The sequence below is a fragment of the Equus quagga genome, chromosome 11, assembly GCF_021613505.1.
Source record: "Equus quagga isolate Etosha38 chromosome 11, UCLA_HA_Equagga_1.0, whole genome shotgun sequence".
Classification (NCBI taxonomy): domain Eukaryota; kingdom Metazoa; phylum Chordata; class Mammalia; order Perissodactyla; family Equidae; genus Equus; species Equus quagga.
This window is the reverse complement of record NC_060277.1, coordinates 26,926,901-27,071,079: the sequence shown is the minus strand read 5'-3', so window position 1 is coordinate 27,071,079 and position 144,179 is coordinate 26,926,901. Positions and strand designations below refer to the sequence as shown.

Sequence of the window (144,179 nt, the reverse complement as noted above, 5' to 3'; positions counted from 1 at the left end):
ATACTCGCCAGGTGTTGGTTCCATTAGTCAGAGCCCAGTCATGCATGCTAGCAGAGGAAGCAAAAGGATGCCGGGTAGAATTCCCTTCGGGCATTTATGTAGAGAATGTGTTAGCACTGGTAGAATTATTGTCCCTGGAGCCAATCTTTCTCTTTCACTCAGCCCTTGTTTACTTGAAGTCATTTTCCTTTATAAAGTGTTGCTTTTATGTGTTTCTATTTTTAGTCATTTCTAGGTGCAGTTCCTGGCTTAGGCTTTTTTTTTCTGGTTAAAACAGTTGAGTTTTGATATTGGGGGAGAGTTGAAGGGAGGTGTGTACACACACATGCACACCGCACCACTTCCTTTCAAATTCTGCGGTTGTGGAAGGGTTTCTGTATTTACCAGGGCCAGCTGCTTCCTCATTTTTCATTCAGTTGATCATTTGACAAATATTTATTGAGGTCTATAATGTGCAAAGCATTATATTATGTCCTCAAAGAAGTTACAGTATTTATATAAAACAAAATTGTTGCTACAAACGACACAGAGATTAAGTGCTTTGGGAATCCACAGCAGAGAGAGATTAATTTCCAGATTGGACACAGGGATGACTTTGGAGGAGGGAGCATTGCAGTGGAGCCTTGCGGCATAGGAAAGTAGAGATTTGCCACTGTCACATGGGTAACAAATTTCTGGGTGGTACCCTCATTATTAGCTCTGAAACAGAGAACCGCCTTCAGGAAGGATGCTCACGAATCCAGCAGTCTTGGTTCTAGGAACTGCCTTCTGTCTCTCGTTGGACCATCGAAGAAACGCCTTAACACACACTGCTGCTCAGTTCTGGTTCTAGGCTGTCTTCTTGTCAAATAGGGGGAATTGGGCTAATTTTTTAAAACTAAGAGCAAAATGAAATATTTCTAGAGACTGGATTTAAAAAATAAAAGTGTTGTTGTTTTCAGTTCCTTTTCCTCTCCCCTCCATGGAAGGGCCGGTTTGCCCTGCTGCCCTTAAGGTCAGCGCAGAGATTGCGCCAGCTGGAACCTGCTAGTACTCGTCCTCACCTCCCCTTGCCCCTCCCCCCGCCCCCGCCCAAATCTTACAAACCGAGAAGTGTTGATTCACGTGTACAGAATACATTTAAACAAGGACAGTAAGGAATTTTCTTCTTAAGAGTCTCAAGTCTGAGTTATAGGTTGACTCCGCATCATAGGTGTACCAGAGAATTTCAGATTTCAGTTTGTGGGTTTTTACCCCCATATTCACGGGTGATTCATCTGGGGCAGCATCTTAGAAGGAAAACAACACTACTGTCAATTCAAGGAACATACTAATAGGTTATTTTCCTGCTTCCACTTCTGTGAATTAGAAAGGCTCCTTGGGTGTTGGGTGTTTCCTTACAAGTAATTTAGTTTTATAGGGAAATATAGCACTCACACTTGTTAGTGAAAAAAAAAAAGTGCTGGATAAAGCTTCCCCCAGGCTTGCCGGTGGTTACCTTCTCTCCTGGGTTTTCGGTCTCTCCTCCTCATTGGCTTTTTCCCTCCCAACCTTGAAGTCAATCAGGCAGAAAGGCCTTTAACCCTCTGTGCTCCTCTAACTTGTTACCGACCCACAGCTTGCCAAGAATACTTTTTTGTGATATGGCTTATCCTCTTTAATTTTTAGGGTTTTTTTTTTTTAAGGCCTGGTTTTTGTAAAGTAGATTTTCTCGCTCTGCAGATGCTTCTCCTGACCTAGCCGTATCCCATGCTCCCACTTTGTGTCACTTCCCTGTATAAGGTGTGATAAGCTGCACACATGGTTACACGTGGCCCATGCGCCATGTAACCTCACGCTGTGTCAGCACCGTGACCTTGGCCGCCTCCCTGACTTATCAATGAAAATACAAACATTCACAAAGGTTAGCTGACTTCTTCAAAGTTATCTTAAGGTTAATGTCATGACCACCGCTAGAAGTAGGTCTCCCAACTCCTCACCTCAAAATGTTAAAGAACGGGTTTTTAAAGTGCTTATGGGGTTCTGAACGGGGAGAGCCGTATTTTCTGAACTAGCCTGTGCCTGGTGTTTACAGCAGTTTCTCCGTTCAGATGGCCAGAAATGAATGTTCAGACGTTCGCTGTCATAAGCTCCTTCTCTTGAGGTTTTTCCAGTGTTCTCTTCCTCCGTGATGGCTGTTCATTTCCTAGAATGACTGTACTTGAGTTTTTAAGGCAAGCCCTTTAGACCGTAAAATTGCAATCTGTTCTACTTATGAAGTGCGTGGAGACTGTTTTAGGTGTGCCCTACTGTAACAGGAAATGAAAGGGAACTTTACAAGGCGGGTGGCAGTTCAGGGAATGCAGTGGAGAGAGGCTGGTGAACCTCAGGAGACTCAGTCCTGGGTTCAGTCATCCCTGGTCGTAAACTGATTGTGTCACCTTGGACAAGTCACTTCCCATTCAGAACGAACACCAACAAATGATTCTGTGTGATGCTGCTTGCCATTTATGAATTTTCGAGGGCAAGGATTCTGTCTTTTTATCTTTCATTCCTAGTGCCAGTCTAGTTTCTGGCACATAGTAAATGGCCAATCAGTGTTCGTTGAATGAATAAATGAATTAACTTTTCTGTGTTTTTAGGTTTTCCCTTCTGTAAAATGTGAAACCCAGTACCTCCCTAGAAGATTAAACGTGATAATAGATAGGAAAGCATTTTGGGAAGTTCTGAGGATGTATACAGGCATATACGTACTATTCCTTTAAGCTGTGAGAGGATCCACAGGGCAATGAACTAACTGAGGAGGAGACACTGAGTATCTCTTGAATGTAACAGAACTGAAAACGTTTCTCCCTTCAAAGACTTGATCTTTGGATAGGAAATAGAATCAATAAGTTGGCTTTGCTGATTTTCCTCTCTGAGTATGGATCACTTAAAAGAAAACAAATGAAAACATTCCAAAAGAGATTTGTTTTTAGTATTTCTGAGACAGCTCAATTTTGCTTATTGCATAGTTGTGTCATGTTGGAAATCTTGACTGAAACAAAATTTTAGTTACTTGGCTATTTTGTTTTTTTTTTAGCATTTTTTTCCTGTCAACATATTTTTTTCAGTGTGGTTTGTTGTATAAATAGAGACATGGCTTCCTGTAAGAACTTTCTGGAAAAATATTTTAATGTTATAGCAAAAAGAATTCTTACTCGCTTATTAAAAGAACTTTTACAGGTACTTCTTGAAAGTCCAGATTGTTTCCTTAGAACAGAATTAGAAATACAGGCAAACACCCCCATTGGAGCTTTCTCAGGGAATAAGATTCCATAAGCAAGAACACCAAAAGCTTCATGTAAAGATACTCTTTCACTTGCCACTTTCTTATGTAGACAAATCTATCTGCTTCTAAAAGATTAGTGGAGAATCGCCAAAATTAAGATTACTGATTAGTAAAACAAACGAAAGTTTCTGGATGATCCATATTTACCCAAATGTGTGCGACAGTTGTATTGTGTATGTAAAGCATGAACCACGTGTAAGAAGTCAGTGTTTCTGCTTTTTTTTTTATTGAGTTATTGATAGGTTACAATCTTGTGAAATTTCAGTTGTACATTAATGTTTGTCAGTCATGTCGTAGCTGCACCACTTCACCCTTTGTGCCCACCCCCCACCCCACCTTTCCCCTGGTATCCACTAAACTGTTCTTAGTCCATAATTTTAAATTCCTCATATGAGTGGAGTCATACACAGATTATCTTTCTCTCGCTGGCTTATTTCACTTAACATAATTCTCTCAAGGTCCATCCATGTTATTGCAAATGGAATGATTTTGTTCTGTTTTGCAGCTGAGTAGTATTCCATTGTATATATGTACCACATCTTTATCCATTCGTCTGTTGATGGACACTTAGGTTGCTTCCACGTCTTGGCTATTGTAAACAGTGCTGCAATAAACATTGGGGTGCACAGGACTTTTGGGATTGCTGACTTCAGGCTCTTTGGATAAATACCCAGTAGTGGGATGGCTGGATCGTATGGTAGTTCTATTTTTAGTTTTTTGAGGAATCTCCATACTGTTTTCCATAGTGGCTGCACCAGTTTGCATTCCCACCAGCAGTGTATGAGGGTTCCTTTTTCTCCGCAACCTCTCCAACATTTGTTGCTATTAGTTTTAGATATTTTTGTCATTCTAACGGGTGTAAGGTGATATCTTAGTGTAGTTTTGATTTGCATTTCCCTGATGATCAGCGATGATGAGCATCTTTTCATGTGCCTATTGGCCATCAGTATATCTTCTTTGGAGAAATGTCTGTTCATGTCTCCAGCCCATTTTTTGATTGGGTTGTTTGATGTTTTGTTGTTGAGTTGCGAGAGTTCTTTATATATTATGGATATTAAGCCTTTGTCAGATATATGACTTGCAAATATTTTTTCCCAGTTAGTGGGTGTTTTTTTGTTTCAATCCTGTTTTCATTTGCCTTGAAGAAGCTCTTTAATCTGATGAAGTCCCATTTGTTTATTCTTTCTATTGTTTCCCTTCTCTGAGAAGGCATGGTGTCCGAAAAGATCCTTTTAATACTGATGTCAAAGAGTGTACTGCCTACGTTTTCTTCCAGAAGCCTTATGGTTTCAGGTCTCACCTTTAGGTCTTTAATCCATTTTGAGTTTATTTTGGTGAATGGTGAAAAAGAATGGTCAATTTTCATTTTACATGTGGCTTTCCAGTTTTCCCAGCACCATTTGTTGAAAAGACTTTCTTTTCTCCATTGTATGCCTTCAGCTCCTTTGTCAAAGATAAGCTGTCCATAGATGTGTGGTTTTATTTCTGGGCTTTCAATTCTGTTCCATTGATCTGTGCACCTGTTTTTGTACCAGTACCATGCTGTTTTGATTACTGTAGCTTTGTAGTATGTTTTGAAGTCAGGGATTGTGATGCCTCCCGTTTTGTTCTTTTTTCTCAGGATTGCTTTAGAAATTCGGGGTCTTTTGTTGCCCCATATGAATTTTAGGATTCTTTGTTCTAATTCTGTAAAGAATGTCATTGGGATTCTGATTGGGATGGCGTTGAATCTGTAGATTGCTTTAGGTAGAACGGACATTTTAACTATGTTTATTCTTCCAATCCATGTACATGGAATGTCTTTCCATCTCCTTATGTCGTCATCCAATTCTCTCAGAAAGGCCTTGTAATTTTCATTATATAGGTCCTTCACTTCCTTAGTTAAGTTTACCCCAAGGTATTTTATTCTTTTTGTTGTGATTGTGAATGGTATTGTATTCTTGAGTTCTTTTTCTGTTGGTTCATTACTGGAGTATAGAAATGCTACTGATTTATGCAAATTGATTTTGTACCCTGCAACTTTGCTGTAGTTGTTGATTACTTCTAACAGTTTTCCAATGGATTCTTTGGGGTTTTCTATATATAAGATCATGTCATCTGCAAACAGCGAGAGTTTCACTTCTTCCCTCCCTATTTGGATTCCTTTTATTCCTTTTTCTTGCCTGATTGCTCTGGCCAGGACCTCCAGTACTATGTTAAATAAGAGTGGTGATAGAGGGCGTCCTTGTCTCGTTCCTGTTTTCAGAGGGATGGGGTTCAGTTTTTGCCCATTGAGTATGATGTTGGCTATGGGTTTGTCGTATATGGCCTTTATTATGTTGAGGTAGTTTCCTTCTATGCCCATTTTGTTCAGAGTTTTTATCATAAATGGCTGTTGGATCTTAAATGCCTTCTCTGCATCTATTGAGATGATCATGTGGGTTTTATTCCTCAGTTTGTTGATGTGGTGTATCACGTTGATTGATTTGCAGATGCTGAACCATCCTGTGTCCCTGGTATGAATCCCACCTGATCCTGATGTATGATTCTTTTGATGAATTGCTGAATTTTGGTTGCCAAAATTTTGTTTAGAATTTTTGCATCTATGTTCATCAGTGATATTGGCCTGTAGTTCTCTTTTTTCGTGGTGTCCTTGTCAGGTTTTGGTATCAGCGTGATGTTGGCCTCATAGAATGTGTTAGGAAGTGTTCCATCTTCCCTAATTTTTTGGAAGAGCTTGAAAAGGATAGGTATTAAATCCTCTCTGAAAGTTTGGTAGAATTCCCCAGGAAAGCCATCTGGTCCTGGGGTTTTATTCTTTGGGATGCTTTTGATTGCTGTTTCAATCTCTTTCCTTGTGATTGGTCTGTTCAAATTGTCTGCCTCTTCTTGAGTGAGCTTTGGGAGATTGTAGGAGTCCAAGAATTTATCCATTTCCTCCAGGTTATCCATTCTGTTGGCATATAGTTTTTTGTAGTATTCTCTTATAATCTGTTGTATTTCTGCAGAGTCTGTTGTTATTTCTCCTTGCTCATTTCTGATTTTGTTTATTTGAGCTTTCTCCCTTTTTTTCTTTGTAAGTCTGGCTAGTGGTTTGTTAATTTTATTTATCTTCTCAAAAAACCAGCTCTTTGTCTCATTGATCCTTTCTACTGCCTTTTTCGTTTCAATAGTATTTATTTCTGCTCTGATTTTTATTATTTCTCTCCTTCTGCTGACTTTGGGCTTCATTTGTTCTTTTTTCTCTAGTTCAGTTAGGTGTGCTTTAAGGTTGCTTATTTGGGATTTTTCTTGTTTGTTAAGATGTGCCTGTATTGCGATGAATTTTCCTCTTAATACAGCTTTTGCTGTATCCCATATGAGTTGGTATGGCATGCTATCATTTTCATTTGTTTCCAGGCATTTTTTTATTTCTTGTTTAATTTCTTCAATGATCCATTGCTTGTTCAGTAGTGTGTTTCTGCTTCTTTAGGTGGGTAGCCTATGAAAATCCCGACTTCACAGGAGAACAGTATATACTGGATAAAGGCTTTTACACCAGTTTTGAGGACTGGGGAGGCAAAAATTGTAAGATCTCTTCTGTTCAACCCATATGTTTGGTAAGAAGTTATATTTTTATATGAGAATATTTAAGTGAATTCTGCATTTCCTTAGTTTGTGCTGATGGTTCATGTAATAATATGATAGAAACGACCCTGAAATTATTTTTAATAGTAATTGCTAATGATCCAGAAGAAGAACTTTTTCAAGATGTCTGCTCTACTCATTTCCTTCTCTCTCCCCTTTAAAAATTTTTAGGATTCTTTCACTGGCCCAAGGAGAAGAAATCAGGTAACTTAAAAAATATTCTTTTTTTCATAATTAGGGGACTTCCATTGAAAAGCTGAACTTATGTGTAAAAAGTCATGCATTTGGGACATTATGTTAGTTTTACCCATTTTTATGCCTAAAAGCATAACTGTATTTTTAAATTAGGACTTAAGTTTACTTTAATGCTTAATTGATAGCATTGACCCACACCTAATATTTCTTATAAAATGTTCTTATTATGTAAAGTTGAACTTATATTATTACATTGAATCAGAGTTTACATTATATTAATACACTAAAATTTCAAACAATACATATAATTACTCTGATAAACAGTGAAATGAATTTTCCTATTTGTCTGTCTGCATTAGACAAACATTTTATATGCTGTCTTGTATATGGTCTCTCACTCAAGTCTTTGAATGCTACTGTCTCCATCACCTGAAGCGTACATTCGTTATTTAGCCTTTTTAATGGAAGTGTTCAGACAGCCATAATTATAGAGGCACAAACACTGCAGCCTCCTTTACTGGCATACACAAGATTCCAATAAGTCAGCAAGTATCTTCCATTGAGAGGGAGGAAAACTATACTGCATGATTCCAAATCTAGCTTCTTGTAAATGTTAGAACTGATGAACAATTACTTTTGGCCACAATAGAGCTGTAAAATGCCTCACAGCTTGTTAGGACAGGATGTTCTATAGAAAGCTGCCTCTGTTGTTGGACTATCCTTTGATGTCTCTGAATTAAACTAAACAATGATGGGTGGTGCAGCCAAAGTATTTCTAATTGATCATTAATGTAGAAGTAGAAAATTAAAGGAATTATAAAATTTACACCAATTTACTGTTACAAGAGTTAACAGGTCATGTTTGGGTCATCATTTCAAAGGATGAATGAGTTAACTTGTTTAGGAAAATAATTTTATGTATTTCTGTTTACTTTTCAAAGATTCACTTGTTTTCGGAACCACAGTTTCAAGGTCGCAGTCAAAGTTTTGAAGAGACAACAAGTCAAATTGATGATTCATTTTCTACCAAGTCTTGCAGAGTTTTAGGAGGCAGGTAAGCAAAACAGTGGACTGGCAGAGCCTAATCACGGGGGGAAGAGAGAATCCACATATCAGCAAGCATTCAGTAATACATCTAGGTGCTCGGCACTCTGTGAGACCACCGAATAATACAGGACCGTGTCAGGACTAACGTGTACTTTGCAGCGTCTGAGTGCTAGACATCAGAGGACGTGGAGATCAGCATGGGCTGCAGAAGCTGAAGAGCACCACCTCACTGCGGTGGGACTCAGACCAGGTTCTCTAGTCTCCAGGCCTGTCCCATCATCTGTAAAGGGACACTAGCTCATCTCTAGGGCCCCTCCCCAGGTGGATCTTTTGCAGGTGGATAGGCGTAGGATGGGCATTCTGCATGATAGGCAGGTGCAGGCCTGGAGTGGCGTTGGTATGCACGCTGATCAGGGAGGCCACCACCCTCTCTAGCTGGGAGGTCTTTGTACTGGGAAGAGGGGAAGCAAGTTTGAACAGGGAGGGTGGGATCAGGTCGGGAAGGCTCCCCCTGAGCATATGAGTTTAGATGGATGACACAGGAGACACGAGACGGGAAAGGCGGTGAGCTCCAAGTGCCACGTTGAGAAGAGTAGTTTTACAAAAGCTTTAGAGAGGGGAGAGCCCAAGGTCAGGGGACCTTGGAGCAACCTGTGCAAGGAGTGATGAGGGAGCAAGTCTAATAATAATACAGCCGTGAGTTGCTTAACAACGGGGATACATTATGAGAAATGAATTGTTCGGCAATTTTGTCGTTGTGCGAACATCATAGAGTGTACTTGCACAAACCTAGATGGTACAGCCTACTACACATCTAGGCTGTATGGTACTAATCTTATGGGACCACTGTCGTATATGTGGTTCGTCGTTGACCGAGAGGTCGTTATGCGACGCATGACTGTAGTGCCTTCTATAAAAAAGTTCTTCGGGCTCTAAATAGCACCATCCTATCACTTAGCATTGCAAATCAGAAAGAGCACTGGCTTTGCATTCAAATGCACAGATTTACAGTGACGCGTCACAGTTTATTAGCACAGCCCTCCCAGCTCTGTCCTAGATCCTCTTTATCCCCTCCCCTGCTTCATTTCCTACTAGTAGACAGGTCCTTTGGTGGTTGTTTATTTATTGTCTGTCTCAGCCCAATAGAGTGTAAACTTCAAGACTGCAGGGACTTTGTTTTGTCCTCTGTTCTATCGCAGCAAAGGAAAAGTACCCAACACATAATTAGTCCTCAGTAAGCATTTGTTGGATCAAAAAAACAAAAACAAAAACTCCTAACTCTTCTGGGGGAGCATGGTAAATCACCATTTTATCAACAATGCTGAGGCCCAGAGAGGGTGAATGACATGTCTAAGTCACTGTGGTGTTTTGACTCCTGGCCCAGTGCAGAGGTGTTGGAGATGAGGATAAAGGAGTGTGAGAGGAGTTTTGGGAGACAGTCAGTAGACCCAGGTGACTGACTAGCTATGAAGGCTGAAGGATTATTCAGAGAGGACTCGAGGGCTTGACAAAATGACACTGGCCGGGAGAATGGTGGCATCTGTGAGAGGAGCAAGGAACGCTGGGGGGTGGAGAGGTAAAAACATGAATAACTTCATGGAGAGTTTTCTTTCTCAAATGCAAAGGTAACTACTGACTTATTATGAGTATTCATTTGCCGCAAGATGGAATATAGTGAATATGTCCAGATATTTTTGCAGAAAGAACACTGTTCACCCCAGCATGGAGTTTATTTTATAGCAGGCTACCTCTAAAAATCTGACTTCTTGACTAGGAATACTCAAATTACATACTGTCTGTATGTGTCTGTGGTTTTTCCTCCGGTAGCTGGGTTGCATATGATGGAGAAAACTTCTCTGGTAATCAGTACGTGTTGGAAGAAGGCCACTATCCTTGTCTCTCTGCAATGGGATGCCTGCCTGGAGCAACTTTCAAGTCTCTTCGTTTTATAGACGTTGTGAGTATGTCGGTGTGTATATAGCGTTCCAGAGATGGGTGTTTCACATGGCCAATAGGCAGGGCAAGGACACCAGCAGATAGACTTACTCAGGGCTTAAAAGTCGGAGGCAGAAAAAACAGTTCAAGTAGAACTTTCCATCCTGTAACTTTTGGTCTCTTTTTAGATCTTTTAACATACAAATTGTTTTTGTTTGCTGTTTTCTCAGACTTCAGGTGCCCAGTGTTGAGTCAGCCATGGTGGACAATCATGGGTTTGTTCCAGGCCCCTCTCCTGTCTTGTTTTTTTCCATTTCATACCTGTTCCCTATTTCCATTCTTCTCTGCTTTACAGGCACCCATTCTAATGTGTTTGGGATACAGCTTGGATATCCTTATAAAATGTATGTTTTTAAAAATCTGTATACAGGCTTTTAATTTATACACAGTATGATGCTATAGTTGTTAATTGTGTTATAAATACAACTCAATACTTAAAAATGTTTAAGCTATCCATTATGCCGTACGTGCATCTAGTTTATTGATTCTCATTGGTGCAAGCACCCCACCACCATATTTTACTAATTTAATCCTCATATGTGTATCCCTGGGGACCCACGCGGAGTCTCTTGGGGATATATATGAAAGTCGATTTGCTGGATTTCATGTGCATGAATGTGCAATTTCACGAAGTACTGCCCACTTCCACCACTTCAGATTCATGCTGGCAGTGCATGTGGGTTTCTGTTTTCCACATCATTGCCATTACTGAGTATTCTCTGACTTTCTAATTTTTGTCAATTTGAAGGAATTGGGTAGAAAGTATTCTCACTGTTGTGTTAATTTGTTTCACTATCAGTGAGGGTGGCATCTCAAAACTTATGAGTCATCTGGGTTTTCTGTCAATGAATTGCCTATTTATATCCTTTGCCCGGCTCTATATTTAGTTTCCTGTATCTTTTGTTTTCATTATTGATTTACAGAAATTCCTTATAGTTTTTAAATCTTTTACTCTGTTGTTTTAGAGATCTGCAATCAAACGACTTCTCCTAGTTTATCATGTATATGCTAATCCAGATTATAACACCCTTTTTGATGAGAAATCTTTAATTTTGCTGTAGTCACAGCAATATTCAATAGAACAAAACTGCAAGATCATGTTCAGATGTTAAAGTCTGGGTATGTCTGTAGTTTTGGAAATTTTTTTGGCTTTTGGTAGCTGATCTCTCACAAAAAGCTTTAAACAAATGTAATTGGTGATTTTAGTTTTCTTAGTTTAGTTAGAAAACTTAGTTTTCTTTCTACCTCTGTGGAAAGAACATATGTGTACTGGCTTTATCTCATCTCTTCCTGCCTGTCCAAGTAACTAAAAGGTTGACCTATCTTGACACGTGAAAACAGCAGCAGTGAAACATGGAATGACATGGCAGGATGCATTAGCTTACAAGTAAGGAAATAGCCAAGACTTTGATTTTTAACCTGCTTGGAATTCTAAAAGCTACCTACAAGTATCTATTAGAAAAACAAAAAACCAAAACCCTTCAGATACAGTTTTCAGATGCCTTCCTTCAACCAGAACTTGGGATATATGCTCACATCACTTCTGACACTGATAGATGTTGTCCCTTTAGGTTTGATTATGACGTAATGGACATTTTACCTGATTCAGAACATACATCTTAATTGTGACTTACTACTTCAGAATTGTTGGCTGACAATAAATTTGCGTTTGGAACATTTCTGGCATGCCAGCTGAGAGAAGAGTGCAGTCAAAGTGCAGAGCAGTAATCCTCCTACACTGTTTGTCATCCTGCCTTCTTGTATGTTTTATATAACCTAATCCCTACACCACACAAGCCACTTCTCCACACTAATCTGCTCTGTTTAGTGGCCAACGAAATCTGTCTACACGTCAGGGCACATCCACCTTAGTGAAGCAGGAAGGCGCCACACCCTTGCCACAAAACTTTAAGCAGGCAGGGAATTTGTGATGCATCACTTAGGATCTTAGGGTTATTATCATTAGAGCTTAGTCTGGGGTCACAAGGGTCTCATGCCAACTTTTATTTCTCTCAGAATCAGTGGACTTCTGTGCTATTGTCCTGTTTATAATGAATGACAGTTTGAACATGGGGCTTCTATCCTTTTTTTTCTCTCCTAACAAGTCCTACAGGAAAGTTTGGGAGCATGAGTACATAGAATCATTCTCTTATTGATAATTAACAACAACAACAACAGATATTTGCAAATGCATACCAGGGGAGGGTTCCTTGCTTAGGCAATTACCACTGGACCACTGGACCCCAAGATGGCCCCAGCCCTCTGATCCTCGCCATTTATGTCCCTGGCTTTCCAGCCCTTTCTTATCCCAATAAAAAATGGCAAAGTTGAAGATAAATTCCACTAGAAGTGTTGATATTCCAGGCATATATGCCCATTCCCTTGTGCCTGGGATTTTTTTCCCCTGCTTTATAAGACTATTTACACTTACCTGCCTTTCTACGTAATGGAAAAACTTCCTGCCCCTCCGTTCTTCCTCTCTTTAGCTTTGGAGAATATAAACACCCAGACTTCCTGGGAACGGAGTTTATGAACAAGGTCAAGTCTGGCCGGATCTAGTGCTTTGTCCTTGTAATGAGACGACTTGCACATAAGTTTGAATTATTAACAAACATGAATAATAGAACGTTATTTTTGCTCCCAAACAGGAATTTTCTGAACCAACAATTATTCTTTATGAAAGAGAAGACTTCAAAGGGAAAAAGATTGAACTTAATGCAGAAATAGTTAATCTCCGGTCCCTAGGATTCAACACGCAGATCCGCTCTGTTCAGGTGATTGGTGGCATGTAAGTGAGTTACTACTTGTTAATTCAGTAATTAAGTTTGATCACATTTCTTTCTCTCCTACAGTACCTTAAACAAATGGACATAGAACCCCTTATTTTCCATAAGGGTAAATAATTACGCATCTTTACAGTAACCTTTTCCCACTGGGAAAAGCCATGTGTGAGGCATCTTTCATCCAGAGTTTTTGTTTACTACTAAAGGGAAGGACTTTACCACTTGTCAAAGTTCCTAGGGGAATACTTGCACACCAGTGCTCAGTACATTCACTGAGCATTCTTTTTTAGCAAGTAATAAAGAGCTGATTTTCCTTATCCCTTTGAAAGACCAGGTCCTTTGATTCTGGAGTAAGGGTTGGCTAGGAGTGACTAGCATATGCTATGCAAAATGGTTAAGGGTCAACATGGGAAGATTTTCCTCAACTTTGAGTAATTTCGAAACTGGGTAAGATGTAAAAATGAGTAAGGATTATCAATGTAATAGATATGCTTTTAAGAAAGTATTTTTCTATCACTCACAAAAACAATACTTATCGTCTACCTGTATGCATCAAATGTTGGAGGGGAGTATAGCTATTTAAGAAACAATTATGGAATATTAGAGTGGTAGAATTATGGGTGATTTTTTTTCAACATGTAGGTTTTAATTTATATATTTTTTTATGATAAAATGGCTAAGATGATAACATTTTAGAGTTCCAGGATTAGAGAACATTCTTCCTTCTTCCTTGATGTAACACATCAACCAGAAAGGAGCACGGTGGGGTTGCTTGCATGCTAGTCTGTGCTGGAAGCCACACTTCCCCAGCCGTGGGCACCAGCATCTCCGGGTGGAAGGGACCTACGTATCTTTAGCAGTTTTCTGGATTGAGGAAGATTACTCTTGTTTTAAACAAAAATTTATTGAGTTATTTTCTTTTATTTCCTTTCCCTTATCTAATAGCACTTAGCATGTGCCACACACTAAGAACTTTACAAATACTAACCATTTAAATAAAAGATCCATTATTACAACTGAAATGTTTTATGAAAAGCTCACAGGAAGTACTGGGCTATCCCACTAAAAGACCACCTCTAGTTCATTGTCTTATTGGAGGAAAAAACTTAGTTATTTCTCTTCAAGAATGGATATTTTTGGCGTAAATACTCATGTACCAAGATTTTGCTATTTGTCAAGAAATGGGTGCTTTAAGTGTTTGAGAAAATAAGGTAGTTTCCTTTTTTCCCCAATGTATAGTTAAAATCGAAAGCTCAGTCTAAAAATCGGAAGCATTCTAAAAAGAAGTGTAATTGGGGCCCATTGTCAAATGGATATTGCCACTTACTGTGGTACCTGCTTTCTTCTCCAGATGGGTTACTTATGAATATGGCAGTTACAGGGGGCGGCAGTTCCTCCTGTCACCAGCAGAAGTACCTAATTGGTATGAATTCAGTGGCTGTCACCAAATAGGTTCCCTACGACCTTTCCCTCAGGTATGTTTTCTTCTCCACGCTTTGAACAGACTCTTCTCTGAAATTTTCTCTTCCTGTAAATGTAATTCAACTTTCTAGTTGCAATTTTAAGTTTGAAATTGGCTTCTTCCCCCGTCTCCGAAATTTCTGACTTTGGGCTGTGTTTCTGGTGCTAAGAGGTGGTGACGGCTTTCAGAAATGCTGTCACACCCGACATCAAAATATGGCACGTCCCAAGTCCTGGGTTGTCCACAGGCAGCTCCCTGCCCCAGGCACTTCTTTGAAATTTTGTCCAACTCTTCTCATTGATAAATCCTAAAGCCTCTGAGACTCTTGGGTATAGTAATTATCCCTAACCCATCTCACCTTGGATTCTGCCCCTGCTATTGAGGCTCATTCAGTGCTTCTAACAGTACAACTTGTATATGACTACTGCTGGGGCTTTTGTCTTCTAGAAACGAATTTATTTCAGACTTCGAAACAAAGCAACAGGGTTATTCATGTCAACCAACGGAAACTTAGAAGATCTGAAGCTTCTGAGAATACAGGTCATGGAGGATGTCGGTGCTGATGATCAGATTTGGATTTATCAAGAAGGATGCATCAAATGCAGGGTGAGTTTTTAGGATCAGACAAGGGTCTGTAATAGCATCCTTTTTCAAATAGATTGCTATTTTCACAATTCTTGGAGCACTTTAGAAATTAAAGGTTTTTCATGAAAATATTTCTTAGCTCTGATAGAAGCAGTCCAGGAACTTAATGTGGGAGATAAATCTAACACTGATCCAAGCTATTTCTATCTATGGTTGATTTTTATGTAGCAACAGAACAAGTATCCGTGCTACTCTCCCCTTTGTTCTTAATCTATTTGTTATAGAAATAAGCCCCAGCACTGTCAACAAATCACTCTCGGTTTGTTTCCATTTTGGAGGACCCCACAGAGCAGGATGAAGGGTGAAGAGATACCACCCTGTGGACCACACCATCCATTTCCTGTTGTACCTCATGAGATGGAACATGGCCCACCTCCCTCTCGCGTCACTCCTGCCATAACAAACACTTAAAAGCTGAGTGTAGTACGGTTTTATGAGAGAAGCTCACGCTTCTATTGTAGATCTTCTTTTTAACTCCTTGATTTTATGGGCTTGACTGTTTGCTCCTGCTGTTTTTCAACTCGGTGCCCCGTGAGTCAGCAGAAGGCATACAGCCGTGTGAAAGGGGGCACAACTGGTTAACTGGGGCTCTTGTGCTTGAGGGAGAACCATCCTTTCAGTAAACAGAAGTAGTGTTTAGACATGCATAGAAGAAATAGTGCATAGAAGAAATAGCATGAGAAACAGAAGTAGCTGTAATACGAAGAGGCCAACCTCTGCCCTTGAATTATCTTAATCAACTCAAGAAAATGGTGCCTTTCAGCAATTATTTCTAACAAACATTTCAGTGACTATTTAACAATTTTGAATTCAGTAGGTCAATGAGAGAAAGCAAAGTGTCCTGGATGATGACAATCCTTTGATCTTAACACAGCAGTACACTTTTCATAAGCATTGGCTATAGCAGTGTGTTAACATCGCATGAACGTATGACTGCCTTACACTGTTTATATGTTAAGGGTGGATTCACTTCAGAGAAGGACCCATAAAATGTTTGCCTTAACACGTACTCTCCTGAATTTGTATTTTCTTCTTTCTCTTTTTTATAGTTGAGTAACACGCCTTTTTAGAAAACTTTAGACATTTCTGATGAAGGAAAGACAAGAGAAACTAATAAATGGAATTTCAAATTTTAAAATGATAAAATGCCCCTTTAGCCACTTCAGTCCTACATCAGCCTTCAAAATTAGAGATGCAGTCATATTCCAGAAAGGTTAGGCTGAGCAGAGGCGGATATGTCGGGGAGATTTAGCGACAGACCCAGCCTCAGATCGCAGTCATTTCTGAGAGGGACAAATAGCATGATGGGCAGTTTTAATGTTCTAAGATTTCCCTTCCTAGTAAGACAGAGTCTCACAGAGAGCAGAAGTCTCTTACAAGGGACGATAATTGAGAACTTTCCTTCACTCATGTCATAGAAAGTAAAGGGTATAATATTTGTTATTTGATCCCAGTTACCCTGGCTAAAAGCTGAAATGCCTTATGTGGGGAAGAGGAAGCTAGGCACTAAGATAACTTTAAAAATCAATTTAAATAGGGAGCTGATTACAAGGATACTTGCCTGTGTATGCATCTCTAAGAGTCTTGTCTTTTCCTCTAAGCAGATAGCAGAAGATTGCTGCCTGACGATTGTGGGGAGCCTCGTAACCTCTGGCTCTAAACTGGGCCTGGCCCTCGACCAGAATGCCGACAGTCAGTTCTGGAGCATAAAGTCCGATGGCAGGATCTACAGCAGGTTGAAGCCAAATTTAGTTTTAGATGTCAAAGGTAAGGATCATTTCCTTTATTGTGTCTTTTTTTAGTTAACTAAAAATCTATCCTTTACTTCTGAACATGATGACTGTACTATTATTAATAGTGAGAGATGCCTGACTATGTGCCGGGCACTGTGCCAGACACTTTCTCTACATCATCTCACGTGATCTTCACAGCAACCCTAGGAGGCCTGTGTTATCCCTTCCCCCCTCCCCCGCCCCATTTTTCACCCCAAAAATTGAGGCTCAGAGAGGTTAATCAGTTTGGCCACAACCTCACACCCGTAAGTGCTGAGGTGGAATCTGGACATGGGCGGACTTCAAACCATTTGCTTTATTATAGCAATGTTAGACTAAAAAGCACACGTTAAAAGGCTGTGATCTCTCTTCGTCAGTAGAGTTGATGATTCTCATGTATATGCATGTAACCTTTCATTGAAAAGCTCTAATATATAAAAGGAATGAAAACAAACAACACAGCCAGGAGGATTCCAACTGAACATCTGTTCAATGAAGGTAATCCAGAGCAATCTGGTGGTTTTTGGGGAAGAATAAAAATTTAGGCCAGTGGTTCCCAAACTTTATCTGCATCAGAATCCCCGAGAGCTTGTTAAAATAGATGTCTGGGCCCCACCCTCAGTTTCTGATTCAGTAGGTCTGAATCTGCATTTCTAACAAGTTCCCAGGTATTGCCCATGCTACTGGTCTGAGGACCACACTAGGAGAACCATTGATGATAATTTAAAAACAACATCATCCAGGCCAGCCCTGGTGGCCTAGTTGTTAAGTTCAGCGTGCCCTGTTTTGGCGGCCTGGGTTTGGTTCCTGGGTGTGGACCTACACCACTGGTCAGTGGCCATGCTATGGTGGCAGCCCATATACAAAACAGAGGAAGATTTGCAACAGATGTTAGCTCAGGGCAAATCTTCCTCAGCAAAAACAAAAAACAAAAGAACAAAAAAAACCCAACATAAAACACAAAACTGACCTTCTAATGTAGACATGGGAATTCAGTGAACTCTTGTTGCTACTGAGAGGCAAATGAAGACAGTGTTTTATTCATGTCATATGGGGTGATTTAACTTTAAATTATTAATGGAGACTTTCTATTTCCTATCAGGAATGCCACCATGATTATGTTTGTAAATTTAGTGAAACGGTTATAATGTAACCATACTACACCACATGCCCCATTTTAAATCGTGGCTAGAAAGTTGGCTCAATTTTACTTTAATCAGCGCTCTTAGCCAAAGCTGTCACTAAAAATTGACATATAGGGGTAAAGAAACAGCTCCAACCAGGTTTAAAATAACTTTTCTGGATAATGGAGAATAAGCCTGAATGTTTTCATCAGGGGCTTTGGTGACTGCCTGAGGAGCAGAAGTGGCTGTCACTTCTGGATGAGCTCCAGGTGGGTAGAGTGGCCAACCCACTTAACAATGGGATCAGAATTCACAAAGAACCTGAGGGGCTGGAAGGGCGCTCGGAAGCAGAGTAAGGTTAATGAGGCGAAGGCAGAGCACCACAGTCAGGGAGCACAAGCTAAGGGATATATAATTACGGGCTGGGTAGAGGCCAAAAGTCATACATTAAATAAAATGCAGGCAGGACCCTTGGATGTAAGAAAATAAATGCAACATTCTGGAAATGGATAATAATATAACTGTACCTCCTTCACATTACATTTGGTACAACAGATTTGTCAATATGTAGATGGGTAAAATACCCATTTTACAGATGATCAACCTGAGGTTCAAACTGGGTATGAATCACTGACCCAGAGCTTTCTTTATTCTTATTTTGATCAACTTGTTGAACTGGAGCTCCTCAGTCTACACAAGATAAGAGTTTCAAAGCCTCCAGAGAAGCCAAAGAAATGTGACTAAGTTGGAAACACTGGATTTTTTGGAAAACATGGATTCTTATTGCTTACAAATGTGATCAGCTTCCTGTGTCCAGGGTTAAGGTTGCTGTAATGTTTAGGAGCTAGTCTCTTTCAGCATTTCTTCTTTCATTCTGTCAACATGTATTTATTGGGTACCCACCATGTGGCAGGCTCTGGGTGTACCAAAGTGGGAAAAAAAAGATAGTATCTTGGCTTCTCAGAGCTTACATTCTAGAAGCTCCAGGCATATAGGATTCTCCCCCACTTGCCACACTGGCAGCTGACCAGGAGTAAGGATGCCCGGCTTCAGTCTTGACTCTGGCAAGAACTGTGGGACCCTAGGAGGGTTCCTCCTTAGAGCTTCATTTTAAGGCTCCAAGGTCCCTTCCTAAATGCCTGATCAATGAGTCTAATGCCTCTGGATCAGGATGATGTTCTGTGTGTTTGTGAATTCTCAGTGGCTCTGGTATGGGAGCTGCAATAGTCACTCATGTCTTGTTCAACTGAATTTACGTTGTCTCAGAATGTGGGAGAATGGTGCCATCTGGTGGACATGAGAGTGTAGGGTACACATCCCACATCCCGTGTGAGGGAAACAGAAATACTTCCCTCTCTTTGGTGCACTTAATAGGAGACTATGAGTTTTATCAGCTACAACTGTTGAGCCATTTGTTACCTACTGCTCCTGCCATGACATTTATTAGACCAAGTGTGTTTCTTCTATCTCCCGGTGTTTGGGGAGTGAGTTACGTTGGCAGACGTGCATGTATTACTCTAGACTTCAGACACATTAGGATGATAGTAGAAGCTGATTCATGCTCATTTTAAAACCATCAAAAGTCTGGGATGGTTTTAATTCTCCCCAAAGGCAGAAGAATAAATCAGATGGTTTCTCAAGAACTTTCTAGTCTTCCTGATTCTAATTAGAATCATGATGTAATATACACAAAAAGTATGATAAGATACTATAATCTTGAAGAATGAACAAAGATGACATTGTGAGCTTAATACTTCCTGAACTCTCGATGGAGCATGGTGCGCCTGTCTCGGTGGAGCCAGTGGGGTTTGTTAGCGGAGGTAACTTTTGCTTCGCTGCAGGCCCCAGGCACCGTGCCCTTGTTCTGTCCTATAGCTGGCTGTGTGGAGGCTCTAGATTATTGATGAGAATAAACCGACTTCTTACAAGGAGTATAGGATGATTCCCCCCCAGCTACCCCGATCTACTGTGTAGTTTTCAGACCTTTTGGATATTTTGTAAATGCTTTACAAGAGACTAAGAACGTTTAATTCTTCTTGGCCTGAGGATGCAGTATGATTTCAACACTAGTCATACTGCGTCTAGATGAACAGTCTTATTTTGATGGAATCCTTGGTGATAGAACCTTGGTGCCGAGGGTAATGTATCTGAAAGGATGTTTATTCTACACTGGGGAAAAAAATCAGATGACCCTTTCTTTTGTTAATGAGACTTCTCTATGACAGAAGAGGCCATGCGGCTGTTTTTATCACTAAGGTATCTGAACTATCTAGTAGGCACCCTTGGAAAATCTTCTTACACATTCTGGTGGAGGGGAGTTATGGAGACCACGCTAGTTTTACAGTACAGTGGAACTTGGCACCTAAAATGCTGTGAATTTTTATCCACCGAAGCCTTTGAGTTCCCAGGAGTGGGAATGCTGCCCTGCCCATACTTCCGGGTGTCACTCAAACCTGTCTTTTGACCTAATACATCCATTTTTCATTGCTCCTGCAAACCTGTTCCATCTGACAACCATTCCACTACTGTCGGGCCTGCCTGCTTTTTTCCTTGCTGGTATCTCAAATCCACGATCCCGCCACTAAACGTATTTCAAAATCTCTTTGTTCCTTTTCCCTTCTCTAGACTCCTCCCCATTTCTCGCAGTTTCAGGCATCCTAAAAGTGACTGTGGACCACTAAGACCTGAGTAGGAACAGGAGCCTCGGCTGGGTGGGGCCTCCTGTGTGGGGCTGAGGGCACCCATGCAGGACTGTGACACTCACCGACGGCAGACTGGCCCGCTCTGCCCGGGTGCCTTTCGGGGCTCCCCTCCCTGCTGTGGTTCGTCGAGGCACAGAGTTTTACCCCTTGCTGACTTTTGTTATACTGGTGCTGTGATGAGCCACGGCTGCTAGCGCCCCTTCACGTGGGCAATTTCCTTTATTACGTTCCTTTTCTGTCTTTCAGGGGGTGCACAGTATGATCAAAATCACATCATCCTCAACACTGTCAGCAAAGAGAAGTTTACACAAGTGTGGGAAGCCATGGTCCTATAACCCTGAATGAAGAATGCAGGGGGGCTAATTCTGGAGGTCTTCCAGCTACCTTATAAAACAAACAAGGACTGCTGCCGGCACGGCCGAGAGGAACACGGATCTGCTCCTTCAATCACAGCCATGACCGAGACCTCCATCTCATCTTTTCAAAAGACTGTAATAGTTTTAAACCAGTAATTCGTCCTTCTCTCATTTCTTGCCTTTCATTTCCTTTCAGGTTGCCTCAACTGCAGCTTTTGGGTGTTTTTTAAAAAATGTTATATCAAGACTTTAAGACTATGTACATTTTAAATTATTTCCAAAGAGAGTGACAGGAGAGAACAGGAACAAATTTACTGACTATGTGGATCTACAACTCCCTTACTCTTTCAAGGGCAGGATAAAAGCGTAAGTTTGTATAAAAGACAAACATGTTTAGCATCTGAGAAGAAATGATTTATTAGGCATGTAATTTTTGTCCTTCACCTTCTATTTTCAGGAATTATTAATTATGCTGTATAGCAAAGTGAGGAAAGCCTTATATATTCAGACGTATTTTAAGGAACTGAACATAAAGAAAACACTATTTTCTTTCTGTTAATATTAAAAAAAATCAGTAAATTTACACGAGTTCACGTCCATGTCTGCTAACATTTAGTAGCAAGATTTGGATTATTTTAACTCACCGTGGGCCGCCCTAGAATGTCACAAATGAGCGTTTAATGCTTTTCTTCCGGATGCTGCCAGCACAGTGTTTCCACGGCTTAATGTATTGGCCCATCCCCCCTTATCTACGACTAGTTCTCAAGCAATGTTATGCAATCCTTTGCTAAACTCAGGTCTTCTAGCCTAATTTCCTGCCCCCCTATTGAGAGGCCTGCGTGGGGCTACCTTCCTGTAATGTCCCATGGCCGCGCTCCATGAGTGCCGGTGGGACAGCCTCAGGTCTCAGGGTGTTGCGGCCCCTGCCTCACTTACTTCTGGCAGCAGAAACAAGACGGGTGGAAGGCTCAAGAGGAGGATGACCAGCAAGTCTCTCCAGAAAATAAAGGAAAGGAGGCCTTAAGTGATGCTTGTTGGTCAAATCTCAGAACTCTGAAAACCCTAAAAAGGAGCAAGCATGTCAATGAAAACTGAAAATGTTTATGCTGCTGACAATACACTGGCCCACACAGTGCCGTTCGAACACTGCCTTCTAGTTTTGAACAAAATTGCTAAACACTCCTTGAATATACTCTTCCTCTTTTTGTCCTCATTTCGTTGTCCTTGTCACTGAATACTGGTGCTCCTGTCACAGGGAGAACAAATCTTGCTTCCTTTTTGTCTGTTTGTGTGTTTCCAATTCTAAAACGTTGATCCTCTCTGGAGTCTGTGGTGGGCAATCATGTCATCAGAGACGTTTATCTTCAAATAACGTTTGCACATGTCCCCCAGCAGCCAGCATGTCTGTCTTGTTCTTAGATGTACAGCCCTGATTTTAGGCCTCTGTGCAGATCATTATAGTGTGGTGGGGTAAGACGTTCTGCAATAGCCTGTGTTGAATTCATCTCTTGAATAAACTTGTTTCTGGTGAACTGTATTGATGAAATGTGATAGAGTCCCTTCAGTAGCCCTCATAAACTTCAAAGAGAGTCAGCTGGCAGATTAGAAACAAATGTCTGACTGATGAGGACAAGGCTGGTTTCAGGGCTGCTGGAAAGGTTCCTGACTACACTCCTTCCAGCCCCAGCAGTGACAGGCCACTCTCTACTTTTCTGAGTGGACATGAGGGTAAGTGAGGTCCTCCCTCGAGAGTTTTGACCCTCACTACCACCTGGGAGCCCTCCAGGGAAAACAGCCAAGATCGTTCAGATGGAAATCAAAGTGGCTCTATTTACAATTGGAAGAACATCTATTTTCTTTAGAGATAAATGTGTACTGGTGAAACCAGCAATTCTAGTGAAAAACGCTCATCCAACACACTACCAAATGAGTGACTGACAGGAATAAACCAAGTCGAAAGTTACTCAAACAGGTCTCTATCAAGAGCTAAAAGGTAGTCTCTAAGGTGGACAATCAGGATGAGTATGACAGGAAACAAACACCTTAAATGAATGAAGGCACAGACTAGAGATTCAAAAGCTGCAACAGGCTTACTGGCGAGATACCTAAATGCAGGCATTGAAGGTCACAAACTGAAGGACTCTGGGCCCCACTGGAATGGCAGTAATTTCCATGGAAAAGTCCTCAGAGGAGCATGTTTCAGCTGTTGAAAGAAGCCTAACCCTTATGCAAAATGTAAGGGTTTTAAAGGTTAGAAATGTTAGCATCACCTTTCATTTTCTAAGACAGTAAACAACCAAATCACCACCAGGTTTTTATATATGACCCTAAGAGATTCAGAACTTCGAGAGCTGTTACAACCACAAGACAGCAGAAGAATGAAAAGCAAAGGAAACCCGAGCCAGTCAGAAAAGTGCTGACTGATGAGTCTAAGAAGGAACTAGCTTTAAGTGAGCTCTTCATGCTGCCATCCTTCCAGTGCCAAAAGCTTGAGTCTCTCACAAACATTACGATAATGAAATAGAGTTTGAGCTCAAACAGAAGGTGCCACAACTACGTGCAAGTCTGGTGTGAAAGAACAGCTTGAAAACAACAATGTGCAATTTTCACTGACTTCATAGACAAGTCCAAGTAGGGCTGTTTTCACAGGTCTTACTTGTGTCTCCCTGTGCTTGGCCCAGAGGACCTCGCGGCAAATAGGAATGCAGGGATGTGTCGGGGCGGGTTACACAAGAAAGCACTCTGGGCAGGCCGGGTGATGTGCAGACGGGGTGGTGTGGCTACAAAATCAATCTCCGCTCAGTTCCGAAGACAGGAAATTACGGCAAAAAGGTGTTTGCTCTTTCAAAATTCTGGAACTTCTAGCCTAATCTGGAAAGGGATGGCTAGAAAAATGTTTGGGCCCACAAGCACTCACCAAATAAGAAAGACAATAATCACCAAACTGAGGATTTATTTAAACGACAGTAATTACAGTCTTTCCTCGTGCGTGTCCTCTTTCTACCTTCAGGAAGGCTTCGGGAACTTTGGAAAAAGGGAAGGTTTTTTCAATTACTGGCTGAATCTGTAAAACACAAAAAGAGGTTGACTGGTGGATAAGAAAGCCTACATCTTTCAAGGCAGATAATGTCTATAATTAGCTTCTTCACAATGTCCCTCAAGGCCAGTCTCCGGGGCCTATCTTTTTTTATTTTATTTTTTTGAGGAAGATTAGCCCTGAGCTAACATCTGCTGCCAATCCTCCTCTTTTTGCTGAGGAAGACTGGTCCTGAGCTAACATCTGTGCCCATCTCCCTCTACTTTATATGTGGGACACCTACCACAGTCTGGCTTGCCAAGCAGTGTCATGTCTGCACCCGGGATTTGAACCAGCGAACCCCGTGCGCACTTAACTGCTGCGCCACCAGGCCAGCACCCCAGGGTCTATCTTGTGCCCCTGGGTTAGGGGCTCACCACCGGGCCACGATTGCTGCCCCCATCCTGTCTGCTTCTCCTGCCTCTGCATCTCCTCTCTGTAAGGCGGCCCGCCTCAACCACCACTCAATCTTACTTCTGCTCTGTGTGGTCTCGTCACTGTCCTACTCAGAACCTTCAACAGCTCCCAAGCGCGGCATTCCAAAGGCACTACCATCCCAACCTCAGCCCTCACACAGACCCCATGCTTTACCAGAATGGTCTTCTTGTCATTATCTGAACACAGCACGTTTGTGCCTCTCCTCTGGGAATTCCACTGCTCTTCCAGCCCAGGTCTCACAGTACCCTTCTGACCCCCCATCTGCAGTGTCTTCTCTCGCTGAACTGCCACAGGACCCGCGTGGCCCTCTTCACAGACTGCTTGTTGCAGCTGAGTACTGTCTCAGCCACCTGGTGTGGATGGTAAATGCACAAGGTTCTTGCTGTCTGCATCCCTGTGGCCCCCTCGCAGGCAGCGCACAGAACAAGGGCAGATTTTTTGTTTGAATTTGTTAAATGTCTGGCATATCTCCTCAGCCAGAGCCCAGAGTACTTGCGGTAGAGGCCACCTCTTTCGTATCCCCCACAACACCCAGCACAGTGCTGGGCACATGGCAGGAGCTCACTAAATGTTGCTTAGGTGAAAACCAGAAAGATAACTGGAGAGCCGGAGTCGTGTGTGGGCTCCCTGGCTTCAGGAGAACTTGTCCCAGGCCGGAGCTGCCCTGGGAGGTTTTGCTAAACAGTGGAGCAGCTGGTTCGAGTTTACAGGAAAGCCATCGCAGCCAGCTCACAGAGCCGAATGCCGCTGGCTGTGTCCCACCCTGTCTATCAGAACTGCCAGCAACCTCCCGCAACCAGGGCCCAGTCAGCGCCCTCTCTCCCCACGCCAAAATCCAACCGACTTTTCCTTTTCAAAACTTCAAGCAAAAGTCCACTGGGTAATTGTCCACTGGCTATTTCAGTGGTCTGCCTCCCATCGCTCCACGGGCAGGGATAAGTTGTCAGAAAGCAGAAGCCAACGCCTACGTTTTATGACCCCTTTCCTTTTACAAGATGAAGAAGTAAGTGCTCTTGTGGTGTCGGACGCATCTGATGTACCCCCTCGTGTGAATTTCACAGCCCGGTCACCAGAAGAGCATCTCAGACTCTAAAAGTTTTCTTCTCTGAAGAGAGGAAAATTCTCTTGTACCCACAAATCACAATAAGCTCATAATAAAAATAAGAGCTCGCACTGTGTTCTCACTATGTGACAGGCACTCTTTCAAGTGTCCGTATATTTTACCTCATTTAATTCCTACAGCCACCTCATGAGGTGGGCACTATTATAACTCCCACTTCACAGATTAAGGAATTAATGCACAGAGTTAAATAAGCTGCCCAATGTCACATAACTGCTAAGTGGTAGGGCAGGGTCCAGTCTGGTGCCAGACCCTGCGCTCTCACCACTGTGCACTGAGCCCTTCATATATCACCGCTCTTTCTACATCTACTCCTAAATCTTAAGGGGGAGAGAAAGGCAGCCAAGGATTGTAAGGATTTATCACAGCCCGCATCTTGGCTGGCCTGCCTCATGCTAAGGGACCATGGCAGCTGAGGATCTGATCTCCAAGCCCTACGTCCAGGCCACCAAGATGACAAATGTGTGGTACATGTGCCACCACTCCCCTCTGCACCTATGGAGGACATCACTGATTAGTAATCATGGTCCTCCCCAGCAAGCTGAGCATGACCTCAGAATCTTCCTCAACACCACAGCCACTATGAACAGATCAGATCTGAGCTGACTTCTTAGATGAAACCCATTTGCCCTCTCTGCTAAAAGAATGGAACGCACTGAAGTGGCTTCCTGCAAGCCCCCCAGGGAACCTCCTGCACCCACCTCTCTCCTTAAAGCCCCTGGGACATTGTTTTCTGGATGCTGATTACCTGAAAAGGAATCACCTGCATGCGTGCCTAAAATGCAGAGTCCTTGGCCTCCTGTTCGAACAACTGAACCAGAATCCCTCGGGGTGGGGTGGAGAAAATGCGTTTTAAATGAGCTTCCTAGCTGGGTCTGCTGCACACTAGAGGTGGGAAGCACTGCAGCCTTTCGCTCTATTCTTAGGGTCCCTGACTCACATCATAGACACTCATTCATTCCACAAAGACTGACTGCCTCCTGCGTGCTAGGCACTAACCCAGAGCAGGTACACACAACAGGCACCTGAGAGAGAAACCAAGACAGAAAGGAGGCATTGACATCAACTTGTCACTGAGCACCAGACACCAGTAACCAAAGCAACACAGCAGCGGTGTTACCAGAGGTCACAAACGAACCATGAATCCACCTGCTCGACTCCAGCACGAACCGCCTCGGCTCATCCAGCTGTGCTCACTTTGGAACTCCGACCGGAGACACGGCTCCTGAACTGATGACACAGGCAGCCTGCAGCGACTGCACACTTTATTCTGGCTGGTCAGGCCTATTGTGGCGAATAACCCAGAAGGCTGACTGTGGCATAATAAGTCATTCAGCTCTTCCCGTAAGTGACAATGAAAGAAAAGGCTTTTGATTAACGGGCAGGCAAATGCCACTACTGGCTGAATATGTGACAGCAAACGGAGATTAACTGGATAACGAGGTGCAGCTTCACATCAGAGCCAGAACGCTTGTTTGTTACGGACAAGGGGATCAGGGCAAAACCCAGAGAGGGGACAGAGAGGTCACTCACAGTGCGCTGGGGACATTTATGTGATGACACGGCTGGAGTCCACCCAACACAGGGAGCCCTGTTATAAAGCGGGTGGGCTCAACCCCACACTTCCTGCTACGCACGGGGCTCGCAGCTGACCGGGAGGCGCCCATGGCAGCGGCACTCATTCCAGTCTGGGACCCAAATTTGGGGTCTCCTGATTGTGCCTTACTTTCCTGAAACAAAGGCTGTAGAAAGCCAGGCCCCAGGGTTTGGCTCCTGTTGCCTGACATCCCTTCTATGAGAATAGGGCCAACAGGAACCTCAACCTCCCGTTGTGGCCTGGGAACACTGAAGCTTCCCAGCTGCTGGGCAGGGCTCCTGGCCTCTGAGGCAGAAATCCTCTCTGCCCCTTGAGAGGACAGAGTAAAGAAAACCCTCTGACTACAAGAGCGCAGGGGTGCCGGTGGAGAGACAGGACATCGTCCAGGCTGGCCCGGCAGTCGGCAGAGAGGTCTTCCCTCAATTCCCACTTTCCCAGTGAGAATCACAGAACAGCAGAGCTTAAAAGGGATCCAAATAGCTGAGCGAGACTGCCGACAGATTAGGAAACAAGTGCAAGTGGTTAAGTGCTAAGTGCAAGGTCAGAGCTGTCAGCAGATGAGCCAAGGCCACGGTCCAGGACTCCAGACTGCATTACCGCATGGCCTGAGTGCAGTTTGGAGAAGGGAGTTCGAGTCAGAGGCTGTGCACCTCCTCCCCAGACCCTCGGCCTCTGCCTCCACTGGGCACAGAAACTGCAGACTTCAGAGGGTGGGGCGTGTGGGGGGAGAGACAGATGACAGACACCAGGAGGGACCTAAGGGCTCTGGCCTGAGTCCAAGGGCACACACCCGTGGACAGGCTCTGGGACCCAGGGCGGGGGTGGCAGGACCACAGTGCCGGCACTACCTCGTGGGCAGTATGCCCTGACCTTTGCGACAGGTTCAATATTTCTAGGGTCGGGTTAAAGGAGAAGAAGGGACTTCAACTAAGGAGATTTGAAGAAGACAAAAGGAAGAAGTGAGCTCTGCTTGGATTTGCTATTTCTGGAACTTCCTGCCCCCAGATGGAAAACTCAGAACTGGAAGACAGGTGGTGAGATAGGGGGTGGGGATGGGGTAGTAAATGTGCCCATTTTGGAAAGCATCCAGGACTTGTCCCTAGGTCGCCTTGAAAAAAGGCACTCCTTGGGGCCGGCCTGGTGGTGTAGTGGTTAAGTTCGGCACACTCTGCTTTGGTGGCTCTGGTTCACGGGTTAGAATCCCAGGCACAGACCTACACTACTCATCAGCCATGCTGTGGTGGGGACCCACATATAAAGTGGAGGAAGACTGGCACAGATGTTAGCTCGGGGCTAATCTTCCTCAGAAAAAAAAAAAAAAAAAAAAGGCACTCCTTCCGGCCAGAAGGTGAGAGGAGAAACTTGGCCTACATTTCCTCACAGAAACAATTTCAGTAGCATCAGAAAAATTTCAATAGCATCAAGGCCATGAGATCTAGGAGGTACCTGCCATGTCTGGTGGTGGTTCTAGGGATTTAGTCCTTACTCACTACGTTCTTTCTATGGAAAAAAAGTCCAGTTGCAAATAAGGAGCTTAAAGTTTCAGAATGTAACTCATTGCTAACCTAGGGCCTGGCCATCCCAAGAGGGGCCTGGGAAATCACCTGCCTCAGAACTTACTACATTTTTCTTAAGGCTGCACAGTCCAAAATGGTAACCTCTAGCCATGTGTGGCTATTTAAACTTAATCAAAAATAGATGAAATGAGAAATTCAGTCCCTCAGTTGCACTAGTCATATTTCAAGTGTTCAACAGCCACATGTGGCTAGTGGCTCCCAAACTGGACAGTGCAGACAGAGAACATTTCCATCACTGCAGAAAGTTCTAGTGGACAGTGCTGCTCAGAAGGTTACTCAGTGTGGCCAACACCTCTCTCCACACCCTACTGGGGAAAGCAGAGTGCTAGTTGGTCCTCAGTAAATGTTCTGAATTAAATTCAAATTAAGTTACGATTCTGACATGGACTAAAATAAAGAAGTAAACTGAGATATTTATATTATTGCTCAACCAAGAAGCTTGGCTGGTCACCTAGGATCTTCAATAGATCTGTGGACATTGAGTCCATGACATCAAAGGGATGTAATAATTACAAGAAGACTATATGTGTACAAATAAGCATACTCAAAAAGATGAAAGGTACAAAGAAAAACCTCCCTCCCAGACTTGACTAGCAGCCATCCAGTTCCCCTCCTCAGGGGCAACCAATATTTCAAGTGTCTTTCATATTTTTGAGATATTTTATACATTTTGCTAGGCATAACGAGGGTCCCCAAATATGTCCACATCTTAATCCCCAAGAACCATGAGTACGATAACTTACGTTGCAAAAGGGGCTTTGCAAAAGGGGCTTTGTGATTAAGCTCAGGAACCTGAGAGGGGGGATTATCTGGGCGGGCCCAGTGGAATCACAGGGGTTGTCAGAAGAGGGAGGCAGGAGGGTGAGTGAGAGAGGGAGATACGATGATGGAAGCAGAGGTCAAAGTGATGGAAGGCCAGAGCCAAGGAATACGGCAGCCTCTGGAAGCTGGGGAAGGCAAGGAAGCCGCTCCTCCCCTCCAGCCTGCGTCCAGAAGGAAGGCAGTCCTGCTGGCCCATTTTGGACTTCTGACCTCCAGAACTACAAGATGATAAGTTTGCGGCATTTTAAGCCACTGCATTTATGGTAATTCGTTACAGCAGCAATAGGAAACTAACACACGCATATATATATATGGATGCACATATAGATATAGATGAGTAAATATGTACAAATACTCGCCCTCAAAGCACAGTCATTCTTATCACAGCTGACTATGCTCTAAGGAAAGTGCCTTGCCGCATACTCTCAGTCCTGAAAGATGATGAGAAATACAAGAGGATTTTGTAGACAGAATTCAAACTCCACCCGTCCAATGTTTGGATGACTATTTAAGCAAGCAGAAAACAATGAAGGTTACATGAGAGATTTATTTTGTAACTATTACTGTCTGAATCTTAAAGGCAGCAAAGGGTGGTGGAAGGAACTGTCCCAGAGGTCAAGAGACCTGGGCCCTGCCTTGCTGTGTGACTTTGAACATGTCTCAGGGCCTCTGTCTATTCAAATGTGACACAATGGCAGGATGGGGGGCAGGGAAGGTGACGACAGGAAACTAGATACGTGCTAGGTTCTCTTATTTCTAATCTTTGAGCATGCTAATCAATGATGTATGTTTGGTCTGAATATAATTTTTGCTATGGGCCTCCCAACCCCCACCAAAAAGTTTGCTAAATAGTATAAAACTGGGAAATGTTTATGTGCTTAGGAGAAGATGCCAATTAACTGTAGGCACGATTTCAGTAGAAGCCCATTACCCTCAAGGTGCTCATTATAAACCATTCTTTGTATCACCCTATTGATACACAGAACATCTTTGAAATACTCAAGAAACTGGTAACATTGGTTGTGTCTGACTGGGAGAATCTGAGTGACTGAGGGACTCCTGGTCAAAGGAAGATTTTGTGAAATTACTTTTCCTACCTTTCGGATTCTGAATCTTGCAAATATACCATCTACTCAAAAACTTCAAGTATTTTAAAAGAGTAGGCTCTTTTGGTTCACGGCTTTGCAGTGTCAAAAAAACAACTACAATTCCTCTATCAGATACCTGCTAATTATGTTCATTAAGTACTCAGTCAGGGGCCGGCCCTGTGGCCAAGTGGTTCAGTTTGCATGTTCCACTTTGGTGGCCCAGGGTTTCGCTGGTTCAGATCCTGGGAGGGGACATGGCACCACTCATCAGGTCATGCTGAGGCGGCGTCCCACATGCCACAACTAGAAGGACTCACAACTAGAATGTACAACTATGTACTGGGGGGATTTGGGGAGAAAAAGCAATTAAAAAAGAAAAAGTACTCAGCCAAAGCTTGGAAGAATTTCAATGTCCTCCTCGTCTAATTTAACAATCTTTACCAACCACACGATACATAAGTAGATCTGCTCTGTTATCCTTTCCAGTTTCCCAGGGTAGACAAAGACCTCTCACAGCATAAAGAAGCAGGATGCACGACAAGACAGCTGACCTCGTCGTGGCATCCAATGTCACATATCAACTCCCACAGTCCCCGAGCCCTTCACTGTCAGAAATGTCTCCCAGGCCCAAACAACCCTGGTCAGGAGAGAAGAGAATCAAAGACCAAAGGAACATTTTCTCACTCACCCTCATTCCAGGACTCTTCAAGGGCATCTTTACTTCTGTCATGTTCTCTTTTAGCCATTCTACCAGTTATCTGCCAAATTTAATAGGTACATATACACAAGTCTCCTCTCTTCTCTGTTGTGTAAACAATAATTTCCAGGTAGAGAGAAAGAGAATCACAATATTTTGAATACAAAAGAGCGAAGGTAAGCACACGGATAGCCTGGGGCGGGTATCAGGCCAAGCGCTACCATGCAGTGGACTTCTGGAGGGCAGGGGCCTCTGATGATGGGGCTCCAACCCCAGGAAGCACTATGTAGAGCTATGGGCCAAACTGTTTGATGGTAGTTCATTTCTTTCCTCCTAGAAAAAAATAAGCATCCCTGTGGGATGTGGGAAGAACCCTATAAAGAAGCACATACGTCACAATAAGGCTGAGCCACTGTCTACCCAGTGTACTCCAAGACTTAGAAGTCCAAGAAAAGGCATGCAAACTTGGAACCAAAACATTTGGGAAAGAGAAGCAGACCATTTCCTATCATAAGTTCCTCGGCTGTAACAGATTTTAAAAACTAAATGCACCCAAAGCAGCCAGTAGTTCCTAAAAACATTCCTTTTCAAAACAGAAATGGAAAGATGAAATAGGCCAGCAAGGGGCAGCCGCCAGCAGAAGAAAGTCCATCTCAGGGGGCTCTTTGCGAGCGGCTTAGCACAGATCATGTGGTGTAACGCTGCCCTGCTCGAACCCCTTTCCCAGCCCACTGTGAAATGACAAGGACAAGACAACTTAAGCTGAAGTCCCAGGTCAGCTTCAAGCACTAAGAATGCAGCTGAGTGGTGCCGAGGGAAAAGCAGAGAAGTCAGGAGGCGTGAGTTCTGCTCCCACTTCTGCAACTGGAGCACGGCCCTTGACCTCTTTGAGCCAGTTTTCTCATCTATAAAACGAGAATCATTTTATCTATGACCTCATGCAACACTCTAGAGTGTGTAAGGTTCTCCATCCTATATTGCACATAATCTCTCGATAGAATCCTAAATGTCAGCACCAGAATGTGAGTTTCCTCTTGGGTTGTTCTTCCAGAGATGGAATGTCAGGGCGGTTGAGACCATTCATGTAAGAACCCAAATAAACAGGAGGTTGCTGAGGAGGCTTTTGACCCCAGCAGCCCTGAAAGGCCTTTTGACACCCAAAAGAGATGACCAGACTGTAAGCAGCAGTCTCTTCCTCTTGTGCAAAGCACAAGAGAACCAAGTTCACCACGAGACAGACACGAGTAGTCAGAAATACCAGCCACCTGTCTCCACCAAAATCTCCACCAATCCTCACCCACATCCTGCCCACTGACCGCTCTGACACAGCATTTATTCGCTGTTGATGTTATTACACTAGTCTGGGAACAGGAGACCTGGGGACCTGACTTCTAGTCCGGTTCTGTTGGGGTTTAGATTCCACAGGGTTTGTTCATCTGGAAACCTGCTTACCTCCAGAGCAGCCTTACCCTTGGACCACAGAAGCTCCAGAAGCAGTTCTACTGTAGACTCACAAGTACAGCCCAACCTCTGCGCAGAGACTGCCTTTGTGGTGCCTTCTTTTCAGGACCATTACCAAAGTATGAGCAGCCCGGCTGTAGGTCTCAGCTCTGCTGCCATCTAACCAAGTGTCTTTGGGAAAATCTTATCACCTCTCTGGGCCTGTCTCCTCATCTGTAAACCAAGGGGGATGAACTAGATGGCAGAGGCTCTTTTTCAGATGTAACAGTCTGTGTCTATGATTTTCACAGAGATAGAACCAAAAACACAGCAGTTAAACTTGGCCGTGTAAGGCCACATGCATACGGGCCGAGCCCACCTCTGGAGAGCTCCCACTGGCGAAGCTCGAGGCGTAGGTCACCGAGAGTACAAGAGACACTCCAGCAATGTAATGGGCTGCACGTACCTTTCCTGCATCCACCAGTTGTGCGATGTCATCTAGATATGGACCACTGGCCATAAAAAAGGCCCAGCGATAATGGACTCCTTGCCAGAAATGCTAAAAAGAAAACACAACATGTCAAATACAGGAAGGGATAAAATCTAACTAAATGCAAGGTTAGGGAAAAGTGTTTTCAGGATGACTAAGACAGACAAACTAATTTCCCATTTCATGTGACACCATGAGTTGTATGCCCAGCCCCTTAGCACAGTGACTGACAGTAGATACTCCATAAATGTTTAATAAATAAATGAATGAACTCAGGCTTCTTCACCAAGTTGTGCCTGACAAGCAAGTAAGCACAGGAAAGCTCTCCTTAAAATGATCGTCTAAATCGTCTGACACACTCAAATTTCTTCTCTGGGAGAAATTAGGGGCTGAGCCTCTAGCCTTTCTCTACCAAGGTTTGCATAAAGCTCAGAAGCACCAGAAAAAAGCTTTTTATCTAATTCAAGAATGCCTTAGGAGCAACAAGGCACCAATATACAATCTTAGACAAAGAAACCCAATCACGAGTGTTTTTCTGGCTCTGAGAGGAATAAGACAGCTTTAAAGGCAAAACAAAGTGTAAAGTTCCTTATGTGTCATGGCTGGGTCTTCCTTGACAGTTACAGCAAGCTCCAAGCCACCTAATCTATAATGGGACAAAGCGTCCCCAGATGAAGATAAGCAAAAATCCTACACCAAGAGGGTTCATGACCACTCTCCTGCCATACCCACTTGTAATTGTTATCCTTTATGTCAGATGTAGAGTAGCCCATTATCAAAATAACAAGTGAGCTGAGGGTCTCCATGACACGTCAATGACCTGCCCCACTAAACTTCATCAGATGGCAGCTGTCCAGAGGTAGCACGGGGTCAGCCAGGACCACCCCTGCTCTTGCTCACGACTGCTGGGTGAGCTCAGACATCTTTCCAGAAAGCTCACCCTCTGTCTCACGATCCCTCAGCATGATGACAAGCTACCACCGTGGCATGAGGGAGGCAAGTGCAATGCACGTCCCTGCCACTCCAGCTCAGCCCAGGCACTTAACAGCTGTGTTATATAGGTGAAGCTGCCTCTTTCAGCCATTTCCTGGCCTGCAGAATGGTGATACCACCACCTAGCACCACAGGGTTGTCGGAAGGATTAAATGAGAATGGATGTAAAGTATCTGATACACAGAGAGTTTTTAATAAATATTCATCTAGTGCTGAAAGTAAAGCTTAGTGAGGAAAGACTGGGGCAATACTGAGTCAGAGTTTAAGACTGGAGACAGAAAGGCAAAACCAGGCTGTTGTCTAGACAGGGCTTTGATACGGGTGTGCCAGGAATGGCTTACTGGTTTGGCTGAGTGACCCTACAGTTTACTGTCCAACCTGGAACAACCATGAGAGTTAAGAGTCACCATTAACAACTATCGCGGGACCACAGATGCAAACAGAGCCAAGCTTACCCTAGAATAGGCATGACAAGACACTGATTCCCTCAGCGCTCCGGGCAGCGAGGCAGAGCCTGGGCTGGGAGAAGTCTCCAGGTAGTTTGCTCTTGGCCCAGAGCAGCCTCAATATGCTACTCAAATAGTATCCTTTTCTATGTGTGTCACAGCATGAAAGAGGTTGGGAGACGCTGGTATAGGCAACTAACTTCAGAAAGAAAAGGAAAGAAAAACACACTGTTTGAGGGCTTATGTAGCAAGATTCCAGAAGCACTGAGATGTCCCAAGCTTACAGGGGGCCCAGTTAATTAGAATCACAGAAGACCTGTTCATGTACTTCTCCCTAAGTTCTGGCCTTGTGGACTACAATTAAAACATTCTGGTAACTGTTCATGGTTTTAAAGAAGCAACAGCAATGGTCATAACTGCCACGTCTATAATTCTTTACAGCAGGTTGCCTTGGAAAGCGAAACTTTTGGTCTGCAACAGCAGAATTTTTACATTCTGCTTGAAGGGGTCTGTGCATTTCTTGCAGGCCGTTACAGGAGAGTGAACTGGAGCAGGCAGGAGAGTCTGGAGCATTACAATGAGGCTTAACTGTGCACATTCTCAGAAAGACATCAGAGACGACTTAAAAGGTTTTCACATGAGATTACCACTATCATCTTTCAAGTAGGAGGAAAGGGAAAATGAAGAGCACTATGCCAGTCTCACTCTCAGAGGACAGCGCTGAAGGTGAACTTGTTAGAGGTCTCATTGGAGTACGAACTGTGAAATCTTACAGAAAACTTAAACTTATATTTTAAAGCACTTGGGAAGCCTGGGTTTTGTGAAAAGGGAAGAAGAGACAAAAGACAGCTAAGATTTCTTTCTCTGCCACAAAGCGCCCTGTGGACACTGTTTCTGGCTGCCATCTGAATCGAGTGAAGATAAAGAAGCCTGGAGCACAGGGCCTGGTTTGTTCACCTCTGTTACCCACACACAGCTCCCAAGAATTCAGCAGTGACCTCCTCTGTCACAGCTCTTCTTCACTGCCTCCAAGTATTTAGTTAATACACAGAATTCGAGAAGCCAAATTCCTAAATTTCACCCAGAAAATGGTCCCAAATTAACTTCTAGAATAAAGAAGAAGCTGAAGATAAGTATCAAGCCAGTCGTCTCACAAATACGGGTCAGTGTTGACCGGCTCGACACAATGACTCACAACCTTTTCACCACTGAGGGACCTTCTACTGCCTTTTCCCTGAGTCTGAAGTATTTTGTCTAATTAAAAAATTGAATTTATCTTTATTTTTTCCATTTCAACACCAATTCAGATTTTAAACCAATGATGTATAACTACCAACAGTGTACACCATGACACCATAGGAGCTCCGCCTCACTGCGATGACAAGAAGCTCTCATGGTCAGTGGAGAGCAGACTCTTAGGCTCTGCTGTCAGTCCTGTAATGCGGCCTGATCTGCACCAGCTCCGCTGGGTGCTCAGCTGGGTGACATACCTCCTTATGGCCCTGGTAATAGTGGCCCCATTAACTGAGTCAGGCTGACTAATAAGTCTCAGAAATTCCCAGAATGCCATCAATAGCTAGTTTCTGACTCACATGGCATACGCAACGTTAGGACAAGTTGGTACAATTCCAGAAAAGGCATGATGGTTCTATTAGTCCTTGTAGCCTCACTGAAGTAAGAATACAATTGCCCTTAGGTTTCTGAAACTCAAAAAATGCCCATGGGCTTCTAAAGGTCTGAAAGTCCTGATCTGGGAATTGCTGGCACATCCCCATGCTACTACTATGAACAGAGCCAGCTGCACACTGTCTTAATAAAGTTTCCGCCTTCCCATACAGGACACCGTGTGTGTTAAGACTGGTGAAACAGGGAGAGCACCAGCAGGTAGAGGCAAGAAGGAAGCAGAGGGGCTATCAGATGGTAATAATAAAGGCTAACACTTAATAAGAGCTTTTCATGTACTAGGCATTGTGCCAAGTTCTTCACACGGATTGTCTCATTTAATCCTTATGACAGGCAGTAGGGTAGATGTACTATTAGCCTCATTTTACAGGTAAAGACATTGGGGCTTAGAGACATTAAGTAACTTACATGGTGTCACCTAGTGACTTAGTGGAGGCCAGAATTTTAACCCAGTCACTGTGTGACTCCAGAGCCCATGCTTGCAGCCTCTGTGCTATGTTGCCTTCAAAAGAAAAGAAACTGGGGGGGCTGGCCCCGTGGCCGAGTGGTTAAGTTCGCGCGCTCCGCTGCAGGCGGCCCAGTGTTTCGTTAGTTCGAATCCTGGGCGCGGACATGGCACTGCTCATCAGACCACGCTGAGGCAGCGTCCCACATGCCACAACTAGAAGAACCCACAACGAAGAATACACAACTATGTACCGGGGGTCTTTGGGGAGAAAAAGGAAAAAATAAAATCTTTAAAAAAAAAAAAAAAAGAAAAGAAACTGGGTAGATGGAAACCAATTTCCAGAAGCATGAGGCGCCTGCTCGCTCTCACCAACCAAGACTCTCCTCCCTACCTTTAATGTCTTAGAGCCCACGGTGACGCCTGTCTGCAACATGCCGTCTGCTATGCCCAATCGGTCCATGTTCAGGAGGAAAGGAGTCACCAAAGTCACGTATGTGGCTCCTGACCATTTCTTGAGACAATTCAGAGCCCACGTTTCGGTGGATCCGCCAACATTATCAAGGATAAAATCAAACCTGGAGAGAAAGAATCAAATCAAAACATCCTTGTTCATCTTCATGCAGGGCTCCAATCCCGTCACTCCCATGGCCAGCTGGCTGTAGGGTTTATTCCAGACAGCTCATAAACCGCGCTGCCCCATGTCGCCCAGCAGAGGGGTGTTGCTTTGACAGAGGAGAGAAGGGCACAGCGATTCAGTGGGTCTCCGGCTTTTCTCCGAGGTAAGTCAAAAGGGACTACTTTTCTTGTCATTAGTCTTACTTTCTAAAACTTTAGGAATGACTTAAAAAAGTGCATCTCAACTGAGGGTGATTTTGGCCCCCAGGGGATATATTAGGCAATGTCCAGAGACATTTTAGTTGTCTCAGTTGGGGGAGGTGGTAGGAAGGAACGACAGGCATCTAGAGGCCAGGGATGATGACAAACATCCTACAATACACAGAACCGCCCCCCACAATAAAAAATTATGCAGCCCAAAATGTCCATAGTTGAGAAAGTAAGGTTGCCAAGGTTGAGAAACCCTGACTCAAGCTTTACAGAAAACTGTGAAGCCATCCACCCAATGTAAGTCAAAGTATTCTTTAGTGCACACGAATATTTGAAAATATATAAGGCTTTCACCCACAAAAAGATTTGTTTGTATTCCCTCCACAGTCAGAGCTGCTTGTAGAAGCACCCTCTTTGCCTCATGAAATTTCCTAGTTTTTGGTTTCAGGCACAGCATCGGGACAACGTACAAAGAAATCAACAGCCTGCTTTCAGTGTTCAACGCCGCTCTAACACGCCAAAAACCCAGTCATAATGGGATCACAGGAGGTGACAGACATTCAGTTCCTTCAGTCTAATCTAAAACATTCTACATTCTACATAAAGTGGATAGAATACAATGAAGCTTTTAAAGACTTTTGAAAACAAAGATCTATTTAGAGAACGCATGCTAATAAATTAAGCAAATTAACAGATGAATTCCTTTTTGGTAAATCCTGTTTCCCTTCTAAATTCATCTGGATGAAGTCGAACATCCAAACTTCTAAAACCAGCTTTGGGCAACTTTGTGGATCTTGAGTCTTTCGTGGGACTAAACTAAGGAAGAGCAAATAAGGACGTGAAGTGCAGGCAAATGATCTTACAAGATGACAATTCTTCTCAATAGAAAAACCCAGAAAATTCTGTTTATGAGTTTAAGTTTCTACTTTTAAGATTCTACTTCATTCCTAAATTTTGAATAAACAAATATAATGATACCTAATTTAAGTAAAACTTAAGGACAGCCTGGTATTAGAGAACAGGCACTGCCTGAAAAAGAAGTCTGGAGACCAGGTGTAGATCCAGTTCTGCCACTAATGATTAGGGGCCACGACCCCGAGCATGTAAAAACTCAGAAATCCTCTGCCCCATTTTTCTCAACTATAACATGATAGAGTTGAACCCAAAGATTTCAAAGCCCTTCCCTGCTGTAAAATTCTAAGATTCAAATCTAAAAAGCTACTACTATTTGGAAGAAGGAACAGATTTATTCTAGGTGGATTCAGAGGCCAAACTCCAGGCAGAAGTTACAAACATCAATTTTAACTAAAGCTGTCAAAGAAAAAGGTAATGGCTTGCATCTGTAAGCGGGGGAGGTCTCCCTACTGGAAAAGGGCAGGCAAAGGAGAAGGCCAGTCGCCAGAGATGCAGAGCCGCAGACTGCAGCGCAGATGTGGCAGGCGAGACAGTGTGCTCCAGCCTTCCATCTATCAGGTTCTTTGTTCTCGGGTGACAAATTCCAGACACGTAGAGAACTTAAGGTAGATAGAGGGGAATGGGCTGGCCTTGGCCTCAGCCTCACTCTGCTACTCCTAGAAGCAGTAGAAGAGATGAGATCAATCGAAACTAACATTGTCTGGAAGCCAGAGAGCAACTGAAACGACCACTGCCTGGAAGCCAGAGATCACCCCAAACTACCACTATCTAGAAGCCAGATCTTGGAGGCCCAGAGAGGCCCACGTCCTGACACGCAGGCAGCTGACAAGATCTCTGCAAGGGACAGTGTCATCTCTCAAATATGCGAAGCGTGTTCCTGCCACAGGGGCTTTATATTTGCTGTTATCTCCCTCAGAACAGTGCTCTTCTCCTAGATTCCCTCAATAATTCATTGAACAAGTATTTATTGAGCACCTACTACATGTACCATACCGTTCCAAGTAGGAGACAGCCAGAATCAAGACCAAAAAGACCCCTCCCATCCTGCCCTCGGAAGCCTCTAGGCATTCTTACACGGCCCCACCCGAAACAGCCTCCTCCCAATCTTTTGTTGTCCCCTTTCCCTGCATCAGTGTTCTTGAGAGCACTGACCACCAAAACCTCCTGAACAGAACACAAGCCCCAGGAAAGGGGGAATGTGTCTCGTTCACCACTGTGTCCTCTGTTTAGAATACCGCCCAGCAGTCCATACGCCATATAGTTGAAGGAATACCGAGTTGGCCGGCTGCTTCTGGCTGCACAGCCATGCTCCTGTGGAGAAGTGGGGTGCTGGTTGAGAAAGGCTACGCAGTGTCAGACAGGGGGTCCCTTTTCTTTTCTTCTTTTTTTTTTTAACCCATGAAAACATATTTCTACTCAAAGTGGGCAAGAATAATTAGCTTCTGCAAACTAATTTAAAAAAGGAAAAAATCTTTGAAAAAGAAGTAGAACAGCTTTCTAAATACTCTTCAGTTGTGCTCTCCACTTCAGCCGTGCGTTGGCTAGAGGAAGACCAGATTAGTCAGCCCCTCTCTACGTCTGCCCAAGCACAGGTGGGATCGACAGCGCCCAAGAGGATTCCTGAGTCCGCTCTTGTTTGGGACATTAGGCCAAATCGCAGCCTGGCACTCAGAGGCACTGAGAACATCCACAGGCGCCCATGACCAATATTTATACTGCCTTTGTTTCTCTGAAGCTCCTTATTAAGCCCAAATACTGAAAACATGCTAAGTACTAATTGTGTATTTTCATGCATGGCTCTATGTCCTTCCTGTGGTGAGAGATGCCACTGAAGAGAATGCACTTCCAATTTTGCCTTCAGACCTCTTACAAAGCAGCAATAAAAGTAAGTTAACTTAAAAACTAACCATGTAAGCAAAATACTTTCCTCAGTAGATATTTCATTGTATGACTATGCTGTATTAATATCTGGAACTAAAACAGAAACCAACTTAAATGACTTCTAATGATAATGCGTGTTTTCATAGATTCTTCTCTAAGATTCCAACAAGGAAGGCCACCAAACCATCTCAGGCTTGTACTATCAACTTCCCAGTAAGAACACTGTTTGAATACATACGGTTTTAAAGATTTCAACTGCTCTTCCATATTTCCAGATTTGTAATCAAGTACATCATCCGCCCCAAGCTTCCTCACAAGTTCACTGGCATCCCGAGAGCAAACGGCTGTCACGTGGGCATCCCAAGCTTTCATTATCTGCCAAAGAAAAAGGGGGAGAGTAGAAAAAGTGATTGCATTAAAAAAAAAACAGTTGGCGCTCTGTGTACATATATCAGCCTAATCTCTAGGAACTCTAAGTGCCTCATCTTAGCAAGAACTACAGGAAGCCATCTGTCAGAGACTAGAAAAAACGATTAAACCTTTGTTTACTAAGAAAATCCCAAGAAATGATCTCATTTTCCCTGGAGGAGACACCTAGTTGCCTTGCTGTCATGAAGTTATAACCAATACACTCTGTGAAGGGCTCAGGGCCTCACCAGTATCAGAAAAGACAGGAGTAAATAGCCTCAAGTTTAGTGTTTTCAATGATGACAAAGGTAAATAGCCAAACAAAAAAAGGAAAAAAAAATCATGTCCTCGGAAAACGACTATTTTAAATGTGTCCAGGGGCCAGCCCAGGGCCTAATGGTTAAGTTCAGCGTGCTCCACTTCAGTGGCCCAGGTTCAGTTCCCAGGCGCAGGCCTTCACCACTCATTGGCAGCCATGCTGTGCCAGCAACGCACATACAAAATAAAAGAAGATTGGCACAGATGTTAGCTCAGGGCAAATCTTCCTCAGCAAAAGAAAAACACAAGAGTATTAAATGTGTCCAGAACATACAAACGCAAGATCTTCATTTGCATCTCCAATAAGTATTAATACAGTCTTGAGTTAGACAGCTGTACCAAAGCAACTGGCTAACAGGTGCTAGGCAATAAATGAAAAGATGTTCTTTAAAAAGGTGAGGAAGAAAATATGGCCATTTTATTTTCAAAATATGGATCAGGTCCTCTCCTTTGGCATAAAAAGACCTAAATAAGTGGTTTTTGGGATTTAAAATGCAGGTATCTTATATCTTAAAATAGTGAGGAATAACTAGACAAATAAAAAGAAGAAAATTCTGTTATTCAGGATTAAGTATCCAGAAATCATCCTGCTCCTAAATTGCTGTAACTCTTTTCTATAATGACAATTTCACAGAATTAAAAGGGGGTCATTATCAGCATAATTTGAGAATAGCTACTTGAAGTTCACCAAGAAATTTTTGTATGGATACTTAGAGATCATAACAGATGAGCAGTGGATGCTAGATCATGGTGAACCTTTCTCAGCAAAAAAAAAAAGTAATATTAACCAAAGGTTTATATGCCCTGGAAATCTGAGAGGAATTAAAACATTTAGGAGCGACATCATACACATTTTATTATGTTTATGGGCTGCAGAAACATTTGATATGACAACATGTTGACTTCAACAGCAAGTCTCAAACTAAATTCAAATATGTGAAGAATATAATCCAAGATGAATATCCAGTATCTATATAAAAAAGACACTGTCAAGAAAAAAGGAAATGGCATTCTAAGCACCTACGTTAAAATGTGTTTTCTTTAAACAGTATTAAATCCTCAGGAAGGCTTTGTTACATGGTGAAACAGTTTAATGAATTTTTCCCCAAATTTCTAGTTTTTCCTCTCCTACTTCAAACCGTCTAGCATCTTTGAACACTACTAAAAGGTTTTAAAAACAGCTTTAGAAAAAAAATTATGTAAAATAAAACACAAGTATAGGAAACGCCTATAAGGCAGACACCACTCACTCAAACACAAGGCTGGAAGCCCTTCCCACAGCTCTTCCGTCTGCTCTGTCCCAGCACGCCCACCCTCCCTAGTCATTATCTCGACATTTACAGTAATCGCCTCCTTGCATCATACAACATTGTCTTGTCACCCATACATGCACTCCCTAGACACTGCGGTTTAGGCTTGTGCATTTTTAAAGCAGGTCGCTTAAGTCTCCTAAACTACTATCGACTCCTCTTCTAACCCTTCGCTTTCTGACTATCTGCGTGTGAAAGAATCCAGGCCACCGGACCCGCAGTTGCCCATCTGGAATTTCTGACTGCACACTCAGGGGGCAGCGCCACATTTGCTCTGTGCTCTGGATTTCCTGTTTCAATCCCTTTAGCAAGACTATGGACAGTGTCTGGCAAAATCCTAGGAGGTACATCATGTCTGGCGGTTGCTCTTTTTATTATCTTAACAGCCGTCTATTCCAAAATGGTAATATTCCATCTCTTCTTTTTTCATTTAGCAGTTGGAACACTTTTATAAAGAAACACCTCCCTCATACACTATTTTGTTTACTCAGGTGTATAGTTTATATAAGGAAGGCAAGACAAACAATTGTTTCCCTTTATTTATCACTTTATAAAATAATAAACTGGTTCCCGATCATTTCCAAAAGTGATCACTTTTTAAAAAAAATACCATCACAAAATCATGGATTTAAACATATTTGAAAGGTTTCAATCCACTGTAATTATTGTTACTATCACTGAAGCTCCAATTGTCACATCCTTGGGAGTTTCTTCAAGCAGGCCCCTGAGTCTTTTTGGCATGACTCAACCAGCCTTTGATAGTTTCCCTGCCATCTAATATATTCCAGGCTCATTCTCATATATTTTGTGCCCTATTTCTCCAAGAGGCCCTGTGTTCTTTTAGTGGGCAATCATTTTACAAGAGATAGCTTTACATATACACGTACCTAAAATATCTCTTAAGTTCATATTCATACTTCCAATTCAAATTCAAGACCACAAAGCTTTTACTTTTTTCTGTTACATTTGTATCTCCTTTCTTCCACACCTGGGATCCCAGTTGTCAAAGACACAGGAGATGACAGAATTAAAATATGCCATAAATACCCATTTTTGCTCTGAATAAGAATACTAATATCACTACCAATATAATTAATGAAAGCATTAAAGTAATTTTAACATATACTTTCCCTATTTTCCCCCTTTCTAAGAAAAGTTGTACTATATTTACCTTGTCAGAGCATATGGCTGCTACACACTACATTCTTTCTAAGACCTCATTTAGCTTTAGTTTTACAGATAACTTCACATTTAACATTTACCACCAGTCCTTAATTCGATGTCTCTCTAGTCATTTTAGTTGTCAGAAGCTCATTCTCTGGTAGATTTCTCAGAAAGAGATCCAAAGAACATATTCTCCAAGTTTGTGCATGTTATTAACAGCTCATGTGTCCTTTTTACACATGAAGGCCAGTTTTGCTATATATAAAATTCTTAGCATACTCTTTCTCAAGCATCTTAAACATGTTACTCCATTTTTCCCCCTGGCAATAAAGCTGTCAAAAAGTCCGATGATAATCTAATTTTACTTCTAAGTCATGTGTTTTGTTTTTTTTAGATGTCCCAAGGATTTTTTTCTTTTTCTTTAAAGCCCAGTAATTTTATTATAGTTTTCTTTGATATTGCTCATTCTGGGTTCATGTTCTTAGGTCAGTGCTATGATCATTTAATATATAGTTTCAAATCATTTAATTTCAGGAAATTAGGGAAGTTTCTTGAATTACAGGTTTTAGTAACCGTCCCATTCCCGCTTTGGTTTTCCTCTTCAGAGACTCCTATTCTCCACTATCAATCTACTGTCCTGTCTTCAATGTTTGACACTTTCTCTTGAATCTGTTTGTATCTCTTTCTTTCTTTTGTAATTTAACATTTTTCCTTTGTACACATTCTATTTCTATTAGGGCAGCATTGTGTGTTGTGTTTACTTGCTACTAAGTTCCTTCTAGTTTAGTATTCATTGCTAAAGGATTCTTTAAATCTATTTTTACTTTTTTTCTGAGTTTTTCCAATTCAATTTTGTTCTTTCATGTCTTGTATGATATTTTTAATGTTTTCTAAGCTTGTTTTGAAATAGTAGGTTACATTGTTTTCTTGAAGTCATAACAGTTTATAAGATTGTGAGATTTCAGGTATACATTTTTATTTGTCCGTGACCATATATATATATGTGCCCTTTTACCTCTTATGCCCGCCCCCCAACCCACTTCTCCTCTGGTAACCACTAATCTGTTCTCTTTGTCCATATGTTTATCCTCTGCATATGAGTGAAATCACGTGGTGTTTGTCTTTCTCTGTCTGGCCTTTTCTGCTTAACATAATACTCTCAAGCTCCATCCATGTTGTTGCAAATGGGATGATTTTGTCTGTTTTATGGCTGAGTAGTATTCCATTGTATATATGTCCCACATCTTCTTTATCCATTCATCCATTGATGGGCACTTGAGTTGCTTCTATGTCTTGGCTACTGTAAATGATGCTTCAATGAACATAGGGGTGCATAAGTCTCTTTGAATTGTTGATTTCAGGTTCTTTGGATAAATAGTAGGGGGATAGCTGGATTGTACAGTATTTCTATTTTTAATATTTTGGGAAATCTCCATACTGTTTTCCATAGTGGCTGCACCAGTTTGCATTCCCACCAGTAGTGCATGAGGGTGCCCTTTTATCCATATCCTCTCCAACATTTGATGTTTTTTGTCTTGGTAATTATAGTCATTCTAATGGATGTAAGGTGATATCTCATCGTAGTTTTGATTTGCATTTCCCTAATGATTAGTGATGATGAACATCTTTTCATGTGCCTACTGGCCGTCTGTATATCTTCTTTGGAAAAATGTCTGTTCATATCCTCTGCCCATTTTTTAATCGGATTGTTTGCTTTTTGTTGTTGAATTGATGAGGTCTTTATATATTTTGGAGATTAACCCCTTGTCGGATATATGATTTGCAAATATTTTGTCCCAGTTGGTGGGTTGTCTTTTTGTTTTGTTCTTGGTTTCCTTTGTCTTGCAGAAGCTCTTTAGTCTGATGTAGTTTCATGTGTTTATTTTTTCTTTTGTTTCCCATGCCTGAGTAGACATGGTATTCGAAAAGATCCTTCTAAGACCGATGTCAAAGAGTGTACCATCTATATTTTCTTCTAGGAATTTTATGGTTTCACATCTTACCTTCAACTCTTTTAATCCATTTTGAGTTAATTTTTGTGTATGGTGAAAGATAATGGTCGACTTTCATTCTTTTGCAGGTGGCTGTCCAGTTCTCCCAACACCACTTACTGAAGAGACTTTCCTTCCTCCATTGTATGTTCTTGGCTCCTCTGTCGAAGATCAGCTGGTCATAGATGTGTAGTTTTATTTCTGGGCTTTCAATTCTGTTCCATTGATCTGTGTGTCTGTTTTTGTATCAGTACCACACTGTTTTGATTACGATAGCTTTATAGTATATTTTGAAGTCAGGGATTGTGATGCCTCTAACTTTGTTCTTTTTCTCAGGATTGCTTTAGCTATTCAGGGTCTTTTGTTTGCCCCATACGAATTTTAGGATTCTTTCTTCTATTTCTGTGAAGAATGTCATTGAGATTCTGATTGGGATTACACTAAATCTGTAGATTGCTTTAGATAATATGGACAGTTTAACTATGTTTATTCTCCCAATCCATGTGCATGGAATATCCTTCCATTTCTTTATGTCGTCATTGATTTCTTTCAAAAATGTCTTATGGTTTTCATTGTATAGGTCTTTCACCTCCCTGGTTAAATTTATTCCTAGATAATTTATTCTTTTTATTGCGATTGTAAATGGGTGTATTCTTGACTTCTCTTTCTGCTAGTTCGTTATTAGAGTATAGAAATCCATTGATTTTTGTACGTTGATTTTGTACCCTGCAACTTTGCTTTTGTTGATTATTTTTAAAAGGTTTTTTGGTAGATTCTTTAGGGTTTTCTATATACAGAATTGTGTCATCTGCAAACAACAAGAGTTTCACTTCTCCTTGCCAATTTGGATACCTTTTCTTTCTTTTTCTTGCCTAATTGCTCTGGCCAAAATCTCTAGTACTATGCTGAATAAGAGTGGCAAGACTGGGCACCCTTGTCTTGCTCCTGATCTCAGCGGGATGGCTTTCAGTTTTTCACTGTTAAGTATGATGTTGGTTTGTGGGTTTGTCATATACGGCCTTTATAATGTTGAGGTACTTTTCTTATATACCCATTTTATTGAGAGTTTTTAAAATCATAAATGGATGTTGGATCTTGTCAAATGCTTTTTCTACACCTATTGAGATGATGTGATTTTTATTCCTCATTTTGTTTACATGGTGTATCACATTGATTGATTTGCAGATGTTGAACCATCCCTGCATCTCTGGTATAAACACCATTTGATCACGGGGTACGATTCTTTTAATGTATTGCTGTATTTGGTTTGCCAATATTTTGTTGAGGATTTTTGCATCTATGTTCATCAGAGATATTGGCCTGTAATTTTCATTCTTTGTGCTGTCTTCGTCTGGCTTGGGGATCAGGGCGATGCTGGCCTCACAGAATGAGTTAGGAAGTATTCCATTTTCTTCAATTTTTTGGTATAGTTTGAGAAGGATAGGTATGAAATCTTCATTGAATGTTTGGTAGAACTCTCCAGAGAAGCCATTTGGTCCTGGATTTTTGTTTTTTGGGGAGGTTTTGATTACTGTTTCAATCTCTTTACTTGTGATTATTGGTCTATTCAGATTCTCTATTTTTTCTTGTTTTAGTTTTGGGAGGTTGTATGAGTAAGAATTTATCCATTTCTTCTAGATTGTCCAATTTGTTGGCATATAATTTTTTACAGTATTCTACTTCTGTGGTATCCATTGTAATTCCTCTTCTTTCATTTCTAATTTTGCTTATTCGAGCCTTCTCTCTTTTTTCTTAGTGAGTCTGGCTAAAGTTTGTCAATTTTGTTTATCTTCTCAAAGAACCAGCTCTTAGTTCCACTGATATTTTCTACTGTTTTTTTGATTTCTATTTCATTTATTTTTGCTCTAATTTTATTATTTCCCTCCTGCTGACTTTGGGCTTTGTTTGTTCTTCTTTTTCTAGTTCTGTCAGGTGTAGTTTAAAATTACTTATTTGCTATTTTTCCTGTTTGTTAAGGTGGGCCTGTATTGCTATGAATTTCCCTCTTGGGACCGTGCTTGCTGCATCCCATATGAGTTGGTATAATGTATTTTCATTTTCATTTGTCTTCAGATATTTTTTAATTTCTCCTTTAATTTCTTCATTGATCCATTGGTTCCTCAGTAGCATGTTGCTTAGTCTCAACGTATTTGTCAGTTCCCCAGCTTTTTTCTTGTTGTTGATTTCTCATTTCATAGCATTATGGTTGGAAAAGATGTTTGATATGATTTCAAATCTTCTTAAATTTATTGAGCTTTGCCTTGTTTCCCGACATATGGTCTATCTTTGAGAATGTTCCACGTGCCCTTGAAAAGAACATATATACTGCTGTTTTTGAATGGAATGTTCTACATATGTCTGTTAAGTCCACTATTTCCTTGTTGACTTCCTGTCTGGATGATATATTGATGTAAGTGGGGTGCTGAGGTCCCCTACTATTATTGTGTTGCTGTTAATTTCTCCTTTTAGGTCTGTTAATAGTTGCTTTATGTACTTTGGTGCTCCTGTGTTAGGTGTAATATATTTATACATGTATGCCCTCTTGGTGAAGTGTCCCTTTTATCACTATATACTGGCCCTCTTTGTCTCTCATGACCTTTTTTATCTTGAAGTCTACTTTGTCTGAAATAAGTATGGCAACACCTGCTTTCTTCTGTTTGTCATTTGCTTGCTGTATCATCTTCCATCCCTTCACTCTGAGCCTGTGTTTGTCTTTAGAGCTGAGACGTGTTTCCTGGAGGCAGCATATTGTTGGGTCTTATTTTTTAATCCATCCATCCCCTCTTTGTCTTTTGATTGGAGAATTCAATCCACCTACACTTAGGATGATTATTGATATTTAAGGACTTAATACTGCCATTTTATCTCATTCTCCAGTTATTTTGTATTTCCCTTGTTTCCTGTCCCGTGTATTTCTGACTGTAATTTTAGTTTGGTGATTTTCTATGATGGTTTTCTCAGTTTTCTCTTTATTTATCATTTATGTCTCTGTTCCGATTTTTTGTTTAGTGGTTACCATGAGGTTCATATAAAAGATCTCATAGAAGAGACAGTCCATTTTCCAATAGCCTCTTATCTCCTTGGCCTAAACAGGTTCCATCCCTCTCCTCTTCCCCATTTAAGTTGCTGTTGTCACACCTTATTCCATTTTGTGTTGTGAGTTTGTGATTAAAATGAAGAGATTACTGGGGCCAGCCTGGTGGCACAGTGGTTAAGTTCACATGCTCTGCTTTGGCGGCCCAGGGTTCATGAGTTCGGATCCTGGGCACAGACCTACACGCTGCTTGTCAAGCCATGCTGTGGCAGTGTCCCATACACAAAAAATAGAGGAAGACTGGCACAGACGTTAGCTCAAGGGAAAATCTTCCTCAAGCAAAAAGAGCAAGATTGGCAATGGATGTTAGCTCAGGGCCAGTCTTTCTCACCCACAAGAATTAAATTAAAATAGAATGAATTGATTATAGCTATTTTTGATGCTTTCCTTCCCTTTATCTTTAATGTTATAATTGTTTGCTAACCTGTGCTGATAAAGAGGTGGATGTTTCTGATTTTGTCTATTTATCTCCTTGTTCAAGGCTTTGCAAATTCTTTTTTTTTTTATCAGGTATGAGGACCTTCTTGATCATTTCTCATTGGGGAGGTCTTTTGGCAATGAACACCCTCAGGTTTTATTTGGCAAAATTTTTATTTCTCCATCATATCTGAAGGATAGTGTTCCCAGATTGAGTATTCTTGGCTGAAAGTTTCTGTCTTTCAGAATTCTGAATATATCATTCCATTCTCTCCTAGCCTGTAAGGTTTCTGCTGAGAAATCTGCTGAAAGCCTGATAAGGGTTCCTTTGTAGGTTATTTTCTTCCGTTTTGCTGCCCTTAGTATTTTTTCTTTGTCACTGACTTTTGCCAGCTTTGCTAACATATGCCTTGGAGGTCTTTTTACATTGACGTAACTAGGAGATCTATTAGCTTCATTTACATGTAATGCCAGCTCCTTCTCCAGGTTTGGGAAGTTCTCAGTATTTCTTTGAAAAAGCTCTTTGCTCCTTTCTCCCACTCTTCTCCCTCTGGAATACTTATAACCCTTATGTTGCATTTCCTAATTGAGTCAGGTATTTCCTGGAGAATTTCTTCATTTCTTTTTAGTCTTAGTTTTCTCTCCTCCACCTAAAGCATTTCTATATTTCTGTCCTCTAAATTACTAATTCTGTCCTCTATAATGTCAGGTCTGTTTTTTAAGGATTCTAGATTTTTTAAAATTCTCCTTCACTGGGTTCTTCATCTCAACATTTCTGTTTAGTTTTTTTTAGAGTTTCAATCTCTTTTGTGAAGAATTCCCTCTGCTCATTAATTTTATTCCTGAGCTCATTGAACTCTGAGTTTTCTTGTACCTGGTTGAGTTTCTTTATGATATCTATTTTGAATTCTCTGTCATTTAGATTGCACATTTCTGTGACTTCAAGATTGGTTTCTGGATACTTGTCATTTTCCTTCTGGTCTGGAGTGTTAATTTCTTCATGCTATTTGATGGGGTGGATCTTTGCCGGCACAACAGTGGTAGTATATGGTTGCAGATTCCACCTGCCACCATTGGGGGACAGGAGGTGTGTTTGCTGAGCCTGCTGCATCCCCTGTCAGTTGTGCCTGTCCACTGGAAGTCGTACTGATAGGGCTCTCTGCACCTGGCCACTTCATATACACAGGCACAGGCAGTCTGACAGGGATCCTCTGCCCTTGCCAACCAGCCAAGCTGGTGCACCAGGTGGGATGGGGGGAAAGGGGCACTTTCTTTCCTGCCTGCGCTCCTGCTCTTCACTCACTGGCTGCCTGCCTGGGCTCCTCAGCTTGGGGGGGGGGGTGCACCTCCATGGTGACTTAGCCACATGGTGTGGAGTGGTTTCGTGGACTGGGAGGCAACTCTGAGAGTGAAAGCATTCCCATGGAGGGCTGCCTTTCCACTATCTCCTCTCAGATCGCAGGGCGGCCACCACATGAGGTCCCACACCCTAGATCACTGCCTCTGGGGAGGGGGAGGAGATCCACTTGTCTCCTTCCACTGCTTCCTCAGGGATCCAGTGCCCCCACCTTCAGACGTATGGCTGCATCGTTCTCTCAGAAGTCTACTGTGTTGTGTGGACGTCCTCCACTGGTTAATGAATGTCCTTTTCATTGTATCTTAGTGGGGACAGCCTAAAGGAACAGCTCACTCTGCCATGATGCTGACATTGCTCCTCTTATGGGGTGCATTTTGATCTGTTTTGTGGGCATGCTTTTTGAAGTGTTTTTATTGTAGATATGTTATTCTATTCTTTATTCTTATAATAACTTCGTGTGGGATTTAACCTTGGTACTCTTCTATTACTCAATTTTTAAACTTTATTAAATATTTTTGTTTTGAAATATAACACACACAGAAAAGTGCACAGAATATAAATGTACAGCTTAACAAATTATTACAAAGCAAATACTATTATAAGCATCACTCAAGATTAAGAACTAGAACACTACCCATGCCCCTGAGCCTCCTCACCTTCCCCCTCCCAATCAAAAGCCCCTCACTCCTTTAGAAGTCATAACCACTATCAGGACTTTTATGACTGTTTTTGTTTTGTTTTGCTTCTTACAAGTTTTACTATTTAGGTAGGCATCCTTAAACACTATTGTTTAGTTTCACCTGTTCTTGAATATCTTAAATGGAATCATATAGATTGTATTCTTTTGTATCTGACTTCTTTCACTAACATTCTGCTTGTGAGATTCACCTACTTCACTGTGAGCAACTACAGTTTTTCCTGCCTATATAATATTCCAGTGTAAGAATATACCACAATTCACTTATCCATTTTACTGTTGGACATATGAGTTGTTTCCAGTTGGGGGATAATATCTGTAATTCTGATACACATCTTTTGGTGAATATGCATGTATATCTATCTACAGGGTATATTCATAAGAGTAGAACTGTGGGGTTGCAATATATATTCAGATTTAGTAGATGGTACCAAATGATTTCCCTAAGTGGTTGTACCAGGTTAGACTCTAACCAGCAGCGTATGATATTTCTCTTTTCTTCCCACTCTCCCTCCTTCTTTTTCTTTCTTCCATTTACTTTTTTTTTTTTTTAAGATTGGCACCTGAGCTACCAACTGTCACCAATCTTTTTTTTTTCCACTTTTTCTCCCCAAATCCCCCCAGTACACAGTTGTATATTTTAGTTGTGGGTCCTTCTAGTTGTGGCATGTGGGATGCCACCTCAGCATGACCTGACAAGCAGTGCCATGTCCACACCCAGGATCCAAACCAGTGAAACCCTGGGCTGCAGAAGCAGAGCATGTGAACTTAACCACTCGGCCATGGGGCTGGCCCCTCTTCTAGTTACTTATTCATTAACCCACATTAACTGACAGTCTCCGGACTAAGCCCTGGGTATCTATCTTAGTCTGTTCAGGCTACTATAACAAAATACAACAGACCGGGTAGCTTATAAACAACAGAAATATATTTCTCACAATTCTAGAGGCTGGAAGTCCGAGATCAAGGTGTCAGCATGGTCGCTATCTGTTGAGAGCCCTCTTCCTGGTTCATAGCCAGCACCTTCTGTGTCTTCATATGGTAGAAGGGCTAGGGAGCTCTGTCTGGTCTGGTTTTTTTTGGTGAGGAAGATTGGCCCTGAGCTAACATCTGTGCCAATCTTCCTCTACTTTATGTGGGATGCCGCCACAGTGTGGCCTGACAAGCAGTGCTAGGTCTGCACTCAGGATTCAAACCTGTGAACCCCGGGCCACCTAAGTGGAGAGTGCGAACTTAACCACTATGCCACCAGGCCGGCCCCCGTTGGGCCTCCTTTATAAGCTCATAATCTCATACATGAGGGCTCTGCCCTCATGACCTAATCACCTCCCAAAGGTCCCATCCTAAGACCATCACATTGGGCATTAGGACCTCAACATATGAACTTTGGAGGGACACAAACATTCAGTATCTAATGGTGAACTAAAAAGAAGTCAAGATCTATATCTCCTAGGAGTCCTCTCTGCTCCCCTAATTCAGTGAGCAGAGGAATGGGAAACTCCAGGACTATCCGAGTCCTCAAAAGATCTGAGGCAGAGTCTGGGGAGGAGCACAGCAGCCAAATTCTCCCTCCCGGAAAGCAACATGGCAGAGACTCTGACTGTGCTGACCAGCCCCATACTGGGGAAAGGGGCTTTCCCTTCACATTGAGGGAGAGTTCATCAAGCCCCTTCCCCGTTAAACATCTGACCACAACGGGAGCAGCCACTAGGTGCCCACCTGTTCCTGGAGGCTTGGGCACTGTTTGCTTTTTTTTTGAGGTAAAATTCATGTAACACAAAATTCACCATTTTAACAATTTTAAAGTGTACGATTCAGTAGCTTTTAGTACATTCATAATGTGCAACCATCAGCACTAACTGCAGAATATATTCCTCACCCCCAAATTCCACCCAAGCCCATTAAGCAGTCATTCCCCATTCCCCCCTTCCCCAGGCAATGGCAACCACTAACGTGCTTTCTGTCTCTATGGATCTGCCTCTTCTGGACATGATACAAACAGAATCATATAAAATGTGACCTTTTGTGTCTGGCTTCTTTTGCTCAGCATAACGTTTTGGTTTATCCATGTCATAGCATGCATCAGAACTTCATTTGTTTTTATGGCTGAATAATATTCCATTGTGCGAATACACCAGATTTTGTTTATCCATTCATCAATTGATAGACATTAGGGTTGCTTCCACTTTCTGGCTATTACAAATATTGACATTGCTATAAACATTTGTGGACAAGTTTTTGAATGCATGTTTTCATTTCTCTCAGGTATACACCTAGGATTGGAAATGCTGGGTCATATGGTAATTCTATGTTTAACATTTTAACCAATTGCCAGACTGTTTTCCACAGCAGCTGCACCATTTTACATTCCCACTAGCAATATATGAGGGTTTCAACTTGTCTAATTCTTGACAACATCGTTATTTTACATTTTCTGTTCTTTTTTTTATAGCCATCCTAGTAAGTGTGAAGTGATACGTCATTGTGGTTTTGATTAGCATTTCCCTAATGACTACTGATGTTGAGCATCTTTCCATGGGCTTATTGGCCATTTGTATATCTTCTTTGAAGGAATGTCTATTTAAGACTTTTGCTAATTTTTTAATTAGGTTGTTCATCTTTCTGTTGTTGAGTTGTAATAGTTCTTTACATATTCTAGATACTATACCCTTATTAGATAACTGATTTGCAAATATTTGCTCCCATTCTGTGTTGTCTTTTTACTTGATATTTACTTTCATATTTTCTTGATGATGTCCTTTGATGCACAAGTTTTTAATTTTGATGAAGTCCAATCTAATTTATCTATTTTTTTCTTCTGTTGCTTGTGCTTTTGGTGTCATATCTAAGAACATTTTGCCAAATCCAAGGTCATGAAGATTTACCCCTTGCTTTCTTCTAAGAGTTTTATGGTTTCAGCTCTTACATTTAGGTCTTTGATCCAGTCTGAATTAGCTTTCACATATGATGTGAGGAAGGAGTCCAATTTCACTCCTTTGCATGTGGATATCTAGTTGGCCCAGCACCACACACTGAAAAGACTATTCTTTTCCTATTTAATGGTCTTGCCACCCTAGTCAAAAATCAATTAACCATAGATGTATGGGTTTATTTCTGGATGGTCAATTGTATTCCATTGATCTATATGTCTATCCTTATGCCAATAGCACACTGTTTTGATTACTGTAGTTTTGTAGTAATAGCTTTAATAGTAAAGTTTTAAAACTGGGAAGTGCAAGTCCTCCAATTTTGTCCCTTTTCAAGACTGTTTGGCAATTTGGGGTCCCTTCCAATTCCAAAAGCATCTTAGGATCAGCTTCTCCATTTGTGCAAAAAAAAGCAGCTGTCATTTTGATAGGATTGCATTGAATCTATAGATCACTTTGGGGGAGTACTGCCACCTCTACAGTATTTTGGCTACTGCATTTCTACATACATTTTAGAATCGGCTTAATCAATTTCTACCAAATTGCGAACTTCCACCTGCCTGTACTGCCATGGTCTTCCTCCCCAAAAGCTTTCCTACATTTGTTACACAGGACATCCACAAACTAACTCAGATATTAAACCACTGGAAAGGTTATCACTTCCTTCTACATTAGAAAATTTCCTTCTTAGAAGAGCAAGCTGAAATTACAGTAAATTTACTGAACCTACCTTCCTCTCAGCTCTTAAAATAATTTACAAAATGTGAATATATAGATTAATGAAAATAAGAATCTTCCTAGTCACAAGATAAAGAAATCGTCTTACCTGTATAGCAAAAGTACCAACTCCACCTGAAGCGCCCAAGATTAAAACACTGCAATGCAAAAGAAACTGCAATTAATGAAATTGTTAAGCCAATATAACTAGATAAATAGGCAAGATGTCTTCTGCATGTAACTGGCTCAAAGATAAACATCCCCAAAGCAAATAAAGTCATTCAGCTTCCCAAGATTCTATTACACAAGGATTTTTATTTTAGGTTCACCAAGAAGCTATAAATGCTTAAAGTTAGACATTCTATGAACTCTTTACCAAGAATACCAAATACCAAAAATACCAATAATTTGTATTTTTAAAAGTAGCTCAGATGGTTCTTGGTAGCATCTGCCTTACAATTTTTCTAGGCTAAAATTACCATAGCTCTCTCTATAGGAAGCAGCTCTGGGATTCTTTTCAGTGTGTTAGATTCAGTTGCTCTCTAAGAAAAATCACATTCCTGACCACATTCCTGCCAAAGTGGAATAAAGAATCTTCTGTTCAGACATGTCCCCGCGTCAAGCTCATCAACTTTCACAAATGGAAATCAACCTTATGCTCAATTTGGCTTGGCTCAAAGCCGATGAATCCACCCCATCAGCACAAACACGCTCTGCTCCAGGTTTCCGCCGTTTGCTCACTCCAGCCCTCCTGCCACTCCAGGCCAAGGTGAGCAGCCTGGAGTTTAGGGATGGGGGTGACAGGGTGAACTCTCCAAAATTATGTATCAACTGAAATAATATGCAGAATTTGGTGTGATTATGCATATGTGCATCAGGGAGGAGAGGGATCCAGACCTATCGAGTTCCCAAAGAGGTGCGTGACCCAAAAGAGAATGACTAGTCAAGAATCACTGCTCTGCACACACTTACATCTTATTCTTGAATTAAGCCAGAGCACCAGCGAACCACTTTCCTTGGACTGCAGAGTTTCAGGGCCCCTGAAAACTGTTTGTACTAAACTGCACTTTGCTGTAATGCTACTGATCTAGGCTGAGGGACATTATACAAAGGGACTGTTTGATATTTGATACTACATTAGCTAAGGAAACATGTTGAGAGAATTCTTTATGAGAATTCTCTTGGAGTGCCCACAGAAAAACATTTTTCTGAAGACTACATGGTGGGAGTAGCTGTGCTTACATTTATCTGTCACTGCAAACTGTGTAACTGCTGGTTGTGGGTCCCTCTTTGACTTGTCTGCTAGAATGTGCAGAGAATTTTATCGCTTATCTCTAAGAAGTACACCAGATCTTGGAACATGCACTCTGTCTACAATCTTACCCTAGTTTCATTTTATTTTTTTCTCTTACTCAAATCACAGAAGGCTGTGTGTCGCCCTTTAGATCTCAAAAGTTTTTAGTAAAATTTCTGAGCCAACAGTTCCCTTTGAAATTAATACCATTAAATGTAATTAAAACAAGTCTCCTTGTAAATTATGTTCCTTCTAGAAGAGTCACTTCCAATTTCAAAGAATTATAAATTGTGAAGAATAAAAGAAACTTCAAAGATGAACTCCTGCAAAATCCTTCCATTCACACATTTAATAGCTCTAGTACTTCCTAAATGGGGAAAAAAAGACACTAAAACTGCCTCACAGATACATCCAAAAATTAATTCATCCATGGAATATTTTACCCTCTAACTTTGGCCCACTCTTATAGAAATTTAACTAGTCAAACTCTCATTTAAGTCCTTCATAATCTAATCTTTATCTCAACTCTGACTTCCTCTAACTATTTCCTGAACGGAACTCTCCGCCTCAGCCACTGGGGTCCCCTCACTCTTACCCCCAAGCCCCATGCACGTTGGCCCATTCCTCAGACTCTCACATGCCTTCCCCACCTGCTAAGGTCTGCCTTCCCGTGAAGGCTCACATCCCAGTTTTCCTGCACTACACCCTGAGACAGCCCCGAAACTGATATCCTTTCACGCATTTGGCATCTGTCACCTTGTTAACTTTCATTCATACGCGTGCTTCCCAAGCTATTCTGCGAGGCTTCAAGGACAGAGGCCTCATTTTATGCCCAGCACTGGGCATACTACCCTGGATGCAGCAGATGCCTGATGAATGTTTCTTGACTTTAAAAATCATCTAAATGAGCATCATATCCCACAATTAAGGCAATAATTGCTACTACCCCAAATGAGGGAATCACCTGGCTATTTGCAAGACGGCATTAAAGTTTCCTCTAGTACAGAAAAGCTTGAAATTAATTTCTAATCCTCTCCCTGAGAATCCTGGATTACAAGGATACCCAATGTAACAGCTGCTTAAGGCTCCAACTGTCAGACACAACTCCGACCTCATTACTGTCAGTTCACTGCTTCCCCACAACTCTTGAGCCAAAGCAGCCTCATTTCTCCAGATGAAAAAGCAAAAAAGTGGTTCACAGCAGTGCTTGGCAGAAGAGGGAGTGGCTGTGCAACAGCAGCTTCAGTTCCTGAGGTTGCCACTTGGTGGCATCCCCCGGTGCAAAACAGGTGAGGAGCACGCCCAGGGAAGGGCTAGCCGCCCTTAGCTGCTCAGAAGCCCTGGGGACGCGGCGTTCTCTGGTCCTCTAAACTCCACGTTTTGTGCAGGTTCAACCAGGGCCCGTACTTCTCTTCAAACAAAGAAAGTCCCAAAAAGGGACAGCAGGCAAAATAAATGTCAAGCCAGCAATAAATCAGATGGTCCTCTATGGTTTGAAGTCCTGGGGCTGAACTCACTGTTCTTGTTGTACTCTTCAAAGCCCTTTCAATACAGAGGAAAATACTGCTGTTGCTACCCCTGGTGGCCTTCACTTAAGCGCTACACAGCGGGAATACTTTCCACCCAGCTTGCTATAATGGCCACACTGTATTTCAATCCTCGCTGAAGTAGAAGCCTGTTTATTATGGTGAAGAACGGTGTGCTGTATTGCTTATTGGTTTATGCAGAGCAAATGCCCAGGAAATGCTCTATTTGCAAAAAGCACTATAATACAAAATTGCCAACATTTTTAGTCACATTACTCTCTTACTTCCTAAGTCCACATATAGAGCTTTCCTGGTCAGTGGGAATTGCACTGTGGCAAATATAAAAGAGATTAGGGGAAGTATGAATAATTATTACACTGCTTATGCATCCTTAAACCCTAAAATCTAATTTCCTCTATCATTTCTGCCCAATCTCTGAATTCTCCCCAAACATACATCAAGGTACTAAAGCAATGCTGGCTTCCTTTCCGTGACTGGGTCACTTTTTATTTAGCACTTGGGCACCTAAGTTCCCTAAAAACACACTTCCCAGGATTAGTCTTATGAGGCAAGGCATCAACACGCTAACTGCATTATAGATAAAAAACAGATGACACATATGACAAAACAGCAGGAGGTCCAGAAGTAGGAAGTCATCTTTCAAATGTCAATATTCCAGCTTAGCCCCAGAAACCTCTGAATGCCAGGGCTGGGTATCTAGAGACCCAGGTTCTAGTCCCAGCTCTCTCACTAACTGAATCTCTAGGCCTCAGATTCATCACCTGTGAAACGATGATCACAGAGGTGTACTCTAGGAGCCAATGAAAAGGAAAGAATTGGCATTTTCAATCTAATTTAAGCTTATATTTAGTTTCTCCACCTTTCTAACATACAAGTATATGACCTTCATGATTCCCCCCAGACCACATACTTGTGGGGGGAAAAAAGCAACATCACAAGAGTAAAGTGCCCTTTATTAAGTCCTGAGGGCTCAGAAACAAAGATGATTTAAATATAGCTAAATCCTCCATCAGTAAAAACAAATGGTCTTTAAAAAACAAGGATGAGGCTGAAAATGTATAATCTCATTTTTCAGTTTCACATACTACTTTTAAATCTGGGGGAAAAAATGAGTGAAAAATAGCGAAGTATATAATAATATGTTAAGTTTACTCCCCAAAGTGAGTGAGATACTTAATCTGAATACTAGTCATACGCCCATAACCACATTTCGGTCAACAATGGACTGCACATATGATGGTGGTCCCACAAGATTAGTGCCATACAGCGTAGGTAAGTGGTAGGCTGTATCATCCAGATTTGTGTAAGTACGCTCTATGATGTTCGCACAATGATGAAATTGCCTAATGACACATTTCTCAGAAAGTATCCCTGTCATTAAGCAACACATACCTGTAAGTGGAATAGAGCTACAAAACAAATCAACCAGACATCACCAAGACAGCCTGGATTTGTGTGTCCCCTTCTTCTAAGGCTCTATACTGCTTAGACATTCCCCAATTTACAGAAGAGTTCATGTGTAAATTAGCTGCTTGGAACTTAACACATTTTCCCATGAAAACAAAGCTATTTATACATCTTGGCAAGGTGCCCAGGGTAGCCATTTAAAAAGGTTTAGTTAACCCATAATAGACCATGAACCTCATAAATGTATAACAATGGTTCTGTGGGAAATGTATTCAGAATTTCAATCCAGGGTACTGGGAACACATCTCCCCAAATGGGATAAGCAGTGAGAACTGTCCCAAGTCACTGGTTCCTTCAATCTGGTGCAGAACAGAGGGAAGGAAGGATGACAGAGGGAAGGATCATTTACGATGGAAACAATAGGATGGGTGAGAGAGAGAAGTAGCGTGGCCAGAGAAAGATTTACCATGGAGCTGATGGGATTCAGGACATGCTACCCCAAAATATGGCACACTGGCATACAGAATATCTTAAGCTGAAGGATTTGAGAAACGGCACGTGCAAGAAGGACTCTGACCTTCTCCCCTGAAGCTGGTCATAAGAACTACGTGTGAGATGTGTCCTCCCTATACTTGGAGGAAAGGAGCATCCTTAATTCCAAGAGGGAGGGACAGAGAGAGGAATCAGAATGAATAGGCATTGTTAAGTTTCTCCACTTTACTACACTTAGCTCATACCTTTTGTCCTCTCACATTTTTTTACAGCTCTCCACTCTTCACCAATCACAGCACAAAAAAGCTCAGGTTTAACCACTTCTTCAGGTCTTCATTTCCTTATGAAGGCTCCTACGTCACATAAACCTTGTAATAAATAAATTTGTGTGATTTTCTCTTGATCATCTGTCTTCTGTTACAGGGGCTCCAGCTAAAAACTTAGAAGAGTAGAGGAAAAAGATATTTTTCCTCCCCTACAGAGCCAATGAAGCTTAAGCTTTGGGCCCTTGACTTACACAAGGCCCCAAGAAGAGCCCCAGCGATACCTTTGCGTGGACGTATGTTTTTGTAAAATTTGCAAAAGTAAAATATGCTAATGAAGGGTAGCAGAATACGCCAACCCAAAATATACCACTCTGGCATAAGGATTATTTTGAGCTGAAGGCAACTGAGAAGAAGTAGATACAAGAAAGCTCTCCACACTCCTCCTATTTGCCCCCTGAAAGCAGGACATAAATTTACAAAGGTGTCCCTCCTCCATTCTCTACTAGGAAGGACAAAAGTTAATCTCTGGAGATAACTTTCTGACCCCTATAAATGGAGAAGGCACCAACTTAAATCTGCCTAACAAACTTCACTTTTGCTTTTCCTAGTAACCTGTTCACCACTGACCTTCCCAGCAAGCTTCTCTCTTTGGCTGATGATGGTATTTTCACCTGAATTCTAAGCCACCTCTTTGAGTTACTCATTTTTCCCTGGGTATCGCCTATGTATACCTGAGGTATACATGTTAATAAACTTTAGTTTGTTTTTCTCGTTAGTCTGTCATTTATTACAGCGGTCTCGGCAGAGAACTCAGAAGGGTAGAGGGAGAATGATTTTTCCTCCCCTACTAACCCCATCAGTTGAAGTTGCTGTCTCTTTCCACTCCTACACTCCCTCCATTATGTGTCCCCTCTTGTCAGGTGATACTAGACTTGGCTGAAGGGAAGGTGATTTGGAAATCCATTTGCTTTGGGTTTAGTGGGAAATACTGATGTGGTTCACGGTAATTTCTGAGTAAAGTAAAGTTATTACAGCCTGTCCCCATTGAAGAATGCCTTCCAGGCATATTCCTACTTCCCACTAAGTCGACAAAACAAGGCATCACGATATTTAGTTATGATAAAACTGAGTATCATGTTACCTGGCACTGGAGTAACGAAGAAGAGTAACGAAGAAGAAACATGGTTAAACAAGGTTTGAGATGTACAGAACCAGAAGCTGGCCTATGGAAAATTCTTCCAATTAAAAGACATGTAAAAACTTACAATACTCCACTAATAAAGTTAATTCATATATCAGGACCCACAAAATGGAGGCTGCCCCAGTGGCCCAGCCACGTTACAAATCTAAACCTAAGTCAGCCCATACTTACCGGAAATGCCTCCCTGTCACGTAAACCTAACACCAGTCACAATCCAGCTCAGCTGTAGCTAGCTTACCTGACCCGAGGAAACAGGACCTGCCAGCCTTAGGAGGAAATTCCAGTCTCCTAGCCAATCATGTCTTAGTTCTATGTGTCTCTTCTAACGCTCTATAAAACTTGCTCATGCAAATCCCTTGGGAAGAGCACCCCACTGCTTGTTAGGCACTGGACTCCCCCAATCCACCGATGGTTTGCCCCTAAATAAAGGACAGACTGGTGACTAAATTGTATTATTTTTATTTGACACCACTGTTGGGAAAATATCAACAACAAACTAGTTAATGAGGGTTGTCAATTAAAACGTAAAAGTATTTTAGGCTTATTCACTGCACAAGAAAGCTTGAAATGCCTTGAAATCTTGCAGTTTATATATTAAAGAAACTAGGAAGACATTTTTCCAAATTTGACAACAATCCTAAATTTTACTTGACATGAACAATAATGAGTCGTACAGCGGAAGGGGAGGGAGCAGGGTTGGGAAACAATATCAGGTTTTGGCTTAAGGGAAATCACAGTTCACTGATGTTAGGAACATAGAGGAAGAGTCAGGGTGGTAGTCAGTTAAGTCTTGTTTTGCATAAGTTGAGTTTCAGATATGAGGGGACATCTAACTGGAACTCAGTGGAGAGGCTGGGGTTAGAAACAGAGATCTGCAAGTTACCAAAACACAAACAGAAGCTGGGAGTAGATGGGATAACCCTGGGAGCAGAGAGGAGTGGATGATGGAGTGGGACACTGGGAAAACAGTAACAGTGAAAGGGCTGGAGGAAGAAGGGGAGCCTTTAAAAGTGATAAGAACTGGTCTAAAAGGCAAGGAGAACACTAAAGAGTCTAGTGTTCCTGAAACCATGGGGAAAGTGAGTATTAAGGAAGTGGTGAACAGTGCCAGACATCTCAGAGAGGTAAATCATAACGAGAACTGAAAAGTATCATTGGGTTGGTAACTCAGTCAACTATGACCCAGTGAGAACAGCTGCAGCTGAATGGCGAGGCTGGAAGCTAGATCACGGTGCACCAAAGAGTAAATGTCTTCTAAACCTCACAAGAACAGTTACCCTGGTCACCTAGAAAACTAATCTGTAAAACACAAATTGCCAGCAAAGAGTTTTCCACCAGTTCCTTTAACTGAGCCCTCCTGGAGCTCCCTGGAAAACAGGCCCAAGAGTAAAGGGAAGATTTATTTGCATCACACTGGCCAGGCCACAGCCTCCTCCCTCCCTGTTCTCTTCTTCTCAAGCCCAGGATTTCCCCAAGCAAGTACACTGCAAGGGTTTGTTTCTCCTTCCCCTTACCCCTCTAACCCTACCACCTAGTCAAGCACAAATGAAAATCCAAGTCCACAGGGGTGGTGGGTGGTGGGATGAAGAGCAGGCAGGTGAAGGAATCTGGAAGAAGGAAGCTGTTATAATTACTGATATAAAGTATATGTGTATGGGGGGAGAGGGGGAATCCAATGTTTGTAAATTTGAGCCTGTCTAATTCTATAAACAGAATTAATCAGATACCTAATTTACACTTACATGACAAAAGTTTACCGTCATAAAGCCTAATCTCAAAAAACAAACAGTGGAAAGCATTCCTAAATTCATTGAGTTAAGTTTCAAGTATACACAACTTAAAAGTGAAATTTATTTTGTGGAGGAGGAATGGTTCAACTTCTAACACTTTCTAATACTTCTGTCAAACAGAGGGAAGTACAACTTTCCACAAGAGACGAATTTCAGGCAGAGCATGAAATATTCGAGTTGCACCATGACACTACCAATAAATATAACCACCAGACTGGACTGTTTTTTAAAAGTATCTGGTGTAACCACTTTTCAAAAAACTTCTATTCATCTTGAGGGCCCTAAGTTATCTATGTGTTCCTACTGAATAAATCATAAAGAAACTATGGATGGGCTGATAACAAGGAAATCATTTCATCTGACATTTTCTAGTGATACTGCAGTGTGAGCAAAAATGACATCGTATCACACCAATATTAAATTATCCCCTTGGTTCACTGATGCTCAGTTGTTGCAGAAATATAATTATATAACAAAGAAGGAAAAGGTAAATACACCACACCCTTAGAACACTTTGTCTTAATTTCAAAAAGCTGTTTGTTATAAAGAAATCCTGTAAAATCTTCCAAGGTGCTATGGGTGTTTTTGTCATCATCAGTTTTGCTTTTTTCAAATTAATTGGTTAGAAAAACAGCCTATTAGTTCTTTATAACAAACGCTGACTCGCTTTGTGCAGAATAAAGAGTGCCTCAATGCCAACAGCTAACAGAAAAAGAATAATTATTGCCTAGAGAAGCCAAAATATACTCCACCAATCACAATAAACAGTCAAATTGAAAAAAGCCACTTTGGACCCTGAAACCTCTGGTTTACGTATAATAAAATCCCACTATACTAGTAATTTCTTCATGTAACAGTATTTTTTACAGTATTTTAAAGTGCTCACATCTCTCCCGCGATTCTCACAGTAACGAGTTGAAGAGATAGGCCATTACTACACCCACGTGTAGTAATTTCAGTAAACTTAGATTTCTCAGAGCACCAGGGGCCAAGATCTCACTGCCACTCAGAACAAAGGCATCCCAAAGGTCACCACACACATGGGAACTCGGCAGAAGTCCACAATGTATGCTGGTGAAGCTCCTGACAATGGACTGCGCTCTAGTGTGGGTAACATGCAGCTGAATCAATGAACAGATGCAACTCAATATAATATATAAATCAACTTTAGAAGGTATCAAATTTTCCACTTCCCAAAGCTCCCCTAACAACTCATACTGTCCTACACTCAGGACCTTGGACTTATCTGCAAAGAGACCAAAAATAGCATGCCTGTGGTCACCTGATTAGTTCGTAGCAGAGTGGAGAGTAGGGCCAGGGCTCTAGTTCCCCAGTTCCAAGCCATTATTGCTTCAGCAGAGGGTAACACAGTACCGAAGAACGACCCACGAAGCCAACAATTAACTGGGGCACAGCCCTGTGTAGCTGAGAAGAGACAGCTAAATCTGTTTCTAAACTGTTTTCTACACAATACTAAAAAAAAGTATACCTGGAGAGCCCTGAACGGGCAAAAGGAATGAGAGCTCTCTAACTGTAACGCACATACAGTCATGCAGGCATAGAAAGTCTACTGTTTTTAAGGAAAAACAAAACCAAACAAAGATCAATGCCATTGCAGAGCCTACAATAATAAATGTCTAAAAGTCCTGAACGAGATTTTTGCAAGGTTATTAACTAAGACAAACCATTAGAAAAATCTATGTGGTCAAACCAATTTAATTTAAACGAAGTGTTTGACCGAAATAGCAACATCAAGAAAGATAAGCCCAAAAAGCTTAAAAAATAAACAGGGTTGACCCTAAGAATAAATATTTGCCCTGAATTCTACGATAAAGGGTAGCACTTCATTAGATGAGTAGCCTTCACACTGCTTTCAGAAATACAGCTATTAAGCTCTCATTAAATTCACTGCTCTCTATAACCCAACATATTAAATGTAAAGTACAATGTTCCACGACAACAGGAATATAGAATGACACAGACTTTATTTTACCTGCACAATCCTTAGTAATCAAAAAACTAAGTTATTTTAATTTATTAAAATTTGACCTATAGCTCTCTCCTTCATCACAATCATGAAATGGTTCTTAGTACCTAGCTTTCTCACCAAAAAATAAAAGCATCGGTTTTCTCTATGATGCCAACTTTCTTAAATACAAAGAATAAATCTCATGGCAAATAATAGTAGACACCATTTATTGAGTGCCTCACGTGTCACAACCTGTGCCACTAGTTTTTATGCATTATCTCATCTAACCCTTAAAACAAAAGTCACAAAAGAGAAATGACTGTGTGAGCCACCCAGCTAGAAAGCAACAGAATCTGGATATGAACTCAAGCACATCTAAGACATTTTTACTCACTGTCTTATTGCAAATTCAACCAATCAAACAGTCCAGGCCCTGAAGCACCAGAATTGATCTAAAGGCTATCAAGCACTGAGCCTAAGAGAATTCAAGAATCTTCAACAGTGTTTTGCAGTCCCTTTATCTCTGGTTTTCAGAGAAATATGAAAGTGCGAGAGCAACTCCGAGGCAAGGTAGGAAAAATACCTGCACGTTGACATCATTCTCTAGAAACTGTATGGGGTCCATTCTTAACCTTTTCAGGAATCTGATAAAAGCTATGGATTTGATAAAAAGCTATGGATCGGGGCTGACCCCGTGGCCGAGTGGTTAAGTTCGCGCACTCCGCTGCAGGCGGCCCAGTGTTTCGTTGGTTCGAATCCTGGGCGCGGACATGGCCCTGCTCCTCAAACCACGCTGAGGCAGCATCCCACATGCCACAACTAGAAGGACCCACAACGAAGAATATTACAACTATGTACTGGGGGGCTTTGGGGAGAAAAAGGAAAAAAATAAAATCTTTAAAAAAAACAAAAGCTATGGTTAAAAGCTTTGTATGTGAAGAGATTCACATGCAAAATTTTGCATTATTTTAGAAGGTTCAGACTCCTAAAGTCCATCTACACATTTCAATTTTAAAATTCCCATTTGATTGGACTAAGAATCAACAGAATGAGGTTAAGGAAGTGCAAACTGACACAAATAAGAGTTCTTTGGAAATTGTTTTAAATATTAGCACAACTCTACTCATGTCAATGATCCTAGTTTTAATGCTTCAGACAAATCTACTACAAAGACCTCATAGAAGAAGAGTTTTAGATGCCACCACTGATACTTACCGTTTTCCTGTGCAATTCTCATCATTCAGGCCGCCAACCTTGTTTATGGCAGACCAGGCTGTGAGAGCCACATATGGCAAAGAGGCAGCTTGAGTATGAGTGAGAGATCTGGGCTTGTGAGAGACCTAGATTTAAAGACAACAGTCAAAAACAAGCAATGACTTGCAAACCTTTGAACACAATTAAGTACATTTTCCTTCATAGGAATCCAACTATTTTCTGAGAGAAGTCTTGAACATTCTGCCAGGTTCAGTGTTTACTGCATACCCTACTCCAAGATGATCCCTAAGGAGTATTCTCCAAATGAGTCACCCTGCCTCGCAGAGGTTCAGGAATGCTTTATGGGCTACATTGTCAGATACAGCTGCTTATGCTTCATAAAAAGACCACATGCGACATCCCCATTAGTCCTGACTATACCCAGAAATAAATCCAAATAAACCTTGAGCCCTCATAAACACATTCTAATTTGTTTTTGAGATCAGCTGTTTCCTTTATTCCCATTTACTGGAAGGTAATCTTTCCAGGCTTTTTCTAATCTCAGTAATACCCTATTTTCCCTTCCTGCCCTCCCTTCTATAGCCAATTTCCTCAATGTTAACCCCTTCCTCTCTATTCAAATTGTCAAGCCTCCTGACTGCATTTGATTAGACTCCTGTTTTTAAAGTTATTTGAAGCAGCTTGATACTTCATGCTTCTGTTTATGATTAATCGGTATGCTCCATTTGGTATATTTGGTTTCAACTACTTATACTGGGTAAAACCAAGAAACACATCAGGGCTTCCAGAACTCACTCCAAGTCCTGGCTCCACAAGACAAAGAGAACTGCTCTGGCGGGCAGTGTCATTAAATGACATCAAACACTTTTTTAATCTTTCAAAAATTCCTACTCTCTATCAAAACTACCATAAAACTACCATAAAACATGAACCCCATCTGAAAAATAACCAATTATTTAAGAGATCTTGGACAGTCTTTGTTTATACTTTCCAAGGGCATTTCAGCACAGAATTGGCAAGTTACCTCATTCCCACTGACTACAACAAACTCCGAGAGCGTGCCTTGTTTCCAGGGAGGAACCGCAGCCCAGACCTGAAACACACACACACACAATTTCATTAGAAACAGATCTTTTTTAACCAAAGCCAAGCATGAGGGTGTTCCCCAGTACATACCTCACTCTGTGAAAAAAGCACCAGTCATCAATACGCCAAGCAAAAGAGTTATTTACACATGATATAAATGTATCACTTAGTATGATTCTGGATTTATCAAGTCAAACCACACTAGAAGCAGATGCCAGTAAATCCTGCTGTATTTAGTGACTACCTAGAGTATCAGAAAGAGGACAGCCACTTGGGGCTTGAATCCCGGCTCCACCACTCAAGAGCTGTGGGACCTCTTTATAGCCTGGCTTCCTCATCTGTAAACTGGGCCTAACTGCACTTACTTCATGGGGATTAAACGAGTTATTTCATGGAAAGCAACTACAACAGTGTTAGCTATTATTATAAGCTCACTTTAATTTCTTGGCATAAAAGTTCAAAGTGACAAGTGACAGCTGATTACACCAAACTTTAGCTATTTTAAAACCATCTAACCCATAAAGAAGAAATTGTCGTTTAAAGACTCTTTCAAGAAAAAATAAAAAAGTACCAATCATACACATTTTAAAGTCTTGCAATTCTTAAGCACTAGACTTAGAAAGCTCCAGTACAGTCATGCTATTTTGACAGAACCAAGAAAACGAAGGTCCTAGCCAAAGCTCAGTATATTTGCTGAAAATAAGAAACAGGTCAATGACATGGAATATACTTCCAAAAGAATGAAATTTGCATATTTAGAAAGGAATAGAGGCATTCTCTGACTCACCTCATCTCCAGGCTTGAAGTACCTCACATCAAGTCCACATTCCATCACCACACCAGAGACATCCCGACCCAGAGTCAGGGGAAACTCTTCTCCTTTGGTTCTAATATGTAAAGGATCACGTTTCATATTTAAAGCTGTAGCTCCATAACCACCTATAAAATACAATTTATGGGTTGGTTCCTCCAAAAGAATGGGATAACTTAAAAATCTACTATAGGGTTATAGGTCAGGTACCATTCTAGATCCTCAGAACATAGATTATAAAGTAATCGACCTTAGAATTTTTTACCACGACACAGGAAAGCATAAAAACAATGAGTGCTGTTTCTTTCAAAGAAAATTACTTGGAAAGTTATAATCACTTGTTAAACTAAAGCTACTATTGTTCAAAATGTTTTTGAAATTCCCATTTTGAAACTGTCTCCAGAACTTTCAGTATTTTGTTTTATACAGTTTTACTTTGTTCTTTGAAGATGGTTTCTTTATTAATTTATTAATTCGTGAACTTTTTATACAACGAAGTTGTTTGGTGCCAAGTCTGGTGAAGAAGATAAATGCTAAAGCTGTTTGAAGTTAATAAATAAATAAGGCACAGATATGGTGTCTGACGTTGACACTGGTCTATGAGTAATGGTCCCCACCTCCCAAAAAATGTTTCTAGAACATCTTTGGATCAAGTGCATAGATTCCCGAGTGGAAGAGAACCACCTGGCTGCATCTGTTCCGATATGTATAATAAAGCAGTTAACTTGATTTAACCTATCTTTTTATTTTTAAGAATATTTACATAAATATCAGCTAAGTAGAGCTGAAAATACTCTTCTGATCATAGTATTTTCGTTCAAATAAATTGGCTACTCTATCTACAACAATCCAAAATAGTTTATTCCACAGCTTTAACACATAAAATGGCTTTTCTAATGCACAAAAGTATCTGTTATAGTCTCTTCTGCTTGACATCTTTCCGAGAGAACATTTCTGCTATTCAAGATAAGTACCCTTCAAGATAAGCTTACCTTCCCAGGTCATGTACCACAATTTATGCTTCGGAATCACTAAACCACTCTGTAAGTCTCCTCTTTCCCCCACCCACTCTCAGGGACAGTACAACATTAGATCTTAATGATGAGGAGAAACCAGCAGAGGAGCCTGAGAAGGCTTGGCCAGTGAAGAGGTGTCTAGAGAGTCAAGGGAAGGGGTTGTTTAAAAAAATCAAATGCTGTTGACAGGGAAGACAGTTCTTCAAATAAGATCAAAAGCTGACAACAGCCTTTCAAAACAAAAACCAACCCAAAACAAAAGACTGGACCCAACAACACAGAGGTCTTTGGTGACCTTGACAGGAGCACTCACTGTGGCATAGGGTGACAGGATGGGAAGTGAGAACATCCAACTCTTTCAAATAGTTCTGCTATACAGGGGAAGAGAGAAATGGCACAGTGGCTGGAGGGGAGCAACAGAGATGGAGAGAGGATCTTTTAGTGTATTTTTCCTCTCTTTAAGATGGGAGAAATAAAGGGCAAGTTCGTATGCTAATAGGAATACTTCAGTAGAAAGCAGAAGACTGAAGATGCAGAAGAGAACTGCTGAAACAATGCTCCTGAGGAGGCTCAAGGGGATGGAATCTAGAATTCAGGTGGAGGGCTGGCCTTAGATGGGAGCAATGACAGCTAATCCACACAGCAGGAGGGAAGATGGAGGATACAGGGAGAGATGCTGACAGGTGGGTAGCTTGAAGCAGTTGTTTTTCTAATAAAAAATCAAGACACAGGGGAGAAAGTGTTTGAGACTGAGATAGTTCCAGAAAATCTAAGCTGATGACCATCATGCCAACATTAGCCAGTTACCATCTTGCTGGTTAGAGTACACTCCATCAGGGAAAAACACAACTTCACATGTAACACTCATAAAAGTCACATGTTTTACTTTTCCTGTCTTACATTCCTCTTCTACCACTAAAACACAATGAAATAATCATTCACTGAAATTCCTATGTGGTTTGAGCAGAAGAAGTGGGCATTAAGCCATGCCAAACTTTAGCTGCTGTTTCAGAGCTGCAAAAAGACCAGAGGCCTCTCTGAGGTACAGAGCCTGCAGGGTAAAGGCTGTTTAAACAGTTTTCTTGGTCACCTGGATATGCTAATACATCAACTGAGCAGCCCTGGCTCACTGGTACTGGCTAAAGTAGCCCCAGATCCAGAATGCAGCTCGTAGTTAGTAAATGAGAACCCAATGGGTGACACAAATGAATGGGAGCCCTTAGGAGCTTCATCCCATTGTTAGAGGTGGCCAGTGTGACTGGCTCAGAGAGTTGGAATGATTTGGAAAATCCTAAATCTATCATCAGTTTCAAAGACTTTAAGCCTATCTCAACAAACCAAGTTTTGTTGGTATGATGCTGGTGGCTGTATTTTTTTTCCTACCTTAAAGTTATTCATTTCTTTAGCCATTTATATTTATGATTTTATGTCCAATAATTGTGGCCATCTCCAGAAAAACAGCCTGCCTTCATCTCTCAAAATGAAGTAGACATGTCCTTGCTTTCTTGTCAAGGGAAATAACTGCTTCCTACAGTTTACAATCTTCTACTCATTATTTTATTTCCCCAAGCTACCATTTCAGCTATCTTCCGCAACAACAATCACACTTTCTCAAAAAAGAATCCATGAGCAGGAAATAAAGAGGATAATTTGCCAATAATATTACCCAGTCAAGTCATAAAAAACTATGATGTCTCAAGAATACTGTATAAAAGTAAAATGTATTATAGTATTACATTATTAAATAGCAGCTGAGAAAGCCCAGATCCAGCCATTCAACTGAAATTAAAATGTACACAATACAAAGTGTGCATGTGCATTCAAAGAAATGAAAAGTTGACAGATCTAAATGAAGACAAAATGTAAAAATTACTCATGGATAAGATACTGCTCATTTTAGTTTGCAACCTTAAGTTAGAATGAAAATATAAAATGACATAAAAATAATGACTGAATGACAGCTTCCAGTATAAATGGAATAAAGTAAAACAACATGCCCAACTAGTAGTAGCAATTATTACTTCAAAGCAAACAAAAAGAATACAAATGTGGATTTTGTGAGGCAATCATAGTAAAGTCATTTCAATCCATTAATAGAGCTCTCTAGCTACAGACACTTTAAGAGTCAAAGTCGTTCCCCAAAACCTTGTCCCTGAAAGGAAACATGTAATAGTGATTCTTCACGTTGTCTAGATTGGCATTGTCCAACAGAAATAGAACGCAAGCCACATATGTAATTTAAAATTTTATACTGGCCACTAAAAACGTAAAAAGAAACGAGTAAAATTGATGTTAATATTTTACTTAATATACCCAAAATATTAGCAAGTCAATATGTAATCGATATAAAATTACCAGACATCTTACATTCTTTTTTTCTTACTAAGTCTTTGAAATCCAGGGTGTGTTTTACACTAACTGCACATCTCAATTCAGATTAGCTACATTTCAATCGCTCAGCAGCCACATGTGGCGAGTGGCTACTACCCTGGGCAGCACAGGTCTAGATATATTCACTCAGGTAGAAATAGCAGCATTAAAAATTGGAGATAAAAAAACCTAAAGACAGTGAAACTAGACTTTATTTCCCTAATCCAGCAGTTCTCCAAGTTTTTACATCCCCACGATCTTTTTGAGGACTCTAAGAGGTCCCTTCTTTTCCAACTTCCTATGTGAGGCTGGCTTTTCTTCACTTACTTCAAATAACATATTGCAACAGATTGAATACAGAAATACACATGAAAATCCACCTGTCTTATTAAACCAGAATGCAACAGTGTAAAACAGTGCTACTCTTCTCACTGATTTTTTTGGCTTATTTTGGGAAACACAGTTATTTTTCACTCTAAGTAAGCACTGTGAAGGTAGATCCTATGCTCTGTCAACTACTACCTGTCTCAGTGCTTTGCACATGCAGCTGTCTCTCAGTTATTATTTTCATGTCATTTTATATTTTTATCCTGATTCAATTTTGTAATGTTAACACAGCTTACTGTGTCTTGAAATAAATTAATATTCTAAAACTTCTATTCTAATAAGGTAAATATTGATAGCTATAACTCACATAAACAAAAGCCCAATAACTATTGAGTATAAAGACATCTTAAGACTGAAAAATTTGAGAACTGCTCTCTTAATCTAGCACGCGACTCCTGCAAAAAAAAAAGAGGAAGAAACGAAGTCAAAATCTCAACACTTTCATATTTCTCTACAAATTCCACAAAATGATGCATTCTTTCATGAATCTTGATTTTGTAATTGGATATGTATACGAACAAAGCAATTTAACTCATCACGCATAGTTCACATAGGATAATTATCATTGAGGTTATCTGATAAGTAGAGCTGTAGGTTTACACACAAGGTCTTCAAAACACAGACCCATGGTTAAATTAAACCGCATCTGGCGGCTTTAGTTAGAAGACTCGGTTAATTGACCAATCATCCCAAAAGATGTTTTTTGATGTTTTCAGAAGACATGGATGAGTTCCCATAAGCAATACTTTTGTCATTCTTTTCCAAAGTTAAAGTAATTCACAAGTAGTAATCAATCTTCTCAGCACTATAATAATTGCATAGTATATAGTATTTAAGGAATACAGTGCTCTCCAAGCTTTGTCAATATCCCAAGCAGAAATTGAGATGATAACATTGTTCCTATTCAGGCTGGTGCCTAACAAGAAAGTGTATTTCAACTGCCCAGGGCAGAATGCAACCGCAGAAATGAGGAAAGTACTGTCCACATCCTGGCATCCTGACCTGCTGCTTTGTCTGCTGTACCAATAAAGAAAGCTGTGAGTAGCAGGAGAGCAAAGAATTATTATAAAAACGCAAATTGTGAACTGACATGAAAACATAACCATACCTCTAAAACCTGTGATGGACCTCAGAATACCACAAAGTTCCCAGGAGAGTATACCAGAAAGTTAGCTGTGGACAAAACTCTCAAGTCCCAATTTACATTTTAAGGAAGGATGGAAGCAATTCAAACATATTTTGTAAAAGATTAAAGTTTATGGACACTGCAATTTCAAAAAACTTGGAAATAACATCTGCTGAGACACTATCAAAAACCTAAACAACTCCTTTATGTTAACCAAAGAACTGTAGTCAAATAACAACTGATCTTTTAAAACTGATCCCTGATGAAATTCTCTGAGGAACTAAAAAAAACAAAGAAAAAGAGAGGTAATGAGGAATGTCTTTTGAAAACTTACTTCTCATATTAACATCTATAGGATTCACACTCGCAGCATGAACTTTGATGATGACTTCATTTGGATAGTGTATGATGGGTATCATCATGTTCTGAGTAAACCGAAGCACTTCATTATTCCCATATTTATCTATCACCCAAGCCGGCATGACAGTGCTCCTTGAAGAGGTAGTACTAATCTTTCTAGCTGAAGACTTTTGTACAACTTGGCTTCTCCAGAAGCAAACCGCAGTACAGGCATGTCTCCGAAGTATACACGTCTTCAGAAATTCCATTGCAAACAGTGGTTGAACGGCGTGCCCTAATTAAAATGCACTTAGTTTGGATCAAACTCTCATCCCCGAATTTGGCCAAATTCTGCCAAATACCCTGGCCGATTTCAAAGTTGAAAATTCAAAAATGACGTTAGCTCAATGGAGCGAATGAATGAAGAATATGGAACTATTCTGCTATTCGCATCTGCAAGGCTCCAATTAACTTTCCAGTCAGTATTTTGTCCATTCTCCTCCTCCCTTCCACCCCACCCTCCAACAAAAACAAACTCCCTAGAACCCTGCCCTCTCCCGGGAGCCCTCGGTGGGACAGGCCGACTCCGCTCGCGATCCGGACGCCACAGAGGACCAAACGCTCCCAGCTTCCCGCCGCGACCCTAGCTCGGGGTCTCCTTGTCACCCACTCTCCTTCCCCGCGGGACCCGCTTTGCGGCGCCAACCAATCGCGTGCAAAGATCATTTCCTCCTAAATGCAATTCGACCAATCGAAGTGCTCGGTGCTGAAAGGTTTCGTGACGATCAAAGATGGCTGCGCCCATGTAGTACCGGCAGCGGCTGTTGACCTTTATTTTTGCTCCGTGTCACCTGGCCCCTGTGGTGGCAGGCTGAGCACAAGGACCATGCTTGGCCGGACCCTCCGAGAAGTGAGTGGAATTGGCTGCTGAGGGCCCAGGGAGGTCGGAAAGATTCGCGGAGTCTGTGGGCGCGGAGTCCCCGGGCCTAACCAGGCATCTTGGGCAGCCTCGCCGGCTCCTTCCCCGGAACTGGGTGGGGATTCGGCCCTGTGGGCCCTTAGGCTGTATTCTCCATACCGGTGCTGGAGTTAGGACCTCAGCAGGGGAGACTTCTGCGCCGCGGAGCTGTGGGGTGGAAGTGTAGACTGGCTTCTCTCCATGAGACGTTTGCTCAGGCTTGGGTCAGGCGCAGGATGGTGTCTCGGGGTGGGCTCTGCCGGTCCACTTCAGTCTGTTGTGCCCCCAACACTCATCTGATGCAGTTCTCGCTAAGGGGCCCCCCAAATCTGTACTTTGCAAAACCCAAAGGAGTAATTCTTGGCGTTTTTTCCGCCCGTGATATATTCATTCTCTTCTCCAACCACCACTAGAAACCAACGCTTCCCTTAACCGTGTCTCTATTTCCTGGACATCGTTTTTGAACTCTAGGCTGTATTTGTGAATGCCTCCTGGACATCTCTTCCAAATGTCCCATAAGCAGCTCAGACTCAATTTAACCGAAGTTGACTTTATAATTGTAACAGGACCACCTCTTACCTCTCAACCTCCATCTTAAAAGACAAACAGAAATCTTAATTTCTGCATTCCTAATATTCTCTTTTTAATGCCACAACTGTTATCCCCGTTGCCCTTAGATTCTTCCACATCTGTCACATCCAATAAACACTAAGCCCTGTTAATTCTATTTTGTAATTATGTCTGGAATCTGTTCTCTCACTTTATCCCTGCTGTTGGGGCTTTAAGTCAGGTCTCCTCACTTTCTGGCCTCATCTCACAACCTTTAGAACTGTCTGCAGGCCCACTGTTGTAAGAATCACCTCCGACCATTGTTAAAATTACAGCTGTATCCCACTCGGGCAGAGCTGTGTGTTAAGGCCCAGAGTATATGGTTTTACCAGGGCTCCAGGTGATTCTGCTAAGTAAGGTTGAGGCCCTTCCTTTTGTATCTTCACCTGGAAAGTCTTTTTTCCCCCCCAGCTGGCGGCTTTTTAGAAAGCTATACATTATAATGAGAACTTTAAATCCACAGACTTTGAATAATAAATAGTTCTTCCCCCAAATATATTATTGCTTTACCATCTTAAATTGCACCCGGCGTATACTGTCAGTGAAGAATCCAATTTGTTCTTAACAAAAAGAAAAGACACCCAAAACTTGTTTTAAAATGAAGTAGGACCTGTAAAAATACAGTATTTTCTTTTTCTGCCCTTTCCCCCCTTCAGGGCTACCTTTTTTGGGGCACCCCTTCCTGATGTTGAGTGAGCCATTGTGAGAAACAACTCTAACCTCAAGGGGGTAAAAATATTTCAGCAAGCAGACCCAAAGGCACACAGGAGGTCACCTTGGCATGATTACTTTCACTTAACCACTCTTTTAACAAATATTTATTGATGCCTACTGTGTGCAAAACATTATTTGATGGTTGTTTTTGCAGCCCAAAATATATCTTATGTCCACTCTGTATTTTTTCTACATCGTTCTACTAATGCCCCAAATTCTACCAATTAGAAATTAATTAACTTAGTACACATTCTATTTTAAATAAGTAAAGATGCCTAAGAGGGTTGAATGATTTATTCATCCATTGCTGTAAATTATAATAGTTCAAATTTCTCTCCTTCATCATACCTTAGTTGAGATAATCAATTGAAGAAAGGGAAAATTTGCTGGGGAGGAAATTAGGGGGAGGGGCTGGAAACTGGGGAGTTTTGAGGCAATTTTGGGGACCTAAGAGGAGGCTTAGGGCCACCGAGGAGCCCTGGGAGGAAGCACTAAAAGGAGATAAATTACCAAATAGGAGGTAAAACTCCTATTTGTAAATTTTACCCACAGATATTCAGGAAGGAAGAGGAGTCTGACTTTTACCTTCGTTTGTTGTGACACAATCTCAGTGTTTCTAGGAGCCAGGCTAATATTAACCCTAATTACCCAGGCTAATATTAACCCTAAATTTAATTATATATCCAATAGTCTTCTTGGGGGTCTAGCCTAAGAACACATAATTATAGTTCTATGGGAAAATAGATTCCAAGTTTTAAATAACTCAGTTATTCATTCATTCAGCTAACATTTGTTGAGTACCTCTGTGTTCCAGACACGGGCTTAGCATTGAAGACAGACAGAATCTCCTGCTCTCATGAAACCTACATTTTTGTGGGAAAGCAAACATTAAATAAGTTTTTTCTTTTTAAGTAAATAATATAATTTCAAATAGTATAAGTGCTGTGAAGAAAGATTAAGCAGGTTGTAGTGTGAGAATTAGTTGGGGGAGCTGCACGTTTTAGTTAGAGTGGTCAGGGAAGGTTTCCTTGACTGAGTAGGTGATATTTTTTTTTTTTTCAAAGATTGACCCTGAGCTAACATCTGTTGCCAGTCTTTTCTTGTTTTTTCCTTCTCCTCAAAGCCCCCCAGTACATAGTTGCAGATCCTTCTAGTTCTGCTGTGTGGGACACTGACTCAGCATGGCTTGATGATGAGTGGGTGATATTTAATAGAGACCTGAAGGATATGAAGGGCGAGTCCTGGGAAGATCTGAAAGAAGAGTGTTCCAGGCAGAGGGAACAGCAAATGCGAAGACTGAAGCAAGAGTAAGCTTGCCATGTTCAAGGGATAGCGAGAAGGCCAGCATGCCTGGAGAGAAGTGAATGAGGAGGAGAGTAGTGGAGGTGAGGTTAGAGAGAAGCAGGAGGCAGATCATAGAGAACCTTTGAGGCCATGGTAAGGAGAGCAGATTTTATTCTAAGTGTAATGGGGAAGCCTCTGGAAAGTTGTAAGTCTGTAGACATGATCTGATTTAAAATTTAAAAAGCTCCTTCACGCTACTCTTAATGGTAATGGTCCATAGGAAAGCAAGTGAGGAAGCAGGAAGACCAGTTAGAAGGCTGTTGCATTGGCAAGAGATGATGGGAACATGAATAGATGGCAGGAAGAGAGGTAATGTGAAGTGGGTATTGCTTTTTAAGTTGGGGCTTGCTGATGGATTGGATACGGAGTTTGAGGGAAAGAGAAAAATCAAGGAAGATGCTTGTGTTCTGGGCCTGGGCAGTTGGGGAAATGAAAACATTTATCAAGATGGGAAAGACTAATGGGAGCATGTTTGTGAGGAGAAAGTTATCAAGATTTCTGTTCTGGGCATGTTAATTTTGAGATGCCTCCTAGATACCCAAATGAAGATGTCAGTTAAGCAGGTGGCTATAGAAATGTGGAGATCAAAAAAGAGGCTAGGGATGAGGATGTAAATTGGCAAGATTATAGAAGATAATTAAAGCTATACGGCCAGATGAGATCACCTGGGAAGTTGAATGTAAAAATAGAAGAAGGCCTAAAACTTTTCAACATTTAGAGGTCAGCAATAGGAAGCAGAGCCAGCCAAAGAGACTTGAAGGAGGGGCCGGCCTGGTGGCCCGGCAGTTCAGTGTGCACACTCTGCTTCGGCGCCTAGGGATTTGCTGGTTCAGATCCCGGGTGCAGACATGGCACCACTTGGCAAGCCACGCTGTAGCAGGTCCCACATATAAAGTAGAGGAAGATGGGCACGAATGTTAGCTCAGGGCCAGTCTTCCTCAGCAAAAAGAGGAGGATTGGCAGCAGATGTTAGCTCAGGGCTAATCTTCCTCAAAAAAAAAAAAATGAGAGAGAGAGAGAGACTGGAAGGAATGGCCAGTAAGGCAAGAGGAAAACCAGGAGGGCTTAGTTTCCTGAAATATACAAAGGGAGAGTGAACTCTTAAGTTGAATGGTGCTGGACTGCCCAGTGTCTACTGGGTTTGGGAACATGGAGGTTGCTGGTGATCTTGACGTACTATTTCTTGGAACAATGGAGACAAATGCGTAAATGTTAAATGAGTGTGTTAGAGAGAGTACCAGTCAACTGGACACTCAGCCCTCAAGGGCTCTGCTGTACCTTCAGCATTTATTTATCAAGACAATTTTCTTTTTGAAAGGCAGTTCCTTTGCTAAGTGAACCCTTGCTGCTATCTGTACAGTCAGTAAAATGTTTTGCACTTTGTTAGAGAGGAGTCAGTGCTGTCACACCTTGCGTAGAGGAGCAGGTTACAGTGGTCCAGAGCAAGGGGCCTGGAAACCAGATCAGGCCTTGGTTGAATCACAGTTCTACTTTCTAGCTATGTGATTTCAAGCAGGAACTTCAGTAATTTACCTATAAAATGGAAATAATAATAATAATGTCAGCCCCTTAGTGTGGATGTAAAGATTAAATGAAATATAAAGTAGGATAATGGCTAGAACTAAGTGCTATTATTAACACTAATTTTGTTACAGGGACAAAATTATTAGATGATGCGTATTTACAGTTTTCTCTTTCTCTGGTTTCTAAGAAGAGTGGTCCTTGAGGAAGATTTCTTAATTTTTCTAAGACGGCATATTACTTGTCTATTGCTGCCTAACAAATTAGTGTGAACTTTTTGGCTTAAAATAACACAATCATAAAAAAAAAAAAAAAAGCCACCGTTATCTCACAGTTTTGTGGGTCAGGAGTCCGGGACTGGAATAGCTGCGTTCTCTGCTCAGTCTCAAAAGGCTGAAACCGAGGTGTCAGCCAGGGCTGCGGTCTGAAGCCTCAAAGTCCTCTTTCCACCTCATTGTTTGTTGGCCATTTCCTGCAGTTGTAGGACTGAGGTCCTGGGTTCCTTGATGACCATGTGGGTAGTAGAGTAAATGAGCTCAGGGACAGATTTGGGATACCTAGAAGTGAGGTTTGGGAGATGTACAGATATTGGTAATGATGTCGTGTGGCCCGTGACCATGTGACTTGGGAACTGGGGTGAGGTGAGGTCGAGCACTGAGAGGCCAGGTGTCAGTGTACGTGACTTGAAGTTTGAGGTCAACAAGAATAGCAACAGGAGCCGCCGTAAGGAAGAGTACAGTGAGCTAGCTGCTGAAATCTTCAGTGAACGCAGAGGAGTACCAGGGAGACTGTAAATTAACACTTCGGGGGAGGCATGTAATATCCACCAAGGCCTGTGCTCCAGATGAGCTGGGTCTTTTGAGAGAAGAGGAAAGAGACAGGCATTGAGGAACAAGGAGGACGCCTGCCGCCAGAGCCAACCAGCCATCCCTTAAGAAAGCTGCAGGAGCAGCAGCGGTCTCAGGAAAAACCTAGTTTCCATTAGAGAAAAGAAGTGCCAGGGAGAGAGAATTTGTTTTTTTAGCAAAAACTTTTATAGTTGATTTCATCTTGCATTCAGATGTGACATCTTTAGTTTTGTCCCGGGGGAGCTGTACTATTTATATTTCATACTCCTTATGCTCAGTCCATTCTAGGTAATTAGCATCTTTGTTTTCATTTCTCTTCTCCAATTCCCTTATTGATTTTCTCAAATCTGGAATTCCTAAAAATGTTCCTTACGAAGATCAGCACCATTTAAAATGCGTACTCCTAGACAATCTCATTTCTTGCCCTTGTAACCATGACATTAATTCCTTCCCTTTTATTCTCATACCAGTTGGCAAGTCAGAAAGCAGCTTGAGGATAGTCGGCGTTAGGGGACTGGGGGAAAGGAGAGAAAGCGGCAGACGTCATTTTCCTCATTATTACAGCTTTGTCATGAGATAGGCCTGCCTGTGTACCTCTCTGTCTCTCTCGCTTTGGTTTATTACTAGTTCTGACTCCTCCACCCAGCCGATGACTTTCTTCTTACTTCCTGCTCTATATTTACAGTATTAGAATACACTGCTATCTTTTTTTCTCTCCAGCTCTTTTCTTCTAAAGAATTTACATCTTATACAAACCATTCAACAGAAATATCTCTTGTTACTGGGTTACCTCCTTTAGGTCAAGCCCAGCTGTCCTCCTCCCTGAATCACTCCCCCAGCCTCCCCATGGCAATCCTTTTCTCCTCTTGTCCAGGAGCAGTTAGGGGTCCTCAATGGCCTAGTCCCACTTCTTTTCTTATTTAAAACCCTCAGCCCTAAGAATACCACTGCTTTGATGATTTATTCAACAGCTTAGAGCAGATCGTTTGTAGATTTTCCCCTCAAATGCAAACTCCTGTTGTTTGATGGATATAGGGCACGTGAAAATACAGTCAGCTTAGAGGAGAAGCTGAGCTGCGGTCCGCTAGTGCGGAGAGAAATGAAGAAGCATGTGTTAAGAAGTTACGTCTGCCCTCTACTATTTGTGTGACTTTGGACAAATCACTAACCTCTCTGAGCTTCGGTTTCTTCATCTGTAAAATGAGGTTAATAATACCTAACTTATGTGGGTGTTTTAAGAGCTAAATGAAGTAATAAAACGTAAAGCAACGGTGCCTGGCTCTTGGTAGATAATAAATATTCCTTCTTCCGCTATCTTGCTTGTCACTGAGTTCCCATCTTGTCCAACTCTCTTTTCATATAATCTCCAAGGTCTTTGTATCATCTTTGACTTCTTGTTATTCATTCCTTTTCTCTGACTGGTAAGTTTTTATTATTATTACTTCCTACAGGGAGTATTCAACAGTCATTACTTCACCCCAGGCTGCACTGACAGCAGGATTCAGGTTCTGGTCTGGTAGGGCAGTTTATTTAACACTTTCTTTACTAGCCTTCCTAATGCACCAAAGACAGGATTTCAAAAAAGTTTGTTTCTTTGTTTTTAGTTTGCTTTTGAACCCATGTTTTATAAGCATTTCTCTCAATTGGTAGTGGCTCTTGCTTGAATTCTCCAATAGCTACAAAGACTTTATTTCGAGCCGTAAAGCCTGTAATGCTTTGCCTAGTTCATGTCTCCTGTTTCCCTTCTGGGCTGCCTGTGTTGTAGCTAAGCTACGCTCTGCACACAGTCCGCCCTAACCCATGCTTCACCCAGGCTGGGCCTCTACTTCTAGACAGGATGGCTTACCTAAACCACGGCTCTTGTTTGTTCAAGCCTGACTTAGAAACAGAAAATTACTCGGCTAGGGCGATGAATGGCGTGTCCTCCAACCCATCCTCAAACTGATCAGTGTGTTGGCCTCCTTCACTATCCAAGTGTAGAGTTGATAGGTTCTCTTGGTTCTGAATCCAGGCTTCACTTCAAAATTTTACCCTTTACCACCCTACCTGCCCGCCTCAGTATCATAGTTGAAGCTTCTGCAGACTCAGTAAAGGGTTTTTGAATTGTATATGCTATAGGTTTCTGCAGCACTGAAACAAGGCCACATTACTCCAACAGAACTGTGTCAGAAATGTCTCTCCATTATCAAGAAGACCAAGTTTCTAAATGCTTACATTACTGTATCTGAAGAGGTGGCCTTAAAGCAGGCTGAAGAATCAGAGAAAAGATATAAGAAAGGTAAATTACTTTGAATTATACTTAATTGTTACATTTCTAGAGAAAGAGCTTAATTGGATGTAGCAGTCTCCATTGGGCAAGTGAAGCTTTTAACGTAAAACATACCCTCATTTAAAGAACTTGCCACAAGGCATGATAAAAACGAGGCTAATGGAGATGTGATGTTTGTAATGTCCAGCTGTAATCATTTTTAACATAAGTTTGACTTCTGAGAAAGTCTCTTTACCAAAAACTAGTAGTTATTAGAATAACTATATTAGTGTGTCTTTATATTTTGAACTAGATATATCTCCTGTTCTTTTGGCCTTTCAACCCAGGTCACTCACTTGGGGATTTGGATGGAATCCCCATTGCAGTAAAAGACAACTTCAGCACGTCCGGCATTGAGACAACATGTGCATCAAACATGCTGAGAGGTAAAGGTGAACTGATCTGAGTGCTAATAGTTTTATAAAAATAGGTAATTTTTAGTTTAAATTAAAGATAAGATTCTAAAGCACCAAGATAGTCTCAGACTAATTCTATTTGCAAAGGACATACTCAGGATGGAATTTTACCTTTTTATTGTTTACTCTTCCAGAATGTGAAATTATTCTTTAGAGACAGGGCAGCTTAATGGGCGAATCCTATTTGGAAAGTTTTAGCAATCCTATTTAGGAAGACTCAATAACTGGTCACCACAAACATGCTAGGTGACCTCTGCTCCCACTCACTGATAACATGGGAATAAGGACGAAGCGACTGTCATCACCTCTCTCGTGAGGAGGGTGTGAGGATTCGTTAGGATCTGCTGTTCAGTTATTTTTTATTTCCTGACTCCTCCATCTCTTATATCACTATACTTATCTGAGTGTAGTGATGCTTATTTTATTCTTTACAGTTTTGTAGGTCATAAGGAATCGTGTTTATCAAGATTTTTGGATCCTAGGAGGAAAAAGAAATGGGGGGAGAAAGTTATTCAGAATACTACACACTAAAAGTAATATTCCAGAGGCCGGCCCCGTGGCCAAGTGGTTAAGTTCGCACGCTCTGCTTCAGCTTCCCAGGGTTTCGCTGGTTCGGATCCTGGGTGCGGACATGGCACCGCTCATCAGGCCACATTGAGGCGGCGTCCCACATGCCACAACTAGAAGGACCCACAACTAAAATATACAACTATGTACTTGGGGATTTGGGGAGAAAAAGCAGGAAAAAAAAAAAAGATTGGCAACGGTTGTTAGCTCAGGTGCCAGTCTTAAAAAAAAAACAGTAACACTCCATGAGGAATATGCCCCAGGTTCCTCTGATATGTGGACTGTTGTTAACTGTGGAATGTACAGTAGATAGAGGAAATTTTAATTGAGACTAAAGATCTACTTCTGACTGGAAATAGATAAAAATTACTGTATGACACAGCATCATCTGAGAATAAAAAGTCAAGTACAATGAATAAAATAATGATTTAAGATTAGTTTCAAATGAATTGGGTCCATCTCTGACGCTCATTCAATATTTTGTAGTACTAACTGTTAAAGTCTATGTTTTTAAAAAGATTATAAAAGTAGTGACTATATAGACTACCTTTGGAAAACATAGCAGTTAGCAGTAGAGAAAACTTTCAGAAGAAAGTACAATCCACTGCTCAAGTTAGGAATAATTAACACATGTCAACATGAATTGCTTAATTGCAGTTTAAAATCTTCTTCCTTGCATATGATTTACATGTTCACTGTTTTCTCCCCCATAATAAAAATAACTGAATTTTTTTCAGGGTACGTACCACCTTATAATGCTACTGTGGTTCAGAAGTTGTTGGATCAAGGAGCTCTACTAATGGGAAAAACAAATTTAGATGAATTTGCTATGGGGTAAGTAAAATTGAAGTGTTCTTCTCTTGTATTTCTTCTGTGTCTTTAATTTCATTAAATGTAGCTGCCTAAAAGTAGTGAGGTGATTTCTTGAGAACTCTAATGCCAGTTTTTCAGTCCCTCTGTGAGACTGTGTTCTGTCATCTAGTAATCGTATCTCATTTTGGTTTTAATCTGCATTTCCCTAATGACTAATGATGTTGAACGTCATGTTTTTATTGTGCCACCCATGTATCTTCTTTCGTGACGTATCTATTCAAATCTTTGGCCCTTTTTTTTGTGAGGAACATTGGCCCTGAGCTAACATCTGTGCCAGTCTTCCTCTATTTTGTATGTGGGACGCCGCCACAGCATGGCTTAACAAGTGGTGTTAAGTCCATGCCCGGGATCCGAACTTGCAAACCCTGGGCCACTGAAGCAGCGCACGCAGACTTAACCACTGCACCACCGGGCTGGCCCCTTGCCCATTTTTTTATTGGGTTGTAAGAGTTCTTTTGTATGTTCTAGATTCAAGTCCATTATCAGATACGTGATTTGCAAATATTTTCTCCAAGTCTCTGGGTTGTCTTTTAATTCTCTGAACATGCCTTTCAAAGAGTGAAAGTTCTTAATTTTGATGGAGTCCAATTCATCAGTTTTTTCCTTTTTTTTAAAGATTTTATTTTTCCTTCTCCCCAAAGCCCCCGGTACATAGTTATATATATTTTTAGTTGTAGGTCCGTCTGGTTCTGCTATGTGAGACACTGCCTCAGCATGGCTTGATGAGCGGTGCCATATCCACACCCAGGATCCAAACCTGTGAAACTCTGGACCGCTGAAGCAGAGCACATGAACTTAACTACTTGGCTACAGGGCCCACTCCCATTTTTTTTCTTTATGATTCATGCTTTTTATATATTCTCTAAGAAATCTTTACATAACCCAAAGTCACAAAGATTTTTCTCCTAGGAGTTTTATAGTTTTAGTTCTTACATGTAGACTTGTGATCCATTTGAGTTAATTTTTTGTATATAGTGTTAATAAAGCCAAGGTTCTTTTTTATTTTGCCCCCTGAAGAAGATTAGCCCTGAGCTAACATCTATGCCAGCCTTCCTCTATTTTATATGTGGGTCACTGCCACAGCATGGCTGATGAATGGTGTAGGTCTGCACCCGGCATCCAAACCAACGAACCCAGCCACTGAAGCGGAGTGTGCTGAAGTTAACCACTAGGCAACAGGGCCAGCCCTGCCAAGGTTCATCTTCGTGCATATGTGTGTCCAATAATTCTGGCATTGTTTGTGAAAAAAGATTATCCTTTCCTCATTACATTACCTTGGCCCTTTTGTTAAAAAATCAATTGGACGCAAATGTGTAGGTCTGTTTCTGGATTCTGTTCTGTCCTGTGTATCTCTGTTTCATCCAATGTCACACCATCTTGATTATCGTAGCTTTATAGTAAGCCTTGAAATTAGGTAGTAAGAGTCCCTCAATTTTGTTCTTCTTTTTCAAAATTATTTTACATATGCCAGGTTCTTTGCATTTCCATATAAGTTTTAGAATTGGCTTGCTGATCTCTATAAAGAAGCTTGATAGGATTTTGATTGTGATTTTATTGAATTTATAGATCAAGTTGAGGAGAATTAACATCTTAACATGTCATCTGATTCATGAACACTTTATATCTCTCCATTTACTTAGGATTTTGTTTAATTTTTCTCAGCAATATCTTTATGATTTTCTGCATGTAAACCTTGCACGTAATTTTTTTGATTTATCCCCAAGTATTTTATTTTTTTTTTATTTTTTTTTTTGAGGAAGATTAGCCCTGAGCTAACATCTGCCGCCAATCCTCCTTTTTTTGCTGAGGAAGACTGGCCCTGAGCCAGCATCCATGCCCATCTTCCTCTACTTTATATGTAGGATGCCTACCACAGCATGGCTTGCCACTTGGTGCCATGTCTGCACCCAGGATCCGAACTGGCAAACCCCAGGCTGCTGAAGCAGAATGTGTGCACTTAACTGCTGTGCCACCGGCTGGCCCCTATGTTTTTTTAATGCTATAGAAAATGGCATTTTTTAAATTTCTAATTGTTTATTGTTAGTATATAGAAATATAATTGAATTTTCTATATTGACCTTGTATCTTATGACCTTACTAAGCTCACTTATTAGTTCTAGTTGATCTTTGTAGATTCTTTGGTATATTTTATGTAGATGATCATGTAGTCTGCAAATAGAGAGTTTTCTCTCTTCTTCTTTTCTTTTTCTTGCCTTATTGTACCAGTTAGGACCTTCAGTACCATATTGAACAGAAGTGCTAAGAGCGGATATCCTTGCCTTGTTCCTGATCTTGGGGGAAAGCATTCAGTCTTTTACCAAAAGCACTTTTTATTTCCCCTTTTATAAAATTTGTCACATTTGTAATATTTGCTTGGTCTGTGTTCTCTGTTTCATAGAAGCCAAGTCCTTGACTTTCTTATTTATAGTGGTATCTCTTGGCACTCAGTAAATATATATTGAATGAATTAATCCATGGGAGTCAACTCAAACATAAATTATTAGGAGACATCACCTTGATCAGCTGATCAAAATGAACATCACTAATCAGGGTTAAGTGGCCATTATGTACCTGCAATGTGATTCCCTGAGAAGGGCACACCGTCACCTGGGTAGTATTCCAGCCACGAGTATACAACCTGAAGCTAATAACAAAGAAACAAAAGAAAAATCTGAAATGAGAAACATTCTATTAAAATGTCAATCTCATAAAAAACAAAGAAAGGCTATGAAAATGTTCCAGATCAAAAGAGGCTAAAGAAAATGAAAGCTAAAACTTATAGAAGAAAACATAGGAAAAAATCTTTGTGACCTTGAGTTAGGTGAAGATTTCTTAGATAGGACACATAGGTGCAATCCATAAAACAAAAAATTAATGGATTGGACTTCATTAAAATTAAGAACTTATATACTTTGACATACACTATTAAAAATGAAAAGCCACAGACTAGGAGAAAAGATTTATAAAACATATATCTGAAAAAGAACTAGTATCCAGTATGTATAGACCCTTTCCCAACTCAATAAGAAAGCAACCCAATTTTGTAAAAAATGTAAGCAGACATTTCATCAAATAAGGTATATAGTTGGCAAATAAGCACATGAAATAAAATGCTTAACATGACTAGTCATTAGAGAAATGCAAATTAAAACCACAATGAAATACATACACCTGTTAGAATGGCTTAAAAAATGACAATATCAAGTGCTGACAAGGATGCAGAGCAATTGGATTTCTCATACCATGCTGCTAGGGAATGCAAAATGGGATGGCCATTTTGGAAAATAGTTTGGCAGTTTCCCATAAAGCTAAGCATACACTTACCAAATGACCCAAGAATCTCAGTCCTAGATATTTACCCAAGAGGTGAAGACTTATGTTTATACAAAAGCACTGGGGCTTTTGGTATAATATTTATTGTGGCTTTATTCATAATTGCCAAAAAACTAGAAATAATTCAATGTCTGTTGGCTGGTGAATGATTCAAAAAGTTAAAAAAGAGGCCAAAGAGACAATGATAACTAAGTGCAATATCTGACTCTAGACCAGATCCTATAGTGGAAGGGGGTGAAATGCTCTAAAGGACGTTAATGGATCAAGTGACAAAATTGGATTACATGTAGGAGATTAGGCAAAGGTATTGTATTGATGTTGAATTTACTGAGATGGATAACTGTCCTGTGACTGTGTAAGGGAATACCCTTGGTCTTAAGATATGCATACTGGATACATGCTAAAGGATTTAGGGTAAAGGGCCATGATGTATATAATTTACCCTTACGTGGTTCAGAAAAAAAATGTCTATATATGTACAGACACACAGAACACACAAAGGATAAAACAAATGGGGGTAAAATGTTAATAATAGGTGATTCTGGGTAAGGGGTATAAAGTTCTTTTCATACTGTTTTTATTTTTGCACTTATCTGTAAGGTTGAAATTATTTCAAAATTTAAAAAATAAATTATTAACATTCCACTTATGCTTGTCTGAGAACTTCTGATTAATAGAGGGTTTCCTTCAAAAGACTTCTTGTTAACTGTTTGAATGTTTGTGACACTTTTCAAGTGGAACACCATAATTTACAAGGGAAATCATCTTAAGCTGAAATTGGCTGATCAATTGGATAAAAAATCTTCTTAACAGACTAGTTTTTTCTACTCCTTACCACAAACGCTCTTACTTCCCATCCTTCACCTCCTCAACCACGTAATTAGTGAAAGCTACATCTGAGCAGGCTTCCTGCCTTTTCCAGTTCAAGTCACAGTAGATTATACAGTGTCAGAAGCAAATAATATAATCAGGAGATGAAAATTTCACGTGAAATGAAAGTTTCATTAAGGTATCTTGCTTCACTTCTTCATCTCAGATCTGGAAGCACAGATGGTGTATTTGGACCAGTTAAAAACCCCTGGAGTTATTCGAAACAGTATAGAGAAAAGAGGAAGCAGAAGTCCCACTGTGAGAATGAGGATTCAAACTGGCTTATAACTGGAGGAAGCTCAGGAGGGAGTGCGGCGGCCGTGTCAGCCTTCACGTGCTTTGCGTAAGATGTCTTCTTCTATCTGCACTTTAAAGCCCAATGCAATACAAAAGTCATAAACCAGACACAAAACCCGACAATAGAGTAGTTCATCCTTTGGTATTTTTATTGCCTTTCAGTAAGCTATTTATGCTCAATAGTATATCAAAATTGTATCTTATAAATGCATTCAATTTTATGGTACACTTATGTGTATTTTATACATTTAACTTTAAGGTAACATTTAAACTCTTCCTCCATAGTCTCTGGTTCTCTTAAAAACGTGATTTTATGGATCTTTCAAATATGCTGTTTAGCATTAATGGACCTCACTGAATTTCATTTTTTAAGTAATTCATTTGGGTGTCTGCTACTGTACAAATATTTCAGGACTGATGTACGGTGGCTTTAGTTGAGGGCTGCTGAGCTAAACTGTTAGCTATGGTTTATCCTTCAGCTAAATCTGACTTTTGCCCAAAAAAAAAAAAGAGAAAAAGAGAAAATGCTCCTAATATATATCAATAGGATATTTTAAATAGTGTTTTCATAAATCTGCAACTAAAAAGGTCTATCAGTAAGTAAAGCTTTTTTAAGTTTGTAGGGAGCTGATTTGTCCAACTGTCACTTTCCATCGATCCTGCCTGATGTCGTCAGTCTCATTTACAAAGCATGTCTTAACCACCTAAAGAAGAGTATATAAGTATCACAGCTGCTGTATTTATTTTATGGGTCTCAATTTAACCAAATTTAATGTGTTTCTTTAGTAGTACTTTCTGTATTTTCTCTCTCCTTAATTATCTACTGAAACTAAGCTCTTTCACAGGCATTGCAAACAATAAATTATTTATATTTTTTAGAGCTGTGGAGATTTAGATTCTGCAGATTTTTTTTTTTAGTTTCCCTGAAATCTTGTTAACAAGTAAAACCATTTCATTTTATCTCTGTGGAATGTTATAGCACTGCATTAATATTAATGAGAGTTCTGACAAGTTAGGACTGCAAGATTAGGTGGTTTTTTTCATTCTCATCACCCCACTTAGTGTTCATCTTTCTGAGTGTGCGTTGCGAAGATGGCATTTTGACACATAATTCCTATGGAAATGTAGGTTTTCCTTTTACACAGCCATCAGTGAATCCTAATAAGAAAATGTATCCTTTTAGAAATTGTGAAAGCAACAGTCTGATTTTGTAGTTCAAATGGCATTGGTAAGAAAGGCAATAAAATTTGCATTTCTGTAGAGCACAAGGGCTGTGTGACTGGTGGGAGCTTTGTTCAGCCCAAAGCGTCCCTCTGGGTGGAGTCAGGAGAAGCACAGACCCCAAGTCCCAAACCGCCAAGTGTTCTGTTTGTCCCCCCCCCCTTTTGTTTTTTTTTTTTTACAATAGTTTTAAAAACAGGAAGATTCTTGGAGTACTATGCAGCTACTCAAAAGAATGAGCTAGAGTGCTATGTAATGACATGGAAAGATATCCAAGATACACTGTTAAGTGGAAAACAGGTTGCAGAACAGTATGTATAGTATGACCTTATTTCTGTTAAAATTGCTAATTACGTATGCATGTGTCTTAGTTGCATGGAAGTGCCTGGATAAATGTATATCAAAACTGACAACAGGATTACTGTGCAGGCAGACAAATTTCACTTCATCCATCATACAGTTGTGTAATATTTTAATTTTTGCTGTAGGCATTTATGCTTTTCAAATCAGAAAAAACTTTTTTTTCTGAAATAGTTTTAAAAAATATTTAATTGTGGTGAAAAATATATATCGTAAAATCTACCCCCTTAACCATTTTTAAGCTTACAGTTCAGTAGTGTTAGGTCCGGTCATGTTGTACAACCGATCTCCAGAACCTGTTTCATTTGTAAAACTGTCACTCTGCACCCATTAAACAACAGCTTTCCACTTGCCTGTCCCCCAGCCCCTGGCATCCACTCTTCTGCTTTCTGTCTCTGTGAATTTGACTCCTCTGAGTACCTCATGTAAGTGAAATTGTGCAGGATTTGTGCTTTTGTGACTGACGTATTTCACTTAGCATAATGTCCTCAAGGTTGTTTAGTTTTGTTTTGTTTTTTAATAAGAAAAACACATACTCTGCAGGTAACTGGGCGAAGAAATAAACAGATACTTCACAGTTGGGTAACGCAAATACAAATAAATGTACACATTAACAAAGCTTTTTGGTTATCAAATTAACCAAATTTTAAGAACTCCTAAGACTCACTGATGATAATGAAACCTAAAGCACAGTCTGATTCACTGCAGTTGGGAATATAAGTTGGCATAGCCTTTCTGACAAGGAATTTGACAATGTATATCAAGAACTCATAATACGGCAGAGCCTTCGGCCCATTAACTCTATCTCTTGGAAGCTACCTTAGAAAACAATCAGACATGTGGATAAAGATTTATATTTAAAAGTGTTTGTTACAAAGTTATTTGTTACGCAGTTATTATCCTAATTGTCAACAACATAAATGTTTAACTGAATTAAAGCACATTTCCATCTGTGATTCTAAGTGGGATAGCAGAAGGGCTGTTTCTGAATTTCTAGGAGGGATGTGATTATTTTGTAAAATCGTGCTGTAATATTATCATTAAAGAAAGCTATAAGATTTGTATGTATATTGATAGGAAAATGAACCTTAAAATATTAGGAATTGCCAATTAATGATAGAATATTATAAATGTTTTAAATTTTCAGTAATTTTAACAAGATAGTAAAAGGCTCATGGTAAGCAAAAAAAGAGATGGGAACTTATGATTCAGAATGACCCAAACTGTGAAAGAAAAAATGTGTTTAAAAAAAGACAACGTTAATATACCAAAATGTTAACAGTGTTTGCTTCTGTGTGGTGAGATATTTTGTTACCACTTTACCCTTTTCTATACTTTAAGAATTCTCTGAGATCAGCATGTTTTACTTTTGTATAATCAGGGGAAAATACAGTTTAAAAATATACATTTAAAAAGATAGATTCCAGGGGCTGGCCCCCTTGGCTGAGTGGTTAAGTTCACGCGCTCCGCTGCAGGCGGCCCAGTGTTTCATTGGTTCGAATCCTGGGCGCAGACATGGCACTGCTCATCAAACCACGCTGAGGCAGCGTCCCACGTGCCACAACTAGAAGGACCCACAACAAAGAATATACAACTATGTACCGGGGGGGCTTTGGGGAGAAAAAGGAAAAAATAAAATCTTTAAAAAAAAAGATAGAGTCCAGATATAATTAGAGACATGTCATTCTTCTAAAGAGAATTCCATTTAAATTCCAGGGCTTTAGGATCGGATACGGGAGGATCGACCAGAAATCCGGCTGCCCACTGTGGGCTTGTTGGTCTAAAACCAAGCTATGGCTTAGTTTCTCGTCATGGTCTCATTCCCCTGGTGAATTCCATGGATGTGCCAGGAATCTTAACCAGATGTGTGGATGACGCAGCAATTGTCTTGGGTATTTATATGATTCCATATCGTTTCAAAACTTTATAATTTCTCTGTAAAACAGTATGTCACTCGTATTTTTCCTTACAGGTGTACTGGCTGGGCATGACCCCAAAGATTCTACCACAATACAAGACCCTGTTAAACCATTTGTGCTTCCCAGTTTGACAGATGTGAGCAAACTATGTATAGGAATTCCAAAGGTAACTCTTTCCTTTCATTACTTTACAGAAATACCGTCAAGTCAAATACAGAGTGTAGACTTGCAAAGCAAACTGGCTGGGTTTGAATCCCTGCTCTGCCACTTTTATTAGCTATGTGACCTGAGCATGTGACTTCATCTCTCTAAGCTCAATTTCCTCATCAGTAAATGGGAATAATAACAGTATTGATCTCAGAGAGTGGTGAGGTTTAAATTAGATAATCATGTTAAGCAGGGGTCTGTAAACTTTTTCTGTAAAGCACTAGTTAGTAAATATTCTAGGCTTTGTGGTCTTTATCATAACTACAGTCAGGTGCCACGTGAGGACATTTCAGTCAATGCGTATATAATGGTGGTCCCATGAGATTTGGACCCCACAGCCTAGATGTGTAGTAGGCTATACCTTCTAGGTTTTTGTAAGTACACACTAGGATGTTTGCACAACAACAAAATCGCCTAATGATGCATTTCTCAGAATGTATCCCTGTCATTAAGCAACACATGACTGTACTTAACTTTGCCACTGTAGTGTGAAAGCAGCTATAGACTGTATGTAAACAAGAGTGCGGCTGTGTGCTAATAAAACTTTATTTTCAAGTCACATCTGGCTGATGGGTCATAGTTTGCTAGTCCCTGATGTAAAGGATGTAGCCCAGAGCCATACTTTGCGTGGTAAAGGCTCAATAAATGTTATCATCTTTACTATCATTGTTAGTATTACTGCTTCATTTATTCCAGTAGCAATTGAACAATTCGTACAGAAAGTAAATATGTTATATTGCTGAACTTTAAAAATTTTTTTAAATTTTAAGCTTAGCAGTAATTTTTTTGGATAATTTTTTGTTGTAGGAGATTGTCCCATGCATTGTAAGATGTTTAGCAGCATCACTGGCCTCTAGAGGTAGCACCCCTGCCATCACTACAGCCTTAAACCAAAAATGTTTGCAGACATTCCAAATGTCCCCTGATTGAGAGAGAGGATAAAATTGTCCCCAGTTGAGACCACTGCTGTAGAGAACTACTACTGTCTTAAAAATCTTCCATTAAGGTAATAGCTGTGCCTTCTTTTAAGGTTTTAGAAGTTTACAAGTTTTAGAAACAGACCGACTTTAGAATCCTAGATCTTCTACTTGCCTGCTATGTAATATTAGGGAAGTTACTTAACTTCTCTTGTCGTGATGTTTTTCATTAATAAAATGCAGGATGATAATACCTACATCATAGGATTGTTAAAAGCATTATACGAGAGAACCTTTGAAAAGCATCTAGCAAGTCCCTGGCATATCCTGAACACGTAACAGATACAGTTCTCCAACCAGATCTCCCATCTTTCATATTGTTATTTCCAGCTCATCATATCTAGTACTCTGCTTCTTGTGCCATAAACACTCCTAAAGTAGCTCAGTCTTTCTAGCTACCTACAGCAATTTCAGCAAAATTTTTTTTTTTTAAAGATTTTATTTTTTTCCTTTTTCTCCCCAAAGCCCCCCGGTACATAGTTGTATATTCTTCGTTGTGGGTCCTTCCAGTTGTGGCATGTGGGACGCTGCCTCAGCGTGGTTTGATGAGCAGTGCCATGTCTGCGCCCAGGATTCGAACCAACGAAACACTGGGCCACCTGCAGTGGAGCGCACGAACTTAACCACTTGGCCACGGGGCCAGCCCCCAGCAAATTTTTTAATGTATTGCCAAAGGTCCCGGAGTACAAACTTTAAAACTGTCTATACAGATGTTCTAATTTCTGTATCTTGACTTTTTCCAATAAGGAATATCTTACACCAGAATTATCAAGTGAAGTACGATCTCTTTGGTCCAAAGCTGCCAACCTCTTTGAGTCTGAGGGGGCCAAAGTAATTGAAGTGTCCCTGCCCCACACCAGCTATTCAATTGTCTGCTACCATGTCTTGTGCACATCAGAAGTGGCATCAAATATGGCAAGATTTGACGGGCTAGAATACGGTAAGATGGCTGGGTTTTGGTCTTTTAAGGTAATTGTCTCAACATTTGAAAAGTTCTATTAGTGGCAAAAAACATTATTACCCGAGATAATGTTAACGATTCAGAGAAGTAACTCAGTGTATCATTTTACCTTTGTCATTTTAGCATTATGCTTACACTGTTCATCATGAATATCTCTGTATGTTCCGTTCACCTCTCTGGACTGTGACTATCTTAAAGGGACAATATCTTATCTTTTTATTCTCAGTCCATCTAATGTAGTACATGTGGTAGGAGCACAGTCAGAATTTGAATGAATGAATGAATGAGCAAATAAATGAAGTTTCCCTCTTGCCTATTTTCCTCTCTCTCCTCAATTCCTGACGGGTCAGTCACAAGGCAGCTAAAGAAGAGGAAGCACTAAGGGCGATCTCCCGAGATTTTAGTGTTGGTTCAAATGTGAATCTAGGCTTGCTTTTCAGCCAAAACTTTACTTGTGTTTCAAGTCATGTTTCTCTCTCTTTTGTTTTCAGGTCACAGATGTGACATTGATGTGTCTACTGAAGCCATGTATGCTGCAACCAGGCGAGAAGGGTTTAATGATGTGGTGAGAGGAAGAATTCTCTCAGGAAACTTTTTCTTACTAAAAGAGTAAGATAACTAGTTTAGGAATTTTTCCCATTCTTGAAAACTCAAGAGTCTTTACTATTAGTAGTATGTCTATCAGGTCTTATGAGTTGAGATACTTGCCGAAGAAGCAAAATGCTTATGATTTGAATTAGAAATAATAATTAAGGGCCTGTTTATGATACTTTCCATTCCTGGTTATTCAAAAACAAAAAAAACATTGACACTCTAGTTAAATGATTAGTGCAAACTAAGTAGGAAGCCCTGAAGGATTTTAGCCTCATTAAGTGTCCCCTGACTATCATTGCCATGTTGGCTTATTGCTGTTATAGCCTTAAGCAGGAAGTTACATTGGTGTCTCTTGAAAAATTTAGTGAATCAGCTTAGTTTTCCCTTGTGTTATGTATCTCTTTGCTCCGAGAAAGAATTCTAAATTATGAGGGACACCGACTTAGATTGTCTTCAGTATAAGTTTATTCACCATCTTACGACTAGGATTCATCTTCCATACCTCCAAGTCTAAGAGGACACAAGAAATGTGAGAAAGCAAGAGTACTTTTAATGAATAGCTTCATTTCCTCAAGGAGAGAAAGTATTTTATTCATTTATGCATCCCCTCAGAGCCAATAGTTAGGATTACTTTTTCCAAAAATATTATTTGAACAGCCACTATGAAAAACGCTATGGAGATTCTTCATAAAATTAAAAATGGAACTACCATACGATCCAGCAATCCCACTTCTGGGTACAGTCATGCATCACTTAACAATGGGGATACGTTCTGAGAAGTGCGTCATTAGGCGATTTCATTGTGCGAACATCATAGAGTGTACTTACGTAAACCTAGATGATATAACTATATCTACACACCGAGGCTGTATGGTACTCATCTTGTGGCACCACTGTCATATATGCGGTCCAACCTTGACCAAAACATCATTATGCAGTGCATGACTGTGTAAATATAAAGGAAATGAAATCACTATCTTGCAGCATTATTCACAATAGCCAAGACATGGAAACAACCTAAGTGTCCATTGATGGATGAATGGATAAAAAAAATATGGCATGTGTGTGTGTATGTGTGTGCGTGCACGCGCATGAGGGAATATTATTCAGCCATAAAGAAGAAGGGAATCTTGCCATTTGTGATAATACGGATGGACATTGAGAGCCTTATCCTAAGTGAAATAAATAAGAGAAAGACAAATACTGTATGACCTCATTTATATGTAGAATCTAAAAAAAAAACGTCAAACTCAGGAATAGAGAGTACAATGGTGGTTTCCTGTGGCTGGGGACTGGGAAAATGGGGACTTGTTGGTCAAAGGGTACAAACTTCCAGTTATAAGATGAGTAAGTTCTGGGGATCTAATGTATAGCGTGGTGACTGCAGTTAACAATACTGTATTGTATATTTGAAATTTGCTGAGAGAGATCTTAAATGTTCTCACCATACACAAAATTATGATTGCGTGAGGTGATGGATGTGTTAACAACTTTATTGTAGTAAAAATATCATGATATATATGTATATCAAATCATCACATTGTACACCTTAAACTTACACAGTGGTATATGTCAGTTATATCTCAATAAAGCTGTAAAACAAACAAAAAACCCCAAAATATTATTTGATTACATTCCATATTAAAAGATTCTTTTCCATATTGACCAGATGCTTGTTAAAACTTAGAATAGGAAAAGAAAATTAAATATTGCTAAGACGTTTTCTAAGTAAAGACTTTTATTAAATTAAAGATGTTACATTTGCCAAATATTTCTGATTGGAACACACAAGTTGATGTATTACATAGTTCATTGTAACAGCACAGAAAGAAATTGAGGGAAAGGCGTCTAAAAAGCATGTTCCGTGATCACCAGCTGGGAGTATTGAGAAAAGGAAGTGAGGATGACTGCTGGTATCCCTGTCTTCTGGGTGTGTCCAACTTGGGTCAACCTTTTTGTTTTGGGGGGTTTTTGTTTGCTGGCTTGCTTGTTTTGTGAGGGGAGAATGGACATGAATAATAGGAAAAATGGAATTTGGGAGTATTCACTTTTATCTTAAAAAGTCAATTTATGTGCCAGGCACTATAAAAAGACTTAAGATTTGTCATTCTTCTACTACCTTTTGCTCAAAAAACACATATTTATCAAATTAGGAATCCAGAATTTGTCTTTATTTTCAATTGGCATAATTATTTACATTTGAACCACATTTAAATATACCTTTTCCTCTGTCTTCTATTTGTTCCCATCTGTTCTTTCTTTTTCTTAACCTCTTTTCCTGCCTTCTTTTATTTATTCTTTAAGTAATCATTTTTCTCTTAAAGTGATTTAAAATGAGAAAAAGAGTCATTTATATTTGCCTAAATATTTACTATTTTTGGTGCTTTTCATTCTTTTGTGTAGATACAGATATCCATCTATGTAATTGCCTTTCTGCCTGGAGAACTTTCTTTAGTATATCTTCTAGTGCCTTCCTGCTGGCAGTGAATTGTTTCAGCTTTTCTTTATATGTAAAAGTCTTTATTTTACCTTTAATTTGAAAGATACTTTCTGTAGGTATAAAATTCAGGGGTTTTTTGGGAAACTAATCGATGCATTTTTATTTTTTAAATTAATTTATTATTGTTATTTTTTAATTGCAGTAGCATTGGCTTATAACATTATATAGCTTTCAGATGTACATCATAATATATTTTGAATTCTGTGTAGATTACACCATGTTCACCACCCAAAAACTAATTATAGTCCATCCCCTCACATGTGAGCCCTGCCCCCTTCCCCTATGGTAACCACCAATCCAATCTCCAATGCTACGTGTTTGTTTGTCGTTGTTTTTATCTTCTACTCATGAGTGAGATCATACGGTATTTGACTTTCTCCCTCTGACTTATTTCACTCAGCATAATACCCTCAAGGTCCATCCATGTTGTCACAAATGGCCAGATTTCATCATTTCTTATGGCTGAGTAGTATTCCACTGTGTATAAATACCACATTTTCTTTAGCCATTCGTCCCTTGATAGGCACCTAGGTTGCTTCCAAGTCTTGGCTGTTGTGTATAATGCTGCAATGAACACAGGGGTGCATGTATCTTTATGCCTTTGTGTTTTCAAGTTCTTTGGATAAATACCCAGCAGTGGAATTATGGATCATATGATAGATGTATTCTTAATTTTCTGAGGATACTCCATACTGCTTTCCATAGTGGCTGCACCAGTTTGCACTCCCACCAGCAGTGTACGAGGGTTCCCTTCTCTCCCCATCCTCTCCAACACTTGTTGTTTCCTGTCTTGTTAATTATAGCCATTCTGACTGGAGTGAGGTGATACCTCACTGTAGTTTTGATTTGCATTTCCCTAATAGCTAATGATGTTGAGCATCTTTTCATATGCCTGTTGGCCATCCGTATATCTTCTCTGGAGAAATCTCTGTTCAGATCCTTTGCCCATTTGTTAATTGGATTGTTGGTATTTTTGTTGTTGAGCTGTATGAGTTCTTTGTATATTTTGGATATTAACCCCTTATCTGATGCATGGTTTGCAAATATCTTCTCCCAATTGTTAGGTTGTTTTTTCGTTTTGTTGATGGTTTCCTTTGTTGCGCAGAATAAAATTCTAAGTTAATAGTTTTTCTTTCAGTACATTAAAGGTCTTGTTCCATTGTCTCTTGACTCGCATGGTTTCTGGGAAGTCTGTTGTCATTCTTATGTTTGTTCCTTTGTATATATTATGTCTTTTTTTCCCCTCTGGCTGATTTTAAGATTTTCTCTTTATCATTGGTTTTCAGCAGTTTGACTTTGATGTGGTTTTCTGCATATTTCTTCTGTTTGGGGATTTGTTAACCTTCTTAAATCTGTGGGTTTATAGTTTTAATCAAATTTGGAAAAATTTTGGCCATTATGTCTTCAAATATTTTTTCTGACTTACCCCTTCCTTCTGGCACTCTATTTACATGTGTGTTAATCTGCTTGATATTGTCCCACAGCTCACTGATGCACCTTTTGTTGTTGTTGTTTTCTTTCTCTTCTTGTTTTTGGATAGTTTCCATTACTGTCTTCAGAGTCGTTGGTCTTTTCTTCTGCTGTGTCAATCTGATGTCAGTCTCATCCAGTGTAATTTTTATTTCATATGTTTTATTTCATATGATTTATTTCATATGTTTTCATCTCTAGGAGTTCCAAGATTTTCTTATCTCTTCAATTTCTTCATTATTTTATGTTTTCTTCTACCTTCTTGAACATATGGAACATATTTATAGTAGCAGTTCTAATGTTCTTATCTGCTAATTCTAACATTTCTGTCATTCTGGATCTGTTTGTATTGATCACTTTTTTGCCCCTAGTTATGGGTTATATTTTTTGCTTTTTTGCATGCCTGGACACTGGGAATTTTACATTGTCATTTGCTGGACTTTTCTTATGTTTCTTTAAACAGTATTAGACTTTATTCTGGGATGCAGTTAAGTTACTTAGAATCTATTGGATCCTTTCAAAGAGTCTTGTTAAGCTTTGTTAGCATGAGTCCAAACTGGCCTTTAGTCTGGGCTAACTTAACTCTACTCTAGGCGGCACCCTAGAACATTCTTCCAGATGCTCCATGTATTATGAGGTCTTTCCACTTTAGCTGTTAGGAGCACAAACTGTTCCTAGCCCTGTATGATCTCTAGAAATTGTTCGACCTACTGCTTTTTGGTGATTCTTTACCCAGCCTGGGAGTTTCTTCTCTTACACGCACTGATCAGTACTCAGCAAGGACTCGAGCAATCACTCAGCAGATCTCCTGAGCTCTCTCTGTGTGCTGCTTTCTCCCACCAGTACTCTGCTCTGCAAATTCTAGCTCTCTTTGCCCCCCTGAACTTCCGTTCTCTGTTTCTTTAACTTACTGAGAACCCCCCAAACTGTTTAGATTCCTCTGCTCTGGGCTGAGGCCTGGAAACCGCCTCCAGGCATTAAGCTGAGGAAGTCAAAGGGTTTACCTGTTTGTTTCCCTTCCCTCGGGACTCCCTGCCCTCAATCCCTGTTGTCTAATGGCTGAAAACGGTGGTTTCATTTTGTCTAGTTTTCTAGTTGTTTAAGATAGGAGGGTCAATCCCAACCTTATTACTCCATCTTTAATGGAAGCTGTAGTTCTGTTTTTGAACCATATTTAAAGTAAGAAGAAATTTAACAGAAAACAGAAGTATTTGTTCTTTTATAAAATTTTGGTTTTGGGGAACGCTGTTAATACATGATTTAAGTTGTCCACTGTTGCTGTTGTGTAATTTATGGGTGATGCCTGCATTTTATCTCTATGGATCCTGTGGTCAAATGATAGTAAGGACATCTGATATTTCTCTAGCAATCTTAGGGTAAAAAAGATTTCACAGGGGCCAGTTCGGTGGTGTAGTGGTTAAGTCCACGTGCTCTGCTTCAGCGGCCTGGGGTTTGCTGGTTCGGATCCTGGGGGTGGACCTACACACTACTCATCAATCCATGCTGTGGCAGCATTCCACATAGGAGAACCGGAAGGACTTACAACTAGGTATACAACTATGTACTGGGGCTTTGAGGAGGGAAAAAAAGAGAAAAATGAGGAAGATTAGTAACAGATGTTGGTTCAGGACCAATCATCCTCACCAAAAAAAAAAAAAAATTCACATTTTTATGTCATTGTATTTGGTCCTCAGTAAGACTGGAGTTGTTATATCCTTTTTACAGGTGAGGAAAGTACAGTTTAGAACTGTTAGCACTTTTGCCTGCCTTTGTTAACAGCTTCGGGAGGATCTAAGGAGTGTTTTCTTTTTCCCTTTCTTTGTATCGTTGACTTATTATGGTCACCCCTATGTCTGGCTAATTCCTTATTCTTTTCACTAAAGTAAGCATATTTCTTAAATTTCACATTTCCATTCCTGGGCTATACCAATGCATAAAATACAAAATTGCAAACACTGCATACTTTCCCCAGTTTCTGTTTCCAGAGCCTGGTTCCTAGTATCTAATTCTGATGGCATGTCAGAATGATGCAAAACTTCAGGGTCCTTATAATAATTAGTTATAATTATACTACAGCTGAAATAAGACCGTAATAGAAAAAGGATCAGAATGAGCCTCCAGTGCCCTAAGTTCCAGTCCTTCCTCTTCCACGGCCAATCTTTGTAACCACTGGAAAGTCATTTAATTGCTATGCACTTGATTTTTCTCACCTGAAAATGAATGCTCTGGTTTAATGATGTCCTTGGAATTGTCAGTATTTTGTGATTCTGTGTGCAGAATTGTATGTGCAGAATAGTAGTGAATTCTGATTGATTAAATTCCAGATATACAAACCTTTAGAGTAACAGCACGGTGGAACAAAATTCATTTTTCTGTGTTGTTAGGAATCTTAGTGATACCTGCTCATAAAGGCCAAGAATCCAGTGATTCTTTAACAGTCCTTATGTATGAGAATTGATTCAAAGAAATGACAAAAAGCCCTTAAAGCATCATCTATTTTTTTCCACAGAAACTATGAGAATTACTTTGTCAAAGCACAGAAAGTGAGACGGCTGATTGCTAATGATTTTGTGACTGTGTTTAACTCTGGAGTGGATGTCTTGCTAACTCCCACCACGCTGAGTGAGGCAGTACCATACACGGAGTTCATCAAGGAAGACAACAGGACACGAAGTGCCCAGGATGACATTTTTACACAGGCTGCAAATATGGCGGGTGAGGACCCCTGAGGAACAGTCTGGTTTTCTTCAAATTTTTAGGCAGGCACCTGGTCTTCAGCTTAGGTTCTAGCTACGTAGTTCCCCAAAAGCAATAGCTTGTCCTTCTGGAATGCCTAGGAATGTGTGTGCGCGGTGAGTGCATGTGCGTATGTACCTATGCACAGGCACACCACACACAAACCCCTGTTCAGGATCAATCCACTTAATAGCATATTTTTTAACTTTTATTTTGAGAATTTTCAAACCTATGGAAAACTTGAAAAAGTAGTTAATGGATACCCATACGCTCTTTACCTGGATTTATCCTTGTTAATATTTTGCCTCCTTTGCTCTCTCCTTCCTCTCTTTCTCTCCCTGTACACACACACACACTCTCTCTGTCTTTGTTTTTAGATGAATAATTTGGAAGTTTCAGCTTCATGACACATCACCCTTAAATACTTTAGCATGAATCTTCTCAGAGTAAAGACAGTTTCCGACATAACCACAGTTCCATTATCACACCTAAGAAAACAACATAAATACAATAATATTCCAAATATAGTCCATATTAAATTTTCCCAGCCAAAAATGTCTTTTTAAGTTGTTTTTTCCCCTGATATATTACATTTGTTTATGATGTCTCTTTAAAATCTAGAACAATCCCCCAGTTCTCTTTTTTTTTAGAACCACATCAGACTGTGTTATAATGTTTGTTTCAATCATCAAACATAATGTAGAAAACTCAAGAGGAGAAGGAAAGTCTATTGTATTTGCTTATGTTCATTTCTCCTGATGCGTCAAGATTCTTTGTCTTATATCCTTTCTGTTTAGAGAAATTCCTTTAGCTATTCTTTTAGGGTAATCTGCTGGCAACCAATTCTCTTAGCTTTCTTTCTGAGAATGTCTTAATTTTCCTCTCATTTTAAAGGTTATTTTTGCTGGATACAGGATTCTAGGTTCTCTTCTTTAGCATGTGAAAAATCTCAAGCCACTTTCTCCTGGCCTGCATAGTTTCTGACAAGAAATCTCCCACCTGTTAAAATTTTTGTTTTAAATGGCATTGACTTATTTGAAGAGTCTAGTCCACTTGTCCTAGAGGATGTCCCATCCATAATCTGGGTTTGTCAGCTTGCTTCCTCATGATTGGGTTGAGTTAAACATTTTTGGCAGAAGTACAACGTACTCTTCACATCAGGAAACAGTTAATGTCAGTTTGTCCCACTTTTAGAGACTAAGTTGATCCCTTGGTTAAGGAAGTAACTGCCAGATGTTTTCCATATAAAGGTACATTTTTCCTTTTATCGATTGTAAGCTATTGGTGAGGTGATGCTTTGAGACCATGTGAATATCCTGTCTCCCATAATCTTGAACCCAGTTTTAGCATCCGTTAATGATCCTTGCCTGAATTAATCATTACCTAGCGAATTACAAGTGCTGACTTTTCTATCATTTCATCTACATATATTAGCTAGCAGTCTTTTCTAAAGAACAGCTTTCCTTTTTTAGAAAAAAATTCAATATATTATAAGCAATTACTGTCATTATTATTTTTGATGTTCAGATTGTCCCAAATTTAGCCAATAGGAGCCCCTCAAGTTGCACATATCCTTTAGACCTGTCCCCACTAATTTTTGAAAACTTTCCTATTTTATAGCATAACAAGATACCCCAGGATCTATACTTTCTCTGCCCCAAACCTGGAATTAAAACTACCCCGAGCTACTATTTCTCAACTAACAAATTGGCAAAAATTCCAAAGCTCAACAATAACACCCTATTGGCAAGGCTGTAAGAAAAAAGCATTCATTTTGCTGTTAGGAGTTCAAAATGGTACAACTTTTTCAGAGGGGAGTTTGGCAACATCTAGTTACATATGCATTTATCCTTTGATGAGTAATCCCTCTTCATCTGAAAAACTTTCAAAAATACCAAAAAACGTGTACACAAGATAATTCGTTGGAGCATGGTGTGAAATAGCTAAATACTGAAAACAATCTAAATACCCAATCATAGAAGAAGGATTGAATAAATTATGGTAAAAATCACATAAAGGAATACTATGCAGCTATAAAGAAGGAATGTAAAAGGTCTCTATGAACTGATATACAGTGATTTACAAGATATATTAAGTGGACAAAGGGAAGTACAAAAGCATATATATCATGTAATTTTTGTTATTTTTTAAACCTTATCCAGTCTTGTACCTACCAGCACTGGAAACTGGAAGATGTCTTTGCTTCTTAGGATGGAGAACTAATCACCTAATGGGCTTCTCTCTTTTCTTCAGGATTGCCAGCCGTGAGTGTCCCTATGGCCCTCTCTAACCAAGGGTTGCCAATAGGACTACAGTTTATTGGACGTGCATTTTGTGACCAGGAGCTTCTTACAATTGCCAAATGGTTTGAAAAACAAGTACAGTTTCCTGTTATTCAACTTCAAGAACTAATGGATGATTGTTCATCAGTCTTTGAAAATGAAAAGTTAGCCTCTGTTTCTCTAAAACAGTAGTGATAAATATGTCATGCAAATTAAAATGACTTTTAAAGATTTGATATTCTGGAGAAGTCAAATGATCTTGCTAAATTCTTGTAATTTGTTTCATTGTCAACACAATCATTCCTTGGAATCATTTTTTAAGATTTTCGTGATATAGTTAATTAATTATAAATAATCTGTCAGCATTCGTTAAACATCCACAAAGTGCAAAGTACAGGATTTCTACTATAACACAAGATACATGTTCCTGGAAAATGACGAATTCTGCAAAAATGTTCATTAAAACGAACAGAGCTTACAGTAAAAATAAGCTAAGGATAAAACTCTCAAAAGGTGTACATCTTTTTAACCAAAGCAGTAACGAAAGCAGTAACTGGTACCTCCAAAGGTAACCTGGACAGCCAGGCAGATAGGCAAGTCAACATGCGGTGGAGGCTGCCTCAGGGGATGTTGAAAACACACAAAAACAACAAAATGGGAATATTGGCCTCTGAGTACTGGGCAAAGCAGCCGAAAGCGGAGCTCTGAGCACAGGAGGCAGTGCGGCCTGCCGGGGCCCAGAGTCATGGAGACCGGGGTATGCCTCACTGGGGAGGAGCCCCAGGTGCGGGCGCTCCTTTTATTTCTCTAAAAATAAAGCTGTGATGATGGGAACGTTTTCCTTTCCTGCTAAAGATGAAAATTTTAGTTCTGCTGTTCCAGAGCCCCATGCCAAGGAACTGAAACAGCTCCGTGTTACACCGCGTCTGTTCTATTTACCGATCACAAATGAGCTCGTTGATGTCACAGAAACATCTGTTGTAACCTAGCAGACCATACTGGACTTGAAACTTGGTAGGTAGTGGAGCGTGGTTTTAGTGACAAAGTTTCAAGATACACAAGTAATATCCAACGTGAAAAACTTATAGCTACTTTGGTGAGGATGCCAAAGAGAGGAGGCCCATGGCCTCCCGCAGATTCTCTGTTCCTTAGGGATTCCTTACCCTCTTGACTTTATTGACACGTGCTCTCTATTTGGGCCTCTTGAACACAAAGAGACACTAATGGGAATCTGTATTCAAAATTTGAAAAAATCTAATGAAAATCAAACATTTGCCCACTATAAAGCTTCATCATTGGATTTCTTTGTCTTTGCCAGAACACCATTGTCATCTCATGTTGATCAGGTGTTCTAAGTTGATACTTATATATAGTTGGTAAGTATAAGTAGGAAGCTGAATTATTATTTAGTAAATTCCCTTTGTATACTAAGAAAGGAGATTTTTCTACACGTGAAGTACATGAGGGAAGAATATAAGAGGCAGAATCTTTGCAGAACCCCTGGACTGTTGCCTGGTGGGAATTTAACCTGCCTGTTACTTTTCATTAATCGTTTTCTCTCCTTCCTGGGATCCTCTCCCAGATACTCAATCAGATAAACTTTACATAAAAGTTTTCTGTGCCAGGCCCACTAGTATTATAAATTTTGAGTCTGAATCCCTGAAAAACGAAGAAATTCATGAGAGAGAATTGCATTACTTTATAACAAGAGAAAAACCATCTTAGTTGAGGGAGCTAGTATCATGTAAAAAGCAAGCAAATAAATATTTGCCCCAGACTTTTTTGTGTGTGTGTAGAATTTGAAATAAAAATTTTTCAAAGAATATTTATATAATTTATCTTATTCCTGTATCTCTACTTAAGCTGTACTGATGATATGAATCTGGAAATAGGGAAGTGAAACATTTGCCATTTTCGCATAATAATACTCAACTAGTATAAAATGATACATAATTTGTTTTTCTTTCTCCTCCATCTGTACCCTAAGCCTAGTAGGCCTCATTTTCCCAAATCACTGTCTGGGAATTTAAGTGGGAAATGGTTTCTGTGTCTCAGCTAATCAAACCCTGAAATTCTTAGTGGCAGAGCGGCTACAGCACGGCACCTCTGAAAGGCAAAGGTGGCTACGGGGTAAGATAGGTTCCTTGATAAGACACAGTAAAACAAAGCAAAGTTAGAGTCAACAACAAAAGCTTTGCCAGAGTGAAAAAATGTGATGAGGTCACAAAACTTGGCACCCCAAAACCACACAGAGCCAAGGGAGCAAGTGGGAAAACCAGTGTTCTGTGTTGGCCCACACTTAGCGTTACCAAGAAAATCACTTCAAACCAGGGAGCAGAATGTTCTCTTTGGCCTCTTTGGCTCTTTAACACCAGGTTGTCAGGAACACAGAGGACCTTGAAAAGACAGCATGGTACAGAAGGAGAGCTTCTAAAAATGACAAGAGAATGGTGACTGCTATTAGGAAATCACCTGTACCTTCTCATGTGGAGAAGAAATACCTTTAGGATTTTGGAACAGAGTCTGAAGGACACTGAGACTCTTCTCTGGTTATAGGGCCCCAGTAAGCAGACCTCAGGGATTCCGCACATTGTATGTTACACCCTGTTCCAGTCAAAGCAGGGAAGTGAACTAATGGAATTTTCACAATAGCTTCTACTATGCACTTTCATTCATTAACTACTTTTAATCTCCCTCCCTTTCCTCAAACATCTGATTATCTATATACCAAGGCCAAATGTGCGTTGGCTGTGCAAGCCTACCGTAAAATTTATTCATTGTGTTTAGAAGCACCAGAGGACAGTTTAAAAAAGAAGGCTTTCCTCAGTTATTTCATAACTTCAGCAGTGTGTGCTCTAGGACGTAAGCTGAAAATTTAATAAAGGCAAGTAACACGAGAAAAACCCAGCCAACATTAAATAAAAGTAATTATTACAGGATTTCAGAGGGACTTTTTAATTTCTTTTTCTTTATACTTCAATGGAATATAAATCCAAAGAGATTTTAGGCAGTTTATTAAAAATATATTATTACTATAGTATAAAAGTAAGTAGTTGAAGAAATCTGTGAAGGGCTGCAGCAGAGAAAAAGGGTAAAACCAGGAATAAGATAAAAGACAAAAATGCTCGTCAAGGTCTTTATACAGATGCTTAAGGCTGTACAGTGTGCCATAGTGGGAAATCCCCCTGTAGCTTTCCTTGTGGGTAAGGCCACCAGATTTAAAAATCAGATAAACCTGGGTTTGAATCCTATTACAGACATTTAGGAGCTGTGTAACCTGTCTGAGCTTCAGACAGGTTACACAGCTCCTGCCCTGTAAAATGGAGATAATATTTATTCCAAGGGATGATTGGGAGGATTAAATTTAAGTGATACACTGCCTGATATGCTGCTGGACAGAATAAGCACTCAATAATTTGTAGCTGTAAATCAAACGCAAACAATCCTGAATGTAAGTCATTTTTGTACACACTGTTAGATACATAGTAAACTAATGGCATTTGGCCAAATTGCAATTTACTGAAAACTTATGCTCAGACCAGTTATATAGCTCCCAGATGATCTGGCTTCCTCTGAGGATAAAGTTTAAAATATCTGGAAGAACTGATGGATTGAATATTTTTAAAGCAACTTCCATGAGCTTTTGATAAAGAATGGACTAACACAGGGTTCAAAGACCTGGAGGTCTTCGAAAGACCCCTGTGCTCTATCAACCAAGTGAAGAGCAGGACCAACATGCTCTTTTAAGAATGAAGCCTTCCAAAATATGGCTCTCCCATATTCCTGCAGGGAAATGCTTTTGACAGAGCCAAGTTCTTCCTTATAAAACTCAGTTCCATTCCAAAGTATAGATATGTAGATAATTGAGGTCCCAAAATACTACATCTTAGCTGCAATTATTTTGACATGGGAAAATTTTAAGGTGGTTGTTACCAACGGACAGCTAGTATAACCAACAGGGAAAAAAGTACCCATGGGGTATCTAATGATAAGCAATTTCACTAATCTCACTCCTTGATGAATCTTCTAAGATAAACTAGTTGCAAAAGGGACCTACAGAAGAGTATGATAGAATCGGTGTCAGATATCTGCCAAGATGATAATTGACAATTTTAGCATAGTTCATTTAGCAGGACTAGTTGTCTATACAGGCCAATCATAGTATAGATTTCTTATCTTTCTGTTTTCGGTGATAGGGATGTATGCACCTAAATCAGCCAAAACTGGTTTCAGGTCATTAACATACAAGCTAAAAGGAAGTGAGATGAATTCAGTGTTAAGACTTAACAATAACTAAGTGAATTCTAATACAATATTCTATCAGAACCATTCTATAGCAAGCATGTAAAAAAGATCTAGAGCACCAAATTACAAGCAGATTATTTTCTTAGCTATACCGTTCTATTTCTCTGTGGAAATGGCCATTAGGATGCAGGTAACCGGTGCAGAATTCAAGTGACGCTAATGGGAAAAGAAGTGAGAAAAAGTGAAAATCAGAAAAATTTGGAGCTTAGAAAGTATGGGAGAAAAGAGAAAGAAATGTGATTTTTATCCTGAGAACCGCTCACAACTGGAAGAATGATGTTACCCTTAATGAAAACGAGGAAAGCAAGAATGATTTGTAGGGGCTGAAGATGAATTCCACAATCGAGTAAAAATACCTGACAGGTAGTGGGAGAGGAGGCAAGTAAATAAGGTGGAGTTTTTGGAGTCAGATGGCTAGATAGTGAAGTCTTTATATTGGGTCCCTTCTTCCTCCAGCTTTATCATGAAAATTTTCAAACATAAAGCAGTGAACTCCCACATGCCCACCACCTACATTCTATCATTGACATTTTACTATATTTACTTTATCACGTAGCTATCCTTCTATTATCTCTACTCATCCATTAATCCACCTTATTTTAAAAATATATATCTCAAAGTGCACTTTACCTTAAAATATTTTACCCTAAATACCCAATATTTGTTTATTTTTAATGTAAAACTTACATACAATGAAATCAAACAATTGTAAGTGTACAATTTGCGTTTTGACAAATGCGTACACCTGTGTAACCCAAAGACTGATCAACATGCAGACCATTACTACAATTTCTGTCACCCCAGAAAATTTCCTCATGACCTTTCCTAGTCAATCCCTGTTCCCACCCTTCCAGAGACAACCATTCTTCTGATTATTTTCCCCAACACAACTTAGTTTTGCTTATTCTAGAATTTCATATGATGTAATCTGCATTGGGTCACTTAAAGATTATTAGGGAGGGGCCGGCCCTGTGGCTGAGTGGTTAAGGTTGTGCGCTCACTTTGGCAGCCAGCCCCGGTTTTCGCTGGTTTGGATCCTGGGTGTGGACATAGCACTGCTCATCAGGCCATGCTGAGGCGGTGTCCCACATGCCACAACCAGAAGGACCCACAACTAAAAATGTACAACTATGTATTGAGGGGCTTTGAGGAGAAGGAAAAAAAAAAAGAAAAAAACAAAAATAGCTAAAAAAAAAAAAAGATTATTAGGGAAATGCAAGATCTCAGCTTTTGAATTTAATTTGAACTGATTTTAGGAGGTTTTCAAGTTACAAAGGTAACATATGTTCTCTGTGGAGGAAGGGAGAAAGAACAGAAAAGTACATCATCTGGATGTGCGTATACATATATACATATGTAACTATACATATTTTACTAATAAAATTGATGTCACAGTTGTGCAACCATCACCACTAAATTCCAGAACTTCTTCATTATCCCACAGAGAAACCCCACACCCAGTAGCAGTCACTCCCCATTCCACTCTCCTCCCAGCCTCAGGCAACCACTGATTCACTTCCTGTCTCCCTCAATTTGCTTCCTCTGCACATTTCATACAAATGGAATCATACCGTATGTGACCATTTGTGTCTGGCCTCTTTCACTCAGCATAATGTTTTCAAGGTTCACCCACGCTGAAGCATTGCTTTTTATGGCAGAATAATATTCCAATGTGTGGATCTATCACATTTTGTTTAGCTATTCATCAGTTGATAGACGTTGGGATTGTTTACACTTTTGGAATGAATAATGCTGCTAGGGACGTTCACGTACAAGTGTTTTTGTGAACATGTTTTCATTTTGCTTGAACACATACCTGGGTGTGGAATTGATGGGTCATATGGTAACTCTGTGTTTTACCTTTTTGAGGAACTGCCAAAGTATTTTCTAAAGTGGCTGCACCATTTTACATTCCCACCAGCAATGTATGAGATTTCCAATTTTCCCACATCCTTGTTAACTCTTGTTATTGTCTATATTTTTTATTATAGGCATCCTAGTGGGTGTGGAGTGGTATCTCATTGTGGTTTTGATTTGCATTTCTCTAATGACTAATGATACTGTCTTTTCATGTGCTTACTGGCCAATTATATATATGTATTTTTGGAGAAATTTCTATTCAAATCCTTTGTTCATTTTTAGATTGGGTTGTCTTTTTATTGTTGAGTTTTAGAGGCTTTTTAAAAAAACAAATTTTGGATACAAGTCTTTTATCAGATATGTGATTTTCAAATTTTTCCTCTCACTCTGTGAGTTGTCTTTTCACTTTCTTGATGGTTTTCTTGTAAGCAGTAAAGCTTTTTATTTTTATGAAATCTAATTTATCTGTTTTTGCTTTTGTGGCTTTTGACTTTGGTGTCATGTGTCAAACATATCTGTTATATATTTTAGTAAGAGGAAGGGATATAACTTTGGAAAAAAAATTAATTCAGTGTCTGTCCACACCATTATTATACTCTAAATGCTTATATATGATTAGATCTGATTTTAGTTCATTGTCAAACTTTGTTAGTTTTTCTGAATGTGGCCACCAAAGTAGCCTGAGAGTAGCATTCAAAAGAAATAGTGAAGGGCTGGCCCAGTGGTGCAGTGGTTAAGTTTGCACGTTCCGCTTCTCAGCGGCCTGGGGTTTGCCAGTTCAAATCCCAGGTGCAGACATGGCACCACTCGGCAAAAGCCATGCTGTAGTAGGCGTCCCATGTATAAAATAGAGGAAGATGGGCATGGATGTTAGCTCAGGGCCAGTCTTCCTCAGCAAAAAGAGGAAGATTGGCAGTAGTTAGCTCAGGGCTCATCTTCCTCAAAAAAAAAAAAAAAGAAAGAAATAGTGATACCTATGGTTTTGCTTCTGCCCACCCTTGTATAACCAAGTATCTTGCATCCTATGGCATTTATTAAATGTTTATTGAATTAAGGTGAACTGAATTGAATTGGAAAACAGATTTACGGAGGAGAAATGTGAATAATCATGGAACAGCCAACACTGTGATCCAGCTCTGTTTGCATTGTTTCTATTTCTGCTGAGGTCATCTCTTCTCTTGCCAAAACTGCTCTTTCAAAGCGTTTTCAATACAACTGTGGTGGTAATCATTAGCGTTGTTTGTCAAATATTTCCAGTTCTCTCCACTGAGACCCTTTTGTGGTTAGCTGGGATCATATGCCTCGTTCCAGCCAATGCATTATGAGTGGAAGTGTCCTGTGCCTGGGCCAGAGTTTGCTGGATTGAATCTCTCCAGAGATCTTTTTTCTCTCTAGCGATGTTCAAAATGGTGGCTGCTCTATCAACTTGAGTCCTTGAGTGACTCAGTTTAGTGCAGCCCCTTTGTCAACCTAGCAGATGCGTAACATGAGCAAGAAATAAAACTTTTAAAAACTTCTGCTATTTGAAGTCATTGGAACTTGAGGTAGAATGTTAATGAAGCATAACAGCCTATCCTAACCAACACACCCACCACTGTCCATCTTACTCTTTATTCACTGGTCTGCTTTCTTGCGTGGGAAAGAAAGGAAGGGTTTCTGGTAGACCATGAAGGAATTGGGCCTGAAGTGATTTCACATTTACATTCTCACTGCCTTTTCTTATATGCATAACAACTTCAACTACATTTCAGGGTGAGCCCACCATAAGTATATAGAAGTTGAGTGCTCCAGAAGTGCGCCACTGTCCAAAGGGTGAAATGCCTGGGAAATCAACATTTCCATAAAAAAAAAAAGGATGTTTATTTAGTTACATTGAAGAGGTAACAATTTATAGAGGAAAAGACACCCAGTTTTCAGTACTGGGCAAAAGCTTCAACACAGTACAGAAAGATCACTATAAAGAAGGGTGAGATTAATTCACCAAATTTGATACATATCTACCATTTTCAATCTATTCCATGGCCTTTTATGCTTCTATTTAGTGGACATTTACAAAACTCTTGACAATCATGTTGTGCCCATTTTCCAAATACCCTGAACATTGAGGCCTCAGCAAAATATAAATTGATATACACTATGAGCAATTAATATACACAAAGTGGGTAAATATATAATTTGATAAATTGATCATTTGGCAAGTTGCTGCTTTGACCTAGAGCTTATATAATACTGGAACTTGTATAATCAAAACTTGGATAATATTGGAGAAAGAAAAAGGAGTAGCATTATGTATGAAAGAGTTTCAATACGCATTATTTTTTTTGGTTGATTAATTAGAATTTCAAAACTTCTAAAAGAAACAATTTAGCTAAGAGTTTCAAAGGAAATTTAAGTTTATCCCTTTGGCTCTGTATGGAACCTAAAACCTCCTGGTAGGAGAGTACTTCCACTAGGAAAGGATTACGTGTTTTGAGGCTTAATGAATTGCCAGTATGAAATAATTACTAGCAAAGAAACTAGGACTACTATAAAATTAACTTTGGAATTGGGATTAACCTACCAGCTAAATTGTACTGCCACCATTATAGCCAGGCGACTTAAGCATTCGTTGAAAGTAACACTTTTATTTTTATCATGCGTTGTTTTAATGAAAACCCTCACACTTTCCAAACACAAACGGAGTTTGAAAATATGCCTGATCAATATGTTGTATAGATAATTGAGCAAATGCCTATATCAGAAGAGTAAACATTTTTTAATAAATCAAAAAGAAAAATAATACTAAAATATATACTTTATAGACAAGTTACTATCTTCTTAGTCTGAAATCCACTTGTCCTCTTCCAGCTATCATTTGATTAATTCTAACTCATTCTTTAAGACTTGGCCCAGGCATACCCTTTCCAAAAGTCCTCCCCTGCCTGCACAGACACACATACACACATGCAGGCATGCACACACACACACACACACACACATACACACACTCACACACCACTTGAGGAACTTTTATGCCATTGCCCCCTCAAAACCATTGCCTATCTCTATCAAGGGTGTTATTATGCCTCATTATACTTCTCTATGAGATAGTCCTATCCACCATCCTACAAATTCTTAAAGGCAACAAATATGTCTTCATTGTTTTGTATCCTCCAAGACATTCAGAAGACAATTAGCATTTGTTGAGTGAATTAATATCATGAAGTTGTGAATGTACCATTGTTTCCATAAAACTAGAGGTTTTATTAATTGGAAGGAAAGAGGTAAAATTATCACTTTCAGAAAAAAAAAAACCCTGGAAAACCCAAGGAAATCAATTGAAAAATTATTCTAAATAACAGAAGACTTGAATAAGGCGGCTGGGTACAAAATTAACGTTCAAAAATCAGTCATCTTTCTATACACAAGCAAGAATCTATTAGAACTGCACTGTCCAACACATAGCCACTAGTCACATGTAACTATTTAAATTTTAATTAAAATTAAATAAAATTTAAAATTTGGCTCATTAGTGACATTAGCCCTGTTTCAAGTCCTCAGTAGTCACTTGACTATTACTATAACGCTATAAGAATTAAAATGTTTGAATACACAGATATAAATAAAAAGAATATAAATCCCAGAAAACCATATTACAGCATTGCTTACAATAGCAAAAGATCGGAAACAACCTGAACGCCTTTTAACGATTAGACACATTATGGTATATCCATTCAGTGTAATGCTATTTAGCCATTGGGAAAGAAAATTTGTAGCTCTAATATGTTCTGACTTGGATTGCAGGAGGAGTATGTGTATAAGAAGTATGTGGTAGGCTGCCATTTGTGCAGAATCTATGTATAGGCCTGTGCGTGTAAGAGATTATCTCTGGACCTAAGGATTGGTTTCTTCTAGAGACACAAACTAGGAGCTCTGCGACAGGGGAGAGAAGAGACTGTTTTCACAGATGACTCTTGTACCATTGAATTTTGCACAATATATATGAATTAAGTATTTTAAAAATAAATCAAATAATTTATTATAAAAACAAAAGCCTAAAGTTCATTAAAATATTGCATTTGCCCTACCTCCCACCCCTGCCCCACATTTATTTTCATGTCTTATATAAGTGCTGCAGAAGGTCTGTGGGCAGTAATTTCAGGCTTCAGTGCAGTAAACTCTCGTCTACAAGGTTAGGATTCGGCGACCTGCTTAATAAGTGTTTAGTAAGCAATGAGGACCTGAGATCAATGCACTTAGTGGGTACCTGTTCAGATGGAATTTTATATTATTTAAAGACGACTTTAAAAAGGGGGTAATTTGGATTATAGCAACAGTGAAGGGCCAAAGTAGTCTGAAGTCATTCCCTGTAAAAATATAAATGGACCAAATGAAGAGTTCAGAGAATTCTAAATAGAAGAGTGCTTCACAGAGTGGAACTAAGACCTTCTCCAATGTTCTCCCTGGTACCCTGACATATATGGCACTGTGGGCAACTATGACGGTTAAGAACCTGCTACAGCTTGGCAGCCATCTCTGCTACCCAAACACTTTTGTCTTACTTTACAGTTTCTAAACTTACACCGAACATCCTCCAACACAAATTATATCTCATTTACCAACAGGAATGCAATTGTCTACTTCCACCATTTGCTGTTTGACAGCTCAGACAATTTAGATCTTTTAAAAGGCAGAGTGAGTTTTTCTGGGTATTGACATGATGTTCTTGAAGCCTGAAAAAATTATTCTAGAACAAGTTTATTTGTCAAAGATTACCCTAGAAAACCCGTGGGTAGAAAAAAGTCTGCCATGTAACACAATTTAACATTTAAACAAGCTCTTTTTATCAGCAGTTGTTTGAAAATTCAAAATATCCAATTGAAACATAAAGTAAACCTATTGATAATTAAATTAATTGTCCAGTATTTATTTACAGATTTTGTTGGTAAAACACAGCCCCTCTGAGCCGCAATTTCTTCACCCATCAAATGGGGATAATATATCTGCTCTACTGACACTGGAGGATTACTGTGAGAGTGAAAGCAATCTGACAGATGTCAAACAATTTTAAATTGTCCATTATCATTCTTTGTTAAGAAAGAGGCAACTAATTCCTTCCAAATATATCAGGTCTGTTTCTTTCTTTCTGTCTTTACCAACACTAAGGTTGTCAGTCCAGCACTGAATAGGTGCTTTAGCTTTCTGTCCTGCAAAATGAAATTTTAAAAACTAGCTGCAAAATATCTTTCTTTATTATTACAAACTTACTGGCAAAAAACCTTTATAAATATAACATCCTGGTGGGTAGACAAAGCCACATCCTCAATAAAGGGAAGACAGAAATAGCTGAGTAAATTACATCTGTGCAGCCTATTTCATAGATTTTTGGTTTTAAATTTTTTAAACAAAATTTTAGATCTAATCTATCATCTTCCTGTGATATGAAAGAGGATTTTCTTTCTTACACTCCTCAACTTCATAGACAAATACATACAAACACATACGTTTTTCTCTCAAGTATAGCATAATTTTTGGTTAGATCAAAGTTTAGTGTTTACGTTATTACAACTTTGCTGCCATGGATGCTGTGATGAGCCATCCCTTCAGGATGGAGAGATTTACCGTCCATCCTCTGGAAGTGCTGCTGGCAGGAGCCCCTCCACTGTCAGCGGCTCTGCTATTACTCCAGCTTCTGAGAGTTGCCTCACCGAGGGTCAAGACCCCTCCCCAGAGCAGCCATCATTCAATGACTGTTCAACATGGAGGTGAAAGACCTTCACTGCAACTTGGGACAAGTCTCAAGGGCCAGCTTTAGAGCTCCCTACGGGGTCAGCGAAGGCCTTTGTCACAGCCAAATTCTCCCTCTGCCCAATCCTGCTTCTCTGATTTCTTCTCTCCCACGGTATTGTTCCCAAGAGTACTCCCTAATAAACCTCCTACCTACCAATCTCTGTCTCTGAGTCTTAGGAACCCAACCTGTGACAGGTGATAACAGAAATGGTCTGAGAAAGCAGATGCTAAAATGGGATTTTCGAGCTGGATCACCTGCCATGGTGGGGACAAAGAGAACCCCACTGCTGATGGAATAGGGAGCACAGACAGCAGAAGGTAACAGTGCAATACTTAAATTTTCACTGGTGGTAGCAAATGCGCTGGCTGGTGCATTGCATCAGGTATGGGAGCAATTTGGGGAAAATAGTAACTAAAAGGACAGTAAAGGTGGCTACTGCTAAGCCCAACTGATGCATTAGGAAAAGACAACAAAAGACTAAAGAGTAATTAATCAACTTTAAAAAGTGTGAAAGTGTGAAAGCCAGAAGGCCTCCTTGTTAGCATATAGAGAATCTCTTTTTTCATGCAGCAGAGGTGCAGAGAAGGCAGAGGACCAGGCTTGGGACTTAATAACAAGGGTAGCTCCAAAAAAGCTAACCTCTCAAACGAGGCAAGGTCGCTATGCCAAGGTCAGGGCCCTGGTTGGATAAGAAGAGCCTGACAATAGATGGGGACATCTGGATTCAGGCACCCGCAGAACTGGTCCATCCCTCCCTGTTGTAGGCTAGTACTCCCATCTTCTTGAAGAGAATGCAGAGGCCACCCCGCTATGAAACAGCATGTGCCACCTCCGATCTGCCTCAACAGCCTATCCTGGCCACCAGGCCAATCACCAGGTTTAAGTTATAGCATAACTCAGCTGAAGTGGCAAGGGGGCATGCACCCAAGGAGCTGCAGGACCTAGCCTGCAGATACTGGCAGGAGCTGGGGGAGAATCCATGGGACAGGACTCAAGGCAGACAAAATATTATTTTGGATAGGAAAGTGTTACTGGGGAGCACTGTCCTGGAATACAAGATTCAACAGTCTGGCAAGAACCCCAAGAGATGGTGCAAGCATGCTGTTAGGATGGCCCCAAGAAGCAAGGAAAAAGAATGATCCACATTAAGTGAGGTTGAAACACCAGAATTGCCCTGGCAGATGGCCGAAGAGGGAGTAAAAGGCTCAGAGAAGTGGGCATGCTAGAGTGGGTATAGGCTACACGACTGTGCTCCATCGGAGAGTCCAGAGCATACACGATCCACCAAAGCAATAAGGAACGTGCTGGTGACAGGCGTACCAATAGCTCTAAGAATTTAGGGGTAGCTCTCCTCTGTAAGCCAGGGATGAAGCTCTGTTTTTGCAGAACTGAGCTCCCTGATAGCAATGAGAATGATAGGACACTCCCTCATTGGGGCCAGGTGGTAGTGCTTAACCATCAGAAGCCAGGTGGATGCAATTATCGTTAATGAATGGTAGGGTTGGAGTGGCAGCCAAGTGGCCTTACCTACAAAGAGTTATGGAGATTGTTCATGAGTGTAATATTCCTTTTTTTTTTTTTTTAGGGAGATTAGCCCTGAGCTAACATCCACCACCAACCCTCCTCTTTTTGCTGAGGAAGACTGGTCCTGAGCTAACATCCATGCCCATCTTCCTCTACTTTATATGTCGCACGCCTGCCACAGCATGGCTTGCCAAGCGGTACCATGTCCACACCCGGGATCCGAACCTGCAAACCCTGGGCCGCCGAAGCAGAACGTGTGCACTTAACCACTGCGCCAGCAGGCCGGCCCCAACTGTAATATTCCTTGCGGAAAACACATGAGTAGCCCAAAAGGGTACTACTCAAACTGTACAAATCAAAGAAATCCAGGATGGAGGCTGAAGACACTCATCCCGATGAAGTCAGGATGCCTTGCCCAGTTTCCAGAATCAAGCCAGTCTGGAGACCCAGAACCATCAAATGAAAGAGAGGCTAGGTGCCCAGGAAAGCACAAGAAGGATTTGCAGTAACCATGCGTGTGTTTTCTTGCACCTCCTCTCCTCCTGTCAAATGATTCTGAAATCTAATTTCTTTCACTTCTGAAAAACAGAACAAGGAATAAATGATCTCGAGAGAGACAGAGGCAAAGCAGAGATAGGGCCAAGGACCCCTGGAATGGCATTCATACTCACAACATTCCTTCTAGGAACCCCTGAATAACCCCCTCACCTCTTTACAACTCCTTCCCATTTCAACAATCCCAGGAACTGGCAGAAAGCATGGGTGAGGGGGAGAGAGGATGTTGTTTTTCGACCAACACCAAGTAGTTAACAAGCTTCTCTGGGGAAGGCAAGACTTTCCCTCTACCCTGTTACAGTCTCTGGCTGGGCCTGATTAAATGGAAAAACTCAGTTTTTTCCTTCCTATGAAGGGAAAAATCCAGTTCTTCCCTACTATAAGTTTCTTCCCTGTGTGTCTCCTTTACCTTCAGAGAGAACACTTCTGCTCACCAAACGTGTGGAGGTTTGTCATCACAACAATGAGCAAGTTTCTGCGACACCAGCTGGGCGTCCCACAATTTGATTCAATTCTGACTCAAGCCAGAGATAGCGTCAGATTCACAGTGTAAAGTCTCAGTCCCCACAAGACTGCCCCCTGCACACACACACACACACACCCCTCAGATGCCAGTCACAAGCCCAGATTGTCACCTGTGCTTCTGACCAACCGGCTATAGATTGGAAGTTCCAACAACTCAGTCCTTGGGTTTGATTAATTTGCTAGAGCGGCTCACAGAACTCAGGGAAACAGTTCACTTACATTTCCCAGTTCATTATAAAAGGATATGATAAAGGATACAGATGAACATCCAGATGGGAGAGATGCGTAGAGCAAGGTATATGGGAAGGGACGTGGACCTTCCATGCCCTCTCCAGGCACGTGACTCTCCCAGCACCTCTATGTGTTCACCAACCTGGAAGCTCTCCAAACCCTATACTTTTGGGATTTTACATAGGCTTTGTCACATAGGCATGAGTGAACATCAACTGCATTTTCAGCCCCATCTCCCTTCTCAAGAGAATGGGAGGTGGGGCTGAAAATTCCAAGCTTCTAATCATGACTTGGTCCTTCTGGTAACCAGCTCTCATTGAGGAGTCCAGAGTCACCTCATTAAAACAAGACACTCCTTTCACCCAGGAAGTTACAAGGGTTTCAGGAGCCCTGTGTCAGGAACTGAGGTCAAAGACCAACGTTAGAACAAGAGATGCTTCTAGTGTTCTTATCACTTAGGCAATTACAAGGGGTTTACGTGCTCTGTGCCAGGAACCAGAGACCAATATATATTTTCCATTATCTCACAGCCTGAGAATTAAGTTGATATAAGACAGATTAACAGGAGAAAAACATACAAATTTTATTTGATATTTTTACATGCATATGGGAGCCCTCACAGGAAAATGAAGACCCTAAAAGCGGTCAGGCTTAAATGCCTAACTTATATACTAGGTTGAACAAAAGTTGTAATTGTGGAAAAATAACCATAATGATAGGGAGACTAAAGAAGATAAGGGTTATTTTCACAAGATCTGTTTGTACAGATTTCTCTCAGCCTCTGTTCTCCGTCTCTGGTGATAAGAATGTTTCTTTCCTCCTGGTTTAGGGAGGGCATCTTTCACATGGGAGCTTGGTCTTCTCCTTTTAGGAAAAAAACGAGAGGTCAGAGCAACCTTCTTGCATCTGTTGTTTTTCAAGTGCCTTTAACTCAAAATTATCCTTATGCCAAAGTGGAATATGTGAGGGTGGCATATTCTTCTACTCTTTACTTCCACAAGCAAACAAGGTGTTATGGGCAGTTACGTCCCCCTCAAAATTCATGTGTTGAAGTCCTAACCCCAAGCCCCTCAGAATGTGACTGTATTTGGAGATGGGGCCTTTAAAGAGGTTATTAAGGTCAAATGAGGTCATACGGATGGGCCCCAATAGAATATAACTGGTGTCCTCATAAAACAAGAATAGATACCAGGGGTGCATGCACAGAGAGACAACACACGAGGACACAGCAAGGAGGCAGCCATGTGCGAGGAGAGAGGCCTCAGAAGGACCCAACCCTGCCAGTGCCTTGATCTCAGACTTCCAGCCTCCAGAACAATGAGAAAATGCGTTTCTGTTCTTTAAGCCACTCAGTCGGTGCTATTTTGTCATGGCAGCCTGAGGATTAATATGCAAGGCAAAAGAATAGCTCATAAAACATTTCCCTAAAGAACTGTCTAGACTTTCCCCTTGATAAATCCCCCCCAGTCTGCAATCTTAAAAGCACAAAGCACAAGAAGATACATCTAAAGAAGTTCAGTAACTACTGAACAGTTAAACTCAGAGCCTACTTACAATCAATGCTGTCTTCCAAAAGGTTACGCGTTAAAGGTTCTGTCCCAGATGTGCGTGCTCTCCCTCCCGCCTCTCCAATGACACTCTCCTGAGCCACTTCACAGCTCGCTAATTGGTTTCTATTTTCCAAGTGCCAGTTTTCTGAGGAGAGCTGTTTACAGCCTCACCTCTGTTGGCAGAGGAGGGGCGGGAAGGAGTATGACTGTTGACGGAGCTGTTTCTAAGAAACTCATTTCTTGATTTTCCTCCATACGGTCTGTGACGGGACAAGAGTCCTAAGGGACAAACTTAGCAAACAAAACACAAAACCCCAAGCAGGAATGTGATCCCTTAGCTCTTCATGCATCATTCAACCACTAATGGCTGAGCTCCCACTCTGCGCAGGTTCTGTGCCAGGCAGTGAGGATTTCGCTAAGAATGAGTTAATTCTAGTTAAGTGTGATATCCTAATTAATGAACCCCAAGACCAATGCTGCTTTAAAACGAAGTTGTGTACATTTTTTTAAAAAAAATTCCCACATTCTGAAGACACCATAGAGAAGATTTGGAGATCAGAATGAAGAAAGGGGGTGAGGGGTCTAATCTCTAGAGAGCTAAGTAGTAGGAGAGGAGTGAGGGGACAGAGCTGATGGGGAGAGGGGGGTTAAGGGAGAGGCTGCCTTGGTGAATGGAAGACGCCTTGACATCTCTCAGCTGTAAACTCAGGGCACACACCTGATCAGCACGAATGCTGGCACCTCCTCTGTGGTTTGAGGGGCTCTGCCAGCCTTCTAAGGCAGAGAGGTAACTTTAGAAGGAACGCCTGAGCTCTCTGTTTCTGGGACAGGAGAGAGAAACACTGGTGCATGCAATGCAAGCCCCAGTGAGGCAACCACGGTGAGCACCCTTGCACCCGCCTTGTACCAAGAGCAGACGCTCCCTCTATCAAACCCACCCCGAATCATGGTGGCAGAAAGCAGCTCCCCAAACAAGACTCAGCATCAACCCAACCAAAAGCTGATTCTTTAGGAAAATTTCCAGATCTACTCACATGGAAAATAATCAGCCCACAGAAAATTAGTGGTTTTACTGCTTCAGGAAACCCAGAAATAGAGGGAAAAATTGAGAGGGAAAAATGCTGACAGTGAGTGATGAAGAGTGACCCTGGGAGGGAACTTCTTACCAGGGGCCCGACCCAGAGCCTTCCCCACTGTTGGGCTCTGCCGGCCTGTCTGCCAGTTTAACAGCTTGACACATGTTCAGTGGATTTCATAGCTTCCAGGGACAAGGACACTTGCGGGGTGGGGGGTTCTCTTACTTCCTAGTTTGGACCTTTGGCTCAGTATAGGGGATAAACAGAACTATTTTAGATCCAAATAAACCCTCAGATTCTATTCCTGTCTTTCAAAACAATAGCCAGCCAGTCTCCTTCGTAATTCTCACGCTCATCATGGCCTATCCTGGGTTTTGGGTTTTTTGCATTTACTGTTCCCTGCGCCTAAGCTTCTGTGTTAACCTCTTGTCACAGTCTCTTTCCTCTGTGGCTCCAGTGAACCACGCCTCCTGATGTTCATGGGCTTGTGCAGTCCCCTCCCCTTGAAGCTGGGCTGGCCCTGTGACTGCTTTGATGGATCAAATGTGGTGGAAATGACGTTCTGGGACTTCCGAGCTCAGGCACTCAGAAGGTCTGGAAGCTTCTGCTTTTGCATTATGGGGAAGTCGACCACATTGTAAGAAGTCTGACCACTTTGAGACCATCATGTGATAGGAAGCCCAGGCCAGACGCATGGAGAGGCCACATGGAAAGAGGATGTCTGGCTAGCCCCACTTGATGTGCCAGGCATATAAGTAAGGAGGCCATCTTGGATGGTTCAGCCAGTAGATGCCATGTGGAACAGAGATGGGCCATTTCTGCCAAGGCCTGCCCAAATTGCAGAATAGTGAGTAAATAAATAATCTTTGTTTTAAACCACTAAGTTTTGGGATAGTTTGTCACATAGTCATTGAAGACCAAAACATCTCTCTTCACCAAGTCATTTCAATCGCTTCCTTCAAGACCCAGGTCAAGTCATCTTCTCTGGAAACTTACCTGACAAACTCAATGCAGTGTTTACTTCATCTTATTTTAGAACTTGATACAGTGTTTGGATTATACGTCCTATGCCTGCTTTTGGTCGTTTTCATAAATTAACCTCCCCATAAATTTAATAAGGATAATGGCTAATGTTGAGCATCATGGACCAGGCACTATGATTGGGAATAGTATTATCCTCATTTTAGAGATGAGGAAACTGAGACACAAGGAGGTTAAGTAACTCACCCCAAGGTGGTTCTGTAAAAGTACATTTCCAAATTTGCTTGTCATTCTATAGCTTTGGTGACATGCCACTCTGAGCCTAAAAAGGAAGCTGATGTGGAGAGAATAGGACTGCATCCACAGTCCAGACAAGAAGAAGAAGGAAGAAGGAAAGAGATTAAGAGACACATGTACATGGGTATTGGACCAATAAGGTCATCTAGACTTGGGAGTATTGACTGGGCCAGTTTTGTGGTGTGTGTGTTTATAGTTTATATAAGAGAAAAATAAGCATGAAGCCATCAAAAAACAGAAAAAGCACCACTTTGATTTTGAAGGTCTCCCAAACCCAGTTGCATGAGGAATGGCACTACGTTGATGGGGATGCATGTGAGATGGCCTGCTGATTTTTTCTTTTTGTGACAAGGTCTCTCTTATCTGAACTAACTTGGATGGGTTTCTGTCCCCTGTACTTAAAAGATCTCTGGCTAAGACTCCCTCCAAAAAAACCCACATCTAGATGACCAAAGGACATGGCCATAAAATAAGACATTTGAAAATATATTTACTGGCTATGTAATTTTCTACTCAGTGGAACATAGGTTTCCTGACAAATTTTATATTAGGAAAGAAATGAAAGACCATGCCAGGAAACATGAAGTTCTCAGGAAGTAATTTGGTTATAAACATATTTCCTTAATAAAAGACAATTTGATTCTAACTCTCATTACCTTTTGACAAGAACAGTAAGACACTGGTTGTTTAGTCAAGGATTCGTGAAGCTTTCTCAAATGTTCACAGCCCAGTAGGGTACACAGCAGATGCCAGCATCCATCTTCATTTACTGATGAGACTGAACTCTAAGGGGTCAGAGAATGTCTGAGATCACAAAGGCAGTAAGCACGCAGCTGGCCGGGTCATTGGGTTCCTGGCCAGTGCTCTTTCTACCATCATACATTATTGCATGCTGCCCTTTTCACTCACGTGGGCATCAGGAGACCTTTTTCTGACCATACAGATCTCTGAGTTCCATCAGAGCCTCCCCAAAGCTAAGTGTTTGTAGGTGTCATTATTATATCACGGTCAGTTAGGGAGCTCTTCAAAATATGATGCTTACCATAAAGTCATTTACTTGCAGATGTCTCCTTCTATGACCAAAAGTTTCAGTGCTCTGAGGAGCATTCTAGCTTTGAAATACTTTATTGAACCAGCTTCTATCAACATTATGAAGATCACTCAAAGTTCCATTCTTGCAACAAAGGTGACCAGGTAATCAAACTTTCTGGCACTCCTAGCAGTGGCATTGCATTCAAATGGGACAACAGGGTAATCTTTATTCACCTGTGAATATTCTGGAACATTATTTTGTAAGCTCACACCTGCCTTCTGCTCATAAAGTGGAAGGTCAGTGTGCCTTTTATGCTGCCATCGCCCCTCCCAAAACCAAGAGACTTATTCCATTTCTGTATCCTTTCGAAATGATTTCAACTTTAAATTGCCATTGGAGAAGTTATACACTGGGTTACGCTCCAACAGAAAGTTAAACATGAGAAAATTTTCAACAGGATTTCATAGACAGGAATAAGCCATAACGGCAGCGCAAGTGGTATACGGGTCTTGCACAGGTAACATGGGAAGGTCATGTGCCATTTCACAGGGGCTTTCAACTCTGCTGTTCGGGTCAGGCACACCATCCTTCAACCGTGCTTTCACTAGCCCTAGGATTGGCCCTCACACAACTGCCTGTCGATATGCACCCTAGAGATTCTGTTGCTGCCTGCTCTTCTCTCTGCTAGAGAAGAGCAAGGAGTGACTCTGGAGTACATAGGTTTGCGTCTCACAGAGACAGAGCAGTCCGTTCTCCATTGAACTGCTTCTCGTGAGATGACTAAGAAAGGTGGTCGCACCCCGACAATCAGTGACACCACATGATGCCAGCTCATTTCTCAGCCTATTTCTCTGCTTATCTTATTATGTTTTGATCACAAATTGAAGGTAGGATATTGTCAAGACATAAGGATATACTTTCCTCTTTGGAGCTATTGTCAACAATGGTCTAGAAAGCCTTTGGATCTGATTTGTGGAAATCTGGGAGAATCATGCAAAATTTAGTATATTTGTTTGAATCAAAACAAGCCTTCCTGGAAGGTTTCGCCTTGATTTATATTTACTTTTAAGTGGATTTAAGGGATTATCAATCAAGATACTCCTCTTAGATTCAGCATATCTGTACTTTAATCTCAGGACCAAGGTTAACATCAAACTTTTCTCTTGCCGCCAAACTAAATCCTTCAAAGTGAGTCGTGCTTTCATTGGTCTAACTCTCCCCATGGTCTAACTTTCATTGGGCTCCCACCAATTCACCTCAACATTGAAAGCCTGAACAGTTGTGGATAAATACCAGGATTCTGTCTCCAGTATTAACTACCAGGCTAAAATCTGCATTTCCTAATTCTGCCCCAGCTCTGCCAATGAGGTTTGACCCTTAGGGAATTGAGACTTTTCTTTTTTTCTCTTGAGACTTCATTTACAGCTTTTTTTTCAGCCATAAAGAAAAGTATAACCCTAGTCCTAAGATATTAAAGAGTCTGTGCTAGGTCAGTGTTTTTTAAACCTTGGCATGATTGGCATTTTGGACAAGATAATTCTTTGTCGTGGGGCTGTCCTGTGCAACGTAGGATCTTAAGCAGCATCTCTGGTCTCTACCCACTAGATGCCAGTAGCACTCCCACACACACAGCAGAATGACAACCGAAAATGTCTCCAAACATTGAAAAGGTCCCTTGAAGGGCAAATTGCTCCCGGTTGAAATCTGCGGTGCTTGGTACATGGAGCAAAAGAACCACAGGTACTTCTCTTGCGTGGCTTTCACGCGACTCCGCCAAAGACCGAATCCTGGTTGACTTGCAGTAACTCTATTCACGTAAAGTGTCATAAAATTCATTGAGCCTTCACCATGTGACAGATTTCTTAGTAAGTGCTCTCCACACAGGACTTCATTAAATCCTGACAATAACCCTAGATGGTAAGCATGGTCATGAATAATCCCCATTTAAAAAGGAGGAAACTGAGACTTGGCAAGGTGACAAGACTTGCCCAAGGTCACACAGTGCGTCAGTGGCAGATCTCCCCCTTGACCACCATGCTCTACTGTCTTGTTTCTGTAGACAGTAAAATGGAAAAGTTAGGATTCATAACATTGGGCAAAACCAAAACAGACTGTGAGTATGCTGGTTTCTGAAAACTCTTCAAGTCTGTATGAGTCTGTCTCCTTTCATTTTTTGTGTTTTTATACACACCAGGGGAGCAATAATCATTTGAACAGTTAAATTGATTTAGCATGGTAAAATGCACTTTTTTCAGTCTTGAAATTACAGCGAATCATTTGCCATTCTGACTGGACTACTGCCTCTCCCCAGCACCCCCCACCACCACCACCTCACTTCTCTCCAGCGGCTCCTCAGGGCCCATTACCTGCACTTCCATTTTTCTTTTAATTTTCCAAACAACGAGATTGTGTTTTATATTTCAGATATTACTCCAAGGGACAATAATGGAGAACTCCGCGGCCAAAATGCTTAGAAGGAAATCAAGCGAATCCAGAAGAGAATAAAGAGAGTGTAAAAGGAAAACTGAGAATACAAAGATTTTCCAGACCCTTCTAAATTTTACAGTTTGAAAAACCACAGTGCTTTGCAAAATATCACATTCAATTGTCAGTTAAAAAAAATTCTGTTAGAAGTCTCCTCAGTGCACCAAAGGGTGGGGAGGAGCCGCTGACTGGCCTCCAGAGCTGCACCCAGGGGTGGGGATTAGGGCCAGGGCCTTGAGGCACAGTCCTTTCTGATATGGTGGAAAGGTGTTAAGAGAATTTTTTTTTTGTCTCCCCAAACCCCCGTACATAGTCGTATATTCTAGTTGTAAGTGCTTCTAGGTCTTCTGTGTGAGCCACCAACACAGTGTGACTCCTGATGGATGAGTGGAGTAGTTCCACAACCAGGAACTGAACCTGGGCTGCCGAACTTTGATCACTAGGCCATCAGGGCTGGCTCAAGAGAATCTTTTTTATCATTAACCTTTCTCACCTTTCTTGAGGCACCAGGAGACCATCTGGGGTGCTGAGTTAGGTTTGGTTAGTTGGGTCAGCTTTCCCTCAGAGGCCGAGCCTCTGCTCAGTGTCAAGGAATGACATGAAGATGCTAATTGAGAAGCAAAGGGAAGAAAGAGCCCCCGTTAGGCAAGGCTACGTACCCTGGGATCCCCGAGGAGCCTCCCAACATGGAGCAGACTGAATCCACATCATGCCTGTTATCTGGGTGCTCACCTGTGCTCTCAATTAGAACAAAATCGAGAATAGCTGTGAACTGTTTACAGCATAACATGAGAATATGGCATCACATTTAAAATTTGAAAACACCACTTTAGTAGGTTTTTTTTTTTTTAAAGATTTTATTTTTTTCCTTTTTCTCCCCAAAGCCCCCTGTGCATAGTTGTATATTCTTCGTTGTGGGTCCTTCTAGTTGTGGCATGTGGGACGCTGCCTCAGCGTGGTCTGATGAGCAGTGCCATGTCCGCGCCCAGGATTCGAACCAACGAAACACTGGGCCGCCTGCAGCGGAGCGCGCGAACTTAACCACTCGGCCACGGGGCCAGCCCCCCACTTTAATAGGTTTTAACTATAGTTCTCTCTGTTCTTTTCCAAAAGCACGGGTCTTGTCAAGATCTTGTATTGCATGAAGAAGGTGTTAGGTACTACTTTTAGATAGAATTTAGTATTTTTCAAATTGCAAATTGCAACCCTTTAGAGATGAATAAAATCAACTTGGTAAGTTGCCGACAGCATTTAAAAAGAAGAACTCGACTCCAACGGCAGGTCTGGTTCCAAGCTTTGCAGCGGGAGAGTATATCCCGCAAAAGCCTACCCTGAGTTCTCCTGTCTGGACGGAAGTATCCTCTCCAGGTCACTGTTTGTCACAGTCAGGTTTAGAGGCTTAAGGAAGTTTAATATCCATTTCAAGAATCACTAATAGCGTGGTGACCACATTTCCCTACTGATCTAACAGAATCTACTTATAAACGGTCACACTTAGCCCATAGCCTTTCTCCCCAACATAGGTGCAGAGGGATAAATGGGCTTGGTTTTTGAAAAAAGGCTTCTACAGTCCAATATTTGAGAAACACTCTGTACTGTAGGCCTCTCGTGGATTCCCAGTGCACAGGAGCCTATCAAAGAATACAGGAAAGAGACCGGTTTAACCCTGTGTAACCTGATACGTCCCGCACATATTTGACCATGGAGCCCTTATTAAACCACCCCTCTTAACGGTTCTGTAACCGTAGACCAAGCCGTCAGCCACTTGCCAGCTACTCTCTTTGGCTCCACTCAGCTTCCTGCATCTTAGCATTGCGATTGCCGGCCAAACACGCAGGCTTCCCTCTGTATCCACAGTGGGTCCTCAGTCTTTTCTTGATGGAGATAGGAAGTAAGGTGTGCCAAATTGCCTGCTCCACAATCTGAGGACTTGTACCTTTGGGGACCCAATCATCACTATCCCACTTTGGCTTTTATTTAGAGAAGGATTTTCTACTCTATGTTGATTCTACAATTACTGTTCGTGGAGTTGAACTGAATCTAGTTGTTGGTCAGTTGATCACTGTGGGTGAAGTCTGTTTACTGGCTTTACAATTATTTTCTATTCTTTCTCCTCTTTCCTCGCTTGGGTGCTGTGCTGCGAAGCGTGACTCGAGCACCTGCCTGTGTGCCCTGTGAACTCAACGGTTCAGGCACTTTCTTTTTTTTTCTTGTTCAAATATGAGACAAGCGACGCTGGCCAGGGTACGTGGATTCTCCCTGGAGTTCGTTAACGAACTGAATTTATATATTATTGCAAAATAGTCAACACTGCAGCCTGTCCGGTGAAACGGGTACAGAGAGCAAATGTTTAATGTTTTCCACGTGGCATGGACTCTATCAGACAACGTTTCCAATCAAACTGAGTCTGTTTACACAGTTAAATCACAAGTCTACAGTCTTCCTTTTGCCTCAGGAGTCTGGTTGCTAGCTCACGGCCGGCTTCTCTTTGACCCTGTGCCTTCTGTGCCACAATGCTGCTGTGCCAGCTGCTGCTTCTGGGAGAAAATCTAGTTCTGGTTCTCTCCAGTGTGAGTTGGTTTGGCTATTTGAAAGCTACTCTTTTCAACTAACCCTTCTTTGTCAGTTCAGAAACCAGTCCAGCTTTCCAGCAGCTGGGCTGGGCAGGGTTTTTCTAGGCTTGCTGACTGCAGCAGCTGTTTCCTGCCCCCAGTAAGAGCCCGGGGGACACACTCACCCACTCAGAGCCACCCTTGGCGGGAGACTTGGGGGACAACTCCCCCCAGGGCCGAGGTGAGTGGTGCCACTGCCCAGGCTTCTACTCAGCCCAGCCTGCTCCCGCTCCCTAACCTCCAGTTTCCATCCTCTCTTTGTTTGAATTTCTACTTATTTTCCTCCCTCACAGTTGAACAGCTCCAATGAAATAATGCCAGATGTGAATGCTTTTTAATCGATGGGCTCTGATCATCACGATACCAAAATTCTGCACATCTTTTGCAAAGCAAGGCTTGGCTCTCTGAAGCTTTCATTTCTTCATTTTCCCAGTAAGTCTGGGCTATTAACTATGTACCAGATAGTTCTAGGTTCCAGGAAAACAACAGTGACACCTCCCTGCCCTTGTGCTTACGTGCTAATGAGGGAAGCAGATAATAAACCAAACAAGCAAAATATACAGAACCTTAGTGATAAGGGCTCAAGAGAGAAAATAAAGCCATGAAGGTGGGAATGGAAGCTTTGGGGCAGGGGTGGGGGTTGAGATTCTAGGCAGGGTGGCCAGGACAGGCCTCCCTGACAAGATGGTATTTGTGCAAAAACCTGAAAGGAGAGTAGGAGAGAGCTGTGTGGGGAAAGCATGTTCCAGGCTAAGGGACCAGCCAGTACCAAGGCCCTGGGGTGGGATGTACCTAGCAAGGTCAGCGTGAGAGAGTCACAGGGCTGACATCAAGATTAAATGTCTGTGGCATGCCTAGCATACAGATAGCACGTAACAAATGTAGCTATAATTATGATAGTCACTCGTCAGACGTTTGACGTTTGATTGATGTAACCAGGTGCATAGCTATCTGGCCAAGAAGGCCCAAGTCCATTTCTTGTCCTCAAGAGGAGTATTTTATTACAGCCCTGCAGACCTCTAAGAGTGACCCCAGCATGCATCCCATTGGCACCCCTGGCTTTTCTCCTTCGTAGAGTCATCAGGCCATTGCCCCAGCAAAAAGGATCTTGCTGAGCAGATTTCCTTTGCCTACTACAGGGCAGTGGTTCTTCATTTGTGGTCCCCGGAGCAGCGGCAGCAGCACCTGGGAACTTGTTAGAAATGCCAAATCTCAAGCTGCGCCCAGCTCTACTGAATCAGAATCCTTGGGATGGAACTCAGCGATGGGGTTTAACAAACCCTCTACGTGATTCTGGTGTAGCTGAAGGTTCAGGAGCACCGCCTAGAGTTTCTGTTCAAAACATCTCCCAGGGCTGGGCAAGGCTTCTCTAGGTCACCTCGGTCACTTCCTTTGCTCTGCACAGAACCACCCTATCAGAAAGACGGTTTGTTATTGTTGTTGTTATGTAAGTTTCCTGAGATGCCCTGTGGCTCCCTAGGGCTTGGTACTCCCCAGATCTCTAGAGATAGCCCATCTGCCTCCCTAGACTGATGTCACAAATTCTGCATGAAAACAGCTCCAATTGGGCTCTGAGACCTACCCAGAGGACTTGCCCTGCCCTGGGATGTCCTCCAGCACTTGCAAAAATGACAGTGACCACCTCTGAGAGCTGTTTTAAGGTTTGCTATTATGAAATTCTAAAAAAAACCCAAAACTTCCAAAGTCAGGATAGACCAGCTTCAGATTTGCAGACAAGACACAACATTTATTTCTCTCTCTGTCCCAGGAAGATGTTATCTTGCTGTTTACCATGAATCAGATAAAGCACGATGCTCCAGGAATCAAGGCCACTTCCAGTAACTTTTCTGGCATCGAATGGCAATGTGACCCAAATTTTCCATAGGAAATGGTGTCGTTGACTTAGAGTAACAACCCTATTGTCCCTCACTGTAATGACAGGAGGGTGGGTGGGCTGGGAGGAGAAGAGGAAGGAAGAGGTCTTTGAAAATCTGGTTTTGTTGCTCCTTGGTTTGAACCCTCTGGTAACTTCTGTTGACCTAAACAGTGGTTCTCGAAGGTAATCAAAACAAAATTAGCTGGGGCTCTTGTTTAAAATGTAGACCCCTGAGACTCCAGAACAAGTACTTCTGATGCAGGTGGTCCTTCACATTTTGGGGATTATAGGAAAGATATAGCTTAAAATTCTTCACAGAAAAAGTTTATGATTCTCCTTTTGCCATATATGGTAATATTTGTATTTTTTTGTTGTCTGTAATGTGTTTTATAATTTTTATAGACTTTATCATTTTTCTTCTGTTTCTTATTTATTTAAAAATTTTATTAGGAATGTCTGCTAAATTTTATTAAAATATTTTTATTGATATGATTATTTTTAAAAATTCAGTTTGTTGATAGAATAGATTATGCTGATAGATTACCTGATATTGACTCACCCTTGAATTCATAGAATAAATCCTGCATGGTCAAGGATACTGTTCTTTGCATATATCGCTAGATTCTATGTAAAATAAAATCTGTAACATTTAAAACTTTTAAACTTTTTTTAAACTAAGGTAAATAGTTTTAAAGAGTCAAATAGTTCCACAAAACTTACAATACAAAATAGTAGTCCATGCATTTGCCCCTACCTACTTCATAATTCCCACTCTCTAGAAGACAACCACTTACAACTTTTGTATCTGTTTCTTCTGGCATTTGTTTTTCTATTTCTAAATGGCTTGCGTATACACCTATTTCTTGATATTTCAGCTTTTGATATTATGTAGAGTCTTCCAACTATTGAATTATGAGATTTAGCTTCTTTAGCCACACAAACTCTATCCACACACACACACAAACACACCCCCCACACCTGCAGGCACACTCACGCATACAAATACACTCTTCTCCATACTCTCTAATTATATCATAAGTTTGGTTGGTTGATTAATGTTGCATTTACATTATTATGTCTATGTAAATCTTATTCCCAACTAAGTCAGGAAATGAACTGTGATTAAATTTCCTTCTTGTACAACTTTTGGTTTTCTCTAGAGTTAATGATTTTCTCACTTTCTTAATTTTCCTATATATCAATCACTAATTCACAACCAAACTCTCTGACGTATTAAAATCTCATCTCAATACTTCCAAACATCAGATATTCTATAAAATTCATCTTTTCTGAATAGATACCCCATCTGGAGCCTTCTGTCCTCCTCCCGTCAGGAGTGATAATTCTCTAGGCTTGCTGTACACCTGTCATCCTAAGATCTCCCTTTTTCATCATCTCAGGGATTACCTTCTTCTCCCTCCTGGGGTCTTTATCTTCTTTCTTGGCTAACCCTCACATTTTGATGGGGCAGATCCTGCAATAGCTTTATGAGAAAGGGTATATGGAAGTTAAGTTTTTTGAGGTCGTGAAGGTTCTGGAAAAAGTTTTTACTGTGCCTTCAGATTTGATAGTCTGTTTAACTGGGTGTAGAATTCTAGACTGGAAATGAATTTTCTGTGAGAATTCAGAAGGCATTGCTCCATTGTTTTCTACAGAAAAATGTTGCCATTCTCATTCCTGATTGTCTGTATGTGGCTTGATCTTTCACTGTTCTGTCCTCAGTGCTATGCAATTTCATAATGATGTGCTTTGTCAGGGATTTTTTTTATCCTTTGTGCTTGGCTCTGGGTAGACTCTCAGAGATCTGGGAATTCCCTTGATAATTTATTCCCTCTATATTCTCTGTTCTCCTTTTCTGGAACTCCTTATCATTCAAATATTGAACTTCCTCAACTAATCCTTAAATTTATTATCTTCTCTCTCTGGTTATACTTTCTTGGAGATTTCATCAACTTTGTCTTCCAACTAGGTTACTAGATAAAACACACAATACCTGGGTAAATTTTAATTTCAGATAAGCTAAGTATTTCATGGGACATACTTACACTAAAAAATTATTTGCTGTTTACCTGAAATTCAAATTAAACTGGGATTCATATTTTTATATGCTAAATTTGACAATACTTCTTCCAATTCTTCTCTTGAATTGTTCCTTTCTGCTATCTTATTTTTAATCTCCAAGATCTCTTTTGATTGTTCTCTAAATGTTGCTTTTTAATTGCCTCTTTTGTTTCTTGAATATAGTATCTTCTCTTTTCTCTCTGGAGATATGGAGGGCTTTTTAAGTTTTCTTCTGCTGTCTATATTTTTTCCTTTTTTTTTTTCCAAAATTATTTTTCTTCTTCTTTTTTTTTGTTTTCTGCCTTTCATTTTAGATTTCTCACATGTCTGGTGATCCTTGGTTGTCTGCTCATGTTTAAGACTGATGCACTCAGTGGAGGTTTTGGAGTTCCATGGGTGTGGGTGGAATCTGTTGGTTGCTTTGCTTCCCTGTAGTAATGTCTGTTTCCCTGGGGGTTTCTAACCATCAGTATCTTTAGATCTTCTCTCCTGAGCTGGTCAGGTCCCCAGAGAGGAAACCTCGAACTCCCTTCCTGGGAGGCATATGCATGGCTGCTGGCATTCTGGGAGGTGAGGCACAGGAGAAGACCAGGGCCAGGGATCCCACCCTTCTGTAACTAATCTTCCTCTTCATCCCCATTTTCAGTGTGGTATCCTTGCCTTGGTGTGCCTGGTATCCTGGAGTCCAGAATCCCTCTGGTTCAACCTCTCAGAGAATCTTCTGCCAGGAGGCAGTAGGGGGCCACCCATCCTGTGTAAGGCAAGAGAGGTGACCTGGGAACCCAACTGCTTCTTATATAAATTATTTTTAATTTATATATATTTTTTCTGACAACAAGATACTATTATCCTCACCGATATGCATTGTTCCCCCACAGAGATGCTTTAGCTCCCTCCTAATTCGCCTTATTCCTATAAGAAGAGAGCTTTAGAATCATTTTACTCTCTCTCTCCTCCCTTCCTTAGACCTTTGGAATCTCGTTTATTTCCCCCTCTCTTTGCACTTACCAACAGCTGCTGTTTTTTCTTTTAAAGCTCCTACCCCCACTCGTCCCCCAGTCAGACACTTCTGCACAGCTTCATTTTGCTGGGAATATGTTTTGCTTTTTCTAACGGATTCTCCTCTCTCTGGCTGCTGGCCTTTCAGATGGCATGGCATTTTCCTGCGTGGGCTCTTTAGGTCTCAGAGAACAGTGGTTTATGTGTCCCAAGTGGTGGGAGTCCCATAGATGGGAGAAGGTGAAGAAATCTCAGTCCCCACGGGATGCATTATCAAAGCTGCCAGAACTCTGTTGGGCACCTGCAGGAAACCCCCTCCCTCCAACATTCTCATACTGCGCCAGCAGAAGGATAGAGGACTCTGTCCCCACTCAGTTCCTCCTTGGCATCTTGGGGTAGGAAAACCCCACATAGTCACACTGGGCCTGTGTTGACTTTAGTCCTGCCAGCCTAGTTCATCCCAGGATTTGTTGCCTTTCACTCTTCACTCCTGGCCTTTGACATGATTCTCCAGGCACTTGCCCAACCCACAAGGAGACGGAAACTCACAGCTCTGCTTGGAACCCACGGAAGCACAAGGCCTCACTTGCACCCAGCCACCCATAGAAGTTAGCACCTTTTTGGCTCCAGAGAGGAAGAAATTTGGGGTTTGGGATTGGGAAAGATGGACATTGCATCCAGGTTGTTTTATTTCCAGAACCCCCTTACAACCCCCATAAATTATTTCTATAGCCATTAATCACACAGGGGAAGCCTGGATTAAAACAGCAGAGTTGGGATAAATAGTTATGGTCCTGGTTTGAACCTGAGTGTAAGCTCATCCCACTCTTGAACTTCAGGCTGGTCCACCTGGGAGATAAATGCCAACTAGTGGACTCATGGTCCAATACCACGATTTTAGCACCAATGCGTTCAGAAATAAGAGAGAGTTACCACACTTTCACTATGAAGAAAAGCAGTCAAAATGACTCAGAGTAAAAATGTCTTTCCTAACTCTGTTTTATCTGATGAGATATCTACCTGCAATGAGGAATCACTGCCAGTCTCCCTCGGAAAGTTTAAAGATCAGGGTAGCTCTGCAAAGGAAGATTGAGTGGGCATATTATTAACCTAAACGGAATTAGGTTTCTATTTCAATAAAGATTCCCATTAAAGCTGAAAGCAATACAGCTATAGCAGTGCAGCAACAACCACCCACTGACTGTAGGAAGATGTGCTTAAATTACACCTGGCTGTGCACCCCATTATCACTTTGCAAGAGGCAGTAACTTGAGGTGGACCTCTCTGGTCACAGTGTCCTTCAGGTGATGGCCTCAAAGGAATCCTAGCTTGGATGCAATCAATACTCAGAACATACATTACTCATGTATCAGCTCACAACAAGAGGCTGACAATGATTAATCAACTCATTAGGATAGGCTGTTTTCATCCCATAACGTGTGACTTATTGAATGCTTTGTATTTTTGTATTCAGTTGCAATAGAAAGGGTAATGACAACAATATTTCATTCATACTGTCCATCCAGGGGGATAAATTGGCATCTTTGTCCTCCTTGGGCAGGCATCACTGGGGCCTGCCATGCTGGGGTAAACAGCAAGTCAAGAGTCTTTGTCTCGTTTGCCTATTTCCAGTCTGTTGAAAATTTCAGTTCTCCTTTTAAAAGGCTTGAGAAGGAGGTCACACACTGGCAGCCTGTGGGCTGCACCCCACTCTCAGATGTGTTTATATGAGCAGCAGGTTTTTCCTTTTTTTAAAATGAATTCACTGTCAGCCTTTAAAATTAGAAAATTTGATATGAAAGTCTGGACTCTAGCTTTTCTTGGAGAAAAGATTGTCCGGCTACCCTGGGCCCTGACAACTGTCAGGACTGAGTGAAGACTGCCTCTGTTTTGATGGCGTAAGTGCTCTCTCGTTGGCTCCAGATCCAACACTTTCTTATTTTATACCCAGCAACGTCTCTCATTTTTATGAGCTGTGTGGCTGCTATCTTGAGTGCAATCCAGTAGGAATAGTCATCAGAAGGCCACAGTTCTAGTCCCCACTGCACTGGGAAACCTGGGGACCTCACATCACAATTTTCAGCCTTTATTACTTATAAGGAGAACAGGGAACAGGGAGGTGAAGTGGCACCGAGGGCATTAGTCCCGTGTTCTTTCCCAGCACCTGTGATGAAGACCCTAAATTCAGGGCACAGACAAAAATGCTTCCATTGTTCAGAAGCAAGGAAGGGTACCAGGAGCTGAAGGGACAGGTGGCAGGATGCCTATTAGGCAGGGTGCCTCCCAGGATTACCAGATGTGTCTAAAGGATGATCCTAATTCTCTTCCTGTTTCCTCAATAGAGAAAGAATGTTAACCACTCCACTTCCTAGTTCCTCCACACCTGTCACTTGGGAACCAGACGAGAAGTTCTAAGAAGCCCTCAGATCCTGCAGCCTGACTCTGGCTTGGAAAACCTCTGTCCAGATCAGAGTGCCAAGGGGAGTGACCCATCTTGGATCCTGGACCTCATCCACTTAGTTGGGAAATCTTTCTGATAAATTCAGAGACCGCACAAAGTCCTGAGGGCCTTCCTGTCGATTTGAATCCGCTCAAACTCCCAGGAGATGAAAACAACTTCACTAGATTGAGGGGACGTAGGAATCACCTGGGGATCTTGTTAAAACGAGGATTCTGATTCAGAAGGTCTGGGGAGGGGCCTGAGATTCTCCCAGGTGAGGCCAGTGCTGCTGGTCCAAGGACCACATTTGCAGCATCAAGGGGTTATAGAACCACCTTCTGTCACTGCTCATGGATTTCCTACTCTGCTTTCTGGGGATCTTGCCTGTTTTCACACCTTATCCTTCTTTTCCTCTCTCCATCCATCCTTTTCTTGGCCAACTCATTATTCTGACCAGGCACCCCTACCAACTCCCAACCCTCCTCCATTCAAGGAGAAAGAAACTCCTGCCCTTTTTTCCTCAGACTTTCATCCCCTCCCCTCTTCTCTCAGCAGTGCCAGAAAAATGAAAGTCATCATTTATTGACAGTTGTGTGCCAAGCACTGTCCCAAATGTGTTACCCATAATATTTAATTCTCGCAACAATCCTACAAAGTATATATTATTATTGTCATTTTAGAAATGAGAAAATTGAAACTTAGGTAGTTAAAGAAACTCTGTCCTCAACTAGGGAGTAATGAGTTGAGATTAGAATTTGAATCTGTCTAACGTCAAAGTCTACAGGCTTTACACTACCTTATGCTCATGCAAGGTGAAATAGTCTAGAAGTCAGCTGGTGGGAATGCATTGAGAAAAAAGGATCACTCCAAGGATCACTCCACTTATTCAGCCTGTACAGTCCTCTGAACCCCTCTTAAGCAGATATTCTATGGGACAGCCCAACATATGGATAATAAGAGCTATTTTAGGAATGCCCAGGTTAGCTGGAATGGGACAGGATTCCAAATAGCAGAGTAGTAATATTAAAACCCAAACTTGCCAATATGCCCAAATTTTCAATGTAGCTCTTTAATTAGACCCATAACTGTACCAATAGAGCCTATTACCAAAAAAGAGATTCCTATGATTAGCTAATCACCCAACCACATGGAGTCTAAAGGATGGTGCCAAGTCTGCTATCAGTCCGCATAGGGTCCTCTTTGGATGGGTAGCCAATTCCCTTCTCTCTCTCTAGTCTCTCTTCCTTGACTCCACCTCTAACATCCCCTTGGTCTCTGCCTGTTCTCAAGATCTGACCTAAGTGTCCTGGCTTCCAACCTGGGAGCCTATACCTGATCTTAAAACCTTTGTGTCTTTCAGCTTCCTCAAACTACAGCATCTACAAGACAAACGAATCTTGCTTATGTTGGCTATCTCCCTCCCCTGACTTTTATTGGGTGTACAAAAAAAAAAAATCTCCCTTTAATTCCTCCCAAAGATCCTACAAGGTATGAGGAGAGGAGAAAAGGCAAGGGGTAGGAATGAGGAAAATTCCATCTTGATGCAAAAATTTAAAAGGTCTATATTCATTCAATGGAGAAGAGTCAGAATTTTAAAATATAACATAGACAAGGAAATTAAGAGCAGTGTGCTGTGGGGAAAGGAGCCCTGGCCCAAGAGTCATGAGATTTGGGTTCTCAATCCATCTTTTCCACTAACTGGCTGTGCAACCTTGGATAAACTGTATCATTTTTCTTGACATCAGTTTCTCCATCTTTAAAGTGAGAGGGTTGTATTGAATGAGTACTAAGATTCCTTTGATCTCTGCTTTTCAGCGTCTTCCCTAGCACCTAAAATAAAATGAACCAGGCAGTTTTTGTGAAATAATGTTGCATCTAACCAGAAATTTAGACACAAACTTGCTTGAGTCAATGCATGAAAACAAGAAGATAAAGAAACAGTGATTAATAATGATAAATGAATAATAATGATAAAAATAAAAGACCAAAAACTTAAAAAAAGACAAAAATGGCTGATTCTATAGTTTTTCTTTTTGAAAAGATTTTAAATTCTCTACTAAGTGGCCACCCACTATCCATAATTATCAGTTACTTGTAAAATATATAATTGGGGCAAGGCATGTTCTATTCTGTAGTATATTGTCATTTTAAAAATTGTTTTCCAATAAAAGCATTGAATTATAAAGTCAACCATCAACATTTTAATTCTAAACAATGGTAGGCAGATCAGAAATAAAATTAGGTCAACATGAACAATTTCCTTCCTGGCAGGTTATGGAATTTAACGTACATGGTATTTTCCAACTTTGAAGTTAACATGTAATTATGTTCGCTCTATGCCAACTCACCTGCCCCCAAATATTTCAAACTGAAAAAGAGAAAAACAACGTCTTCCAGTAGCTACCTCTCCCTCCGTGCACTTCCCATGCCAGAAGAGAGAATTGCTGAGGCATCCCCCTCACTGGGCTTGGAGTGTGTTTTGTCGCCCTCCTTCCCCCTCGCAATAATATAAGGGCAAAGATAATCTCTCTCTGTGTTTTAGAGTCATCTGTATTACTAAAAATATATCAGTCAATCTGTATGGACACTATCTTCCTCAGTCCCATAACCTAGGGTGCCCTCCCTCATCTGGCCTTTAGAAACCTGACCTTTCCTGAAGGGTCATTACTTATCTTCTGGGAATCACCCTTCATCAGCCAAAACCAAGATCAGCCACTCTACTCAGGGGGCGCCTTGGCCAAGAGGAACATTTTCTATGATGATGCTGTAATTTGAAGCTTCATCTCATTATCTTCCTTCTGTAGCCTCAGCCTGGCCTCAGGTACCAATGGCCTCTATGCCAAAAATCACATTTGAGAATAATATTTGATTCTTTGTCCTGGACTCCCCAGGCCTGAATTTCATTTACCCTTGAGAGAATTCTCCTTTATTCAATAGCCGTTATTGTTATCAACTAAATGCCCCAAGTAACTCACAGGAAGTTTCGAAAGTATTTAACTGTTTCTTAAAGTTGTTTTTCCATTATGTTAAGAGATGCAATCACCCACCACCCTGAACTGGTTCAAACCCCACCTCAAGAGCGACGCCTGCACAGACTGGCCAAGAAGTGTCCAAGAGTTGCCTTTGCTTCGTTTTAATGTTAAGATCTCTGCCCCAAGAGGAGCTTAAGCCTTGTTAGCATAGTAGGAGATGTATGTGAAAGCACGTTTTCAAACTACGCCTGCATAAGCTTATACCCACCTCTACATGTGGTGATGAAACTTTCCTTTTGGATGTTCATTCCCCATGCAAAATAAAAGGCCCCACATTCCCTTGCTTGGGAAGTTGTGGCTTTAGAAGTGATTCCCTGTGGTCTCCTTATTTGCTGCAAATAAATTTACTTAGCGTGACAACTACTTCTGGTGAAGGCTTTGATTTCAACTCACCAAGAAGTGAACCCACTTTGGTTTGGTAACATTATTACCTTGGAAAACCCCAGTCTCACCATTTTGTGTCCACCACGTTCCCAGATGAGCGAGATGAAAGGCACCAAGAAGTCTGGACTGTCAGAATTCTTAGGTAGATCAAAAGACAAGTTTGAGGGGAAATCTCACCTCTTGTGTCCCTCTACTAGCCACTAGGACCTATTTACTTTTTATCTTCATCAAGAACATTTATAAAATATGGCTGAAGATGTGAGTTGCAAGTTGACCTAAGCCAATTTGACCATTCAGTAATTATTGGGTTCCTGTGGTAAATACTGGTAAATACCTGGGGTTAGAGGATGGTGGAGCCTCTACGGCCCTTTCCTCCACCACCTCACTCCCAGGCAGTTCATTATGATGAAAGCTAGTCTTAGGGCAATTTCTGCCTCACATAAAACCTTCATTAGCAAGCAGGCACCAAAACCATCATCGAACCTTTCCTTTAATCCCCACATTCAAATACTAACAAGTACCTTACATGAGAAGAAGGCAGACATCCCAATATTCTGACAAAGGTTTAGTTTGGCTTCTGGTAGGATCAGGCAGCAGAGCCCCCCCACTTCCATCCATACAGTGGAAGGAGGCAAGGCCAAATGGACTTCTGGACCTAGAGAACTGTCCCAACATGCAGGGTTTATGGACTCACTGGAAAGGTACACTATTCCCGTGCAAGGGTGGCGGGACCTGATACAGTCTTCTATCCAACATCATAGCTTGAGACTACTCATTTAGTCAATAAAAAGTCTTTCTTACATCATTTATGCTAATTGACACACCCTCTGGAGTAGATTGCTATAAGAATATTTATAGTGCTTACACAACCACTTCAAGATGGTGGTTTCCTGATTCGGTTCCTTCACATGCTATCCAGGACCCCTAGAATGGATATCAGAGTTAACTTACATATATGTGCATCATAGTGTTTATAATGAATTATTTTAAATTAGCAAAGAGACAACTTTCTGATATATCCTACCCGCAAATTTGACATCTGAAACTCCTCTACCACTCCCATCCATCATATTGCTGGAGAAATTATGGAAATATGCAAATAAAATAATACCATTCTTTTTGAGTTTGCATCCCAGCTCCATATCCAGCCATTACAGAAAATGTATTTGAATAGACTACAGAGAAAAGAAGGCACACGAAAACAAGGCAGGGAAAGAAATGACCTGGGGACATAGGAAGTTGTTTTAGTTTAATGAAATCGTCTTAGCAACGCAGAGTATGCTAAAAAGGACAGTGAGGAACAGGAGAGGAGAAGGGATGGGAGAGAGATGGGAGGGGCGTTCTTTGCATTCATCCTCTCTGCAAAAGGAGCCCAAGCCACTTTGTAGAGGAGGGATTTCCTTTCTGTGCTTTGCAAGGTAGACACTGAGCTTATTAACAGCAGTTCAGGGGGCCCCTGCTCAGGTAAAGAACAGAGTGAAAGGAGCCATTGAGCAGATCCTCCCTCACCTATTCATCAAAGGAGCAAACTGAGTTCTTTACCAGAGTCATTTACCTTTGCAGACAACTCAGACCTTTGTTCTCTGGGGCAGGACAATGGCTCACTTGATCAGCAACCTGCTGCTTTATCAGTTATAATAACTCATGCCTCGCCCCCTGCTACTCACCATTGACATTTGCTCTGGATGATAAGTTAATAGATTAAAAGAGCAGCGTGGTTTTATTTGGTAAGTATTCAGGAACACATTCAGTACTATTCCCTATTATTTTACTTAACTATCAGTTATCAGTGTTGAGTTTCTAGCGATGAGTAGAAAGTAGGGAAGTGGGAAGAGCAATGGAACAGAAAAAAGAGCCCTGGGTTCTTGTCCCAGCTCTACCACTCACTAAATGTGCGGCAGTGTGGTCCCTTCTCTGAGTTGAGACCAGACCAGATGACCTCTAAGGTCTCTTCTGGGATACAGAATTCCATTCCTTCAACAATTATTTATTGTGCATCTCCTACATGTGAAGCATCATTCAAGGCTGTATCTAGACCATACAATAATGAATAAAAAAGACAAAGCCCTTAACCTAATGGAACCTACATTCTAGTCAGGGATGAGAAATAATAAATAAATACAAAAATAATTATACAATATGTCACATTATGGGATAAGCGTTATGGAGGGAAATGAAATGGAGTAAGGGGGATACGGTGCTGCTTTATGTCGGGTGGTAAGGGAAGGCCTCACTAGTGAGGGGGACATTTAAACAGAGACCAGAAGGAGCTGAGGGAGCGAACCATGTGTCTATCAGGATGAGGAGTGTTCTAGTAGAGGGAAGAGCAAGTACAAAGCCCCTGAGGTAGGAATATGCTCAGCATGATCAAAGAACAGCAAGGCAGCCAGTGTGGCTGGAGTCGAGTGAAGAGGGGAGAGCAGTGGGGCATGGGCCAGAGGGATTGCAGTTAGGGGCATTTAGGGCTTGAAGGCATATTAGGTCTTTGGCCTATACTCTGGGAAACTTGGGCAACCTCTGGGGGATTTTTGACATGGGAACTGCCATGTTCTGACTTCTGTTGGAACAGGATGCCTCTAGCTGCTTACTGCAGGGGTTAAAGTCTAGAAATAGGCCAGAGATGGTGGTGGCTTGGACCAGTTTGATAGCTGTAGAGGTGGTAAAAAATGGCCAGGTTCTAGATATACCTTGAGGACAGAACCAACAGAGTTATAAGAGAAAGAGAGGAATCAAAGACAACTCCAGGATTTTCATAACTGAAAGAACACAGGATTTTTTCTATTTGTTACTGGTGGTGTGGAAGAGTAGAATTAAGTCTGGCTTGGGATGTGTTAAGGACAAGATGTCTATTAGCTGTCCAAGAGGAGATATTAAGTAGCCTGTTGAATATATAAATCTGAAATTCAAGAGCAGTTTAGGATAGAGATTTATAGCAGGCCCTGGCAGTGTGTTGCCGATATCTATTTGGCACACCTTGGCGGTCACCTTCAGCTTGGTAGATAGCTCCCATACCCACTGTGGCAGACAGATTCCTAGGGTAGCCCTCATAATTCCTGCCTCTTGACGTTCTTGCTCTTGTTGGATGCCCTCCCTGTAAGTACAGGACCTGTGACTTGAATAGAACAGAGCAAACGTGGCAGAATAAATGTGATTATGCTCACATGAGTGTGTGATTACCTTTCATAAAACTGCAGTGCCCATCTTGCTAGAGTCTTTCCTTCCCTATGAAGAAGCAAGTGGCCACGTTGGGCAATCCTATGTAGTAAAGAACTGTGGGTATCCTCTAGTAGCTGAGGGTGGCCTCTGGCTAACAACCAACCCAAAACTGAAGCTCTCAGTTCTACAACCACAAGGAACCATATGCTGCCAATAATCCTGTGAGTGGGGAAGTGGATCCTGGGGGCTTTTCCTGGTCACAGGACTATTCTTGGCTTGTGCAAGGAGCAGGGCAGAGTGCTAGGGAGTTAATGTCCCCAAGAGCAACCTTTAACCAGGGAGTAGCAGGAGTTGGTGAAAAAATACTCCAGCTTCCTTAGCCATTGGTGAGACATATCTGGAATTTGTAGTCAAGGCCCAAGGACAAATGGACCAAAGAAACAGAAAGGAAGGGAGAGAGGCCAGAAACAGATGGATACTTGATTGTGACAAAGGTAGCACTGGAGATACGAAAAGAACAGCCATATCAATCAACAGTACTAGGTCAATAAGATGTTCATACGGAAAAAGCAAAACTTGACCCCTATCTCACTCCATACTCAAAATGCATTCCAGGTGGATTGTAGATTTAAATTTAAAAGGTAAAACAATAACAATTCTAGACAAAAACATAAAAGAATAATTTTATGTCCTCAGGGGTGGGCAGAGATTTCTTAATCAGGAATTGTAAAGCACTCACTGTAAAGGAAAAGACTGGCAAATTGGACAACCTAAAACTAGGAAAGTCTGTTCATCTAAAGGCACCATAAAGAGAACAAACCACAGAGAAGGAGAAATTATTTGTGATACATATAACAAAAAGCATACAAACAAGGTACCTAAAGACCTACAAATCAGTAAGTAAAAACTAACAGCAGAATAGAAAAATGGGCAAAACACTTGAACAGGTACTACACAAAAGAGGAAATTCAAATGACTGAAAATATGTGAAAAGAAGCTTAACCTCATTAGTCACCAGGGAAGTACAAATGAGATGCTACTATACGCCTGCCAGAAGGGTAAAAATTAAAAAGATGGAACATCCTGAATATTAGTGACAATGTGGAACAACGAGTACAACCACTTTAGAAAACCGTTTGGCAGTATCTACTAAAGCTGAACAGACACATGCACCATGACACAGCAATTTTACTCCAAGGTATACACTCAAGAGAAATGAGTGCATCTGGTCACCAAAAGATGTGTGCAAGAATGTCCACAGCAGGATTATCTGCAATAGTCCCAAAATGGAAGCAACTCTCATGGCCATCAATAGTAGAAAGGGTAGAGTTGTTCTAGTCACACAGTGGAATATTATTCAGCACTGAAAATGAACAAGTGACTGCTATGTGCACCATCAATGAATCCGACAAGTGCAATGCTGAGCAAAAGAAGCTTTCGGGGGAGACGATGGGGAATGGGGCAAAGAATGTCAACTTTAAGAAGTTTTCTTCATTTTGTAGAAAACTATGCCTGAAATAAAAGTGAAAAATTGCCAAAATTTGTTAATTCTGGATAATGGGAACACAGATGCTGGTTATATTACCTTTTGTACATCCTAGATTTTTAAAAATATGCACCCTTTTCAAAAAACAAGCCAATGCATGGTACATAAGCAGAGGTAGTAAGGATGCCCACACTAAGGCCTTTTTCCCCCTCTCTGTTAAAGCCTTTATTTTTTATACCACACAGTTTAACACCTAATTACTGATTATTTTGCCTCATTGGCTAATTGCTTCATGCATATTATTTTTGAAACCCCAACTAGATTGTAAATTCCAGTCGCGGATGAGTTACATGTCTCCAATATTCCCCCATAGTTTTTTGTGAAAAGCACATCTTGAAATAATCGATAAACACTTGAGTGATTTATGGATTGATTGGCAAAAGTAAATTCGGTAATCTCAGGCAAGATATTTATTTAACTTTCCAGATCACATTTTCCCCATTTGTGTGAATTCTTTCCTGTGTATTTTTATGTCCATCCCTGTATTTCCCTAAGGCTTTGCTATAATAGGCCTCAATAAACATTTATTGAACAAATAAATTAATATTAGAGGGATTCATGCACAAACTCACACATTTTCCCCATCTGGCAGATGCAAGAAATTTTAAGCTGTGTCTCTTCCACTGGCTGTGAGCCTGGCTAAAAGCCCATATTGCCATAGAAATAACACTGTAACATATTAGTCATTTACAGTTTAGCATGAAAAAAGAAACTGAAGCTATGTTCTGATAGGCATGATTTTGAGCCCTTGGAGTCTGAGAGAGGACCA

General features: G+C 40.9%; 3 protein-coding genes across 9 annotated transcripts in view; 2 read left to right on the top strand and 1 right to left on the bottom strand.

Moving 5' to 3' along the window:
- The window catches only part of CRYBG1 (crystallin beta-gamma domain containing 1), a 186,416-nt gene extending 163,903 nt beyond the window's left edge, over positions 1 to 22,513 (top strand). For all 4 annotated transcript variants that reach the window (XM_046675090.1, XM_046675091.1, XM_046675092.1 and 1 more), the window contains 9 exons: positions 6,741 to 6,867; positions 7,067 to 7,099; positions 8,032 to 8,144; positions 9,965 to 10,094; positions 12,781 to 12,920; positions 14,267 to 14,390; positions 14,825 to 14,983; positions 16,627 to 16,789; positions 20,867 to 22,513. In XM_046675090.1, the coding sequence (XP_046531046.1) occupies positions 6,741 to 6,867; positions 7,067 to 7,099; positions 8,032 to 8,144; positions 9,965 to 10,094; positions 12,781 to 12,920; positions 14,267 to 14,390; positions 14,825 to 14,983; positions 16,627 to 16,789; positions 20,867 to 20,955 (1,078 nt within the window). In that variant the 3' untranslated portion in view covers positions 20,956 to 22,513. The remainder of the gene's footprint in view (positions 1 to 6,740; positions 6,868 to 7,066; positions 7,100 to 8,031; positions 8,145 to 9,964; positions 10,095 to 12,780; positions 12,921 to 14,266; positions 14,391 to 14,824; positions 14,984 to 16,626; positions 16,790 to 20,866) is intronic.
- Positions 22,514 to 23,912: 1,399 nt separating this feature from the next.
- Positions 23,913 to 119,518, bottom strand: RTN4IP1 (reticulon 4 interacting protein 1). Of its 4 annotated transcripts, XR_006890552.1 has the most exons (11): positions 73,224 to 73,865; positions 67,967 to 68,118; positions 67,118 to 67,186; positions 66,094 to 66,218; positions 55,022 to 55,070; positions 40,751 to 40,887; positions 37,283 to 37,466; positions 33,298 to 33,390; positions 32,861 to 33,065; positions 31,383 to 31,724; positions 23,913 to 24,040 (listed from the first exon to the last, which is right to left on the bottom strand). XR_006890552.1 is itself a non-coding variant. In XM_046675096.1 (9 exons), the coding sequence occupies exons 2-9, from the start codon at positions 68,090 to 68,092 to the stop codon at positions 23,933 to 23,935; spliced, it is 891 nt and encodes a 296-aa protein (XP_046531052.1). In that variant the 5' UTR covers positions 68,093 to 68,118; positions 119,438 to 119,518; the 3' UTR covers positions 23,913 to 23,932. The 4 variants fall into 4 exon arrangements, 2 of the variants coding, with proteins under 2 accessions (XP_046531052.1, XP_046531051.1); XR_006890551.1 differs by having other exon boundaries at positions 31,383 to 33,065; XM_046675096.1 differs by lacking the exons at positions 31,383 to 31,724; positions 32,861 to 33,065; positions 73,224 to 73,865 and adding an exon at positions 119,438 to 119,518.
- QRSL1 (glutaminyl-tRNA amidotransferase subunit QRSL1) lies at positions 73,882 to 103,346 on the top strand. The gene is made up of 11 exons (XM_046675094.1): positions 73,882 to 74,138; positions 81,341 to 81,500; positions 81,818 to 81,916; positions 83,251 to 83,347; positions 87,756 to 87,932; positions 91,184 to 91,359; positions 91,440 to 91,552; positions 93,318 to 93,510; positions 94,023 to 94,140; positions 100,605 to 100,810; positions 103,085 to 103,346. The coding sequence occupies exons 1-11, from the start codon at positions 73,965 to 73,967 to the stop codon at positions 103,303 to 103,305; spliced, it is 1,734 nt and encodes a 577-aa protein (XP_046531050.1). The 5' UTR covers positions 73,882 to 73,964; the 3' UTR covers positions 103,306 to 103,346.
- Positions 119,519 to 144,179: the final 24,661 nt, after the last annotated feature.

What these genes read in the sequence shown, in the direction of transcription:
- RTN4IP1 (XM_046675095.1), bottom strand. Translation starts at nt 73,497, where the DNA reads ATGGAATTTCTGAAGACGTGTATACTTCGGAGACATGCCTGTACTGCG. An exon ending in TTGTAGTCAGTGGGAATGAG is followed by an intron (nt 66,219 to 67,117) that starts GTAACTTGCCAA and finishes CTTTAAATCTAG; the next exon opens with GTCTCTCACAAGCCCAGATC. An exon ending in TTGGTACTTTTGCTATACAG is followed by an intron (nt 40,888 to 55,021) that starts GTAAGACGATTT and finishes TTTCTTTGGCAG; the next exon opens with ATAATGAAAGCTTGGGATGC.
- QRSL1 (XM_046675094.1), top strand. Translation starts at nt 73,965, where the DNA reads ATGCAATTCGACCAATCGAAGTGCTCGGTGCTGAAAGGTTTCGTGACG. An exon ending in AGAGAAAAGATATAAGAAAG is followed by an intron (nt 81,501 to 81,817) that starts GTAAATTACTTT and finishes CTTTCAACCCAG; the next exon opens with GTCACTCACTTGGGGATTTG. An exon ending in TGACGCAGCAATTGTCTTGG is followed by an intron (nt 91,360 to 91,439) that starts GTATTTATATGA and finishes TTTTCCTTACAG; the next exon opens with GTGTACTGGCTGGGCATGAC.